Below are 144,179 nucleotides of genomic sequence, written 5' to 3' on the forward strand. Positions count from 1 at the left end.
AGTTCATTCCTTCTTTCATTCTTTCACTTGTATTCTATGCATGTGGATGGAAGTACAGAGCTAAGTAAAGGAGCCATTGTCTCCCCTCAGGGAGGTTACAGTCTAATCTAACAGGAAGGTAGGGAGAATGATGTCCCTTACACAGTGTGCATTCTACCTCCCGGTTCCCACCCCAGTATGAGTTTTAATGACAAAGAAAATGATTTGGAAAAAAAAAATGATTTGGGGCTGCCTGGGTGACTCAGTTGGTTAAACATGATTTTGGCCCAGTTCATGATCTCAGAATGGTGGGATAGTCCAGTGCTAGACTCCATGCTCAGCAGGGAGCCTATCTCTCTCTCTCTCTCTCTCTCTCTCCATCAAATTTAAAAATATTTAAGGAAAAAAAAGACAATGATTTGTCCTGCCCATGCCCAGAAACTGAGATGGCTCAGTCTTCTCTCCCAGAAAGTAACTGCTCCTTTCTAATGCTGCCCCTACTACAATAAAATATATCCACAACAAACAGTAAAACCGGAGTTCTAGAAATGAATCATTTGGTAAATATTTGCTTAATAATGATGAAGCCTTTAGCAAACTTCAGGATAACTCCTGGTGCTAAGATGGAGACTCAGGTGTTTTGTGTATCCTAAGGACTTTTTCCCCTTGTTTCTAGGAAGTATATCCTCCCCTCTACCTCCCACTTGTGTCCATGTGAGGGCAGGATGGAGATTAAGGCCAATCATCCTGACCAGCAGTAACAAAGCGTGGCCCCGGGGACTGTCAGCCAAGCGGTTTCCTCTCCCTGGCTCCCTCCATGAGCCACACCCCTCTTCTTCTGGTCTTCCTGACGCCTCATGTTTCCCTACATCATTTTGAAGGAGCAAGAACCATAAGAGACCCTCCTCTTCCCCTGGGCCTTCTAAGAAGTAGAAGACCCTGGATGTCAGAGGCAAACCTGCCACCTAAAGTCTAAGAGTACAGCACCATCACTGTTTGCCAATACAACTGTTGACAGGCAGATTGTGTTCCAAGCCTTACTCTACCTTGACGTTCAGTACATCTCTCCATACTTTACTTTTTAAAAACTGGCAATATCTTTCCCTTTTTGACTCATAATAAAACGGGATTTTTTTTTTGTTCTGCTGAGCTGCTGAGGCAAGAAACTTGGATTCTTGAAGTCGGATTGGCAGACACCAGCTGGGTTTATGAGCAGCCATGTGATTTCTCACACAGATTCTTCTTGTCCGGTTTGATTTGAAGATGTTTGATTAGTGTATAGTTCATCAGCAGATATTTTAATACTTATCATTTCCCTTGATCTTTACTACAATTCCGTGAGAACTTTTCTCATTATGCTGGGGAAGAAACTTACTCAACCAACATTTACTAAATGTCCTCCAAGCGCCATCACTGTGCAGTGGATATAAAGTTGAACCAGACACGCCTCCTGCTTTTAATACTTATAATACTCTGTGATACATGAGCTTCACCACCCCCACACTATCTTAGATACATGATACTAATAAATGCTGATGGCTGTCCTGTCATCTGCTCTACCTAGAGAGATCAGGGGAAGATCTAATGAAGTGATGTTCTAGCAGAAACTTGAAGGAAGACAATTTATCAAGTGACAGATCTTTGAGGAAAAGAGAAGAGGGTGTTCTCTAAGAGGCAGCAGAGTATGCAAAGATCTGGAAGCATTAATGTGCATTACAGTGTATTTATGGAACTACACGGGGGGATGGCAGTAAAGTGACCTCTCCAAGGTCCTGCCGCAAAATCAGCTCTCTTTCCACCACATCTTTCTCCCCACTTGTAAGTGGCCAGGCTCTCCCCAACCCACTGAGCTCCCCAAATGGAACTGTGCCTGACGAATTGCCCTCTCGGTGTGCGATCACAGCAAATCACCTCTGTTATTCATGATTTCAAGCTGCATCTCTTTGGACAAGCTATCTCAATACACTAGCAAATTGCAATAGTTATGATCACAGTAATAACATCACAAGAATAATCAAATGCTATTGAAACAAAAATGCACCAATTTAGACTAGGCTTCACCCACTGTAATGTGCATTTAAGTTTATGCACATTTGTGATTTATGATCAAAGCTGATGCCCTTTATGATTCCCTGGAAGCTGTGCTAGACTGCCCCCTCTGCAATCTGATTTTGTTTGGCAATTTATCTCCCCTTCCCCAGTCTTGAAAGGAAGGGAAAGCAACCCACTTGCTGCAATCTGAGCCTCTGCACGCTAAAGCAAGGCTAAAGTCATGATGAACTACTAATTGATAATTCCCTTCAATCCACTTTTCACTGGCCAGGACCAGATTGGGTTTGTGTAAATAATCTTCATGCAGCAATCAGCTCAGCAAGTTGGTCCCTTTATCATTTTCCTGAGGCCGGCTGGATACCACATTCTCCTGCCCCATGTCTGCTGGCGGCGTCATTCTGGCTGCGCTGGTAATTTTCAGACTCTTGAAAGCAGACAGTGTCTGTCACGAATTTTCTCTGCAGAAAGAAGCTCTCCGGTTGGTTGGAAGTGGGAACCAGAAGACTTTTTTGAAGCTATTATACTTGCATATCAAGAACATCCGGTTTACTACAATTGTGTGCCTATTTGAGGTGGCTTGGGGAGAGGTGATGCCAGGTGTACTTAGATTCGCTCTCACTCCTCAGTGTCACCAGCAGGGGACCACGCATTGGGAAGATTGCTTTGCTCTTCCATATCGATTTTAAAGTTCATGTTTCTCAGCAGCAGTTTCTTCCAGAAGGCCAGGAAATATTTTATTGACAACCAGGGACATAGTCCTAAGAGAGGGGGGCACACAAAACTGCAAACCCCATCTCTCCCATCTCCACAGTTACCTTTGTGCTCTTCCCCTATCTAAGTGCTTATTACAGCCTGCCAGGTACTAGGATTGCTCAGGTTTGTGTATCTTTTTTCTGGTCCATGCTGAGCTCTTAGGGGAGAGTGTCATGGTTATCTCTGCCTCCCACCTGTACAATAGAGGTTCAACAAAACCTGAGTAGCTTGTCAAAGGCAAAAACCAGTCAGCTGAGGGGAAAGGCAAAAACCAGACGAATAAGATTGATTGTATTCAGAATATTGCAATAAAAGAGAACCCCAGATCCAAAGATCAGGACGTCTCCACGGGATGGTTTTGCACTAAACTTTTGTAGGAGCAAAACGGGAGTAAATAAGTGCGATGATTTACAGTTGGGGTTGTTTTGCAAGCAGGGCAGGTCTCAGTCAGTTATCAGACCAGGAAATGTTTTTCTCTGTGGTTAGCTAGTTTTAGGGGGCACAAACAGTTCTAATCTCAGCTAATCAATCATGAGACAAAGAACAGGAAGTTGGAGAGGTTGTGTCCAGCCTTGTCAGCAGGTCAGACAAAAGGGAGAGGGGTCTGTGTTTGGCCTTGTCACAGGTAAATAAGGGAGTCACCCCCATGTCTTCTGAGAGCCATGAGAAAGAGTGGACCTTGAGTCTTATCTAAGTCACATGGGGAAGGGTAGTTCTTTGTGATAAACTAGTTGTTAATCAGAACACAAAAGAGTAGGAGATTTCTTAACTGTCACTGTTTTCCAGGAGCAAAGGGCTTGGGTAAAGTTTAATATTGTCAAACTGAATAAAAGCAAATGTGCTTACACACACGCAGAGAGAGAGAGAGAGAGAGAGAGAGAGAAAATACTTATGTAGAGAGTATATATGTATTGTATATGTATATATATACACATATACATATATATTCAATATGTCACTCTACATTAGCCAGTGGTCACTTTAAAGAAAGATTATTCTTGTTTTTCTCTTCCTGCCTCTTTTCTATATTTGTAAACTACTCAAATGAAGAACTAGAGAGAGAAGGCAGAAAGTCCAAAGGGAAGAATTGCCTTTGGAGCTATTGGATTCTAAGACTTGCAGGATAAATATCACACTGGCAACTTTTCCACCAGAACGGAATGTGTGAGAAGCAGTGAAAACAGAGTGCTTCTTCATGTGTACTGGGTGCTGATGGTGGTCAAGGGGCTGTGACCTGAAGAGCTGTAGTCAGGGAATTGTGAAAGTTTGGTGTGATCCTTGTTTACCCCATGGTGGTCCATTACTCACCATCCCCACCATTCAGTGGAGCTAAAACCCCATATCGATGTTCTGCAACCACCTACCTCTACCTGAGGCTCACTGGGGCAGGGCCCATGTGGGAAGAATGACACTTGCTCAGGAATGAGCTACACATTTCTTTCTACCTGCACATTTCTTGCTCGGGACATGGAGCTTTTGCACATATGTTTCTAGCCCAGACTGGAGAGGAAAGAGGAGGCTTGGCCATAAGGAAAAGAATTGAAAAATAAATAAATAAATAAATAAAAATATAAAAAAAAAAAAAGGAAAAGAATTGTAAGGTGAGGAAGTTCTTTGAAAAACAAGCTTTGTTTGAAGTCCTTCCTCTTTTTTAAGTTTCAATTTGTTTATCCCTAACAAACGGTAGATGAACAGCTTTGGATATGATTATTTAAAAGGGGAAAAAAAAGAAGAGGAGAGCCTGAGTGGCTCAATCGGTTACGCATCTCCTTTCAGGTCATGATCCTGGCCAGGATCCTGGGATGGAACCTCACATCAGGCTCCCTGTTCAGCGGGGAGTCTGTGTCTCCCTGTCCCTCTGTCCCTCCTCCTCCACTTGTGTGCTCTCTCTGTCCCTCTCAAATAAATAAGTAAATCTTAAAAAAAACAAAGATAAGCCTGTATGTACAGAAATTCTTATCTTGTGGCATTTGGTGGGGTGCCAGGCTGTATTTAATCCTAATACCCTGTTACCTATCATAGTCTTTGGCATGTAGTAGATGCTCAATTAATGGTTATTAGTTGACTGAATTGCCTCTCAGTGGTGTATCTCATTAGGGGATATAGCTACACCTCCTAACATTCTTGTATGGCTTATCAAAACCCAGCAAGGCTTACTTGTTTCCAGCATTTTTTAAGAAGTTGCCTTGTCATTAGTGCAGCAGGTGAAAGGACTTTACCCACAGACACAGAAGATGCAGGCCAGCTGGCTCAAAGACAGCTTGGGTGGACGCCCAGGTGGTGCTAATTCTTGGTCAAAATGAAGAAAAGTTCTCTTCCACCTGCCTGATGAAGGTTGACATGTTGCTCATAGAGAACAAAGCTTTTCACATCACGATTCATTTTGGCCTTGGAGGCCGGGTCCTCTCCTCCTCCTCCTGCTCCTCCTCCTCCTGCTTCTCCTCCTCCTCTTCCTCCTTCTCCCAGCCCTTGACGCAGCTCTGTGGAGCCGAACAAAGTGGAGGCATAAGATTCATGTGGAACCAGGGCATGGTAAACTTCGGAAATGGCCATTGTGTGCCCAGGAGGTATATGGCGCTAAATCGAAGTTTCCTCAGCTACCCTAGGAGCAGGTATGAAAATGCAAGCCCCCCTCCCCCCCACAGTGTAATGGCACTCTCAGAGCCTTCCCCAGAGGAGTTTGGGGTTTGGGAAGTGCTGGGGTACTTTCCTCCTGTGACAGGGAGTCCTGATTCACAGAGAAATCAGAACTGAGCTGGAAAGCAAGGCTCAGAGCTAACGCCTCGTTCCCACATGACCCAGTCCTGCTGAGGTGAAGCTTTTGGAAGATGCCAAGGCCAGGCTGTGCAGCTCCACCGGCTGGGCTCCCTGAGCTGAATATCGTTTGGGAAACCTCACAAGCTTGCTTTGCTGTTTGACCTAGTGGCACCACCAGTTCCTAACTTTTCAGGGTCATCTAGAGAGGTTTTGGGGTTTTGAGTTTGTTTTATTTTTCTCTCATGTAGTATGAGCAGATGAAGCCACTGGGTACCAGCGTGTTCTGTGAAGCTTGGTGGTTGTGGGAATATCTCTACTTCCTTCATGCAGGGCTTCTCCCTTTGGCCTTTCTGGAGGTTTTCGGACCCCAACCACCGATTCTGATTCTCCAGACACCAACTGGGTACTCAATAATTCAATTCAATTCTGATGCTTAACTCTCCGAAGTTAGTGCAGACTTCATAGGCTTAGGGCTTGGTCCCACAAGCTTGCCCCCAACCTCTTCAGACCCCAGCCACAAGTCCTGGGCCTCCTATACTTCTGACTACCAGGCTATAAGTCAGGGGTTCCCACAATCCCTTCCTCAGGGTTGATAATTTGCTAAGTCAACTTACAGAACTTAGGAAAGCATTTTACTTATTATGAGCAATTTTTATAAAGGACACAATGCAGGACAGCCAAATGGAAAAGACACACAGGGCAAAGATGCATTAAGAATAGGGTGCACAACCACCTCACACCAGTGAGAATGGGGAACATTAACAAGGCAGGAAACCACAAATGTTGGAGAGGATGCGGAGAAAAGGGAACCCTCTTGCACTGTTGGTGGGAATGTGAACTGGTGCAGCCACTCTGGAAAACTGTGTGGAGGTTCCTCAAAGAGTTAAAAATAGACCTGCCCTACGACCCAGCAATTGCACTGCTGGGGATTTACCCCAAAGATACAGATGCAATGAAACGCCGGGACACCTGCACCCCGATATTTCTAGCAGCAATGGCCACGATAGCCAAACTGTGGAAGGAGCCTCGGTGTCCATCGAAAGATGAATGGATAAAGAAGATGTGGTCTATGTATACAATGGAATATTCCTCAGCCATTAGAAACGACAAATACCCACCACTTGCTTCAACGTGGATGGAACTGGAGGGTATTATGCTGAGTGAAGTAAGTCAATCGGAGAAGGACAAACGTTATATGTTCTCGTTCATTTGGGGAATATAAATAATAGTGAAAGGGAATAGAAGGGAAGGGAGAAGAAATGTATAGGAAATATCAGAAAGGGAGACAGAACATAGAGACTCCTAACTCTGGGAAACGAACTAGGGGTGGTGGAAGGGGAGGAGGGCGGGGGGTGGGGTGAATGGGTGACGGGCACTGAAGGGGGCACTTGAGGGGATGAGCACTGGGTGTTATTCTGTATGTTGGCAAAGTGAACACCAATAAAAAATAAATTTATTATAAAAAAAAGAATAGGGTGCACAGAGATGCCTGGGTGGCTCAGTGGTTGGACATCTGCCTTCAGCTCAGGGCATGATCCCTGGGGTCCAGGATTGAGTCCCACATCAGGCTTCCCACATGGAGCCCGCTTCTCCCTCTACGTGTATCTCTGCCTCTCTGTGTGTGTCTCTCATGAATAAATAAAATCTTTTTAAAAAGAAAAAAGAATAGGGTGCACAGAACTCCCATGCCCTCCTCAGGTGTGCTATCTTCCCAACACCTTGATGTGTTTGTTTACCAACCCAGAAGCTTTCTGATCCCCATCATGTAGGGTTCTTTACAAATATTTCATTTCATAGGCATGATTGAATCACTGGCCACTGGTGATTAATTCAATCTCCGGCCCCCCTTCCTCCCCAAAAGTTGAGAGGTTAGGGCTGAAAGTTCCAAGTTCCTGTTTAAAGCTTGGACTTTCTGGACCAAGTCCCCATCCTGAAGCTATCTATGGGTCTACCAAGAGTCACCTCATTAGAACAAAAGACTCCTATCACCTTCATCACCCAAGAAATTCCAAGGGTTTTAGGAGATCTGTGCCCAAAACCAGGGAGAATAGCAGCTCTCTAAATAGTGTTTCCTGCTCCTTGTTTCAATCCACTCATAAGCAATTAGATATGGCATTTTGAGTGTGTGCAATGAGAGGCAAGTACAAAAAAAGATAGGAAAGACAGTGTTACTTCCATGGGGAAGCCTATGGAAATGTCACTAGTAATTACTGTATCAATTAAAGAATTATCCAAGGCAATGTCTTATCAAGTGCTGAAGTGGGCATTTTTCCAGTTTCCTGCCCAGCTAACACTGCCTCCCACTCCCATGTCAGAAAAACTGCCCCTACCTACAAAGTATACTCTCGCTTGGGTCACAGCTGATTGAACCACAGTGGTGTCCACTGAATACCGAGATGGGCTAATATGAGTGTCCCTTTTGGGGTGTCTTGGTGAGTCAGTTGGTTAAGTGTCCAACTCTTGATCTCAGCTCGGGTCTTTAATTTTTTAAGGTTTATTTATTTATTTATTTATTTGAGAGAGAAAGAGACCAAGAGCTGGGGAGGAAGGCAGAGGGAGACAAAGAATCTCAAGCAGACAACACACTGAATATGGAGCCGGACATGGGATTCAGTCTCACAACCCTGAAATCATGACCTTAGCCAAAATTAAGAATCAGATGCTCAATCAACTGAGCCACCTGGGTGCCCCAATCTCAGCTCACATCTCGATCTCAGAGTCATAAGTTCAAGCCCCGTGTTGGGCTCTACTCTGGGCAGAACCTACTTTAAAAAAAAAAAAAAAAAGGGTATCCCTCCCACAACATTGGAATTCCTGTGTGCCTCTTCAAACATTTTAACTAGAAGGACATGTAAGAGTAGAGGGATGCTGACCAAGTAATGGACATGAAAATAACACAGAAAACCTTTTGTATGGGAAAAAAATGAAGCAAAACAGAGACAGAAACTGAGACCCATAAGAGAGAGTAGCAGCCTTGCTTCCTGAAGGCTTTCAGATCCTGGATCAAGTCCCTCATAAGTCCCAGATACATGACTTATCCCTCAGTCTCTAGAGATAAATTTTGTGTCCTTCTGGTACATTCATATGCCTCATTCCTTCATATGCCTGAGGCTAGAGTGGTGTTTGCTACTTTTGACCAAAGGATATGGACTAAGACAAGTCTCACCTGCCCTGATTATAATAGGAATTCAAAGAAAAGAAAGGTCTACACAGCCTGGAATGACCAGAGAAGATGTCACAGAGATGAGGGTTTAAACTAAGCCTTAAGAAATTAGTATTTGGAGAGGAAAGTAGAGGAGGAAAGAGATTCACAGATGGTGACAGTAGCAGGACCAGAAGCAAAGGGACAGGAATGAACATATGTAGGGGATATCACGGGGCCCACCTGATTAACAAGATGTGTTTATGTCTGAAGCTGTGACAGGTAGAGCAGGAACATCAACTCGAAATGCCCATTTTGCGGAAGGCCATGATTGTTGCCCCTTGGAGTGTTAACCTGAAATGTCAAGAATGCAGCACGAGAGCCTTAACTTTCCATTGCCTTTCCATTACCCCTTCTGCAAAGTTTATGTGCTGTGACTGAACAAGGCAGTCAGTTGTGAACAAAAGTACATAAACTTTGGGACCAGCCAGACTGGGACCCAAACCTATCTCTATCATTTATCAGTGAGACTAAGAAAGATATTTAGATGTTCTGGCTTCAATTTTCTCATGTGTAAACTAGAGATAATAATACTTACAGCAGAGATGATTTAAGGCTAAATGAAACTATGTATGTAAAGTGCCTAGTACAGTCCCTCAAAGATGCTAAAATATGTGCCATTACCCACAACCATTGTGCATCAGTATCACTGTTAATTAGGGTTGTAACACAGCACTGATTAAGAATTATGATAGTAATAATAACATTGCTGCTTACTTCTGTTTATTGAGCACACACACTGCCCAAGCCCAACGTTAAATGCTTTGTTTGTTACCTCATTTGATCCTTGTAACAACCCTGGGAGTGAGACAGTACAATACAAGTTTACCCTTGTAAAAAACCTCCGATGAAATTATGGACAAATGATTATCAAGTTTAGACAAATAACTTCTCTGTTCTGAAGAGGAGTTGAACACTGTCATGAAAACAAACGCTCTCCCACAGACCTAAGCTCATCAGGCTTCAAAGAATATGGCTTTGTTCTCATGAGAAGGGGGAGTCAGAGTTCAGAATTCAAAGAGCATTGACTGCTCATAAATTGGTTAGGAGAAAGTAGCTTGAATTATGGAAACAGCCCAAGTGTCCACAACTGATGAATGGATAAAGAAGATGTGGTATGTATATATATTTTTTATATTTATATATATGTATATATAATGAAATATTACTCAACCATAAAAAAGAATTAAATCTTGCCATTTGCAATGACATGTATGGACTTAGAGAGTACTATGCTAAGCAAAAGAGGTCAATCAGAGAAAAACAAATACCATATGGTTTCACCCATGTAGAATTTAAGAAACAAATCAAATGAGCAAAGGGAAAAAGAGAGAGGGTCAATCCAAGAAACAGACTCTCATCTACAGAGAACAATCTGATGGTTACCAGAAAGGAGAGGGGTGGGGGATGGGTGAAACAGGTGATAGGGATTAAGGAGGATACTTGTGATGAGCACCAGGTGATGTATGGAAGTGTGGAATCACTATATTGCATACCTGAAATTAATTTAACACTGTATGTTAACTAAATAGAATTTGAATAAAAACTTTAATAATAAATAAATGTTTTTTAAAGCAGCATAAGAAGGAGACTTTGGTTCTAGATGCAGATTTGCTATATATTAGGTTCCTTGTGTGACTCTCACACAAGTCACTTGACCTCTCTGGACTTCCTTATAACAGATATGACTTTTGTCATACACAAGGAATGTGCCTTAGATCAGTAGCTTTAACTCCTGATTACACATTAGAATCACCTGAGGATAATTATTTACGTTGTTTTTGAAGATTTTATTCATGACAGACACAGAGAGAGGGAGGCAGAGACACAGGCAGAGGGAGAAGCAGGCCCCATGCAGGGACCCCGACATGGGACTCGATCCCGAGTCTCCAGGATGACGCCCCAGGCCGAAGGCAGCCCTACGCCGCTGGGCCACCGGGGCTGCCCTGTTTTGTTTTAATAAGATATCCAAGCCTCTACCCAAGCCAATTAAGTCAGAGTCTCTAGAGACTAGAGAGTGGATCCCAGGCATAGATGTTTTTTAAAGTCTCCCGATGTGATTTTAATGTGCAGCCAAGTTTAAAACGCAACCAACTATATAATTTTTTAGGAGTTCTTCCAGGTTTAAGTACCAGACACTTGATACAAGATGAAGAAAAAGTAGATATCTCATTGTTTGAATTGAAAGGGGTCAATGAATAGAGTGTGGTACAAATGAAAGTTAGGGCTGCCTGGTGATTTGAGACAACTATTTGAGAGGCTGAGCCCAGTGTGGTGAAAAGATGTATAGGAATCTGGACAAAGTTGATGGAGTTGGCAATAAACCTAGAGATCAGCATCCTGGGAGATTTTCATGAATTTATTAATCAATAAATATTTATTGAGCACTATAGGCCAATCGCTGTTAGACTCTGTAGTTGAAACACAGGTAAATTGGACATGGATAGCTCGATATGAGCATAAGAGAGACGCTACCAGTGGAGACACTAATCACTTCTCTGTAGGCATCAGAAACTGCTCAGGGAGGAGGTGGTATTTGAATTGAACCTGAAGAACACGTGGAAGCCCACACACATGTAGAACTCAGGTTGGGGGTAGGAAGCACCCTGGAGGCAGGAAGAGGGTAAACAAAGCTTCACACTTCACACTCAGCAAAACTGAACTCTGTGTTTCTCCACACACAGTTCTTTCATTTCTTCATACCTTTAATCAAGGTAGTCTGCCTGCCTTTGGTACTTCTCCTCTTTTCACCTGGATAAGTCCGTCATTTCTAAAGAGCCAGCTGAGTGTAACTCCCTCTAGGACCATCCCTGAGGCACCAGATCTGTTTCCCAATACTTCCCTGTGCTTGCCTCCATCATAACGCTTACACATAATAGCCCCAGTCACACTGTGAGCTCTTCAAGGGCCAGAATGTCTTCTATATGGACGCTTGAGTGGCTCAGTGATTGAGCATCTACCTTTGACTCAGGACATGATCCCGGAATCGAGTCCTACATCGGGCTTCCTGCGTAGAGCCTGCTCCTTCCTCTGCCTGTGTCTTTGCCTCTCTATGTCTCTCATGAATAAATAAAATCTTAAAAAAAAAAAAAAAAGAATGTCCTATATATTCATTCATGGTCTGATTTTCATTGTCTATCATGTACCCTGACTCATAGAGGTCTTCAATAAGTGTTTATTTAATTGGACTAAGAAAAGTCTTTTTTAAAAAAATAGATATCATTCTTTTAGTCTTTTTTTTAAGATTTTATCTATTTATTCTATATAGAGAGACAGGCAGAGACACAGGCAGAGGGAGAAGCAGGGTCCAAGAAGGGAGCCCAACGAGGGACTCGACCCCTGGTCTCCAGGATCACACCCTGGGTTGAAGGTGGCGCTAAACCGCTGAGGCACCTGGGCTGCCCAGATTGTATCATTCTTTCACTAAAAATTTTGTAAGCCTTTCTTGTTTACTTTAAGTAAAATCCAGACTCCTTACTGGGGCCTACAAAGTTCTAGATGATTTGTTCCCTAAATATTTTTCTAACTTTTAATCACCTTCCTCCCTTTTTCACTATGTACCTAAATCAAGACCTGACCGTCTTAAACCACAAGTAAATACACTCTCTGCCAGGATAAAACCTAACTCTTCTAACAAGGAAAATGATAAAATACAGATAATCATACTGTGGCATCCAGCATACAATCAAAACTTTCTAGTTATGTGAAAAATAACATGAAAATGTGACCCAGGGATCCCTGGGTGGCGCAGCTGTTTGGCGCCTGCCTTTGGCCCAGGGCGGGATCCTGGAGACCCGGGATCGAATCCCACATCAGGCTCCCAGCGCATGGAGCCTGCTTCTCCCTCTGCCTGTGTCTCTGCCTCTCTCTCCCTCTCTCTGTGACTATCATAAATAAATAAAAAAAAAAAAAAAAAAAAAAAGAAAATGTGACCCAAATCCAAGAAAGAAACCAGTCAATAGGAACAGATACAGAAATGAAAGGAATGGTGGAATTAGCAGAAGGGGCTTTAAAATAGCCATTAGAGGGAATCCCTGGGTGGCTCAGCAGTTTAGCACCTGCCTTTGACCCAGGGCGTGATCCTGGAGTCCCGGGATCAAGTCCCACATCAGGTTCCCTGTATGGGGCCTGCTTCTCCCTCTGCCTGTGTCTCTGCCTCTCTCTCTGTGTCTTTTATGAATAAATAAATAAATAAAATCTTAAAAAAAAACTGATTTTCTAAAAATAAAATAAAAGAGCCATTAGAGGAGATCAAATCACATACTAAAAAAAGTCTCAGTTAAAGAATGCAGGAAGGGAGGGGAAAAGGAACAAAGAACAGAGGGCCCAAACAAGAAACAAAAAGCAAGATGGTAGACTCAAACCCAGTTAAAGGTAAATAAATTAACCACTCCAATTAAAGGGCAGAGGTTGTCAACTGGATAAAAGTAAAATTGAAAATAATCACGTGGGAAATGGCAAATGTCCAGTTTGACCAGCTCATCAGGTGTGAAGTAATGGGGGACAAGACTGAAAAGTCTGACTGAACCCAAATTATGTTGGGTCACAGATGTCAAATCCTATACTTACTTCAGGCACTTGTGCCTTCTGTGTGTAAATAAATAGTCCACGCCATAAAATGGAATGACCTTCTGGAAGAACAGGTATAAAGCTGACTTATTTTCCAGAATGTTTTATCTCATAAGAGAAGCAAAGCTATCTCACATCTAATTCTTACCTTCCTCATGAGAAAACAGGGTGGCCATGGCCATGTATTTCAGCCTCCCAAGTCACCAATGCATAAATAAGGAGACAAAAAAAAATCAACCTTTAAGCTACACACTATGATCTTTGTTTTAAAAGTGAAAATGTACTTGGACACTGAAGAAAGCAATAAGTCTAATCTTCTCTTGTCATTAAATCAATAACGAAATTAAAGAAAACATTACTCAAAACTGTGGTTCTTAGGAGATATTTTTTTTATTATTGTCATTATTATTATTTCATTTTTCAGTGGCCACCAAGTATAAAAGTTCCTGGAGTTAAAGCCATAGCAAGATATAGAAAAGATATTGCTTTCTGCCTGAGTTTCATGAAGCTGATATCAATCTTTTATTTCATAAACGTCAGGCTGGTTATTGCTTTAAACGCAGGCTTTGGTGCATTAAAAGTGGCAGTGACAGGAATACAAATAAGAGAATTCCCAAGGATACTAAGCAGGGGCCAGAGGAAGGACTGGCTTCCCTCCCACACCTAGAGAATGAAATTCAGGAAAGGTCAAACAGCCAGGCTGGAGATAAATCTGAGCTCAACAGACTCAGTGAATAACTCAGAGGCACCATGTTTGCTGTTGTTTTTCCTCAACCAGAGGAGAAAAGACAAAGGATTTGACTGAGCCTCAGAGGGAGGTCTGGCTGTGGGGAGGTCTAAAAGGCCCAAACCTGCATCAGATGATCTAGTTTACCCCCCAATTCAGCTCCCAAATATTGCCCCCTAGGGGCCTCAGTTAGATCTATTGATAACAGCATTTCCAAGCACACTTGCTCTAAGGATCTGTACCCTAAAAACCACAGAATACTTCTGAAAGAAATTGAGGAAGACACAGAGAGATGGAAAAATATTCCATGCTCATGGATTGGCAGAATTAATATTGTGAAAATGTCTATGCTACCCAGGGCAATTTACCCACTCACTATCACACATTACACAATCCCTATAAAAATACCAGGGACTTTCTTCAGAGAGTTGGAACAAATCATCTTAAGATTTGTGTCGAATCAGAAAAGACCCCGAATAGCCAGGGGAATATTAAAAAAGAAAACCAGACCCAGGGGCATCACAATGCTGGATTTCAAGTTGTACTACAAAGCTGTGATCATCAAGAAAGTGTGGTACTGGCACAAAAACAGACACATAGATCAATGGAACAGAATAGAGAACCCAGAAATTGGCCCTCAACTCTATGGTCAACTAAGATTCGACAAAGCAGGAAAAACTATCCACTGGAAAAAGGACAGTCTCTTCAATAAATGGTGCTGGGAAAATTGGACATCCACATGCAGAAGAATGAAACTAGACCATTCTCTTATACCATACACAAAAATAAACTCAAAATGGATAAAAGATCTAACTGTGAGACAAGAATCCATCAAAATCCTAGAGGAGAACACAGACAACACCCTTTTTGAACTCGGCCACAGTAAGTTCTTGCAAGACACATCTATGAAGGCAAGGGAAACAAAAGCAAAAATGAACTATTGGGACTTCATCAAGATAAGAAGCTTTTGCACAGCAAAAGAAACAGTCACCAAAACTAAAAGACAACCTACAGAATGGGAGAAGGTATTTGCAAATGACGTATCAGATAAAGGGCTAGTATCCAAGATCTATAAAGAACTTATTAAACTCAACAGCAAAGAAACAAACAATCCAATCATGAAATGGGCAAAAGACATGAACAGAAATTTCACCAAAGAGACATAGACATGGCCAACACGCACATGAGAAAATGCTCCGCATCACTGGCCATCAGGGAAATACAAATCAAAACCACAATGAGATCCCCCCTCACACCAGTGAGAATGGGGAAAATTAACAAGGCAGGAAACCACAAATGTTGGAGAGGATGTGGAGAAAGGGGAACCCTCTTGCACTGTTGGTGGGAATGTGAACTGGTGCAGCCATTCTGGAAAACTGTGTGGAGGTTCCTCAAAGAGTTAAAAATAGAGCTACCCTGTGACCCAAAAATTGTGCTGCTGGAGATTTACCCCAAAGATACAGATGCAGTGAAAGACCAAGACACCTGCACCCCGATGTTTATAGCAGCAATGTCCACAATAGCCAAACTGTGGAAGGAGCCTCGGTGTCCATCGAAAGATGAGTGGATAAAGAAGATGTGGTCTATGTATACAATGGAATATTACTCAGCCATGAGAAATGACAAATACCCACTGTTTACTTCGACGTGGATGGAACTGGAGGGTATTATGCTGAGTGAAGTAAGTCAATTGCAGGAGGACAAACATTATATGGTATCATTCATAGAGGGAATATAAAAAATAGTGAAAGGGATTATAGGGGAAAGGAGAAAAAATGGGTGGGAAATATCAGAGAGGGTGACAGAACATGAGAGACTCCTAACTCTGGGAAACAAACAAGGGGTAGTGGAAGGGGCAGTGGGCTGGGGGTTGGGATGGCTGGGTGACGGGCACTGAGGGGGGCACTTGATGCGATGAGCACTGGGTGTTATATGTTGGCAAATCGAACTCCAATAAAATAATATACAAAAAATTTTAAAATAAAAAAATAAAAGTCTTTTCTGGCTTGAAATGTTAAGGACCAGGCAGCCCAGGTGGCCCAGCAGGTTAGCGCCGCCTTCAGCCCAGGGCGTGATCCTGGAGACCTGGGATCAAGTTCCCAGTCAGGCTCCCTGCATGGAGCCTGCTTCTGTCTCTGTCTCTGTCTCTGTCTCTGTCTCTGTCTGTCTCTGTCTCTCTCTGTCTCTCTCTCTATCTCTCTCTCTCTCTCAGATAAATAAAATCTTAAAAAAAAAAAAAGAAATTTTAAGGACCTAGTACCTACCAACATGGAAGAATGGTTGACATTTGGAAAATGCTCCAAAACACCAGTTGTCTTCATGCTAATCACAACTTTGAGATGAGTAAAGGGTATAGGTGAGGTAAAGTGAGTTTTAACTAAACTGAAGGATGAGCAATTTTAGCTAACCAACTGACAGCTCTGGTCATAGGTGGCAGGTCTTCTGGCTTCAAACCATGTGTCCTCTATCCTATTCCACACTGCTTTTCAACAAAGAGAATATATAAGGCTTATTTAAAGGGAACATTCAGGGGCTCCTGAGTGGCTCAGGTCATGATCCTGGGGTCCTGGGATGGGCCCACTTCTGGCTCCCCGCTCAGTGGGGAGTCCACGTCTTCCTCTGCCACTCCCTCACCCCCATTCATGCTCTCTCTCACACACACACACGAATACATAAATTTTTAAAAATAAAAAGTAAAAATAAATAAAGGGAACATTCAAGCAAAATGAGGAAATGGTGCTTTTGAGTTCTGCCAGAAGGACTTGGATCTGGGATCAATCTATAAAATAAGATGAGGCCATTCATCAGGATTAAGAATGAAGTTTGCCTACTTTGGGGTATACACTCAAAAGTATTGAAAACAGGCCCTCAAATCATTGTACACAGATGTCATTAGTGTCAGGGGATAAGAACAAGTCTTTAGGCAGGACATGTGGATAATTTAGCCATTGACAAAATCCTTAACTTCCAAATCATCTGCTTGCTCTTGCCTTTCCTCTACTATTCCCTTCAGGTACCTCATGTTCCGGTCAACCAAAGGACAGTTGTACTTGCCCTACACTTTCCTGACACTATATCCTTGCTCATACTATTTCCTTGGTCCATAATTGGACTCTCTGCCTTCATCTAAACATATCTCCACAATTCTGAGAAATATCCTTTGATTCTTCCAGATACAAGGGCTTTTCTCTCTTTCTCCTCTGTATACCTTACTTCTTCCCTACATTCTAATTACTCTTGAACTTGCTTTAGCTCCCCTCTTAAATAGTACATCCCTTTAAGGCTAGGGGAATTGTCACAAGACATGGATTTAGGAATTCAAACCAACCTTATCTTGATCTTTAGGGTGCCAAGAGCCACTAATTGTCATCTCAATTTGGATATTGAGAAGCCCAATACTAGTATGTGTTCAATAATATTTGTTGAATGTTATTTCTTCACTTATTCATTTTATTTTAGGGCCATTTCAACATTAAAGCTCTCTTTCAGTATGTATTCACTAGTTTATTTTAAAACTGGTTTTTGGAGTAATATCATCTTATACCAAAACAAATTTGCAAAGTAGCTATGGGCTGTTATACACATTTTTAGGGAATTTTGTTCTAGAAAAAATGGAGGTGCTAAAGACCAAGATCTCAAGGTCCCTTTCCCATTGCTGATATCACCAGGAGAAACTTTGCCTTGGAGCATTTGTCTTGTGATATGTTTTTAAAGCTCCCAGATGAAAACATGTTGAACTGAAAGGAAAAATTTTCATTTCATTGCTTTAAACCCTTATTGGTTTGACTACTAAAACACATACCTAATCATGGCTCATATTTAAAGCCATGAAATATTTACAGCGCACTGCCTAAGGCAAATGATGTATTGTATATTCATTCTACAGTTCAGTAAATTCTGGATACAAAGACACAAGCTGATGCTCTCAAGTGATCGTGTCAGCGCAAACAAACTTCCCTTAAAAAACAGTTCTTCATCTCCAGAATTTCATTTTCATTCTGAAAGATGGTATTCTCTAGATATGTCTCAGATGACATAAATAAATCCAGGCTATAGCTCTTTCCTACAGCCATCAAAGTACATTCTGTCTTGCGAGTGAATCATTTCTGAACAGGTGAGGCTCTTCCTGCTGCTCCTAACAGGTTAGAGCTAGCCCATAAAAGGCTACGTCTAAGTACACATTTGCTAAATGAAATAAAAATTGTCCGTTGAATTTCCCAGAGTTCTGAACAACCCCCTACCACTATTTTGATGTCTCTCAGGAAGTGTTGGCTACCTCAGGGAGTTTGTCATCCTGGAGAACAAGTACCAGATAGTAGACATGAATCGAAGTGTGGCCCACCAAGAGCCTTTCTTTGTCAGAGACTGAGAAACTGTTTTACTAACCTCTGTACTTTTTCCATTTGCCTCTTTAAATCATATTGTGTCTGCAACTTTCCCTTCTCTGGTGATACCACCACTATTATCCTTTGGGCTTTTTTTTTCCTCTCTCACTTGTACAATAGTCACTAGCATTAGTCCATGGGTGTTCAATAGATATTTGTAGAAAGAATGGAAGATTATTTGTGAAACTCTGTTACCATGTGTGAGTACTGTGTTGGGAGCCTAGTGATTAAACTGTAAGAACAAATATGATTTCTTATGCTGTGGACCTCACAGTCTAATGGAGAAGATATACCATCAATCAAATTATGACAAAATAAATGTTGGCTTCCAGATGCAGTAAGTGCTACATACCAGGCAGAGCTAGTGGCATGTGCAAAGGCCTGTGGGAAGGAATTAGAAGTCATCAGGAGCTGAGAGATGGGTTGTAGGGCTGGAGCAAAGGGAGTTAGAGAGAGTACAGAGAGAGAGAGAGAAGCCTAGGGAGGAGGACTATGTCAAGTCATACAGGCCTTTATTCCAGGGTCCACATTCCAGGGTCCTTATTCTAAGAGCCCCAGAAGTCATTGGACGATTTTGAATAGAAGGTTGGCATAACTGGTTTTAGGTTTCAAAATCAGTGTGAAAATTACTGATACAAAAGGAGGAAGGGGGCAGCAGAACTGGCCAGGGAGGGGAGAGAAATAATCACCAGAAGGCTAATATTAACAATCTGTTCTTGTGATTGAACTTTTATTGTGTCCCACTCTCAGTGCTAACTGGACCATCTATTCCTAGAGGAATAATCTGTTTGAAATCATCTCCAAGTAAATCCTTGCCAATCCAACCTTCTGCACTAACTTTCTGGCCTTCAGAGGCACTAATGGAAATGATGGGAGAAAGATCATCCCTCTGTGGCCAGATCTTTGAAAGCTTGGTGGTGGTCATTAACATTGAATGCTGGTGGTCATTAACTCACTTGGTTTCAGCATGAGAGGAATTCAGAGGTCACTGGGTGTGCAGTTTCCTGGGACCACTGGGAAACACAGTGTCGCTATGCAGCCAGCTCCAAACTGCACTCCTGGCCCCATGGCCGTCACTGAGCAGGGACCTCAGTCACATGCACCTCACTCCTGCAGGAACTCTGGGCATGAGACTTCAAGTCATAGGTCCATCACATTACTTTTGTCTATGAACCAAAGGGCCTATTTGCTTCCCCTCTAGGGTGTTTTAGTGACACCGACTCCCCACTAGAGCTTTGAGTTTTTAGTACATAGTAGGGGACTGATAAGTGAGGGAGCTTTTTTTTTTTTTTAATTTATTTTTTATTGGTGTTCAATTTACTAACATACAGAATAACCCCCAGTGCCCGTCACCCATTCACTCCCACCCCCCGCCCTCCTCCCCTTCTACCACCCCTAGTTCGTTTCCCAGAGTTAGCAGTCTTTACGTTCTGTCTCCCTTTCTGATATTTCCCACACATTTCTTCCCCCTTCCCTTATATTCCCTTTCACTATTATTTATATTCCCCAAATGAATGAGAACATATAATGTTTGTCCTTCTCCGACTGACTTACTTCCCTCAGCATAATACCCTCCAGTTCCATCCACGTTGAAGCAAATGGTGGGTATTTGTCATTTCTAATGGCTGAGGAATATTCCATTGTATACATAAACCACATCTTCTTTATCCATTCATCTTTCGTTGGACACCGAGGCTCCTTCCACAGTTTGGCTATCGTGGCCATTGCTGCTAGAAACATCGGGGTGCAGGTGTCCCGGCGTTTCATTGCATTTGTATCTTTGGGGTAAATCCCCAACAGTGCAATTGCTGGGTCGTAGGGCAGGTATATTTTTAACTGTTTGAGGAACCTCCACACAGTTTTCCAGAGTGGCTGCCCCAGTTCACATTCCCACCAACAGTGTAAGAGGGTTCCCTTTTCTCCACATCCTCTCCAACATTTGTTGTTTCCTGCCTTGTTAATGTTCCCCATTCTCACTGGTGTGAGGTGGTATCTCATTGTGGTTTTGATTTGTATTTCCCTGATGGCAAGTGATGCGGAGCATTTTCTCATGTGCATGTTGGCCATGTCTATGTCTTCCTCTGTGAGATTTCTCTTCATGTCTTTTGCCCATTTCATGATTGGATTGTTTGTTTCTTTGCTGTTGAGTTTAATAAGTTCTTTATAGATCTTGGATACTAGCCCTTTATCTGATATGTCATTTGCAAATATCTTCTCCCATTCTGTAGGTTGTCTTTGAGTTTTGTTGACTGTATCCTTTGCTGTGCAAAAGCTTCTTATCTTGATGAAGTCCCAATAGTTCATTTTTGCTTTTGTTTCTTTTGCCTTCGTGGATGTATCTTGCAAGAAGTTACTATGGCCGAGTTCAAAAAGGGTGTTGCCTGTGTTCTTCTCTAGGATTTTGATGGATGAGGGAGCTTTTTAAATGAGAACCCTCTCAATCTGTCTGCTTAATCATCTTTGTGTGGATTACAGGACTAACTTGGGTATTACCATTCATTTAGGAAGACTCCCTGAATATCAAAGACATCCTACATGAACATCTGAACCTTTATCCTCAATTCCGTCTTCCTACTGAAATTAAATAGTCCAGTCCTGGGGAGGGGACCTCACTGATTGTCAAATCCACTGTGTTCACAATCCAAGCACAACTCTGCAGGGGTCCCCTTTTCTTCTCCCTCGGTTGAAATTCCACCAGTCTTCAGGGTCCATGTTTCTAACAATACCTCTTCTGTTGAGCTTTTCCTGATTACTGCCCTCTTTAGAGGCCACAAGAGCTTTCTTCTCTAAGTCTTCCAAAGTTTTTAGAACACAGTTTGCCTTCTGGACCAGTGCACCCACCTACGTACTCCCTAATGGCAAGTTGTTTGAAGGCAGGGGCTTCAACAATGAGCATCTCCTGCATGCTGGAGTTTTCAAGGGGTGGTCCATGTGCTGAGTTTAAATTTAACTGACATGTAGATGGTCTTTGAGAGCCCCAAACTTAATCACAGTCTTCCCGAGGCTGTCTCAACAAAATAGGAAATTAAATTTCTTAGGTTTGAGCTGCCATTTCCATCAGCTAGGCTGGCTCTTCTTATTGCTTAGATAATAATAAAGATGAACCCAAATCTACAAAATGAGAGAATGGCAATCTCAAGTGTGTAAATGTATAAAAATCGCTGAAGAGAGCAATGGGTGAGTGTATGCTACTGTATACAGGAGGCTTATTTAATTACATAAGCAGCTCTTTGCTTTCCTTACAGAACCTTACATGCTAAGGAATTGGGGCCGCTCTCCTCTTTGTATTCACACTACCCAGAACTATGCCTGGTTGGTAGTAGAAGCCCCACAAATGTTTGTGGAAAGTGAATCTGGTGTGCCTTCCTACCATGAGTAAAATAAGCCACGTTATAACAATTTATCCCTTCCCAGATGTATTCCATGTTAAAAAGGACACCTGCAGAAAATAAAGCTTAACCTACATCTTTAATAAAGTTGGCTGCCGCCTCTTTGAACCACAGCTATAGGATGGCCCACCCACCTCTCAGAAAGTATTTTGTTTTCCCAGCTCCACTTTGAGTTTGCCGAGGGCTGGGCCCGGGTCTTGCATGCATTCCTCTGTTACCCGGCACAGAGGGAGCACACAAGAGGAATAGGGTAAAGATGTGCTATTTCTGAGAGTAACACTTCAGTGCCCCTGCCAGTCTCAGCTCCAGACTATCCTATGCCAGAACATTCTCACTCACCCAGGAAGAAGGCATGTCCAGGTCTTCCAAAAGGTCCAGAACTGAGCTAAAAAAGAAGATCAATCAAACAAGCATTTGGCTCTGTCACTTGTGAATTTGACTTTTTTACCTACATCATTACCAAGAGATGGTCAAGCCAATAAACCTGAATGTCCTTTTTATCCCATCAAGGAGAAAGTCCATCTTTGAACAGTCTTGGCTGTAGAAATTCATCCTGATATTGGGCCTGTCTTCCCTGCAACTTCTTCCTCCTATTGGAAAAAAATCAGTGTTGATGACAGGCATTTTTGTCCTTTTTTTTTTTTTTTTTTAACTGCTTAAAAGCCCAGTGTCTAGAACAGAGCCTGGCACAAAGTAGCACTCAACAATATTTGTTAAATGAATTAATGATGAGTCTTCACTCTGCTTCTCTGAGCCCACAGAATAAGTGCCTTTTTCCACTTACCACCCTTTTAGACACTGAGACCCTCACCTTCCTGCTAAAATTTCTCCAAGACAAATTTCCAAGCTGCTTCACTATCCTGGTCTGTCTTCTCTGACCACTAAATCAAGACGCTCAACAGGTTGGCTCAAAGTGGCTTTATCTCTCTAACTAGACTACAAGGCTGGTGAGAATGGGGTCATGATCACAATTATGTATGTAATATGTATTATATTCACGCAACCTGGTACAGCACATTGCATCACTGCATGCAGTAAGTATTCAAAATGCTCATGAGTGGGGGTGCCTGGGTGGCTCAGTTAATTAAATGTCCAACTCTTGATTTTGGTTCAGGTTATGATCGCAGGGTCAAGCCCTGAGTTGGGCTCTGTGCTCCATGGGGAATCTGCTTCTCTCTCTCTCTCCCTCTTCCCTCTGCCCCTCCCCTGAATTGCACTCTAAGTTAATAATTAATTAGCTAATTAATTAATTAAAATCTTTTTAAAAAAAATAAAGAAATGCTGATGAATGAAGCTGTTAGCCTCTCTTTAGATTTGTAGCTCCCTTCATGACTCACCTGAATTTCCATGGCAAGGTCCCTCACTCTTCCTTTCTGTTTCGCTGTCTTTTCTCCATAGCGTTCAGTCTCAGGGAACTCCTCCCTCTTAGGACTAGTTAGGACTTGCCATAACTAGGAAATTAACAACAAAACACACTAAGCTATAAAATGGAAAATACCCTCTTAAAACCAAGGTTATTCTCCCTACCCACCCCCACCCCCATACTCCTGCATAATTTCTTTCCAACCTGTACAGTGGGAGCCAAGAGCCATGGGAGAGAATTAAAATGATCAATGAGGGGGATCCCTGGGTGACTCAGCAGTTTAGCGCCGCCTTCAGCCCAGGGCTTGATCCTGGAGTCCCGGGATCAAGTCCCATGTCAGGCTCCCTGCATAGAGCCTGCTTCTCCCTCTGCCTGTGTCTCTGCCTCTCTCTCTCTCTCTCTCTCTCTCTCTCTCTCATGAATAAATAAATAAAATATTTTTAAAAAATAATAAAATAAAATGATCAATGAGGCAAAAGCAGAGTCGATGGGAAGCGTAGATTCCCTCATTCGTGAGTTAAGTGAAATCTTTGATGCCTGTGCAGTTTACATTTGTGTGAAAGTCGTGGCTTTATTTTTTTTTTAATATAATCCCTTAACACATTCTGGAAGTGTAGGAGGATAATTCACTAAATAGGGCGACATCAAGGTGTTTTTAATTAACCCCAGACACACCTTGCTTTGGGAGGTGACCTGTGCCTTGGCCAAGCGCTGTGCTCCCAGCCCCTACAGAGGCCAGCTGGTGACATCCTCCAAGAAGGTGAAGAGATTGAGGCTCTGGAGTTGTGTCCTAAACTGAACTGAGCACGTGTGAACTTCCAGGCGCTTCGGCCAGCTGTGTCCTTCCGGCCAGCATGAGAAAACTGAAGCTGATGACTTGCCCAAGGTCACGCAGTCAACCATTAGGAGATCCAGGATTTAAACCCCAGTAAGTCACTCTGTCACCACAGCCTGTGATCCAGTCACTAGACATGCGCAGCCAGAAGAGGAACCAGGGACTTGGAGAGCTCCCCCTGGGACAGGAAATATCCCTCAACCACTGACGAAATAGACACGAAGTAGACTGGGCCCCCTGCCCCAGGCCTCCATCTGCTGCGAGTTAATCCTCGTGCCTCCCCGAGCAAACTCCCCGCTGCTCGGAGCCTCCCCATCACACACAAGGCCTGGTCCTGCTCTGCAGCCTCAGAGAGCTTACCAGTTCTCGGGGGGCACTGCCTTAATCTGCTCCATTTTGTGTGCTGTGCTGCTCTGAGAATGTTCCTGAGTCATTTTCACATGTGCATGCACACACACACACAACCACACACACACACTCCTTGCCCCAGCTCAGCTTTATGATCCCTCACAGCAGAGAAGGAGACTTGGCTGGTTTTCGCAGCGCCCACCTCAGGGCAGCAGCATTCGGTGGCTCCTGTTCTGGACATGCAGAGGGTAGGGGGCCGTGGCTGCTGACAGCTGGCAGGAGAGAAGTAGACCCAGGAACAGTGGCAGGTAACCTGTGGTGGACAAATTATGTTCACACAAAATGCAAAGTAGAAAGTGGAGCCAACGGAGAGGTTCAAAATTCTAGAGAATCCTTCCAATTTGGGGTATAGGAAAAAATCAGGGCAGGCTAGAAGGAGAGGTGACATTTTCCCCTGGGCTTTGAAGAATGGTAGAATTGGGTATGTGGGAGGGAAAGAGTGTTCCAGATGGATAGTAAGGGGGAAAGCCCCAAGGTGAGTAACCATGGGGAGGACACAGGGAGAAAGAACACAACCATTCAGTGCACCATCTGGAGTGGGAACGGTGCAGCAGGGGAATGAAGTCGGTTAGGGGAGTGGGGTCCAGATGGGAGGTGTTTGAACTTAGGCTGGGATTTGAGTGGGATTTGAGATCCAGTCTGTGGACAATGGGGAGTCATAGGAGGTTTTAGAGCAGAGGAGTGGTGCAATCAGAAATGTGCTTCAGAAAACATTCAGCTGCTACATACATGGGAAATGTATAAATGTACTGGAAAAGGAAGAGACTTGTAGCAGGGATGCTAGTCTGAGTAGGTCAGAATTAAATGAACAAAGTGAACAAAATGAAACAACAGGGGTGCAGCCGCGTGGGAAGGAAAAGAAAGGATTGTGAGGGCCACGAGATTCCACACAGGGAGTGTCAGAGAGGACAGACACCTGGGGAGCTGGGAACGGTAACACTTCCTGGGTGTTTATCAGGTGCTTGTGCCAGGCACTGATTCACATCTGAGCCCTCAGGATCTTCATACACACCCTATGAGGTGGGCATCCCCATTTCACAGGTGAGGTCACTGAGGTACCAAGAAGTTAGACAACTTGCCCCCCACACACACACGTGCAGCTGGTAAGTGGCAGCACTGGGATTTGAACCAGAGCATCCCTGCCTCAGCTCACACCCCTCACCGCAAGACTGGGCTGAACCATAGCATTCCAGCAGGTTAGGGCAGGGAAGGATGAAGAACCAGAGGAAGTGGAAGGCATTGGAGAGCAAGGCAGAGACTCTGGGGAGTCCATGGGTGGAGGGGGAAGAGGCTCCCAGAAGGGAGCACTACTCACTGAGCTCTCGCTCTGTACCTGGAGCCATGCCAAGCACTTTTTTTTTTAATTAAGATTTTTATTTTAATTCCTATAGTTAACATACGGTGTTATATTAGTTTCGGGTGTACAATGTAGTGATTCAACAATTCCATACATCACTCATGCTCATCACACTGTGTGCTCCTCATGCCCATCACCTGCTTCTCCCATCCCTCCACACTCCCCTCTGATAACCTTCGGTCTATTCTCTATAGTTAAGAATCAGCTTCTTGGATTGTCTCTTTCTCTCCCTTTTTCCTTTGCTCATTGGTTCTGTTTCTTCCACACATGAATGAGATCATATAGTATTTGTCTTTCTCTGACGGACTTATTTTGCAAAATAAGTCTCTAGCTCCATCCATGTTGTTGCAAGTGGCAAGATTTCATTCTTTTTATGGTTGAATAATATTCCATTGTGTAAACATATATCACATGTTCTTTATCCATTTATCAGTCGATGGACACTGCTTGCATAATTTGGCTGTGGCATATAATGCTGCAATAAACCTGGTGGTGCATGTATCCCTTTGAATTAGTGATTTTATATGTTGGGGGGCAAATACTAGTGGTGCATTTCCTCGACTGTAGGGTAGTCCTATTTTTAGCTTTTTTAGGAACACCAAGCACTTTATTTTTTTTAAGATTTTTATGTATTTATTCATGAGAGACAGAGAGAAAGAGAGGCAGAGACACAAGCAGGCTCCTCACAGTGAGCCTGATGCGGGACTCGATCCCAGGACTCCAGGATCACACCCTGAGCCAAAGGCAGGCGCTCAACTGCTGAGCCACCCAGGGATCCCCAACACCAAGCACTTTAAATGCTTCCCTCCCTGAAGGAAGTACAAGAGCAATCCTGTGAGGGAAGTACTTTTACTTTCATTCCAATGTTTACAGACAAAGAAATGGAAGCCCAGAGCTTGTGCAGGAGGTTCTGGGGTTTAACATAGGGTCTGTTTAAAAATAAATAAATATAAATAAATAATAAATAAAAGGTCTGTTTGTCATCAGAGTCAGAACTGTTACCCACACTTTGCCAAGACTGACACAAGAATCCACACAAATGAGAAAAAAAAAAAAAAAAAAAGAGGCCACCATCTATGGCTACCAAGCAGTGGCACAACCACATGGCTTCCAAACCAAACACTTCTCTCGGTAATTAATGCTAGTAATTACTCTGGCAGAACTAGGGGAAGCGGGGCCACACCAGGCAACCCAGCAAGCGTTCATCCTACTGAATGGACGCTGGCTGCATAACATGCAATGAAATAATCAAAATAAATGAAATAGAAATAAAATGGTGGTGAAGGTGGAGCCAGACAACCATTGGTGGGAGAGAAACAGGGCACAAGGAACCAGAGAAAATGAAGACGGAGCAAGCTTCTTCAGAAAGTCTGAAGATGGGATCCCTGGGTGGCTCAGCGGTTTAGATCCTGCCTTGAGCCCAGGGCGTGATCCTGGAGACCCGGGATCGAGTCCCACATCAGGCTCCCTGCAGGGAGCCTGCTTCTCCCTCTGCCTGTGTCTCTGTCTCTCTCTCTCTCTCTCTCTCTCTCTCTCTCTCTGTGTGTGTGTCTCTCATGAATAAATAAATAAATCTTTAAAAGAAAGAAAGTCTGAAGACAGATAAGAACTTGAGAGGTGGTGAGACCCGCTCTACCTGGAGCAGGGACAGCTCTTTGTAAATACCTGTTGACTCATTATCCAAACCAAGGAAGGGACTATTTGGAGGGGAGGAAAAAATACTGAGTATATTTGCAGTCAGAAGGAGATGACCCGACTCGGGGAAAAAAAAAAGATTAAATGCAAATACAGGGGAACCTGGATGGCTCAGTCGGTTATGCATCTGCCTTCAGCTCAGGTCATGATCCTGGGGGTCCTGGGATGGAGCCCCACATGGGCTCTCCGCTCAGTGGGGAGCCTGCTTCTCCCTCTCCCTCTCCTCCCTCCCACTCATGTTCTCAGTCTCTCAAATAAATAAATAAAATTTTTAAATGCAAGTACAAGAGGAATTAACAAAATAAATCAGGTTGGAGAGCCTCGAGGGTGCAAGTGGGAGAAAAGTCTGCCTTGAAAGGGAGGAGAGGAACTTTCTTCTCCAGAAAAATAATAAAATAAAGGCATGGTGAGGCAAGGACTTACAGGTCGGAGGTGGACAGCTCTCAGCTGAGGGGATGGAAGAGCTTCAGGTGAGGCCAGGATTCAAGCAACGTCCCTCCCATAGGTCCCCAGCAAGTGTATATTAAAACCCTTCCCCCAGAGCGGGGTCCCTAAAGCCGCCAGGACATTTCCTAAAAGGGAAGAGGTTACTAAATGATGACTAAGCCTGAGGCAGTGAGCGGGCCCCGAGCTAAGCCTTAGTGGACCCAGCCCCAGTTTGACCATTGATTTGCTTTGTCACCCAGAAAAGGCACTTCCCCCTCCCCAGGGCTCAGTTTCTCCTCTGCCAAATATGGATAAACTTGATGAGTGGGTTTCAAAGTGGCCCAGGGTAGACAGTGGTGAAGTGTTCGCAACATTCTATTTAAATATAATGCTTACACGTGTCACATACACCTGTCTCATAAGTGCACCATTCTCTGGATTTTCACAAAGCGGGCATGCTGTGAAACCAACACCCAGATGAAGAAGCAGAACGTCGCCAGCAGCTCCGAAGCCCCTTGTGCTCACTTGCAATCACGAATCCCCCGACCCAGAGTAAGCATGTCCTGTGCCCTGGCCGCAGGGATGAGCACCCCCTCCCTGTGTCTGTCCTGTCCCTGCATGAGGCCTGGAGTGCACTGGCTGGGGCCCAGATTCTTCCATTCAGCAACCCCCATGGTGCTGTGCATAAGGAAGATATTGGCAACATTCCCCCCAAAAAAACCAAAGTGACAAAAACGAAGGCAATTTCATGACGTTTTCATCAAGTTAAATGTGTTTAAGTTAAATGACTGTGTTTTATTCGGAGATAATGTTCTTCCATCTGTTTTGTAATAAACCTCTGTCCTGGAAGTTTGGTTGGTTTTTGGTTTTATTGTGGATGCATTTGTCTTTGTCCCTGTTTAGCACATTCAGCCTCTCGATTATATTGTGTTGAAATCTGGCTGCACCCGGAAATCCCCAAACATGGGCCCTGCTGGTGTGAATGAGCTGCGGGGTCCCAGGTGCTGTGATTCATTCATTGGGCAGGGCTCCTTCAGGATTCTGAGCTTCTTGGTTCAAGCCTCTCTGATGGCTGAGTGTGGAAGGAGACAAGTCCGCAGGTGCCCAGCGGTGCCTGAGAAGCCGCAGAACTAGAACTCCTGACTTTTCTTGAGAGGAGGATGGAGAGAGGAAGGGCAAGTGTGTAGCCCACACACACTGTGTCCACACAATGATGGTAAATGTAGTGTCAACTTCTCTTCAAAACAGACCAGATGAGGGATCCCTGGGTGGCGCAGCGGTTTAGCGCCTGCCTTTGGCCCAGGGCGCGATCCTGGAGACCCGGGATCGAATCCCACGTCGGGCTCCTGGTGCATGGAGTCTGCTTCTCCCTCTGCCTAGGACTCTGCCTCTCTCTCTCTCTCTCTGTGACTATCATAAATAAATAAAAATTAAAAAAAAAAAAAACAGACCAGATGAGAGGCACCTGGGTGGCTGAGTGGTTGAATGTTGGCCTTTGGCTCGGATCATGATCCTGGGGTCCTGGGATTGAGTTTCACATTGGGCTCCCCACAGGGAGCCTGCTTCTCCTTCTGCCTGTGTCTGGCTCTCTCTGTGTGTCTCTCATGAATAAATAAAATCTTTAAAAAAAAAAAAAAAGCTATTCCAGGGGAGGGGCCTTCACGAAAACTCAGATCCACTTTCCCCATGGGCATGCAGTTACATATATATGCAGCTGAATCTCCTTCAGAACAATTCGTTATAAGGCAACCCACCTCAAATCAATCAATCTGAGACTATGTGTCACTTCACGTCCTTGTACAGAGATGCACCAAGAGCTTCTTTCTGTAGGTAGTATCCTGGTCCACCTGCCACAGGACTTCTTACAAACATAACTTTTTTAAAAAACCTTATATATTGCATAAAGCAAAATATGTATTTATAGTTCTCTATAGTCGGTGTTTTTGCCACAGGTCAACAGGGGGGCAATCTTATTTTGCTTTGGCTATCCAGACTTCAACACCCACCATTCCTTTTCTGTTAGTCCCTCCATCTCCTGTTTGGGAGAATTCCCCATCATTCAAGGCTTTGGCTGAAGGTAAACCCAGCCCCTGCCACCTCACCCTGCCTCCTGTAATAGCAGAAGGCAAGGGGTGGCACTGTTTCTCCACTGCCCCCTGAGGCAGGCCAACGACCCAGGCTTCGCAGGGCAGATGCTCGTTCCTGGGACCCAAGCCTTGGCCAAGTGGTGGTAAGAGAGAATGTTTGAAGGGCAGATTCCGCACAGAATCACACCCTTTTGACACCAACTGTTCCTGATGCCCAACACCAGTGCCACCAACCACCCTCCATAAACCTCTTCTCCTTCCACTTTTTTTTTTCCTAAATGTGGAAAGAGGCCATTTCTGATTCTTACAAATGATAACACAGCTGGTACTGTTTCTACCACATGTATAATGTGGCCATATGTCGGCCCAATAAGCTCTACCTCCAAAACATCATAGATTCTTCGATATGTTCTATTCTCTCTTCCCATAGATGTTCAATGAAAAGGTTGAGTTACACTAACTGATACTAACAAAAGAAAGAGAAAGGAATCTGATGACCTCACAAGTCAAAGTATCAAAGCTAGTATGAAGTTCTCTGAAAAGAGGCCAAATTTGTACCTTAAATTTCCCAGAATGGATTTGGCTTTAAATAATCCAGTGAGTTAGCATGCTGAAGTGCAAGAATATAAATAACTCCACTTCACATCTGCCTCATGAGACATTATGTCTTAGGTATTTAATTTTAAAGTCACACTGAACATTATGTTTCAGTTAATGAACCTTGCTTCATAAGGCAATGAAAGCATTTCTGCCAATTAGCATCAGGTCTACCTTATAGCCATGTCCGCTAATTCTACACTTGCACACTGGGGTAGGCAGGGAGAAGGTAATGACTTCCCTTTCGTTTCCTGCACATGGTTGTTTTCATCCACTGGTACCTCACACTTGGTCACCTCTCTACCAAAGGACACATGGTACCTCACTGGTCACCTCTCTGCCAAAGGACAGCTGGCACATCTACATCTGCATCTGTAAATGCTATTCCTTGACCCATGGTCATGGCAAATCTAATTTCCTTCAGTACAGAATCAGCAAGAGCACTCCTCCAGATCCCCAAGACCTCCCATCACATCCAGGTTGTGCAAGGAGTGTGTCCAGCTCTGCAAACATCGGCTGCCTTTGTAGGATCAGCATGAGGGTGGGGATGGGCAGAGAGGTAATAAAGCCCCTCAGATAGGAGCACAGTCTCCAGAGACACTGCCCAGTGAGGTTCCTGGTTCCATCCTTTACTAGCTGTGCCATCTTGAACAAGTCATTTATTTCCTTCCCTCTTTAGCTTCTTTACATCCAAAATTGGACTGTTAGCAGTGCCCCATTTTATAGGGTTTGGGGGAGGATTATAGGAAAGGACAACTGTGTAGTACTTAGAAGAAGACCCACACTTAGAAAGTTCTCAGAAAAATAAGTGTTTTCTATTGCTCTGCCTCCAACATATGTACTTTGTAGAGATTTTTCTGCCAGTCTTTATAGCAAACCAATAGACCCAAATGTCCCTAATCATCAGTGTCAGGGTTTGGTTTGGTTGGGTTTTTGCAAGCAATGCACCTTCCTTACCAGATGTTCTTTGAAGCAGGCACCCAAGATGGTGATGGGCTGCCTTGTCACCCAGGCTCCCTCACCAGGTTGCAGCAAGTCTAGTGCTGTAGAAGTTAGTAAGCAATGTGCCTCTGATGCCCTTGAAGGAGAAGGCTAGACCACGTCAGGGAGTGGACTAGAAGGATCAGGGATCGGATCCCTGCCCTACACATCCCTGGGGCAGGCAGCAACACAGCAGTGGTGCTGGAGACAGAGTGAGAAGCAATGTTCCAGGCTAGTGGCAGCTCCGCCGAGCCCCACAAATGGCAAGTGTCCCACCACATATGAAGGAACATGGGGTTCTGTAGTCTGCAGGTGAGAAAGACAGGGAAATAATTGGCACCAATGAAGCTGGAACATTCCAGGTCCCGGGAATGCAAAGATAGAGGAAGTGGAAGAATGGAAACTAGTGAACTGGCACTGACTAAACATTTTGTAGAAGATGGTACAAGCAGTCTTTTTAGCCATTCCCATCCCCATAAGTAAGGAAGAAACTAGTTCAGAGAAGCCAAGAACCAAGCCAAGGTCATACAATGGGTAAGTGATAGGTATTCTCCACCCCACCACGTTAGTACTTCTGCCCTCATGAAATCCAGGAGCCACCAGAAGGTTGAGCAGAAAATAAAAGCTGGAGCTCAGGCAGGCAGGATCACTCAGAAATCCAGTCTCTGTCATAGAAGTGGGGACAAGGGAGAAACCCAACTGACAGAAAAAAGGACTCAGAATCAGCTCTGCATTCAGCTGGGCAGAGGATGAGTAAGGTCCTGGAGTCTGAGAGAGGCCAGTCCTGAAGGTGGGAGCTAGAGGACCTCATTTTTAGACTGAAGGGATGAGAATAAGAGAGGAGAAGCCAGGACGTCATGACGGTGGTGACAAGTTAGAGGGTATTGGTTATGATCATGGAACAAAAGAAATCCACCGGCTCATGTGGGGTCTCAACAAAGGATTCTGATCTTATTGGTGCTGAGCTCCAAACCACTAAACTAATCAGACTTCCTGAGGCTACAGAGTGCAAAACACAACACATGGAGAGGGCAGAAAAGGTTTCTAGGGTCTGAATGAACATAACCCTTTAGCCTTTGCTTAAATAGGAAACAGCACTGTGGATGGGAACCCATAATGTGTATTTCCTGCTGCAGATAATGAAATCCACATGGAGTTCCCTTGTCCAAGACAAAATGGGACAAAGTCAGGGGAAAGCCACAAAAGGCTGCAAACCAGAGTCCCAGAGGGAGAGGGATAGGAAGTGAGATTGTTGATGGTGAGGATGAAAAGGCTGCAGCCACTGTGGAAGACAGTTTGACAGTTTCCTACAAAACTAAACATACTCTCACACACGCACCAGCACTTGTGCTCCTTGGTATTTACCCAAAGGAGTTGAACACATGTCTGGACAAAAACCTGCACATAAATGTTTAATTCAGAATTGCAGCCTTATTCATATTTGTCAAAACATGGCAGCAGCCAAAGTGTCCTGCAGAAGGTGAATGGATAAACTGTGGTAGCTCCAGACAATGGAATATTATTCATCGCTAAAAAGAAATGAGCTACCAAGCCGTGAAAAGACAGAAGAGAATAGAGGAACCCTAAAATGCATACTTCTAAGTGAAAAAAGCCAATCTGAAAAGGCTACATACTGTGGGATTCCAACTCTATGACACCCTGGAGAAGGCAAAACTATGAAGCCAGTTAAAGATCCGTGGTTACGGGGGATCAGGGAGTGCGGGATGAATTGCTGGAGCACAGATGATTCTTAGGGCAGTGAAAAATTCTGTCTGAGGGGCACCTGGGTGGCTCAATTGGTTACACCTTTGCCTTCGGCTCAGGTCATGATCTCAAGGTGCTGGATGGAGCCCTGCATCCGGCTCCCCGCTCAGCAGGGAGTCTGCTTCCCTCTCCCTCTCCCTCTCCCTCTGCCCCTCCTCATCATTCGTGCTCTCTCTCTCTTTCTCATAAATAAAATCTTTTTAAAAAACTCTGTATGATACCATAATGATGACTACATGCTATTATTATACATTTATCCAAACCCACAGAATGCATAACACCAAGAGCGAAACATAATATAAACTATGGATTTTAGTCATTGTAATGCATCGATGTAGGGTTATCAATTGTAACAAATGTACCACCCCAATGGTGTTAATAATGGGAAAGGCTGCCCCTGTGTGGGGACAGGGAAATCTGTACCTGCCTCTCAATTTTGCTGTGAACCTAAAACTTCTCTTAAAAAAAAAAGAATAAGTCTTTAAAAAAAAAAAAAAAAAAAAAAAAAAGGCCAGAGAGCAAAGTTGTGACTTTCCAGCCTCTGGCACGGTGCACCATCCTGGCAGAGGCCAGCTGGGGTCGGCGACTTCACCTGGATGGACTCAGGCAAGCCTGGAGGTCGGAGGCAGGCACGGATGTGCCCCTGGGCCAGAGCACCGCGGAGGCCTCAGGGAAGCTCTGCAGACACCCCAGCCTGTCCCACTTACACTACAAACTCCCCTGTGCTGTGGTCGCACCGGGACAGGTGTCTCCGTTGAAGCCCATGCCCCATGGGACATGCATCGCTCTGCACCCATCACCCGCAGCCCGGGGTCCCACCCGAGCCGGCATTGCGCGCCATCCTCCTTAAATGAACTACCTGCATCCCTGCCTGCAGTGGCTTCTGAGAGGACATTGCGCGGCAGTGTCCTGAACACCCGTCGCTCCGCTCCGGCACGTCCTCGGAGGCCGGCCCTCTCGGCCCTCTCGGCCCTCTCTGAAGGACCACACTGCCACCTGCCGACCGCGCAAGGCCGCCTCGGCTGCAGCTGCGCCCCCTCCGCAGGCTTGCTCAGAGGGCCCGGGCGGGGCGCCCTCCGCGAGGCCCCCCTAGCCCCTGGGGGGCCACACTTCCAGCTGTGGAAACTCCAGGATCTCCCCCCTATGGTTTCCCAAGCATTCTCCTTGGACGATTCATCTTTTTCTTTAAAAACGTTTCTCTTGGGGGCACCTGGGTGGCTCAATTAAATGTCAGACTCTTGATTTCTGCTCAGGTCATGATCTCAGGGTCCGAGGATCGAGCCCCGAGTCAGGCTCCGTGCTGAGCGCAGAGATTGCTTGAGATTCTCTCTCTTCTTCCTCCCACCCCCCCTCTCTAAAATAAATTTGCTAAATAAAATCTTTTAAATAAACAAAATATTTCTCTTGTTCAGAAAGGTGTCCTCCCCATCCCCCTGAGTGTATTGCAGACTCTTCTGACCCTGGGAGGAAGGAAAGGGAGGATAGGACGTTGGAGATGTCATCTCCCACTCACTCCCTTTCCAAGAAGCTTTACCACAGCCCCAGATCACCCGAGCAGGCTTGGTCAGGTTTTCTATAATGAGGTTTATTTCACATTCTAACAATTCAGACATGAGGATACATCTTAGAGTCATAATGTCTCTGCGTGAAAACCTTCTTTGATACCTTCTGGGGAGATTGAGAAAGCACCAGCACCCACATCTCACTTTATTTTTTTTTTTTTAATTTTTTTTTTTCATTTATTTATGATAGTCACACAGAGAGAGAGAGAGGCAGAGACACAGGCAGAGGGAGAAGCAGGCTCCATGCACCGGGAGCCTGATGTGGGATTCGATCCTGGGTCTCCAGGATCGCGCCCTGGGCCAAAGGCAGGCGCTAAACCGCTGCGCCACCCAGGGATCCCCACATCTCACTTTAAATAGAGAATTGCATGGTGTGTGAATTAAATCTCAATAAACTGCAATTTCAAAACCAAGTCCCTCAGGCTGGGTTGGAAGTCATGGATGTCCAGGCTGCTAACATGCTACTCCTCTAATGGAAAAATAAAATAAAAATTCCCTCAGAAAAAAAAAAAATTCCCTCTCAATAAAAAAATATGATAGAAAAAAACAAGATGTCTTCCAATAGGTAGAATATTATTCAGGGATAAAAAAAAATAAGCTATCAAGCCACAAAAAGACATGGATAAATCTAAATATTGCTAAGTTAGAGAAACCAGTCTGAAAGAATCTACATACTATATGATGCCAATTATATGACCTTCTAGAAAAGGCAACACTACAGAGACAGAAAACAGGTCAGTGGATGCCAGCAACATGGGGAACAGGTGGGAAGTCTGAGTAGGTGAAGCCCAGGGGACTCCATGAAGGCGGTGAAACTACTCTGTATGATCCTGTAGGTGTGGACACACAACACTGTACATGCACCAAAACCTGAACCATACAGCACAAAGAATGAATGTGAATGCATGCACACTGGAAAAAAATCAGTTAAGAGTTTGGGAGGCCCCAGCATGGAATGAGGACTATGGCAAGACGCTCCAACTGCATTCAAATGTGTGAAGCAAGCTCACTGACGGGAGAGGAAGGAGGGTGCTATCTTAAATCACTTTGGAAATGAGTGGTGTCTGCAAAACCAAAATAAAAGGAACTGCATGGAACTGCATATAAACACTGAACTCGAGTTGATAGAGTTTTTCCCACTGTGGCACAGGTTCACAAACCTAATACTGCCACACCTGTACATCAGAATTCAGCAATTAGGTAAATGGATGGGGATGGTTGGAGCCAGCTTTCACACTGGTGGAGTGGGAGATTCCAGAGAAGCAGGGGTGGGTGATCACGGATTAGAGCTGGAGATATCAATACCACATCTAGCTTAATGTAGACACAGATAGTTACATGTAGAAATTGATATATAAGTAGATAGATAGACAGACAGACAGAGATGGTTAGTGTACATACATACATTTCCTTGCCCTTGGCTGGGAGGGCCTACAAACAATGACAGTCCAGTAGCAAAGAATCCATCCACTATCCAGATGGTAATTTTAAATACTTTTCTCCAATAAAAGGAACTATGGCTCCTTGGAGAAATGGCTGATTCTAGAACTGAGGTGAGAAATACACAAGATGAGCCTGGGGCCGGAAAGTAAGAACGTGCCTAAACACACACACACACACACACACACACCTACGGAAGTGTATCAAAAAGACAAAGGAACCAGGTGAAAGAGTTCCCCATGGCCAAAGCTAGAAGAATTTGCAATAAAATTCAGTAATATTAATTATAAACCAAAGCATAAGTCAATTTGGATACAAAACAATAATTGAAAAAATGAATGTGAGAAGAGACAAATTTTCTATGCAGAATTCCAAATAATTGATGTAGACAGTCCACCCTTAAGAAAACTGAGCATAGCTTAGTGGGCTACACATAGTGACTTCCTTCCAAAGAGTACAGTATGGAAATAGGTGATTAAGAGTGACTATAGGGGAGAAACCAGACAAACACCACCTCAGCCAGGTGACCAAGGTCAATAGCAATAGGAAAAGTCATATTCTAAGTCTGTACCCTTGATATGACGCAATAAAAATGACCCTTTATCTCTGTAGTTTTCCTCCCTAAAACCCATAACCACAGTCTAGTCATGAGAAAAATCGCAATAGGGGGACATTCTACAGAACTCCTCAAAACTCACAAGGTCATCCAAAATGAAGTCCAAGAAACACAACTAAGAAGAGCCTAAGGAGACATGACAACAAAATGCAGTATGATATCCTGAATGGGATCCTGGAACAGAAAAAGGACATTAGGCAAAAAACTAAGGAAATCTGAATAAACTATGGTCTATTGTTAATAATAATACATCAACATCAGTCCATTAACTGTGACACATGCACCATAATATGTAAGATGCTAATAACAGGGGAGCCAGGGTCAGGGTGTAAAGGAACTCCCTATACTATCGTCACAGTAAATTTAAAACAGTTCTAAATGATAAAGTGTTTTTTTTTAATAATAACATGAGAAAATCAGAGAAGGAAAAAATAGGGGAAAATAAGCAGAGAATTCAAAACAGGGTGCTTAAAAATTTGGGTGTCCCAGGTAACTGAGTACTTGTACTTTACCTGTCTAGTAGGCTAGTGTTTTGTGCAGAATTTTTCACGTAGCCCTCACAAATATGCTAACAGGGGCAGCCCCGGTGGCACAGCGGTTTGGTGCCGCCTGCAGCCCAGGGTGTGATCCTGGAGACCTGGGATCAAGTCCCACATCGAGCTCCTTGCATGGAGCCTGCTTCTCCCTCTGCCTGTGTCTCTGCCTCTCTCTCTCTCTCTCTCTCTCTCTGTGTGTGTGTCTCTCATGAATAAATAAATAAAATCTTTAAAAAAAAACAAATATGCTAACAGCAAATATCATATCATCCCCATTTACAGACGATGATGGGGTCAGAGAAAAGTACGTAATTTGCCCCATACCAGCTATTAAGAGGTGGGACCAAATCAATCACTCTTGTAATTAGCTCAGCTGTAAACATATTTGGGATGCCTTCACCACTGGATCGATCGATAAATATATAGTGAGTACCTCCTGTGTGCCCAGTCCTGGCTAGTCCCAACGAGCTACAAGTCTAGTTGGAGAGATATGGGAAAAGTTTGGTTTTAACAAGGAAATATCCACTACCGTTTGTGAAGAAAGCAAATGCAACAAGAATTTGGAGCAGGGACTTTCAGCTGGAATGATCAGGAAACACTCATATAGACTCCGAAGAAGGGAGAGAATTAAAAGGACAGGAGGGAGCCCCTCGCAGGGTGGCTGGAGCCAGTGGCTGTCCCTGCTGGTAGGACAGGGACTGGGGATGCAGCACTTGCTGGAGGAAAGAGCCCTGGCTGGAGAGCCAGACCAGGAATCGGTGCAACCCTGGTGCGGGCCTTCAAGCTGACCTGTTCCCTCCTAAGATCCCTTCTCCCTCTTAAAAAATAATCATAAAATAATAAAAGATAAAAGATGCTGAGAGTCCACACTAACAATTAGAAAGAGATCCTCAGGGATCCCTGGGTGGCTCAGCGGTTTAGCGCCTGCCTTCAGCCCAGGGCATGATCCTGGAGTCCTGGGATCGAGTCCCACATCAGGCTCCCTGCATGGAGCCTGCTTCTTCCTCTGCCTGTGTCTCTGCCTCTCTCTCTCTCTCTCTCTCTCTCTCTCTCTCTCTCTCGTCTCTCATGAATAAATAAATAAAATCTTTAAAAAAAAAAAGAGATCCTCAGCCATATGACGCGGTGAGTCTTCTGCAGCATCTCCTTTCATGAAGAGAGTGGATGCGCACACCTGAGCCCCGGTGTCTGAGAGGTGCCGGGCAGCCATCCTCTCACTGGGCAGCGGTCACTGGACTTGAGGCCTGTCCTGGGGTGACAGGCCAACGAGGAGACACAACTGCTGCCCAAGAACCAAATTCAGGTCCCACATGTTTGTTTGACCCACACAGGTTTTGGGTTTTTGTTTCACGTGAGATTGGTTACGGATGTTTAAAAACTAGGGTATGTCACACATACACACACAAGTTTCAGCTCCTCTTTAAAACCACATTTAAAGGGCAGCCTGGTGGCTCAGCGGTTTAGCACTGCCTTCAGCCCAGGGCGTGATCCTGGAGACCGGGGTTCGAGTCCCACATCAGGCTCCCTGCATGGAGCCTGCTTCTCCCTCTGCCTATGTCTCTGCCTCTTTCTCTCTCTCTCTCTCATGAATAAATAAATAAATTTAAAAAAAAAACACATTTTAAAAATATCAAAATGGGATGTTTGGGTGGCTCAGTGGTTGAGCGTCTGTCTGCCTTTGGCTTAGGGTGTGATCCTGGGGTCCTGGGATGGAGTCCCGTGTCAGAGAGCCTGCTCCTCCCTCTGCCTATTCTCTGCCTCTCTCTGTGTGTCTCTCATGAATAAATAAAGTCTTTTTAAAAATTTAAAAGTATCAAAATGAAAAATAAAATCACATTTTAATACTTCACCTGTGAGCCTTCCTCATCACAGGGCATGTGAGGTGCAGGCGGGTACCTCCTGCCTCCTTCACACCAGACACAAAAAAACACAGGATACAAATGTGGGACTCAATGAATTATAATGAACACCCCCCGTAAGCATAACCACATGTTACTTATCACCAAAAATGTTGCTGTGAACAATTCTAGATGGCAATTGCACATTTTTTTTTCTACTGTTAAGTTACTGGATCATTTGTTTGAATACTAAAGGATTTATTATTTTTCTTTAAACTATGAGAGCTTTATTACAATATGTCCTGTTGGTCATTCTGGGCCTATTTATTCGGTCTTGGGGTGTTCCTCTGCAATGTGTAATTTCAAACTTTTTGAGTTTTTTAAATCTTGGAAATATTTTCTAAAGTTATAGTTAATTTTTGTTCTATTTCCTTAAGTTTTCTTTAGAGAAACCTATTACATAAATATTAAATTTTTTGCTTATCTTTTATAACTGTCAATTTCTCTTAAATCCCTTTTATTCATTTTGGTTTTATATTCATTTTGGTTTTATTTTTTGTTTTCCTCTTATTCATCTTCTATTGATCTTGAAACATTGTTGCATTTATTCATTTCGGTCTTCCTGCTGGTTTTTCCTTCATTTTTAAAATGATTGCTTTTTCTCATTCTTTCTTGAGTTCTCAATTTCCCATCTTTTCTAATTCTGTCTTATGTTGTTCTGGCATGTTATTTTTCAAACCAAAGATATATTTTTGAAACATTATCATTTTCACTTTTTTATGGGCATGCCTTGATGATGCGATTTCACCGTAGGCAGGTCATTCTGCACATTATTTTTAAGTTCATAAGAGCACTTTACCTCAATCTTTTTTTCTGTAGCCCATTTTTAGGTGAAATTAATTCTCCTGAACTTCTGGAAGAGAGACTTGAACTAGGATAGTTTTATTCAGGGCTCTAGAGCCAGCGGCCTTTGCTGTTGACTTTGTGATATGTTAAAAGACACAGCACTTACTTTCTGCAAGGTCCTGGCTCTGTTCCCACTGGTCCTCTTTCCTTTGTCTGTTCTGCACCAGACCTGCCTTCTCTGGGAGCCTATCCCTAGTTTCTCCTGAGTGTGGGACTTTGTCCTAGGCATTCCTGGGACACTGCCCGCTCCAGCCCTGCTGGCCTTACCTCAAATCCCTCCTGCTCACCTACTGATGTGTGCAAACCACCACCACTACACACCCTCCCCCCTCCGTGTTTCGGTGACCACTCTTGAATTGGCTCACTGAGATTTCAACTTCCTGATGGTTATTTGGGGGCTCTTGGCAGACCTTCGGCTTCCTCCTACACTGATGCTGACATGCTCACAGCAAGGGTTTGTGGGGATGCTACACCTACATCTGGTGTAGACCTCATCCATGAGTTTTATTTTTGTTATCCCAGCAAAACACCATTCTTATGGAGTGATTTGGGGAAATCCAAAAACTACAACACGACTGCCAAAATCTGCATTTTTGTTTTTAAACAGATACTGTGCATTTAATCCCTACTCTGTACTCCAAATACTTTCACACCTAACAAGCACAGTATGGGCTTTAAATGCCAAGCCCCTCCCCTCACCCCCCCCCCTTCCCACCACCACCCCCATCTCCCCTAGGAGCAAAATAGATTGAAATAGATTCAATCTATTTTGCATGAAAAATGTTACAAATTGCTTCTCACTGACTCTTCATGTCCTTGCTGGCCTAAATCCCCCAGCTGTGTGGAAACAGCAAGGGCAAAACCGTCCTCCCGGCTCACAACCATGCCTCCTTACACAATTGCCCATTCCTGTCTTCGTGCTGCCAGGATGGGCCCTCAGGCTGGACAAGCACAAAGGGCTGGGTGGTGGGCAGGCCCCTCACACAGTACAAATGACATGGATGGATTTTACCAGAGGGAAGTCAGCCCCTGAGGGCTGTCCACAGCACAAACCCCATGTCTGTACCCCTCCTGGAATCCTCACCACCTTGTACATTAAAACTTCACCAAGGGATAAACTGAACAAGAAAAAAAAATCAACTTCCCTGGAATTATTCCATAAATTTAGCATACTGCCTGCTTTTACACCTAAACTTTTTTTTTTAATCATTTATTTAAAAGTAAAGAAGAGTCTTTTGACTCACGTTTATCTCATCTTCCCTTTAAGCACTTGCACATTGTGGTTTTATTCCGATTCTCCATCTTTCTGGGATCAGCTTGCCTAGTGTTGGCACTTGGCCTTAATGTCAAGACACAGATCCAGGCAGGAAGTTCCAGGAACCTGGCACCAGGAACCTTTGCTTCTTGGGCGTGAGCCAATTAAATCAAACTTTTCTCTAAGGCTGCCTTGGGAAGTGACAGGCTTAACAGCCTGCTGAACAAACAGTGGAGCTGCTGTCACACTTGAGTTATGGTCTGCTTGAACTCCAGATCAACTGCAATTCACAGCTCCCGTTTCCTGAGAGAGGAAAACCTTCAGGATATCAGAAGAGATGATGGTCTGAGTCCTAAAGGGGAGGTCTTCTGACTTTTAGAGGGATGATGGAGGAGAAACATGATTAATACATCCTATCATTTAAGGAGAAACTTAAGTCCAATCCTATGGGACACAGAAAGAGGAGCAAGTGTCAAACACACATATTCAAGAATTGATCTTTGGTGGATCAAAATGCATCCTGTTATTTTGAGTCCACATCACAAATACAACATGAGAACTAGCCATGTATCTTGCTTCCTCCCACATAGCAGGTGGAACCAACGATCCTTGAGAGAAAAGAAGAGAGGAAGGACAACGGAAATGTTGGCAAGTGTTTTTAGGCACTCTGTCAATTTAAGGATCATCGTTATCAGTGAAACTTTCCCTGCTGACATTCTGGTTCTGAATGGTAAAAATAGATTAGATCACTCTATTTTCTGCTTCCCCAGCTGCAGAAAGTAACAGATATTGCCAACCATGCTTTTGGTGGATGGCCGAAGCATGCTTATATTGTTCATCTTTCAAAGCCATTCGAATCCAAGATATGGTTTAAGATTTAATGAGATTAGTTTTAAAGAGCTAGCCATACAATGAAATATCGCAAATAATCAGATCTGTGTGCACCAATATAGAAAAATAATTGGAGGGGATTCCTGGGTGGCGCAGCGGTTTAGCGCCTGCCTTTGGCCCAGGGCGTGACCTGGAGACCCGGGATCGGATCCCACATCGGGCTCCCGGTGCATGGAGTCTGCTTCTCCCTCTGCCTGTGTCTCTGCCTCTCTCTCTCTCTCTGTGTGACTATCATAAATAAATATTAAAAAAAAAAAAGAAAAATAATTGGATATACCGCCAAATAAAAAAAAATTTGGTAATATGTATAGCATGACCCAATGTTTATGCATGTGATGTGTGTGTGTGCATGCATATATTCTTTCTTTTTTATGATTAAGGAGGTTATTTAATTTTAATATTTTTCAGATATTAAAACCATAAATCCAAAAATGTAAAATATTCACGTATTTTAAAAATTTCCCTCCGTTTCAGAGAACTTAAATCCGCATTTTGAACTGATAATCTCATCTTGACAGCAGAGAAGATGTACTTTCAGAAGTTACTAATTAACCCATCAAACCAAACATAACTTGAATTTCCTAACAGATTAAAACTAGATTTAGGTTGTATGTACACAACACTATCAATTCAGTCAAAGAGGTTTCCATTTCTAATATTCAGTGTTAAATTCAGACTAGAAGCAGTCTGTCACTTTTTTAAATCCAAGTATAATTGACACACAGTGTTGTATTAGTTTCCACATACGTATTCTTTTATACACATATACTTGTTCTACATGTTACTGAATACTTAGCACAAAGAAGTTGGAAAAAACATATACCAGATTAGTGGCTGTATCTCCAGGGTATGTCTTAGGTTGGGTTCCTTAAAAAGCAGGCCCTGACACAAGGATTTGTGTGTAATTAGTTTATTGGGGGGATGTCCCCAGGAAATACCGGTGGGGAAAAGGAAAAGTGAAACACAGAAGGAAAGGAAGAAAATAAAGGGTGTGTTCTTGAACAAGTTACCGTGGTGGGCAGCGGGGCTCCATCCCACTGGGCAACCCCACGAGTCAGTGTAGACCACACCTCAGACATCCCAGTCAAGGGCTGAAGAAGTCTGTTCTCCTGTGCCCAACTATGATGGTCTGTCATGGAACATCAGCTCTGCAGCCCTCTGGGCTTGCCCCATGTGTGCAAGTCAAGAGAAAGCCCAAGGATGGGGAGTCGCAGGCACTTACCACAGAACACTGTGCACAAGCAAGGAAATATGATGGCTTTGGTGTGCGGGGGAGACCCCGCAATGTGTGACACCGGATGGACCACAGAAGACTCACTTTTGACATACTCACCAAAATATTGGGTTTTCTAGAGAAAAGAAAGGGAGGCTTTCCAGTTAAGCCAGAAAATATGTGGGGAGGCCAGGGATCTGCCCTCAGAGGGAACCTTCTACCTAGAAAACATCTCCCCCAAAGGCCACCAGCCCTAGGAATGAGCTTGTCTAACACGCAGGGTGGACAGTGATGCGAGGAAAGACACGGCTGAGACAGAGTACATTTTGACATTTTATTCACTGATCATAAATACAGTCCCATGAATCAAGGAGATTGTGAATGATGTACTAGCACCTGGAACCATCAGAGAGCAAGCGCGCAGGGCTTCACCATCACGGGCCAGAGAACTCACTGTGGCTGCTCGAGGCGTCCCCCCGGGTCAAGTGTTCAGTTTTGGGGGGACCCTCCTTCCAGTGCAGCAATTTTATTCTTGGCTCGTTCTCAATAATTAAAAAAATCATAAAAGATCGAGTGTTTGCAAGAAAATATCAAAGAGGATAAGAAGATTTTCAGTTCTCCTTAGAATCTCAAAGTAAAAAGGGGAAGAAAGGAAGGAGAGGAAAGGAGACAGATGTCAGGAATCTGCCAGGTTTCTTCCCTTCCCTGGAGCATCTTACAAAAACCCAAACCAGGGAGGCATTAATGCTGTTTGGAGATGGGCTGTGTCTCCCTGATGAGCCACTCGAGAGCTTCCTGGCGGCCCTGCTTCTGCAATTCCTTCCCGATCACATCCCTGCAGGTCAGGTGGTAGTTGTTGAGCCAATCACACTACAAGAAGGGAGAAAGCCAAATGCGGTATTCACACCCCTCCCAAGGATTCCATGGGCAAACAGGGAGGCCCCGAGTGCCAGGATTACAAGTTGAGGACAAAGATACACAAAACCTTCTCCCCCTACTTAGGGACAAGTGACTTCCTCGTGTTCTATTTCCCTGGAAATCGATGGGACAAGGCCACATCACTTCCGGCAAAATGCTTCCAGAACAGTCTACTGCGTGTGAAGGAACCATACTTACCTGAGAGCAAGTCATGGTGTTGGGCTCCCCTGAGTCAGAGTAACCTGGAACCAGGTATTCTTCTCAACAGGACCCCCAGAAGCCACAACCACAGGACATTGTAAGAGGGATGGGGCAGGCAATCTGGTAGGTTCTACGCCCACCTATGTGGCCTTGTTCCCAAATACCTTCGCCATCTCAGGGTGGCAGTGGAGGAGAGAGTACTGAAAACTAGCGCTGAGATGGCCAGTAAGAGCCCTGCTAAGAGACATACCTGAAGGTGTCCCACCAATGCACTGAGTTTCCTATTTGTATCCACTGACAAAGCTGAATAAACTAGGATCAGCTGAGCCCCTATGGGTCTTGGGAGTGTGGCTATCTAGATGAACCCCAAACCTTTGGCGACCAAGGACTGCGGTGCTACAGGATGGGGCTGGGAGCTTAACTTTCAGACACTCAGCTGAATGTGCCCACCACCCCAAGAGATTTTTTTAAAAAGAGGTAAGAATGAAGGAGGTCTGACAGGACTTGGTGCCTGGGTCAGAGCTGATTCCCGGCACCTGATGGTGAAAGTTCTGTAGCCATAAAAGGGTGAAGTCTCCCCCTTGGGGCAGGGTGGGTGTGAAGGCTAGAGTGAAGCAAGTTCTACCCAGAGGACTACCACCTATTCTCTTCACTGTCCATGAAGTGGGCCTGACCAGACACTCAGCTGCAGTGAGGATGGCAAGAGTAATATCATCATCTATGCTGCTGTTGTGATGACCCACACACCATGTGGGAAGGCAGTGGTATTACAAAAGGATGGACATCAGGGACTATGGTCTTGCCCACGTACAAGGATGAGCTCAGGGACTAAGATGGGCAGACAGATGCAGTGGTACTGCCAGGGGGCTCTGACCCAGCCAGGGCTCCACTCCCCACTATTAAGAATCTACTAGCCCCTGCTGGGAGCTGGGGAGCAGGACAGGGTGTCAAAAGCTAGCAGACTGCTATGGGTCAGAATGGGCTACAAGACAGCCTGCAGCCCAAGGCAGCCAACCCTGAAGCCAAGGTCAAAGTCCCCTAAGACCCTTTCAGTTGTACCCACATCCTCAGTGGGGCCTGACCAACATCCCAAAGGCCTTGAAAGTCTGCAGCCGCCCATGTTCATGACCAAAGTCCTCAGCTGCCATCTGGTGATAAAGAATGGGAATGCAAACCCAACCCACAAAGTCCCTAAAGAAACCAAAAAGACTGTTTGGGAGATGGTAACGGGCATGACCAAGTATCATAAAAGCCAAATGGAAAGAATCTGGTTGTGGGTAGTAATGTGCCTTCAAAGAGAATGAAGCCCCAGATTTATTAAGGGGTACATGGAAAAAGATTCTTTTGCTAAAAGAAACAACAAATGTACTCTGCTTGATATGTTAAATACATCTACTGCTCTTTGTAGGAACTTGCTTATGATCTAAGGCTAAGAAGATACTATCTGCCCTATAAAAACTAATTGGTAGAAAGAACAGTTCAGTGACTTGGCCGTGCACAGTGTAGTAATGAACCAATGATGACAACAGAGCCCACTGGTCTATGTCCAATGTCATGGGGTGGACTGAGTTAGGTTAACAAAACTCTCCCTCAAAGAAGAATGGCCTTGCTCCTCCCCATGTACTATTTCCCGGGACAAAGTAGAGTATCACTGGGAGGAATGGCTCCTGATAGTGCACTTTATAGGGACAGCAAAGACTGTGTGACCTAGAGTTATGTGGTAGGAAGCCACTGCCATGGGCTGCCGAGAGGAGAGTGACTTTTTACAGGATTGCAGGAGAATCCCTTGCTAAGACCCTGGAAGCTGTATCCAAGCCCGTGAGAAGAGACATTGGCTCCTACGGTGCACCAAGGATTCAAAGCAGGATGGCTTCCATGCCCACTCATATGTTCATGTTCCCTTTCACCTGAGTCACCCTAGGGGGGCTCAAGACGAGCCCCTGGATTGCTGAAGGAACTCTTCCTGCCAGAGACACACTGGACCCTGTGCTGCCGACAAGCTATCTCCTGTCCAGCACCATATACATGCTGAATAAAGCCACAACAGTACCCCTCGTTTAAGTGCCGTGAGTGGGGACATCTGGCTGGTCAAGGACAATGATGGTTAAGCAGAGGTGCCCATGCTAAGCAGGAAGTAGATGGCCTTTTTCTGTCACCCATCTGTGAGCTGGATAAGGGAAAAGAGGCTTCTGGCTGGGGAGTCCCATTCTACAGTCCAACAGCGAGGCTTCCTCAGGCCTTGGAGGCATTTGCTCTGGTGCCAAGCATGAGGCCCAGATGCCTGAAGGGGCACTTCAAGGTCCCCAGGATGAGGCCAGTGGCTCTTCTGGGCAACAAAAATTTGCTCCTACAGTAACCTGTCATGCTTGTCCTGCCTTTGGCTCCCATCAGTCACCTGCCTTGCTCTGGAACTTGTGTCCTCCTGGCTTCTGGCTTGGGAACGGTTTGTCTGTCCAGTGCTGACTGTTCCTGCCCTGTTTCTGACCCTTTTCTCTACTCTGATTTTCATCACCTGCCTGATCCCTCAGGCCTTACTCTGGGTCCCGGGGCCTGCCGCCTCACCTGGCCCTGTGGGCCTGGACACCCACCACAGGATGTGAGGGGGGGTTCAAGACCTGCAACCCTCTGAGCTTGATAGTGGGCACCACTGTGCTCCAAGCTTTACAAAGAGTTTCACAGCCTGGAGTGACCAGATAGTAGGCACCACCTCTCTTCTCTCTGTGTGAAAACTGGGCATGTGATAATAGATTTTGCTTTTCATTCCCTTAATGTTTCATTCAACACGAGAAAACAATCTGGCATATGCAATGGCCAACAGGCCCTACCACCCATCCGGCTTTTCAGAGAGAAGACGCGTGGCCCATGGTTTGCTAAACACACCTCAGCACACCTACAGGTCTGGGCCTCAAGGAAAGCAACATAGACCAGTCCCAGTCATAGACTTGCAGCCCCACAATGGTGCAAGGAGGACTATCTCTACCTGGAGAGCCAACAAATAAATGCAGGACAAGCACCTATAGTCCTCAGGAGACCCAGGATTTTCAGACTCAGGTGGCACACACCTCTAAAAAAGTGAGAACAGACTAGAGAATATGAGGTAAGCTCTCCACCCCCACTCTCATTCTGTCTCTTCCAAGCCATCCTCATTACCTCTTTGTCTGTAAGAGAATCCACATCTATCATTTTGGTCTGTATTGGAACCAAAGTTAAAGGTTCAAAGGTCAGGCTTCCCCGGTTATTGAAGTTATACTGTTGGAAAAGGAAGAAAACACAAGTTTTTACTCCTCTCTACCACAGTGAACCACCATGAGGTCATTCCCCCCAGACATGATCACCGCCCCCATGCCCTGGGGCCAGGTGTGACTAGGAAACCAAGAAGGGGTAAGCCGGTCGGCATTTTCATAGGCCCAGGAGGTACAATGAACCCAGTTGATGCCACTGTCCTCGAGCTGCTCCGCTATGCCAAGGAGGGGGCTGTCAGCAGCAGGTCTGCAAGCTAATGTCCACTGTGAAAGAGAAGCAGCAGGGGCAGAGCATGGTAGAGTCTGGATGAGGGGCATCATTGGTTTGGGTTCTCAAGACTCTATCGGAGTACAAGTCCCCAACATCACTTTTATTTAAGTTAACCATGTGTCCTGCCTTGACTAGCTGGTCTCATCAGGTGACTGATAACAGGTCTGTCCATGCTATATAGCATGGAATGGCCAGGGCACCTGCCAGCATGCTGGGTCTCTGCTCCTGGCAAGGCCTGTGGGACTGAGTGAGGTGAGAGGCCACTCACAAGGACAGTGACTTCAATGTGGAAGCAGAGAGCAGGCTTAGGAAGCCACTTCTTAAAAAAAAAAAAAAAAAAAAGGAAGCCACTTCTTGCCAACTGTTCCATTTCCACCATCACCACAGAACAGGAATAAATGGGTCTTCTAGGTAAAGCCTAGCACCTCAAGCCTTGTAACCTCTTGATAATAGTGATGGGGAGGTGAAGCACCTGTCTTGTGGAGGGCAAAAGACCTGTCTAATCACCAGCCTGCAGGGCCTGACCCATGGATAACTGAGGGTTCCTCAGTTTTACCCAATAAAAATCATCTGAGACATTTGTTGAAAATACAGTTTCCAAGCCCTGGCCCCGGGTTTGGGAGGAGCCGTTAAACAAGCACCTCTCTCAGCCCCAACACTTGCCCCCAGTAGAGGAAGCATCATGACAAGAAGCAGTCTCCAGTAAACTCAGAGAGAGCTCCAAATCACATCTGGCAGGGGCCTGCCTGGGGCCCATGAATTCCAGCTGTGGATCCCAATTCACTAAGGTTTTTCTTTCTGGTTTCGCAGAGGAGAGTAATTTCTAAGGGACTCCCTGATATCGGGGCAAGGAAGATCCAGTTTGGCTCCAGAATGGCACATTCGTGGCTCCAAAGACAAACATCTTCATTTTGCCTCATTAGAAATTAGAAAAATTTTAAATAAATTAATAAATAAATAATCACCTACCTTGGTCTTCACAGGAACCACCAGGACAACATTTTCAATGCGAATTCCAAAAGCCCCATCTTCATAATACCCCGGCTCTAAAAGAAATCAAACCCAGAAATGAAAAGCAGCCCATGATAGACACGTGCACACAGAGGGGAAGGGCTTGCTCCTGGAATGACAGTTCCACTCTGAAGGAGCAGGGGAAACAGGTCAAGAGCCCACTCAAGTCCAGCCACAAGAGCCCAGAGATGCCTCCTCCATAAGGCTACCCCCAATAGGTACTCGAAGAACAAAAAGGTTCCTAAGTCCCTGAAAACAGGTGCCAGGGTAGGGAATACAATTACAGAGGGTTCACCAAATAAATCACTGGAGCACATTCACGATGCAGGCATTAAAATTTATGCAGAGATCTGGTAATGATGTGGGAAAAGTAGTACATTAAGTAAGAAAGTAGAATACAAACAATATGTCATCCAGTAGAATCGGAATGATTAGAAAAAAAAAGATACACACATATATAAAAGACCAACAGCTATAACATCAAAATATTAAGCAATGTTTCCCCCTAGGTAGTTGGATTCCAAATGATTTTCATCTTCCACACACTGTCCCACAGTCTCACCTTTTCTAAAATGAACACGTACCACTTTTATAATCATAAAAAGTTGTCTTGTTAAATTCAAGGTGACAAAAGGGGGAAATTATATCCAATTTACTTTAAGATCATCAAAATATAAGAAACAACAGAGAGCCTCATACAGGCTCAAAGACCCGTGCACACCCTGGATGTGAGGGACACTTACCATCAGTGACGATCATGCCTGCCTCCAAAGGCTCATCAGAAAAGGTTTTATAACTGATGCCACAAGGACCCTCGTGAACATTCAGAAAAGACCCAACACCATGTCCTGTTCCGTGCAGGTAATCCAGGCCAGAATCCCATAAAGCTGAGCGGGCAAACGAGTCAAGAAGGTGTCCTGAAAGACACATAAGAACCACTTGATGATATTTGTCCAGTACTTTTCAATTTGCAAAGCACTTTAGAGATTAGATTTATTATGCTTGGCTCCAGAAAGTGAAACAGAAACCAACGTGTAAAAGTTACTGGAGGGCTCTGATTTCAACCCAGCTTAAGAAAGAACTAACAATCAGAGCTCCCAAGGACGGCCACTCCCCAGCCAGTCTGGAGCTCAGTCTAAAGCTAGAGAACTGTTTGTCCAGGAAGCCAGTGAAGGGGCTGGATACCTTGCAGCAGCTCAGGGTGTTGATGATACAGACATCCCCTTCCTGGCTCTGGGATCCTGAGGCTTCAGGATTACAAAGAGGAGACTCTAAACAGACTACAAGGAAGTAGATGCCAAGGGAGATGAATGCAGGCCCAATCTAAGCAGATCCAATGCCCAGCCATCAGTCCTCATCTGGTATATATGTGAAGTCAGGTCCCCAGGAAAATAAATCCTGACAAGGATCCCAAAAGGAGGCACTGGTCCACTGAGGCAGGACAGATAGGAGGCTGTATCAACCTCCACTCAGGTCTGGAGGCCTTCAGCCCTGGCTGCTCTCTCCTGGGATCCACCTATATGTCTCATCTAACACCTTAGGTGGTTAGGAGAGGTACACCGCTGATGTCAGGCCCAAACCGAAGCCTGGCTCCCTGGGAGGTTCCCTGAGCTCAGTCAGTGGTTCTAGGAGACTCCATGCAACACTAGCCCTGGCTGGGCCTTACATGACAAGAAAGGAAATGTTCTCCTACTCAAATTTAGACATGTTTGGTGCCTGAACAAGAAAAAGCCTGCCATATGACAGAAGGAACCACCTACCTTTGGTTCCAGTCGGGAAAACGGCTGCACTCACAGCTATGTGGCCCTTGAGGACATATGTGAAGCATTCCTGCCAAAGAAAACCCAGGAGGCATGTTGCAGAATGAGGACATGATGCTTCGGTCCTGTAGTTTCCCGGCAGTTCAGAAAACCTTGCTTCTGAAGGTTTTTAGCAACACCACAGAGAAAATCAGAGTAAAAAGAAAAAACTTTGGTGGAAAAAAAAAGGTGGGCCATAGGGCCGATTTTTTAGAAAATCCTGAAATTAAATTTAGTTAAAAGAGAACTGTCAGAGAGATGAGTCCACAGGTCCTTCCCTTGTAATGAACATTCTGATACACTTTAAGCCTGAGAAAGACGAGGAAAAGTAACAAAAAATCCTGATGACACCAGCTAACATTTACCGAGCTAGTCCCCCTGTGCCAGGCATGGTACTAAGCACTGAACACTAAACGCCACACGCTATGCTGGAGATTCTGTTGTCACCCTCACTTGACACAGATGAATTAGCCTGCCAATGGTGTAGCTCGTAATTGGCAGCATCTGACCTTGAAGCCAGGCGGTCTTGCTCCAGCATCTGTGCCCCTTACCAGTGTTATACTCAGGGCTTAGCCCTACTGCCTGGAAAAGAAGAGTGCTGCTTGGAAGGTTAGTGGCCTGCCAGTAAGGTACAGAACCATGACTAAACCCACACCCTTCAATCTGGTCTCGAGCTCTTTAGCCTGCACAAAAGAATCATGCCAAAGGTATGTGGCACGGAGGTCAAATTATTTTAAGGTGCTCGTGTCTACAAACAGATGAGGTACAAGACTAAAACTATGAAATCTGCTCTGCAGCTTAGCATAAAACTCTTCCCCTGGGATATACTTCCTATAGGAGCTCCTAGAAAAACAGATTCACTCAAGAGACTCAACCAACATTCACCTGGTAGGGACTGATCCAGGAACTTACCAGGGTCATGGCACCTTTACAACCAGCCCTGGAGGCAGGTATTCTTACCCCCCTTTTTATGGAGGTGGTCTAAGTGCTTTAGGCAAGTCACGGGGCCAGTGTACAGCAGAGAAGACCTGAAGTCCAACCTCCAGACTCCTGGTGCACATCCCTCTACCTCACTGCCATCTCCTCTCCACGCCAGACAGCACAACCTAAGCAGTGTGTACCATTGCAGGGGGTGCCTGAGGTAAGCCATAGATGGAAATGCTGAACTTAAAAGAAGGCAGGTGGCTTTCAGAATCAAATCAAGACCGTGTGTAAAAAGCAGACGTTTCACTACCCCACTCCCATCTCCATAGAGATTTCCTGACTCAAGAGAACACTGACGCTGTGTAAACTGAAATCTGAGTGGCTCTGACCTTAGCAAATGGAATGCTTTTAAAATTTCTCCAGTAATTAATTAAATGGACATCACGAAGCAGATAAGCCAGGCTCCAGAGTAATGAGCTGTTTTACTAACTGACAGACAAATTTTACTTCATTATACAACTCCTTTTCATAAAAGCAATGCCATTCTTAAGAAAACAGGGAGGGCTCTCTCGTTTTCTGCTCCAGCTTACCTTCTCATAGGCTGTAGGGGTCCCAAAATGCATGGTCCGTGTCACGTCTGTCGTCCCATCCCTTTCCAAAAGAAAGGACAGATTAGTGTTCACTAAAAATAAGCTTTTGCTCAGGGGCACCTAGGTGGTGTAGTCAGGCATCTAACTCTTGGTTTCACCTCAGGTCATGATCTCAGGGTCGTTGAGATCAAGCCCCACATCGGGCTCCATGCTCAGTGTGGAGTCTGCTTGAGATTCACTCTCTCCCTCTCCCTCTCCTCCTCCCCTCCGGCTTGTGGTCTTCTCTCTCTCTCTCTCTCTCTCTCTCAAATTAATCAATCTTTTAATAAATAAATAAAATGAAACAAAGTATGAATGCTAGGATGGTCGGAGGTAGTGAGAATGAACTCTGTCAGGCCCTGACATAAGCACTTTTGGTCTACAATGTGAGGACTGTCTCATCGGAGACACTATCACGGGGTTATAAATGAGGGGGAGGAGGACAAAGTAAATAGGAGCAAATAGGAGACTGCTTCTATCAAAACAGGGCCAACCTCTAATTCCTCCCATCAGGACAGCAAAGGACTAGACCCTAAAAATACCCAAAGGCATCTCTTAGAGTGGACTAATTCACACCCCTAACATAGAAATGGGAATTTTGCAATCCTACTAAAATTTAAAACTGAATCATCTCAACACCCTGAGCTCTAAGCTATTATCATTAATGGTAACCAATGTGTCCCACGCTAGGCTGTCATTTCCACATATGTGGCGGACCCCACCAAATAATCAGGCTCTCCAGGGACACCTGGGTGGCTCAGTCGGTTAAGCATCCGAAGCCCCATGTAGGGCTCTGCACTCAGCATCAGGTCAGTGAGATTCTTTCCTATTCCCTCTCCCTCTGCCCTTCCCTCCAATCTTGCTCTCATTCTCTTTCTCTCTCTAAAAAATAAATAAAATCTTTAAAAATAAAAAAAATACTCAGGCTCTCCATCAGCCACAGTCCCAACTGCAGTGGGAATGGAGCATTAAAAGGCCTGGCTTGTGCTCTCTTAATGCAGACAATATCTATTCCAGCTCCTTCTCCTGGGTTCCGCATTCAGATCCAGCAAAATCTTGGGTTCTTCTCTGAGAAACTTTCTAGAGGCTGAGTATGAAAGCTGCGAGACATCAAGATGGAAATTCAGAAATTCAGGGGCAACCCTAGTTTCTCATTTACTCATTTAAAATTAATCCCTCACTTCGTAAGGCCCTGGGGCCGCTGCAAGTCCAGAGAGCTAGCACGCAGTTTATGAGCTACGGAAGAAGCCTTTCCAATGGTTTTGAAAGCTTGCTTTCAGTTATTTATTTAGTATTTAACAACTTCCGGCCAAGAACTAAACATTTCTATCAAACAGCCTTTTGTGGGAAGAGTCACCAATGGACAAGTTCAAGCAGGGGTGAAAAAAAGGACAAGACATGAGAACGATTCCATTAGTGCCTGGAGCAGAGTGAGATTCCCAGCTGAGCACCCTTGGCTGGAGCCTGGCTTGCTCCCTATTCAAGTTTTTTTACCCAACCCCAATCAAGCCGTAGTTCACTTACTTGTACTGAGCTCCCGAGTCAATCAGGTATACTTCATCTAGGGACAAGGTCCTATTCGTCTCAGGGACTGGCCTAAGAAAGTTAATTAAAAATTAATTATTCCACAAATTTACTTGCTGAATCTGGGAGAAGACATACAAGAGTTCCTTATACTACTCTTACAACTTATGTAAGTCTGAAATTATATCAAAATTAAAAGTTACCCACACAATTATTCCAAATAATTTAATCTTCTAGAACTACTCAAAGACCCAGTCAATCTATCTCCACAACTGGATAAGCAGCTCAAGAGAGGGAAGAAGAACGTATTTCTTCACATCTATCTCTATTTGTATCTGGAACAAAACAGGTATTCATGTAATAATTATAAAAGCTACAGAAATAATAATCAATAGATTCAAGAGGACCATGCTATAGTCCTGAAAACTGGGAATGGAGCGGCCAAGAGTCATTGTCTCTAGGTGTGGGAGTCCAGGCCCCAGCCTCAGATTCCACGTCAGGGGCCTCCCCATGTGCTCCCCACACCACCAGACAGGCAGAAGGTAAATGTCTCAGTTTGGGAGAAAAACTAAAGGGATTTTAACTGGGAAAAGGAGTGGATCACAATGTTCTAATGCCGAAGCACTTTTTTTAAATGAACATGAAGTATTTTTAAAGAGTGATCTGATTTCCAGATAGTACCACTGCACTGGGAAATGCTAAAGGGAGCATTCCAAGTCTCTGTCCTGCATCTGAGAGAAGGACTCCTTCATTTCCAGGCACCACCTCCTCTCTTCAGCACCAAGGGCATCAGTGGTCACACTCAAGCCAAACGACTGAGAAAGACAATCAGATATGGAACCAGCTCCAGCGCCCTGCTTCTCAACAGGCTTCCCACAGCCCACAGGGTAAAAATGCCAAAGCAGAAGCAGACTTCTCCCCCTCCTTGATCTGAAATTTTTTCATGTGTTAATTATATGCAAAATTCTAGGATAGTATCCAGCCAAGAAATTCATCACCTGAATTAAACATAAGACAAAAAAAACTATAGTCCTTTTTACATTTTAATTTTGAAACAGAAGCATTAATGTAAGAGAACTGCACAATCACATCTGTGACTATCTCCCACACACCGCTTCAAAATTTGCCCCAAGACTAAAAGGTCTAAAAGCAATTATTAAAGGGGGGGGGGGGGGGGGCAGGGATCTCTGCCTATATACAGCCCGGTGAGACAGACCAAGCATTCCTCCACTGATTGTGTATATCACAGACATGAAGCAAAGAACTCAAAATGCTCAACACAAGGCAAAGCGATTCGACTGGACAAATCTGAAGCTAAAGCCTAATGACCAAGCCAAGTTTCATTTCCCAAACTCATCAGTGCTCCTCCCATCTCAGAGTACAGGGAACGCTCTGTGCTGTGAGTCCACAGGATCTTGCACATCATCTGCTGATATTCCCCATAGGCTGGGTGCCAAGCTTCAAGCCCGCAGGGAGGAAAGAAAGGGTGCTACTTACCTCCCTATCACAAGAGGATGCTCAATAACCTAGTGATAAGTTTTTCAGTAAGGAGGTGATGGATGGAGCTCACAAGATGTTTGGACTCATACATCAAGAAGGCTACCATTATCAGGAAAGACAAACACTAAAATATTCTGATCACCATGATCAAGAGCTATGAATACAGCTTTTGTGACCTCAGAAAGGAAAGAGGGGACAACCCATTTGACTATATCATGGAGAAGATCAATGCCATACACCTGAGGTCAAGGCTCCCAAAAGGCAGAGACTTGGAGATTTAGAGGAAACAAGAGATAACAAGTCCTCGTGTCCCATATAAGAACAGTTTCAACAGACACATAGAGGTGGGCATTGGGGCCTCTGGTAAAATAATGTCTCTCCCCTGCTCAGGCTTCTGTGCAGAAGCAGCAGCAAAGCCAGGCAGCGTGCTCCTCCGCATGCCTTACGCGTAGTGAATGATGGCGCCATTGGGTCCCGTACTGGAAATCGTTGGGAAGCTCAGGTCCACAAAGTCAGCCTGTTGCCTAGAACAGAAAGACACAGAGAGCAAAGCGGCTTAAAGGATTTTATTGTGCCAAGAAACAGGGCCCTCTCAGTCTCATTTAACTTGCCAAAGAAATAACCATAAGGTTCATGCCCCCACGCCCCCAGACATGGTTCCTTACCTGCGAAATTCCTCGGCTTTGTCAGCAGCTGAGATCTCAGACACACCACCTTTGGGCACCTATAAGAGAGTTGCTTATAAACCATCTGGGGCAATATATCAATGCATTTCGTACATATTAAAGGGCATGCATTAAAAGCTTATTTTTTTCTTCACTTCCCATGTCCCAACTTTCTACCTACAGGACACAGCTGATGTCTCATCTTTAATGAGGGAATTTCCAAAGACTCTTATCAAAACTATCTAAAGTAGAAGGGTTTCTATCCTTTCAATTTTTGATTCAACTATTTGCCTCCGTGTTATGCCCTAAAACCTCCCCAAACAATCCATCTAAGTTTAAAAATTCAAAAGCATCTCCTGCTAGGATATCGTCCTAAAAAAGTCATCCTAAATAAAAAGATAAACACAAAGATAGTATTACAAGCTGATAATAGCGCAAAAAAAAAAAAGCTCTAAATACTTGAAAATAGGAGGAATGGCAAATTGGTCTAACCACTAAACACAACCTCTCTATTTGGATCCATTTTTCTGTTGCTATTGTTTTTTATTTTTTGTTTTTTTGTGGTTTTGAGTGTAGGTGACACACAATGCTATGTTAGTTTCAGGTATACAACAGAGTGATTCAACATCTCTGTGTTACATTATGCTCACTACAAGTGTAGCTACCATCTGTCACCACACAATGCTTTTACAATTTGGATCCTTTTTTTTTTTTTTTTTTTTCAATTTGGATCCTTTTTAAAGGCCTCAAAGCACATGGAAAATGCTCACACTATGGTACTAAGTGAATAAAATAAAATACAAAATCATATCTATACACTGAGAGACATGTAAAATTGATTTACACAGAACAACAACAGCCAGAGGGAATAAAATAGTTACACAGGTGGGAGTAAGGGTGATACTCTTTTTCCAATTTAAGCTACTTTTAAAGAGTTGTTTATATAACACTTAAAGGGAACATGAGATTGTTTAATAACAGCACAAAGCAATCCCCCTGCTGTCAACCATAAGGAATGAAAAGGCAAGAAACTCATGGCCGAAGAGTCAATATACTATCCAGAGTTTTACATCTCAAATTGAAGTCTAAAATGTACACAAAGATCTTTTTCTCTTAATACAATCAGCTTGTCTATAATATTATTGTGAGTCATTTTTCCTTATAATGAAATTCCACTTATAAGACAATGCCTTGACCCAGAAAAGGTCCTCTCAGTTAAGGAAATTCTTTCTTCATCAATGTTACTATTTTCAACAATTAAAAAAAAATTCTAAATACACACCAAATTTCCTGAAAGAACTACCAAGAGAGAGTACTAAAATTAGATCAAGACCTTAGACCTCAGGGTCACCAGAGCAGAGGGCCACGGTTAGAGTCACACGTTTACAGCTTCTGAATAATTTACAGCCATGTGGTAAACAAAGACTAAGAACCAACCTCTTTCTCCAGCCAGTTAAAGAGTTCACAGAGGGCAACAGCATCTTTAATCTGTGCAAACAATGGAGACATTTTTTTTTTAAAGTTATTACTGCAAATCAGCTGGGCAAATTCAGAGCCCAGCCCTAGCAGGATACCGAGAAGGCTGGACCCACAGGGCACGCCCTCTAGCCATCAGGACTTTTCATGTAGGCACTCCCTGTAAACAACTGGGCAGCAATTCCCACCAGCAGGGAAAGGGCACAACCAGGAAAGGCCCTCCCGGAGAACAGGGGCAAATCCCTCAGCGGTCAAGCCACTGGCAAAAGCCATCTGTGGGCCTTGCATCCTTCTAGACCCACCGCTGGCCTTGAAACATATGCTGGGCCTTTTAAGAGACATCATCATCAATGCCTTTTTTTGTGGTGTATGTTAGACTCTGTAAAGATCTAACCCACTGAGTGTTTGATTTCATTCTCTCATTAACACTGGAAGGCTCAGAGAATTTCTGACCTTGTGCCAGGCTCAAAGCCATGCGGCAGGCGAGGGACTGGGATGGGCCTTCTGACACCCGCTCTTCTGCACAGGCTGCTTTACTCACGTGAGCTCGTCTCATGCCGTCTGATTCAGCAGAATTCTTCACAGCTTTGGCAATGCAGATGGGGGTGTAAGGCATACAGCATCGATGATCCTAGGGGCACAAGGGCCGGGAAATCAAACCCGGCTCCACGCACCCCAGGCCAAGGCAGGCACGGCTTCACCCAGCACATCACATGTAAGACAAATCATGTGAAGAGCTCCCACTCAGGACCCACCTGGCTGTGCCTGGGGATTGAAGACCCACCCCTTTCGGTTGAGGACTCTGAGCATGACGAAAGGGGCTTGAGCTCTTCCAAAAAGATAAAGTCCATCAGAGTATTTCTCTTCTATTGCCCCCATCCTCAGCTCTTGGACACTGCTGGCTGCCAGCCATCAGGAAGATACTGCTTTTCAAGCCTCCATGGTCATGGTCATGATCATGGTCAGACTTCACTAACGATCAAAGCTTGACCGAAATAACCCCTTTCTTGCTGCACAAAGGAGGCTTTTTCCCATTGTCTGAGGACACACACGACTGATGAGGGAGGGCTCCCACTCCTTCCTCTATCTTGTTCCGGGATCACACATCACCTGCTCTTCATGGTATGGGAAGACCCTATCCAATTTAAGAATGAGTTGGAACCCAGCCCTGTGTTATGGGAGAGGGATTCAGGACCACATCTGTGCTCTTGCACAGAGCTTGTTGAAAGGCATTCCTTCTCTCCAATCTCATTCCCTCACTCTCACATGTAGACCTCCTGAAACAAAGAAAGCAGGCATGACCCCCAAACTCAGGTCAAGACTGACTCACACGTACTATAAGGGTGGTAGGGTGCACTCGCAAGGTAGGTCTAGGCTTTTCCCAGGATGGAGCAGAGAGGAGATACCCCTGGGCTTGCCAAAGGCCACTTGCAGCCAGAAGCCCAGGGCAGGACAGTTGAAAAGGCTACATACATCCAAGGTGGCCTGGATTACAGTCCTGCCTTGAGCCCTAGTGAAAATGAGCAGACAGGTGTCCACTGCTTAGCACTACCCAGCAGGGACTCAGTAAAGGGCAACGCTATCACTATCATTTGACCTTCAACCAGTCTCTAACTTCCCATGCCACTCTGGGTCCCCAGCCTCCTTAGCTGGTAAATGTGGTAGGGAAGGGGCATATGTTGTGTTTCCCAGATTTCAGGTGTTCTCATACCACCTACTCAGCTCCCACCCTGGCTGCCTACCCTCTAGACCTTTATTTACTTAATACTTCTTTAGACCATCTTTAAATCAACTTAGTTTGTTAAACTCTGTCTTAAGAAATAATTTTTATAACATCATGGTCTCAAATGCTAGAAATATTTTTTTCTAGTGTACACTAAATTGCTTTTAAAACAGGTAACATGGGCAGCCCAGGTGGCTCAGCGGTTTAGCGCCACCTTCAGCCCAGGGCATGACCCTGGAGACCTGGGATCAAGTCCCACGTCAGGCTCCCTGCATGGAGCCTGCTTCTCCCTCTGGCTGTGTCTCTGCCTCTCTCTCTCTCTCTCTCTCTCTCTCTCTCTCTCTCTTCTCTGTCTCTCATGAATAAATAAATAAAATCTTTAAAAACATAAAATAAAAAAATAAAACAGGTAACACTTAAATAAACTTAAGCATTCATATTTACCACCTAAGATCCTCTCTCATGCTACATTTTGGAAAACACAGAAGACTCAATGAGTTCTAAGGGCCCTCAGACCCTCAAGATGGCTCCAGCCCAAAGGGCTCCTTTAGGGACAGGTCATCCCTAACCTGACAGCCAGTCCCAGAGATCGTCCAGAACAACCTCTGTTTCAAAGACAAAGCTGCAGGATGCCAGAACTGGGAAGGGGCTGGCAGCTGGTAGGTGCAGGCTTTGAACGGGCCTCAGCAGGGTTACCAACCTTGGGGATGGCCTCGCTCACGGCATAGCTGGCCTTGTCGCTGACCCACACTTTCTCCCTTGGGGAGAGATTGGCACACAGAGCCTTGAGCTCGCTCAGGATGGACTTGTAGGGAAGCACCTGGATTCTGTATTCGGCTTCCAGGCCCAAGTCAAAAAGCAGGTGCTCCTTCACACTGGGGTCATCTATGCGGTCACCATCAATGAAGAGCCTGCAGAGAAGCGAGAAGTGAGGTGGCAGAGAAAAGAGGGCATGTGAGCGAGAGGGAGGAACATGGGCCCACAAATACAACAGGCTCCGTCTTTTAGCAATCAAAACCAAGCAGCTTCTCCTTCTCTGTGTTCCTTTCCCACATCCTGTTCACCAAGTTGTCTCTATCCCTGTGTATGTTATATCCATCCACCTCGTTCCTCCAGCCAGTCCCCGATGTCCTTCCTTCCCTCCACTAAGATCTCTATAGTCTAAATCCCATCCAATCTGTCCAGCTTTGACTCCAGCCCTGCCCAGTCACAGGCCAGGTTCACGCTGCCACCATCTCCCTGCTGGATTTGTGCCACAGCCTCCTAGCTGATCTCCCTGGATCCAGTCTTGCCCCTAGCCATCCCATGTTCACAGCCATAGTATTCTCTATGATTTGCAAACCCAATCATGTGGTTGCTTGTGAAATATCCATTCAACAGCTCCCCAGTGTCCTCAGAACAAAGGTCGGAGCTCCTGGACTTGGCTTACAGGCCTTCCTTTCCATGGCCCCTGCTCGCCTTCCGGCCTCACACTCCTGTGTTCCAACCACACTAAGCCACTCCAGGTCCTTCACAGCCATCGTGCTCTCCCCTGCCCAGAGCCACTGACAATGCTGTTCTCCTCTGCTTAGATCACCATTCCTCATGGCCCCCATTCACCTAACCAGCTCACATGTGCCCTTGATCTCTGCTTCAGTATTACTTGTCAGTCTCCTGTGACCCCCCAAGTTTAGGCCAGGCCCCATATCCATCCTACTGATAAGTCAGTGCCCACTTACATGCCTGAACCCCCTGAAGAGACACTCATCTCCCCAACTCTAGCCCCAGACCCTATCTGTCTGATGCAACCTAGCAGCCAACAGAGACTCTAGAAACTCATAAATGTTATGTGAATAAAGAGAGCCATCCAGATAGAAGCACAACCACAAGAAGGTCACAAGCAATTCCTTGGCAGATAAATAGACAATTCAACAAGGCATAACCATCTTCCTGTGTCATTTCCGACCTTCAAATGCCTGAGTTTATCTGAATTGTGTACCCAGGATTGTAGCACTGAGCCTATCCATCCCTTTGCACTGGCTGCTACAAAACCTAGAATCCAGTGTATGGCCTGACCAAGACTTTGCAGAAGCAATCTTGTGAACTAACCATTCCGGTTTTGTTCTGATGTCCCTGCCTATTTTTTTTCATCTCCTAGTACTAGAGATACTTTCATGGATTTCAAGTCATCTGGAAGATTAAGAAAGAGGCGAGATGTAAAAAACACCTACTGTGTAGGAAGATCAGAAGGGAAAGGGAGAGAGAGGCAGGAAAGGGGAAAAGCAGAAGGAAAGCAATGCATCAGCAGGACCTCAGGCAGCGATGGGGTTGACCAGGAAGGGAGACAGAGCATCTGAGGAGCTGTGAGGAAGGAAGGACTTTCCCTTGTGGGGCAAACACTCACATGATCGTCTCCAATCCTATGATTGCATAGGAGAAAAACACGGGATTGTGCTCCACGTCCGATCCTCGGAGATTGAACAGCCCTTAAAAAAAAAAAAAAAGACTCTGTCACCTGCCTGACTTGAGATTTTAACAGGAATTTTTAAGTACTTTGGCATCCATGGAAGGCTTCTACAGAAGGATTCAGTGACACTCATCTCTCAGAAAAGCAGGAAACCTTGTTTCCTGGTTTTACCTCTGAGCTGCAGTTGCTCATGTCCACCAAATGATGGCACCAGATCTGTTCCTTATGCTGCCACAGCACTGCCCCGGGAACGGAATGCAATGGAAGTTAGTCCAAAAACAGGCAAATTACCCTCCAAACAAAAGAGTTGAAATGGTCTGCCTGGTGGTGACCAGCCAAGCCTGGCCTTGCCACAGGGAAAACCTTTGGCACTCCCAAGTAAAGGGAAAAGGGCCAAGCACTCTCTCCCTTCTGAAGACATAGGGTAGAAAAACTGAGACCCACCCACGATGAGGGAGCTCAAAGAAGGCCCTCTGGCTAAGAGTCGAGGAGCTCCACGGAGGCGGAACTTCCCAGCACAGGAACAAAAGCAGTGAGTCAGCAGGGCTTAGGCCCATGAATGAAACCCAAATCCAAGCCCACCCAAGGGTAAACTGTGGTACCAAACCAGAGTGGAGGACCTGCCTAGAGCCAGTGTCAACGGGCGTTTGGGGAAGTCATTGTATGTTTAATCAGTACAGGGGCCAGCAGAGACCATAGCTATGCTCCCATAGCTTCCAGCTGCCTAATTCTTGCTCTCCCGAAGAACATAATGTTAAAAAGACCCTGGTGAGAAAAGAACTGCCTCTATTTTAAAATAATGGCCTCTCACAGTAAAGCAATGAAGCAATATTTTTTACCTATCAGACTAGCACTTTTTTAAAAATGACAGTATCTGGGACTGGCAAGGGTGTGCCAGGACAGGCATATTCATATCCACCGTAAACATTTCTGGCAGGTAACTGGCAAGATGGGTCCAAAGCCCTACCATGTACATACCCTCTAACCCGTAATGCAACCCCTAAAAGCCAACCACAAAATAAGAAAATAATCAGAAATATACAGAGACTCTGATGTACTAAGATTTTGATGGTAGCATCATAATAAAGTCATGGGAAAATCAAAAATAACCCAAAGGCCATCCTTAGGGGAATGGTTAAGTAAGTAAGTTATGGATAACCATATGATGGGATATTTATATTTACTTAAATTATGATTATATATGCTTAGAGTATACAGAGACATTAGAAAAATCAAGCTGTAAGACATATACGCACAAAATATTAATAGTGATTATCTCTAGGTAACAAAATTATAGTGGATATTTTTCTCTTCTTTTTATTTCCTCTACATTTTCCACAATAAGAATGTGTTTCGGGCGGCCAGGGTGGTTCAGCGGTTTAGCGTCACCTTCAGCCCAGGGTGTGATCCTGGAGTCCTGGGATCAAGTCTCACATCGGGCTTCCGATGTGGAGCCTGCTTCTCCTTCTGTCTGTGTCTCTGTCTCTGTCTCTGTCTCTCTCTCTCTCTCTCTCTCTGTCTCTCATGAATAAATAAATAAAATCTGTAAAAAAAAAAAAAAGAATGTGTATTTTTTTAAGATTTTATTTATTTATTCAAGAGAGACACACAGAGAGAGAGGCAGAGACATAGGTAGAGGGAGAAGAGGCTCCCTGCAGGGAGCCCGATGTGGAACTCGATCCCAGAACTCCAGGGTCATGCCCTGGTCCCAAGGCAGGTGCTCAACCGCTGAGCCACCCAGGTGTCCCAAGAATGTATTTTCTTAAAATCAAAGGGAGAAATTAACTTTACATTTGTTATTCTCGCCAATATCTAGGTAGTTAATTAAAGATATCAATCACTGATATATGACATACATGTCAAACATCACTGATATTTGACAAAGTTTGGGGGTTGGGGGTTGGAAAAACAGGACAGTGTGTAGTAGGGTATCTTTCTCTAGTGAGAAGATAAACAGATAAGGTAGTGCCTCTTCTCAGTTACCTTGGGTTAAATCCAATCAGAAAACAGAAGACAGGACAAAAAGAGTCAACCAAATGTCTTCAGGTTCTAGAGGATGACAAGGTACTAAACAACTGCATAAGGGTTATTTAATGTCTAAAGATTCAGAAACTGCTATTGTTATCAAAAAGGTTGGTGAAGGGACGCCTGGGTGGCTCAGTGGCTGAGCATCTGCCTTTGGCTCAGGTCGTGATGCCAGGGTCCTGGGATTGAGACCCACATCAGGCTCCAGCCTGCTTCTCCCTCTGCCTACGTCTCTGCCCCTCTCTCTGTGTCTCTCGTGAATAAATAAATAAAATCTTAAAAATAAAAAAAAGTTGGTAAAGAATTTTCAGTTCCTGAGTTTTCTGATGTAGAAATATTTCTAGAACATCCGCACTGTGAAGACCTGAGGGAAATACAGGAAAAGTGTAGAGAAAAAAAAACAATCTCCTATGATGCCATTTCTACAGCTGGAGAGACATATGAATGTTGACAGACACAAAATGTTGGGAAGAAATGTCCTTCCTTGGTGGTGTCATAGTCCTGAAGAGACTGGCCAGAGGTGGACATCACAGATTTCACATCAGCCCCAGGCTATAATACCACTCTGAGCCACGCTATGTCCCTCTCTCCCATTCTCTATCATTCTTTCTCCAACCTACTTGGTGTATTGGGTACTCATTTGGTGACGTGGTCTTTGTCTATTCCCTGGCCACTCAGAAAGCAGACTGGCGTGAACACCCAGATTCCAAGAGAACCAAGGGAGAGACCAGGTAATGTGCCCACACAGCAGAGCCAGAGCACTTACACGCAATCTCATCCAGGGCAGTGACCACAAACCACACGACATTCCTCTCAGCCATTTTCAACCGAAGGTCTGCAACCTTGTCCTTCCAGGAGATGCCTGCAAGAAACAAATGTGCTTGTGACTCTGGCCCTGCACGGGAGCCAAGTGAAAGAACCCATCCCAAACATTCTTACCCAGGCCATCTTATACAGAGCATGCTGCCTGAGGAAACAGGAGGCCTGGACTCAAGCCTCTTGTCCAAGCCTGTTGACTTTCGAGAGCCCTGACTGCCTCACCCACAAAATTAATGCATTTGTTCATCCAACAAATGTCTCTGAAGTATCTAGACTTCGTGGGCATAGATATCTGCCAGACATTGTGCTCATCACTGCAGTCACAGCTCTAAGTGATACCCAGCCCCTGCCCTCATGGGGCTTACAATTTAGAAGGGAAGACAATCAATACAGCAATAGTTATCTTGTGTCAAGACTGAATAGTGGCAGAAGCACAGGAAGCTATGAGAAGATACTGCCCAGCAGAGAAAACTCATCCAGGCTTAGAGGCCCAGGGGAATATCACCCACCACTTGACATTCTTGGAGCTGAGAGACTCACCTCGTGGTGCTAAGACCTAGGAACTCCCTGCAATCTGACTCTGTGACTATTAACTTCCAAATCACCCTTGTCCCATCACAGCCAGGGGCTGGCTCCCTGCAGCTCTCCAGATGAAACTGCAGCCCTAGAGAGGCGCACCCCTTCACCACCACTATCACCACCATCACCCGCCATGAAACAGCACTGACAGCTCAGGTTACAAGCCTGCCCCTGGGAACTGGGGAACCATCTGGTTCACCCAACACCTGGCACAGTGTCCTGCACGTAGGAGTCACTCACGTTTGCTGACCAAAAGTCTTACCCCCAACATCTGTTCTAGGAGTCACTCACGTTTGCTGACCAAAAGTCTTACCCCCAACATCTGTTCTCCCCTCTCGTACAAGTAATAGGTTGGAGCCTCTGAGTCAGTTAAAAGAAAAAAATTCAAAACATGCTCGTGGAAAATGTTTAGCTGACCCCAGGCCACTCACTGGACCGATCCCCCTCAGTCTGTGATCCCCTCCGGTGAGGGCGTCACAGGGAAAGCAAGCTGGGGGCTGCCCCCGCAACCAACACGGCTTTGAAGATCAGCTCGGGAATGCTGTTTAAAACTTGGCAAGAGCCTGGGCTGTAATGCTTTCTTCCCAGGACCCCTCTGGGCAATCTGCCTACATTCCAGACATCCCCCATCCACCTCTCCTCTTCTGTTTCTACCGCACAGCTCTCTCCCCTGCAGCCCCACCTCCCTGGCCTCTCTCTGCATCCCTCACTGTTCTATAAATCCACACTTTCAGCTCCCACCAACAGTTCACAACTTGCTCTTCACCAACCACTAATATACAGGCCAAAGAAACCCACCCACAACCCAAAGCCTCTAAAGCAGAAGGTTCTAGATACAGGGTGGGGGGCCTAGGAAGGTAAACCTCCAAATGCGGGTGGAAGAAAAGGAAATGGAACCTAGAAAGCCCCCAGCCCTGTTTCCACTATCAGACATGTTAGAGGCAGTTAGCAACAGAGTGGTAAAAAAGCCATCTTAGCAGCGGCCAAAGGTCTGCCCAGAAGAGCGTGGCAAGCATAAATTATGCAAATAAGTGGCAAGTAGGTGGCCACTGTGGAAACAAATAAAGCTCCTGCTTTCATCAAATGCCGCACTGCCAGGGTGAGGCAAAACCGCCCACCAGCTCAAGCTGGATTCTGATTCAGAGGACTGGGATGGGGACAATGGTGACGGGCAGGGAACAAGGGCTGGGGGCCCTGTTGGGCGCAGCAGGGTTCTGACCTGTGTAATCCAGGCCCAGTGCGAGGAGGGGCTTGCATGGGCGCTCAGGACGGTCTGTCCAGATTTTGTCCACAAGGTTCTCCTTGACAGGAATGAGGTGGTGGCCTGCACTTCTCAGAACCTTGGCCATCTTCTTCCAGTAATCTGGGGAGAAGTACACGTAGCCCAACCATACATGAACCAAATGCCATTTCAGCTGAGGCAGGCAGCAGTGCCTTCTGAAAAGCGGTCCTCCCATGGCCTAGCACTGGGTATGCAGGATGAGTGTAAAAAGGTTATTTTCACCACCAACAGCCTTCCCCTGCCTCTCTGCCAAAACTCTTCTCTTCACCTTGACCTTTATCATGACATCAAGTCATGCTGAGCCCCTAAATGATCCAAGTCCACAAGCAAACAAAGGGAATGGAGAAGGCATCTAGAATCCACTTCCTCCCCGACACTGGAAGGACCCCAGCTCACTCACCTGTAGGAATGATCAGTGGGTCCACACCAACCCTGGATCCTTCAGGAAGTACACTCACCAGCCAGTCTTCCTGAGTTGGTGTGTCCTTCAGACCTACCAAGGGAAGAACATGTAAGAAACAATTCCCAATGGACCCAAGCTCATAGTCCTACCCAAAGGATGCACTTCACCAACATCATGATCCTAGGGTCTTTATGAAGCACCTTCTATATGGTAGGTTGGCAGCACTTAGAGAACCCAAACTTTGCTTAATCCTGGAAGATTGCAAGAAGGATAAGATGATGTATTTAAAAAGTATATGATGGCACCAGGGGTGCCTGGGTGGTACATCTGGTTAAGCGTCCGACTCCTGGTTTCAGCTCAGGTCATGATCTTAGGTTTGTGGAATCTAGCTGATGTCAGGCTCTGTGCTCAGCACAGAGTCCGCTTAAGAGTCCTTCTCCCTCTCCCTCTGCCCCTCACACTCACGCTCTCCCTCTCTTTCTGAAATAAATCTTAAAAAAAAAAAAAAAAAAAAAGCATAGGAGTAAGAAGACAAAAAAAAAAAGGAAAAGGCAAGATTTTCATTCATAAAAACAGCATCCTGGGAATCACTACAACACTGGCACATATGTCATTGCAAAGAACATCTTCTCAGCCTTTGGTCACTTTATCACTACTGGTCACTTGATGAACACTTGGGTCGTGACTGGTGAAGGCTGGGAACTGGGAACCCCCCCTCACATCTCACACCAGAAAACACAGGACATGGTGCTCTCCTCTCACTGTAAGGTAGGGTGGCAGATAGGAGGCTCCCACCCCTGAACCAGGCCTGACTGGGGTCTGAACACAAGTCTCAGCAGCAAAAAATCTTTCCAAAGATTACAAGAGGGCCACACAGGTCTCATCACCATCATCTTTACGATGGCTCCTTGGCTTCCCAATTCCTAAGAGCAAACAGCCCTTCCCATTTCCAAGAGACGAGTCATGGGACACCAAATAAACCTCAAGAAAGGAAGTGAAGTTATTTTTGATATTCCAGTTTTTCTTTAATCTAAGCCAATACCTTCTACATTTGGATGTATGCTTCTTAACTGATCAGATCTTTACTAAAAAGTTAACATCTTGGGGAAACAGATCTATATTTAGAGTGAAAGTTCGTATATTCTAAAAACAGTACTTATCTTCACTGTTTTCCCTACTGACTGCTGATAACCACATAACCACAGAGGGGAAGTTCAAAGGTTTATAAAGAAATGAGCTCATGAACCTCAATTCCAAAAAACTGCCTAAAAGCTGGCACTGAGCTGTTATTTTGCTATTTGATTCTTGGCTATTTTTTTCCAAACCACTAAAAAGCCACTTACTAACGAAGTTTTCTTTTAATGCCCTTAGTATGACTTTTATAGGATGAAGTCATGCTATTTCCTAGCAGACAGATATCTGGCAAAAACTCAGGGATGAATCACTCCTCAACCAAACCCACCAGAATTGCCCTACACAGGAGAGACGCCTGAGGAAAGGGGGGCTTGGGGAAGACACAGCCAACTACAGGGAGACTTAGAAGGAAGGAGGACTCGTCCGCCAGGCCACCACATACCTACGAGATGGAACAGGCAGACCTGACAGCTAGAGATGTGGGCCCCAAAGAGAGATACCCATACCCCAGGGATACACTGAACGATCCCCTGGGGTGTTAGCAAGAAGTATTAAGATGTCTATTTGTATTTATTTTTGTCTAAAAAAGAAAGAAATTAATCTTTGCTCACATTTGAAATGCAGATGTTTATATATAAACATATAAACAAGTATACATATATGTTGAAGGTACATGAGCCAGAGGCATGCAATAAACAAGTTTAAAGGCCACTAGCCTATCCATTTGTACCAGCTCCAGAGCCCCCAGATGTCTGCCTCTGTGTGTGCATGTACACGTAGATATGAGAGAAAGAGTGTTTTCTTATGCCATGAACTGGAATGTGTCCCCTCAAATTCCTATGTTGAAATCCTAAGGGTGGAGTTCTAATCCGATAGGATTCTAAAAAGAAGAAGAGAGGTTCTCCCTGCCAGATAAGAACTCAAGAGAGAAGGTGGCCATCTGTAAATCAGGAGGAGGGCTGTCACTAGAACCTGAGCATGCTGGCACCCTGATCTCAGACTTCTAGCCTTCAGAACTGAGAAAATACATTTCTGTTGTTTAACTCACCTAGTCTATGGTATTTTGTTATGGCAGCCCAAGCAGACTAACACACCCTGAATTCTCAAAAGGGCCCATGACCTCACAAAAGGGTTAAGATCCAGAGACCTTGAGGAACTCTAGGGTCCCTTCCCAAAGCTGGCCAAGTAAAGTTGGGCTGGCCACACCTCTACACACCCATCTTCATGAGCGTCCAGTTGCTGTCCATCTGCTTGGCAGCCTGGAGAAAGTAGCGTCCATCAGTCCACATAGCCGCATGCTCTTCTGTAATGATGGCCGTGCCTGGAGTAAGGGAGCAAAAGAACGAGAAAAGTTTCTGACGACCACATAGAAGCTGCACACAGTGGCAGCAGGCTGAGAAGCACAATGAGAAGTACCAGCTCCTGTGCGGCCAGCCTACCACCACCACTCACGCCAGTGGGGCAGATGGGCCTCTGACTCCAGGAAAAACTCTAGGCAAGAGAAGACAATGCCACTGAGAACCAGCTGTGGGTCAAGCTTTGAAGGAGACCGCCCTCAGGCAGCCCAGGTTGATGGGTCCCTGGAGCTCCCCATCTGCACAGCACGAGTCAAGAGGACTATGTACCTACAGTCAAAAAGGCCTCATGATCAACAAGACAGAGGGGAAACGGACTCCAGCACAGTGGTCACAGTGCTCTGCTCCACCAGTTACGCCAAGAGAACTGCTTCACCTTTCCTGAGAGAAATCAACTGGACTATCAGTATTCACAGCGACTCCTGGATGCCTCCCATCCCTACCTGCCCTCAGTCCCTACCGCCTGACAGAACTCAGGGCTTCTGGCAGACGTACCAGCCAAAGGCAACCCTGAGGTGCCAACCAACACAAGCACTTAGACCAAAGGAAGCAGTTCTTTGCCAAGTCTAGCTAGCATAACACAGGAGAGTCTGAAGGGGGGGAAGCACCCTAAAACTCAAGGGCACAGCAGTTTTGGAAAAGTTAGGGCAGGGCACCAATGTAGCTCAACATTACCCTTTGTTTTTTAAACTGAAAGTGAAATTACTGAATCTGGAAGTCAAGCACTTAGAGAATGACATAGGACCAGCAAGCTTAGGGGGGGTCGGGACGCTGTTAGTGTCCCATTTCTTATTCAGAGTGCTAGTTACACAAGTATTTTCAGTTTAATTGATACAACTGTCTGTATGTATGCTATATTCAATAAAAAGTCCAAAGCATTTTTAAAGAAAAATTTTTTAAAACTTTAATAGCAAAAAAGAAAAAGAAAACTTTAATAGCAAAAGCATCGAGAAAAGGGCCACTAAAAGGTAAATTCAGAGAGTTGGGGGATGCTGGGAGTTCACACCTTTCTGTAGAGGCTCAAGGGGGAGTGTCTGGTTTGCATTTTCTTTTTGGTTCTATCACAGGCTGAAAGTTGGCCTGGTTATTTTGGGGAAGCAAACAAAATACAGAAAGAACAGAGAGAGAATTTAGCAACTCACCCGCAGAGCCATCAAATCCAGAGACAAAGGCCCGCCGACAGTCACATGGAGCAATGTACTCACTCTGGAAAACAGAAAGGATGCTGAAGTGGACCTAGAATGGCCACATGCTGACTGTTCTCCATGTGCCCGGCTGTGTGCAAGGGGACACAGCGGACTCGGTTGGCAAAGCCTTGGCACCTTCAAGGAACAGTCTAGCTGAAAAGTCAAGCTGAACATGAAGAAAACTCTGCTCATGCTGCAGAAGACCCTAATTAAATATGGTCTAAAAGAGCTATTCCCACTAGCCTCTATTTCTTCTTCTGGAGAACAAAGCAGATTAAGACAAAACATAATAAACTGCTCTTTTCTGAGATCTTACTCAAAAAACAAACCAATAGCCTTCTCTCTTCCTTGCCACTGACATTTAGGCATCTGTTATTTTTCTGAAAAGAAAGGCTGAATTTCTGTTTTAGGTGCCAATAGTTCTCTTAGATCTCTTTAGGCATGAGCTTGTTTCCGAACTTCTGGGTGTATTCTCCTCTAATGTGGCGTCACCAATCATTCCCATACAGACCCTGTCCCTTCCCATTAGAGAATAAATGGAAACACTTCCTCTGATCCAGGAGGCTTCAGCAAAAGAAAATGTCATGTCCCAAAGCATGTTTTTCCCATCCCCTTGCCTCTAAAAGGAAGGGGTTAGAGACTGAACAACACGGGAAGTTCACATTTCTGTGCAGATGGTGCCTGGTCATGGTGGGACACTTCTGGCAACACAGTTAAACACAGTAAAGTAACTTCCCCAAAGGTAGCAGGGGCTTTGAACTCAGGCTCTGAAGCACTCTGCTGTGCTGCACCCATGTGACATGTTATCTCTCGTCTTCGCAACAACTCTCTGGGATAAGACTACTGGCAAATGAGAAAATTGAAGGGTGAAGACAGAATCTTTAAGCAACTTGCCCACTCACAGGTTAGTAGCTGGGCCAGGATCTGGTGTGCTGGAAACCAGAGCTGCTATTCCTTCTACTGTTGGCAGGGGTCTTCCGAGCTAAAGGACCGAGCAGGGTTAAGAATGCTGATGATATGGGGCAGCTCAGGTGGCTCAGCGGTTTGGTGCAGCCTACAGCCCAGGGCCTGATCCTGGAGACCTGGGATCGAGTCCCATGTCAGGCCCCCTGCATGGAGCCTGCTTCTCCCTCTGCCTGTGTCTCTGCCTCTGTGTGTGTGTGTGTGTGTGTGTTTCTCTCTGTGTCTCTCATTAATAAATAAATAAAATCTTAAAAAAAAAAAAAAAAAGAATGCTGATGATAGGGAATGGGGCTGCCAGACCAAGGCATTTTTTAGGTCAACACAAAGTAGGGGTGAAAAAGCATCCATGTCTCGCTCCCACTCATTTCACCGAGGCAGCTGCAGCCACAGCCTCAAACCGGCCAGAGGACCACTCTCCATGGAGATGCCCAAAGGGCCAGCAGAGGAAGCCATGACAGAGGGAGCCATGACAGATGACAGAGCTCAAGGTCACACCTGCCCTCCAGCAGACCCAGCTGCGTGGTCTACAACAAGGCTCACTGCGTCTCTCAGGCTCAGTTCCTCATTTCTAAAACAGGTCCCCTCAGACTGCGAAAAGCCACAGCAGGCACATGTTTTATCCCTCAAACACAGAGGAATGCTTGATCTTAGCACTAATACCAGCAAGAATGGCCGCCAGCAGCATCTATGAACTGCAGAATTCTCATTTGGTTATTAATGCAGTAATCATTGGGTGCAAGACTAAAGAAAAAGAAGGCAAAAATGGAGGGTAGAGGAGAGCTCCCGCTCTCCCAGGATCGTTGTGAGGAGCAATAAGTTAATGTCTAAAACGACTCACCAGAATGCTGAGAGTGCTGCAAGTGTGCAGTGGAACAGATAGTATTAGTTTCTTCATGAATGATGAAAAAGTGTCCAAGAGGCTGGGAAAACTAAGGAAACAAAAATAACCTCCATGCTAAAACTCACAGTACACAATGGGGAAGAGGCAAGGGGCACTCCTGATGGCCAAGGAGTCTCCCCTGCTAGAGGCTCAGCCACCTGTGACACACAGTGAGGCTGCCAGCAAAGGGCTGGCAGAGAAGGGACTGCTCGTCTGGGCACAGGCAGACTCTTCCACTCAAGCACGCAGCTCTCCAGGAATGCCCCACCCCTAGCGGGACAGGCCCTCTCAAAGGAGTTGCCTATCAGCAAAGGCAGGAGGCAGGTTTCTCCAAAGGGAGGTGGAATTAACAGCAGGTGGACATGTTTGGTTTGGGATCAAGAGGAGGTCTGGGCAAGAATGTCTAGACATGACCTAAGTAGTCAACCTGCCAGGAAGCCGTCACTGACCGAAGCTGTCACCTCTATACCAACAAACTAGGCAAAAGCCAGACAAGCACTGGGCCTGGGCCTCCTACTTTTCCCCCAGCTGTGAGGCTGGCAAAATCCAAGAACATTCTCCCGGGAGATATAATTAACCCAAAACCTTAGCATGCCAGGAAAGAGAAACAAGGAAGTAGAGCTATTGGCTTTTTCTCCAAAAACACCATTTCTCTCCATCTCTTAAGACCAGCACCCAGTTCAGGCCTCCATCATCTCCACCTGGACCAGGGACCCACCAATCCATTCTTCTCACACACTCAAGAGTGAGCTTTCCAAGATGTCTACATATGCCATGTTAGCATCCTGCTTAAAACCTACCAAGAGCTTCCCATCAAACTTAGGGTAAAATCCGAACTCCAGCCCAGTCCCCAAGGCACTGCCTGACCAGGCCCTGCTGTCCTCTCAGGACTCTCCTCCACTCTCTCCACCACCTGAAACATTCAACCCACACCACCGGTTTTCTGCTCTTTCCCAAACCCGTTCCGGCTTCAGGGCCTTTGCACAAGCTCTTTCTTGTGCCTATCAAAGTCCCTCTCTGATCGTGGCCTGGCAAGCTCCTTCTCGTCACTACATTTCAGATCAGATATCACCTCACAGAGGGGCTTGCCTGAACCACCCAAAGTGGCCACCTGGCCTTTACCTCTCTGTATAGCACATTTTTCTATGCTCTTCTTCTTTCTTACATTATTATTAGCCTGCCCCAAAATATAAGTTCCATGAGATCAGAGTATTTGTCTATTTGTGACTGCCCCTGTCCCCTATCACAGCATAGGTAGTATATATTCATCCTCAATCAACATCTGCCGAATAGGGCAGCCCCGGTGGCGCAGCAGTTTAGCGCCACCTGCAGCCCGGGGTGTGATCCTGGACACCCGGGATCGAGTCCCACGTCAGGCTCCCTGCATGGAGCCTGCTTCTCCCTCTGCCTGTGTCTCTGTGCCTCTCTCGCTCTCTCTCTCTGAATAAATAAATAAATAAATAAATATATATATATATATTTTTTTTTTTTTTTAATATCTGCGGAATAAATGAACAAAGCGGAAGGAAAGATGAGCCTTTTTCTCTGTACCTAGCTAAAATCTTAGCCTTCTCTTTGAAGACAGAGGAAGGGCTACAACCTAAGGAATGCAGGTGGCCTCTAGAAACAGGAAAAGGCAAGGAAACAGATTCTCCCCTGGAATCTCCAGAAAAAATATAGCCCTACTGACCCACTGTAGACTCCAGAGCTCCAGAACTGTAAGATAACAGATTTCTGTTATTGTAAACCACTAAGTTTGTGATAATGTTATAGCAGCGGGAGGAAACGAATGTACTATTCAGACCAGAAGGGATTGTAACTGTGGTTTCAAACTCAAGTGTCTTAGGGTACAGGCAAGTAAACTAGACAAGGAGGATTAGGAATTGACTTTTCCAGACAGCAGCTCTTCTCACCTCTGATGCCTGTCATGCTGTCATGCTGGAGTACAGGCCACATGTTGCCACCCCTCAGTATTTCAGAAGCTAAATATATGAGTGTTGATGAAAGGTCACCTATCTTTCAAGTGTTGGCATCTAATTCAAACAAGTAAATAATATTCAGCCAAATAAAGCACAACTATAAATAAGGAAAAAAAGCCTTAACCACCCCTCAAAATCCAGTTCAAATACATCCTCTTCCACAAAGCTTTCTAGCCCACTCCACTCAGAGAACTCCCACACGTCAGAAATTTGCAGGACGATCCACACTGGCATTTATCCATGCCCTGCCTTGGGTGATGATAACAAAATCCCTACTATTGCCAACAACTATATTCCCCTCTAGGACTTCTTTTCTCAGGTACCCAGGCATCTAGGTGGGGTCACATGCCTAGTTTTCACCAATGAAATGTAGGGTTGGGGTAATGTCTGGGTCAGGGCAGTAAAAAGGGGGTGTGACCTCTTCATACTCCTCCGCCTTCCACCCACTGGAGTAGTGGTGTTAGAGGATGGAAAGAGCCTGGATCTCTGAATGACTCTCTTCCTAGTAGAAGAAAGTCACCCACCAACCAAGAACACCCACTCCAGACAGCTATACAAACAAGAGATAAGGCTCTACAATACCAGGCCACTGAAACTCTGAGATGTGTTACCACAGCTAGCATTACTCTAATTAATACAGTAGATAAAATCACTCTGTGATAAAAATCACTATTCCAAAAAAGTTAAAAATAAAAAAATCACTACTCCACCCTAGGAGAGAGCCTGTTTAAGAGATACAAAACAGGAAGCTGACTCCAGGAAGAATGGAAGTAGGACAGAGGTTAGGAAAATCTGATTCAAGTCTTCCAGAAGGAGGAACCATAAAAATAGCCAAAAACTCAAACTGGCAGTCACCTCTGACAGAACATGACCCTTTGATTAAACACACCCAAGAGCAGAATAATGAAGCCTTACAGATGGGGGGGATAAAGAATTTGAATTTCTAAAGGGTAGTGCTGGCACAGTTCTGGCCCCACTCAATGATTCTCCAGGTTTAGGGCCAGAGGCGCCCACAAATCCCAATGTTTGACTTAGATAGTACATGAAAGCATTCAGATTACCAGAAAGAATGGACAATTTCTCATTGTAAAAGTCCCCCTGGGCCCAAACTCATGATTACCACATCACTTGTCCTGGGTTTACAAAGAACAAACTCTTAGAGTTGCAGAGGACAGTGAGACGCAGACTCCTGGAGTGCCCAGTCCTTGCGTAATTATGCATTTGGGGTGCTCTCTAGCACGGAATAGTGTGTGGGTGTGCATATTTATGTTTTGGAAAGTACACAAAGGACAGAATTCAAGATTCCCCTTCATTCTCCAACACCCTCCCTTCCCCACCCAGAGGAGAAATTCCATCAACCCTGAATCTAGCCTGAAATGAAACAATTAGGAACAGAAAACAGCAGCTTCTCTATTCCTGAGAAGGCTGCTGCGGCAGGTCACACACAAAGCCAACCCTTGCTCCTTGTCTTCACAGTCCTGGCAAGGCCCCAGAGTCCCACTTAGCAGTCACCCCAACTATGCCCCACCTCTCCACAGGAACTGAAACAAGGAACTCCGCATTTCTCATTTGTTTCTCTGGATGGCATCACAAACTCTCCCAGGTTCCAACCTTCCCAAACCCCTCTGCCATCTGCCTATAAGGTCCACATTCAATCTGTGCTCTACTACTTCTCCCTCCAAATCCTTCCCGTCCTCTCTGCTCCTAAAGGCCACCACCAAGTCCAAGGCCTCTGTACCCCGACTCCGGGATCCTGCAATGGTCTCCCAATGGCTTCTTAGTTCCCAGAATGTCCCTTCTCCAATCCACACTCAACACAGCTCCTTTGATTATGTCACTGCCTTGTTCAAAAGCCCTCAACAGGATTTTGAACTCTCAGTTTCCTCATCCAGAGAGATGAGGCTCAACAGGCTTTTGACTCTCATTCTCCTCATCCAGGGAGAAGCCAACTAATTCTAATATTCTAATATTCTGGGATCATTAGCAGGGGATGAAGAGCTGGGGAGAGCCTGGAATATCACCTGTGGTTCAGCCACTCTCATTGTCATTCCCCCAGTTTAACAAGGAACTGCTTTGGACGGATTAGGCCCAAATCAAGATACTGGACCAAAAATAGCTTTAAAATGAGAAAAAAAAAAAAAAAGAAGAAGAAGAAGAAGAAGGCTCACAGACAGCACCCAGAACCAAGAATAAAACTTGACTTACCTTGGCTACAAGGACATCTCCTACTAGTAAACACATACATTGTATCCTAACTCCAGGTAGAAGACAAACTGAAATGCCAACACACCCTTAACCAGAAACTTTCAACATTTAATTCAAATAACATTCATGGTCCAGTCTTTCCTACAACAAGGCCTCCCCTGGAGGTGAAGGCTCACAAACAAGGCAGAGCTGTAAGGAGTCTTTGGCTGGGACTCTACAACAGGCTCTACGACCCTCTCAGAAGAGAGACCCAATTTCAGACAGCAGTGTGCTAGGGGTCAGGGATAGTGAAATTTGTGGGCCACCTTCTGGGATAAGGCATCCCCATATAGCTAGCTGGTAAAACATTATTTCTGACTTTGTCTATAAGTTGGTTTCTGGAAAAGACAACATTTGAATCAGCTACTGGCTGATGATTGCCACCCCAATGTGTTTGGCATCCAAGTCATTAAAGGTCTGAACAGAACAAAAGTATGGAGGAAAGTCGAATTTGCTCTCTCATTTAAGCGGAAACATTGTCTTCTTCTGCCCTCAGACATCAGCATTCCTGGTTCTCGGGCCTTTAACTCAGACAGGGACATACACCACTGGTGCCATCTGCAGGCTAGAGAACCAAGAACGCTGGGGGTGTAGTTCCAGTTCAAACTCGAAGGTCTGAGAACCAGGGGAGCTAATGTGGGAGCCCATCCCTCAGGATGTCTCTCTATAAATAGGTATCTCTATACATCCTATTTGTTGGGTCTCTATGGAGAAACCAGACCCATACAGGGACTTACAGAAGATCCCACACCAGTTGCCATATAATGTGCTCCCACCTCAGGAACCACCATCCTGCTCAACACTGAGATAAAACAGCTGCAATCCAATCAGTCCAGGGCAACTGCCTGATGCCTGAAAGGCAGAAAATGAAAAACATCACTGGTGCATCAGCATCAGCAAAAGCATCACTGGTGATCAGAATCCATGTGATACGAAGCCCAAGTCCAAAGGCTAAAGCCTGAACTGACAGGAGGCAGGAAAGACCCATCAGAGGAGGCCCAAGCAGGGGGAAAAAGGATTTCCTCAGGAACAAGGCTAGAGTCTGCCCTTCTTAAATGCTGGGGTGCCTGTTACCTACACCTCCTACCATGACTCTGGCCCAGGCTGAGTTGGCTGAATTACTTATTCATCCAGTCCTGAGGCAAGATGAAACTTTGGTTCCTACGAAGGTAGCGAATCTTGTTCATCTATTCTAAAGAACAGAAGTGAATGGAAGAATTGTTATAAACCCCTGCCCTAAACTTGCACCCAACTCCCCCCCACCTCCCCACTGCCTACTAAAGCTAACGGTAATGTACTCCTCCACCATTGCTTCCTCACATGCCACCAACTCCCGCTCTAACCAGATCTTCTATTTCTCCTATACTCATATCTCACACTCTCTCACCTCCCCCTTCATCCACTTTTACATGCAGAACCCTAGTCTTTGGTGGCTTCTCCTCTCTACACAAGGATCTCCCTTTCCTCTCACCTGTTTGAGAAGCAAGTAAGACCCATCATAGCATGAAAAGTGCTGTTATGGATCAATGGACCAAGGGATTCCATAGAACACTGAGTCCCTGAGCCTACCCTACCCCCTGAGATGACTGTGGGAATTCCATGGAATTCCAATTCCATTTAAGTCTAGAAAATGCTGAATAAATACTTCATCCTCTCCTTAGAGTTGCACAGTGCACATTTGCATACTGAAAGCCCTGAAAAGTCCTACAGTTAAAAAACCATTCAAACGGGCCAAGGACTTCAATAGACATTTCTCCAAGAGCTGTACAGATGGCCAACAAGCATATGAAAAGATGCTCAAGGGCAGCCCCGGTGGCTTAGCGGTTTAGCGCTGCCTTCAGCCCAGGGCATGATCCTGGAGACCCGGGATTAAGTCCCACATCAGGATCCCTACATGGAGCCTGCTTCTCCCTCTGCCTGTGTCTCTGCCTCTCTCTCTCTCTCTCTCTCTCTCTCTCTATCTTTAATAAATAAATAAAATCTTTAAAAAAAAAAAAAAAGATGCTCAATATCACTAATCATCATGAAAATGGAGGATTAAAACCACAATGTGATATTACCTCATATCAGTTAGGATTCCATTATTGGGGAAAAAAGAAGAAAAAGAAAATAACAGTATTGGCAAGTATGTGGAGAAATTGGAACCTTTGTGCACTGCTGGTGAAAAGGCAAAATGGTACAGCCACCAAAGAAAGTAGTATGGAGGTTCCTCAAAAAATTAAAAATAGAATTACTGGGGCAGCCTGGGTGGTTCAGCAGTTTAGCACTGCCTTCAGCCCAGGGCGTGATCCTGGAGACCCAGGATCGAGTCCCATGTCAGGCTCCCTGCATGAAGCCTGCTTTTCCCTCTGCCTGTGTCTCTGTCTTTCTGTCTCTCTCTCTGTCTTTCATGAATAAATAAATAAAATCTTTAAAAAATAATAAAAAATAAAATAAAAATAGAATTACTGGAGCACCTGGCTGGCTCAGTCTATAGAGCATGACACTTGACCTTGGGGTCCTTAGTTCGAGCCCCACATTGGGGGTAGAGTTTACTTTTTAAAAAAATAGAATTACTGTATGATCCAACAATTCCACTTCTAGGTATATATCCAAAAGAACTGAAAACAGGATCTCGAAGAGACATTTATATACCCTACAGCATTATTCACAAGAGCCAAGAGCTAGAAGCAACCTAAATGTTCATCCACACATGAACAGATTTTTTTTTAATGTGGCATATAAAAAAAATGTGGTATACGCACACAATGGATTATCATTTGGCCTTTAAAAAGGAAATCCTGTCATATGCTACACTATAGATGAACCTTAAAGACATTATGCTAAGTGAAATAAGCCAGTCGCAAAAAGATAATATTGTATGATTCCACTTATATGAAGTATATAAAGTAGTCAAACTCTTAGAAATAGAAACTAGACAGGCACCTGGATGGCTCAGTTAGTTAAGCATCCACCTTTGGCTCAGGTCATGATCTCAGGTCCTAGGACTGAGTCCCGCTTCGGGCTCTCTGCTCAGCGGGGAGTCTACTTCTCCATCTCCCTCTGTGTTTGCTCTCTCTCTCTAATAAATAAATAAAAATCTAAAAGGGGAGGCGAGGGTGGGAGTTGTTCAACGAGTACAGAGTTTCAGTTCTGCAAGATGGAAAAGTTTCAGAGATCTATTACACAACAATGTGCACATAGTTAACACTATTGTACTGTACACTTAAAAATAGCTGCGATGACAGTTAATGTTAAGCTTCCTTACTGTAACAATAAAAAGAAACTGCTCAGCTCATTTACTATTTTCTTGACCACTGAATACACTTTATCCAGAACATCTTATGAGACACAATAGAAATACTATGGAATACTATTGGGGGAATAAGGCTCTAAACATCAAAGTATACTAACTACACGCTGTTGCCTCAAATTATCCAATCCCTTTGGTTATTCATTTCAGCCTTTCATTTGCTCCTGAGGCCAGGAAATCTTATGTTTCCAGGCAGGGGTCCAATATTCCTGCTATCCCAGATTAACACTGGCCTGATATTGTCACAACCATGCAGTCTGGCACCTTTGGGGAGGGACAGAAAAGAGGCCAGTTCAAGTTGACATTTTGGGGAACTTTGTTCAACTTAAAGTAATACTCTTACACGTTTCCCCTCCATCATGGTAGACCCTCATCAGTCCTATCTACACTACATGCCATCCCACAAATGCGTGCACACGCACACACTAGAGTTTTTTGGGACGGAGTCATCAGCTCAAGAAAATACAAAATACACCAAGTTACTATGCTAATCAAGTTCTCACTCAGCTGGGTGATGGGCACTAAGGGGGGCACTTGGCGGGATGAGCACTGGGTGTTATGCTATATGTTGGCAAATTGAACTCTAATAAAAAAAATTTTTTTAAGTTCTCACTCAGGACTCTGGACTTGGGATTAAGGTTCTAGCTCAATCTGGTATCTTCAAAGTAAAAGATCAAGATATAAACGTGGGAACTGTCAGATGGACCCCTATTTATCATCTACCTTGTTGCCTAAGAAAGGGAGAAACTGATCTATGGCAAGAACTGAAACCCTCCCATCCCAGTTGTTCTTGGCCTCCTGCATTCCTGCCCTCAGTTTCCATGAGACACTCCATCTGAGGCCCTGACATTCCACAAGTCCAGAGACCACCATTCATAAGCTAGAGTTTTGCCAAAGCAGTGGCTCTGCCCATAAACCTTTATAAAGTCTTTTTATTTTTCAAAGGACCTCAAGGCAGTTTCTGCAACCTATAACTAATGGATCCTAGAGCACCAGCTGTATTTCCCACCATTGCTTATGCCCTCGTTGGGCTTTTGCCATGGGAATTTGCCATGTTGTTTCTTCAAAGTACTCCAACCTTCCCCGCTTCTCTGCCTTTGCTCCTACTAATCTTCTCACCTAGAATCCTTTCCCCTTCCTCTATTTATCCAATTCTACCCATTCTTCAAAATCCAGTTCAAATGCCTTCCCTGCTCTTGAAGCCATCTATCATCTTCCCTTTCACCCTCAAACTTCCACAGTGTTTTGTCCAGATTTTCTTGATGGCACTTCCACGTCCCACCTTGAATACAGACATGTCTCTACTCCAGTACTCAACTGTATGCTTCTTGAAAACAGGACCATTCTCATCTTTGTGTCATGTACCATACCTAGGGCAGTGCCTTGCATATAAGCAAAGGCTATAAAAAATATATACGTATAGATGAGTCTATGGAAGAATAATACTTTGTATATTGTCTCATCCCTCTGAACAGTATTTTGTATACTGTTCCCTTTGTAAACCTGCAGTCCCATGACCATGGTATAGGCACTTAAACACTTGCTGACTCAATGACCTAAAAGAGTAGATACTAGAATCCTTCCACCCTTCTGCCCTTCAGCCCCATCACATGCAGTCTCCACCTCTCTAAACCCAACTCCTCCCATATTTAGATCACTAGTGTTCTCAGAGGTAAAGGGCATTTACTGAGTTGCTTCCATCAAAGGTAATGGTTGGGGAGGAAGGAGAGGAGAAGGTAATATTCAAAATTATCCCTAAAATCTGTTGGGGTATAGATCATGACTACTTTCTGGCTGTTCTTCCAGCCATGTCAGAGGGATGGGAGGGATAGTCTGGATGGGGAGAAGGGAGGCAGGACAGGCAATTCTTATAAAGAAAGGGTGTGGCAAAAGAGATGGGGTAAAGTGTGTCAGCAACAGAAAGGCCCAGACCTCTGCCCCTTCATTTGTCCACTAACGCTTCCACAAGTTATTGAAAACTGAGTGCATTCACTGGAAATAACGGAGCCAGGAACAAATCCACAAGCATTCATGAGAGCCTACTAGACACAGGTCCCTGTGCTAAGCCTTGGAGGACATGCTCAGCTATAGACTGACAACTAGAATCCTACAAACACCCTGGGGATGAGGGAAAAGAATGAAAACAGAGTAGAGGCTGATGAGGTACATCACTGGCCCATCTCCACTCAGTACCTGGTGGGCATCTCCCGATGGGATAATGTAGGCCTGGATCGGTTCTGTCACATACTCTGTGTTCCTCATGGCTTGTCGCAGCTGCCGAAGCAACTCTGAGGTTACCTTTGGAGCCATCCTGCCGTCTGCAAAAACAGGAGAGTTAGTTCCAAAACCAGCCTGCTCTATGCAACTCATGACTAGCTCAAAGAGAGCCCTAGAGACATACCTGCCAGCTGCCTCACCCCAGCTGCATCTTCAAACTGACCACCTCACCACCAGACCAAAACCAAAGGTCCCTAAAACTCTCAAGTTTATAGTTTTATATACCACTTCCAAACAGCCATTTGCGGCAAGTAAGTTGAGCTACTAATACCCATTTCCAAATTGATCAGTTACCCCTTTCACTTCCAGGACTATATTACAAAGAGATATATAAATGCACAAAGATACCTGTTTATCTTTGTAGTTTTTTTTAAAAAGTAGAGAAAAATACATAACTAGGTAAATAAACTATAATACATATAATACGTATAATAGTACACTACTAAAATCATTAAAAGGTACACAGACCAAAAAAAAAAGTTATACAGACCTGTATTTCATTTGCAAAGATTGAAAACAGATTACAAAATATGTATAGATCGTTCTTATTTAAAATTCCGTATGTGTATATCCACAGAGAAGTTTCTAGAAGGCCAGTCACCCCAGTGTTAATGAATGGTTACCTTTGGACAGGGGGATTTTTATTTTCTTTTTCTGGTATCTTACTGTTTAAGTTTGACTGCATTAAAAGAAGTATGTTTTATGTTTCAGTTAAATAGCCAACTATAGATGAAGAGTAGAAAGGTCAGACCACTACAAGTCAAGAGTCTAAGTCATGTGCTCTAGTGAATACTTACTATCAATTGGGTGTGCAACGTCAAGGAGAAGGGGACAGGCCTCAGTGGTCTGTGTTCACCTCTCTAAAATATGGTGAGAGCAGAGTAGATCCAAGGTTTCCAAACTGAGCCCTGAAAAAATCACAGGGGTCCCTAGGAGTCTATCCCAATAAAACTAGAGTTTTTTGGGACAGAGTCACCAGCTCAAGAAAATACAAAATAGAAACAGAAATATGAAAATCATTAAAAAGAAAATGTTAAATGTGGTCTTACTAGAATTCTTAAAATTTTACTAATTTCTAGGTACTCAGAGCATTGCATCGACTATTTCGATGTGATAAAGGCACAGATGATGCAAGCAGACTTTCAAATCACTTTAGTTAGTTCTTCAAAAAAATCTTTTCTCGGGATACCAGGGTGGCTCAGAGGTTGAGCGTCTGCCTTCAGCTCAGGGTGTGATCCTGGAGTCCCGGGATCAAGTTCCACATCAGGCTCCCTCCATGGAGCCTGCTTCTCCCTCTGCCTATGTCTCTGCCTTCTCTCTGTGTCTCTCACAAATAAAATCTTTAAAAGAAAATCTTTTCTCAAAAAATATTGGTATCAGTGTACAGTTCTGATAAACCATACTGTATAGTAACTATAGATCTGACTAGATAAGGACTATATCTAACTATAGTCCCATGAGTTATAACAAAACAACTTCACAAAAAGCCAATTATAAAACAGCAACCATATTTTCCTAATCCCATGTAGTGACACAAAACTATACTATTAGAATTCAAGTAGAATAATGAGTTTTTCCAGCTCATTTTTTAAATAGATTTTTTTTAGAAGAATTATAAATTCACAGCAAAATTGAGCAGAAAATAAGAGTTCCTCTATACCTCCTTCCTCCCAACATACAAACATCCTCACTGCCCCCCACCCCGCCCCACAATCAAGGCCACCGCCAATGGAACTAGAGAGCCTTATGTTGAGTGAAATAAGTCAGCCAGAGAAAGGCAAATACCATATGATTTTCCTCAGATGTGGAATTTAAGAAATAAACATGAGGGGAGGGAGTAAGGAGAGGAAAACCAAGAAATAGACTCTTAACTATAGAGAACATGGGTGAAAGGATGGCTTTTGGGGATTAAAGAGGGCACTTGTAAAAAAAAAAAAAAAAAAAAGAGGGCACTTGTGGCAGCACCTGGCTGGCTCAGTGGTTGAGCGTCTGCCTTTGCCTTTGGCTCAAGGTGTGATCCCGGGGTCCTGGAACTGAGTCCCACATTGGGCTCCCCACAGGGAGCCTGCTTCTCCCTCTGCCTGTGTCTCTGCTTCCTTCTCTGTGTCTCTCATGAATAAATTAATAAAATCTTTAAAAAAAAAAAAAAAGGAGGGCACTTGTGATGAGCATCCAGTGTTCTAAGTGTTGAATCACTAAACTGTACACCTGAAACTAATATCACACTATATGTTAACTAACTGGAATTTAACTAAAAACTTGAGGGTAGCCCCAGTGGCTCAGTGGTTTAGCGCGTGCCTTCTGCCCAGGGCGTGATCCAGGAGACCGGGAATGGAGTTCCACGTCAGGCTCCCTGCATGGAGCCTGCTTCTTCCTCTGCCTGTGTCTCTGCCTCTCTCTCTCACTCTCTGTGTCTGTCATGAATAAATAAATTAAATCTTTAAAAATAAATATATATATATTTTTTTTTAAACTTGAAAAAAATTAAATAAAATTTTTTAAAAGATCCCTCACCAGAGTGGTACATTTGTTGCTCCTGATGAACCCTCACTGACACATTATTATCCCCTTAAATCCATAGTTTGTATAAGAATTCACTCTTGGTGTGGTACATCCTATAGTTTTTGGGGTTTTTTTTCATCCTATAGTTTTTGACAAATGCATAATGTCATGTATCCAATATTACAATATCACACAAAATAACTTAAGAGTTTTCATTGCCCGGGGATCCTTGGGTGGCTCAGCAGTTTAGTGCCTGCCTTTGGCCCAGGGCGCGATCCTGGAGTCCCGGGATCAAGTCCTGCATCGGGTTCCCAGCATGGAGCCTGCTTATCCCTCTGCCTGTGTCTCTGCCTGCCTCTCCCTCTCTCTCTCTCTCTCTCTCTCTCTCTCTCTCTATCATAAATAAATCAAAAAATAAAATAAAATAAATTTTAAAAAGAAAGTTTTCATTGCCTTAAAAATCCCCTCTGCTCAGTCTATTTAGCCCTCCCCTCACTGGCCCTCAACCCCTGAAAGTGACTCATCTGTTTATTGTCTTCATAGTTTTGCAAGTCAAATAGCTGGAATCCTATAATACACAGCCTTTGCAGATTGGCTTCTTTCACGAAGCAATATGTACTTAAGGTTCTTTTGAGTCTTTTCATGGTTTGATAGCTCATTTCTTTTTAGGGATAAATAATATTCCATTGCCTGGATGAACCAGTTTATTTATACATTCATTTACTGAAGGTCATCTTGGTTACTTCCAAGTTTTGGCCATTATGTACCAAGCTGCTATAAACATCCGTGTACAGGTTTTTGTGTGGACATAAGTTTCCAGCTCCTTTGGGTAAATACCAAGGAGCATGACTCCTGGATCATAAGCTAAGGATATATTTAGTTTTATAAGAAACTGCCAAACTGTCTTCCTAAGTGGTTGACCATTTGTATTCCTGCCATTAATGAATGAAAGTTCCCAATGCTCTACTTCCTCACCAGCATTTTAGTGCTGCCAGTGTTTCAGATTTTGCCAACTCATTTTTTTAAACAAATAAAAAATATTTTAACCAAAAATATCCTAGCATACAAAGCTGTAAGTAATGAAGAGTTACACTGGGGCCATTATATCTTCCAGGACTGACACCCTATAGCTTGAACTTGGCTAGGTATGGATCTTTCTAAGTTTCTTTTTTTTTTTAACATTTCCATCTGCTTCTTCTCCATCATTGCCAGCATCTGGAGCTACAGAAGTCTCCATCATTATGGTTACATCCAATAGACTCCCTTATGAGGCATCATACTGATCTTAGGACTCACTGAAAAAGTGCCTCATTCTCATTTTGCAAGGGTAGCTTCAACCACCAGCCTCAGAGCTCCATCTGAGTCTCCAAAGGACAGTACTTAGAGTCACTGGAAATGGTCCTATTCACAATTTGAACAGGCCCATGTTCCTTGCATTAGAGCTAATTCTGAATACAGAGGAGCATCCTTTCCTTTTGTCTAATCTACTGAACCTGTAATTTCTCATCTAAGAAAGAGAGATCACAATGATCTGATCCAAACTAAGCTTATATGTCAATACCTCCAACTGGGTTCAAAATAAAGCCTATAGTGACCTTGTAAGCTTGCCAGCATCTGAAACTTTATTATGACATTTTTCAGGGGTTTCAAATTGTATTTCTGAGCAAGTTATCATTAAAAAGAGCCAAGCTAAAAAGTAGACTTCCTTTGGAGCAGTATTTCAACCTTGGCTGCAAAACAGAAGTACCTGAGGGACTTCTAATAATTTAATTAGTCTGGAGTATAGGCTGGGCATCTGGAATTTTAAAGAGCAAATACATGATAGAAGCCGATGTATTTTCTGTCAAGATCATTAATTTCCTTATAGAATTTGGTTTCTATTTGGGCATATGCTGACTTAAGGATTTTGATGGCACTGACTGGGTTTTTATAGCTCTATCGTGTGTATCAACATTATTGGTCACTGACTTCATTGACAAAGTCAACAGAACCAATGGCAAGCACAAAATCCTCAACAACAAACTAAAAACCATCAAAGATGAAATGGAATTGGTCAAAGGCCTCCTTTGGTTCCTAGGCACCATAACCTGCCTCCTCACCAGCACATCCTGGCCTCCATCACCATCTCCTGCCTCATCATCTCCTTTTCCTGCTCCACTGGCCTCCTCAGAATCATCAGCACTGCAGGGTTACTCTACTACAGAATTTCACACTTCCCTAAAAAATGCCACCTGCCATAACTGCTGCCCCCGCCCCCCTCCTCCTCCTCCTCCTCCTTCTCGCCCTTTGCATTTGGTTGGTGTCCTGGGTCAGAGGCAGCCACTTCTTTGTCACAAATATATCTTTGTGTTTGATATGTGTCCCAATACCACAACCTGCAGTTAGGACATGGTAAGCAGCAGTGGCAGCCACAGTAAAGGTGAAGAAGACAGTGACAGGCAATGGCCAAAGCAACGAGCTGTGGCCATGGAGGCAGCTTCACGGAGGTGGTGACAATGCGCCAAGGTGGCTTGGACAGCTGTAGCCACAAGCACCAACAGGCCGTGAAAGAGACTGAATGGATCAGCCGCTAGCTGAGGAGGGGACAAAGCTGACACCATTACAAGATCCAGCCATGGAGGTGGCAGTGGCTGAAAAAGCAACTAAGACAGAGGAGATGAAAAATCTTACAAGGATTAAATAGGTTACTATATACAAAGGCCTTAGAAACAGTGCTTGGCACATAGTAAATGTTATGTGTGTACAATTAATAGAGCTAGATACACAATTAACTAACCCTGAAAGCAATGTGATAAATAGTGCAACAGGTATGCATATTGCTTCTCCTTAAACAGGGACATGTCATCATCATTCCTGAATCCATGTATTAAGCCCACCACCTAACACATATGGATACTCACTCAAGGATGGCTGAGTGAATGTCCCAAATTCATGTCATGATCTTTCCAGACTCAATATAATCAACAGCAATGAATCTTCAGTGAAAGAAGCTAGGATATTAGAAGACGTCGTATTAACAGCATCTGCTCATTCCGCATTCTATCACTTTGAGAAATTTAGAAGCAGCCAAGAGTTAATCAGGGTGTGCTGGGAAGTAGGAAGCCAAGAGCAACAAGCCTAGTCCATGATGTAACATTAGCCCATACGCTGCCAGGTATTTTTAAATCATGCTTTAAAGAGAATGACTCATGTAAAAGTCTCTTGCATATGTGGGCCTGCTTTTAGAAATAGATTCCGAAACCTTGAGCCTTTATCATAAACAAAACTTTTCACTGCTTAGAAGTATATGAAAGGCACACCGTATTTACCTCACTGGGTGGGTAGGAGAAGTCAACTTCACAACATGTGTGGAAGTACCATGCACAGCATCGCGTACATTATAAAAGCTCAAGAAATATTATTTGAATCTATATCTGAAGCACCAGCTGGGTTTCTTACATGCCTTTTTGTAAGAATAGAAGGGGTTGGTTTACTCCAATTTCAGCATCTTAACACACACATGGATACCAGGCTGCTCTTCCAGCATCAATAGCTTTAGAGGCAGTGGTTTGTTTCTCTGTCTCACTGCTGAGGGAGGACCAAGGGCTTTACATACTTAAATGATTCTCAAAATAACCCTTCCAAGGGAGGTTTCAGTATTCCCATTTTACAGATAAAGGAAAAGAGTTAAATATTTGCCCCATTCAACTCAATCATCAGGCACCAGGACCTAGTATCTATCTAACTCCCAAGTCTGTGCACTATTATACCATATTATCTGGAGGACGCTCTGCTACGCTCTCTTAAACTATTCTAAGACCAACAGAATCGAAACAAGTGGATTCCAGTTTCCACGGGATCTGCAACCTCAGTCAACTGATGGTCCCCGAACTTCTATTTCTTCAGACATACTAAAGAGAAGGTCTCTTTAAACTCTACATTTGATAATTCTATCACTGTTTCCTTTACTTTACTTTTTTCCCCTTCCTTTTTCCTTCCTCTTCTCCTCCCTCCTAATATGGCCTAAAATATGTTGGATATATGTATCCATATTTTTAAAGAAAAGGAACCTAGTTGCATGCAATTATAACACTGCTCTTCTATGGTTTATGAACTTCAGATAATCGAGTTTTCCAGTTGACTAAAAGTAAATGCTCCTGGGTACCCCAAAGAAAAGCACTAGCTTTCAAGGGATAGAAATATAGTAATATACCACTTTTCAGAATTCAAGTTTCTGGCAACCTAACAACACAACTAACCAGTTCTGGGAAGAGAGTATGGTTCCAGAAATTTTTCCCAAAAAGATTTTCCTGAATGCATAATTTATATAGCAGAGTAATATACTATAAAATTTTCTCATTTCAAAATCTTATGACAAAAATTGAAAGCCAATCTCTAAGGCAGTAATAAAAGTTTATGTTAGAGACAGGAAAAACTAGAATAGTGCTTTTGGGGGGAGGGGCACAGGGTGGGGGTGGGCAGAGGGAGGAAAAGGAGAGAGAGAGTCTGGAGTCTCATGCAGGGCTCCATCTCACGACCCTAGGATCATGACCTGAGCCAAAATCAAGAGTCAGACACTTAACCAACTGAGACACCCAGGCACCTCTAGACCCTAGAATAGGGTATTTTCAATAATAACCTATCTACTCCTCTACCACTACCACTTAATCACCAAAAATAGGAAATATGAAAATTATAATTCTCTTAACTTATTACCTTAAAAAAAGTGGTAAATATATACAAAAACAGTAACCAACTACCCAGAACCCAAAGGATAAAATGGTTTTTAATTTCCAGATTTCTGTCCCCTCAGTCCCAGCCATGAGCAATTATTAATCCTTTACCCTCTCTTCTCTCCCAACTTGGGATTAGGGTACAAGGACCTAAAATTGTTTTCGGACATCCCATCTAATTAATAGGCAAAATTATTACCTGTTTTCACACCTGGGTCTCCTGAGTGTATCACTTCGTTAGGCTCAATTATTCTTAAATTTCTCAGCTGAAAATCCTGGTGATTCGCCCTTAAGAGAAAGAACAGATATTGCAGACTTTGACCATAGGAAACGTGGCAAAGCTTAGTTAGAGAATATCTACCTCACTTAGCAATTTTCCTTCGTGAGTCATTAGGACTCTCACCCCGGTATCATAACGAAATAAGTAAAAGTTTCAGATAAAACTTGCAACTTCAACAGCACCATGGCAGGCAAACCTTCTCATATCTAACCTCTAATTCCTGAATTCTCTTCAGCTATGTCTAATCTCCTGTCTAAGTAGTCTAAAAAGATTTTGTTTGCAATGACTGTTTTTTTTACATGTATAAATTCTGTTTGGTTCTCTTTAAATTTGACTGCTCTTTCTTCATGGTGTCTCATTCTTTCACTATGGTTTCTATTCTTTCTCTCAGCTTTAATTATTTGGGGCCTTTATTTTATAATTCACTTCAGACTTTCCATTAGCAGGTCTGGGGATGGTTAATCTTCAATTTGCTGGGTCTGCTGGCTCCCTCTTAGTAACTTATTCCTTGTGTGTTTTGTAATCTTTTATTAAGAGCTTATCTTCAGGGCAGCCCTGGTGGCTCAGCGATTTAGTGCCGCCTATGGCCCAGGGCCTGATCCTGGAGACCCAGGATCAAATCCCATGTCAGGCTCCCTGCATGGAGTCTGCTTCTCCCTCTGCCTGTGTCTCTGCCTCTCTCCTCTCTCCCCCCTCTGTGTATTCTCATGAATAAATAAATTAAATCTTTAAAAAAAAAAAAAAAGAGCTTATCTTCAGTTGAGACTACTTCATCTATGAAAATCAGACATGTCCTAGATTGTGTGAGCACTACTGTCACTGTTGTTTGCTTATGAGACTAATTTCCACTTTACTTTCTTCGAGAGAAGATTTACACACAGGTCTCCAATCAGCATACAGGATAGTCTGATGCCCTGGACCCCAGGTATGAAGGCCTACAGAGTCTAATAACCTCCTCAGGCTCAGCTTACTAGCTACCATTCAAGCTTTAAGTTCCTCTAAATTTTTGGCACCTGAGGATTTCTCTCTTTCTTTTTTTTTTTTTATATTTTATTTATTTATTCATGAGAGATCCAGAGAGAAAGAGGCAGAGACACAGGCAGAGGGAGAAGCAGGCTCCATGCAAGGAGCCCGATGTGGGACTCGATCCCGGGACTCCAGGATCATGCCCTCGGCCAAAGGCAAGTGCTAAACCGCTGAGCCACCCAGGCTGCCCGGATTTCTCTTTTTCAAGTCCATTCAGTCAACAAATATTCATTGAGACTCTCCTATATAATCCAGGCACTCTAGACACAACAGTGAACAAAACAGACATCGTCACTGATCTCAGGGGTTTTAGAAGGGTGTGTGGTAGGGCTAGAGGATGCTGAAAAGAGGAGGATCCAGGAAGAGAGGCAAAAGATACAAAACAAGAATATGTTCTATCAGGGGGTATGCATTCTATGAAAAGAAGCAAAGCAGAGCAAGAGGAAGAGTGAAGGTGAAAGGTGATTTTATATGGGTTTTCTAGGCAAGGTCTCTTTGCTAATAGATGATATTTTAGCAGAGTCCTAAAAATCAAGTCATGTGAATGTCTAAGAAAGGAACATTCTAGAAAAGGGGAATAGTAAGTACAAAGGTCCTAAGGCAGGAGTATGCCTGGTATACATCAGAGAAAGCAAGAAGGCCAGTGTGGTTGTGTGCTGGCAGATGAGGAGGTAAGTGGTTAGGAGATAAGATCTGAGAGGCAACAAGGAGCCTCTTATTGGTTATACAAAGAGTTTGGATTTTACTCAGTTATGAAGTTAAAAGTAATTTTGTTATAATTTTACCACATTTTTATATGTTAGTAAAGGGAAAAGAGTCCACATTAGCTCAGTCTATGACACAGCCAGAACCAGAAGACCAGACATTTTCACCAATCACTCCAGACCTGTTCTCGGAGAATTTAATTGTGTTGGGCAGAATGAAATGTTCTACTTTAATTTTGTTGGACAGAATGAGATATTCTTTATTGAGAGAATCATATATTCTTTCATTAAAAAGTAAAACATACCAATATTTCTTATAAATATAAGTTCAAATATCCTTAAGAAAATACTAGCAAAACTGAATCCAGTAACATATAAAAAGGATCATACATCATCACCAAATGGGCTTTATCCTAGGAATGAAAGACTGATTCAACATATAAAAATTAATGTAAAAAAAATTAATGTAATACATAATATCAACAGAATAAAGAATAAAAACTACATGACTACCCCAATAGACACAGAAAAAGTATTTTGACAAGATCTAACACCTCTTCATGATTATAGTACTCATTAAAGGGAAGAAGAGAAATTCTTCAACTTGATCAAGAATATTACAAAAATTCACAGCTAATATCATCTTTAATACAAAAAAGCTGAATGTTTCTCCCGTAAGATCAAGAACAAGAACAGAGATGTGAATTTTTCTATTTTAAGTCAACATTGTACTAAAGGTTCTATCCAGGGCAATTAGGCAAAAATTGACATAGAAAGCATCTAGATTAGAAAAGAAGTAAAGGGACGTCTGGGTGGCTCAGTGGTTGAGTATCTGCCTTAGGCTCAGAGTGTGATCCCGCTGTCCTAGGATCGAGTCCCACGTTGGGCTCCTTGCATGGAGCCTACTTCACCTGTTTCCGCCCCTCTCTCTGCCTCTCTTTGTGTCTCTGATGAATAAATAAATAAAATCTTTAAAAAAAAAAGTAAAATTATGTCTACTTGCAAAGGGCATTTTATCTTCAAATAGAAAATCCTAAAGAATCTACCCAAAAAAGTTAGAACTCATCAAGACTGAAGGCTACAAAATTAATATACAATAATAAAATTTTTTCTATATACTTAAAATGAACAATCCAAAAATGAAATTAAGAAAAGTTCATTTGGGCAGCCCAGGTGGCTCAGCGGTTTAGCGCCGCCTTCAGCCCAGGGCGTGATCCTAGAGACCTGGGATCGAGTCCCATTTCGGGCTCCCTGGATGGAGCCTGCTTCTCCCTCTGCCTGTGTCTCTGCCTCTCTCTCTCTCTCTCTCTTTCATGAATAAATAAATAAAATCTTTAAAAAAAAAAGAAAAAGAAAAAAGAAAAGTTCATATACAAAAGTATCAAAGGAAGTATCTAGGAATAAATTTAACAAAATAAATGTCAAACTTATACTCTGGGGACACCTGGGTGGCTTAGTGGTTGAAGGTCTGCCCTGAGCTCAGGGTGTGATCCTGGGATCCGGGATTGAGTCCCACATCAGGCTCCCCACAAGGGGCTTGCTTCTCCCTCTGCCTGTGTCTCAGCTTCTGTGTCTCTCATGAATGAATGGATAAAATCTTAAAAAAAAAAAAAAAAAAATTCAGCTAGTCTGTATGCAGAAATTGACAGAGATCCTGAAATTCATATGAGAATGCAATCCAGGAAGCCAAATCAATATTGAAAAAGAACAAAGTTGGAGGATTCATCCTTCCTGATGTCAAAACTAATAAAATATACTAATCAAGACAGTGTGGTATTAGCAAAAGGACAGACTTACATATCAATGAAATAGAATTAGTTCAGAAATAAACCTTCACATTTACTGTCAATTTTTGACATGGTGCCAAAACTATTCAATGGAGGAAGAAATAGTCTCTTCAACAAATAATGCTGGGGCAACTAGACATCCATATGCAAAAGAATGAAGGTGAACCTCTACCCTCACACCATATATAAAAATTAACTCAAGGGACGCCTGGGTGGCTCAGTGGTTGAGCACCTGCCCCTGGCTCAGGGCGTGATCCGCAGTCTCAGGATCGAGTCCCACATCAGGCTCCCTGCCTGGAGCCTGCTTCTCTCTCTACCTACGTCTCTGCCTTTCTTTCTCTGTGTCTTTCATGAATAAATAAATAAAATCTTTTTAAAAAATTAACTCAAAATAGATCATAGACATAAATGTTTTCCTAGAATACATAGAAATCTGCCTGACCCTGGACCAGGCAAAGATTTCTTCAATATGACATCAAAAAACATAAGCAAAAAAAAAAAGCATAAGCAACTAAAGAAAATAGATACACTGGACTTCATTATTAAAGACTTCTGTACTTCAAAGGATACCATCAAGAAAGTAAAAAGACAACTTATGAAATGAGAGAAAATATTTGCAACTCATATCTGATAAGAGTCTAACATCCAGAGTATATAAAGAACTATTACAACTCAACAATAAAAAGACTACCCAATTTTAAAATGGTCAAGTGTTTCTGAACAGACATTTTACAAAGAGGATATACAAATAGCCCATGAGCACATGAAAAGATTTTCAGCATCTTTATCCATTAGGGAAATGCAAATCAAAACCACAGTGAGATATAATTTCACATTCACTAGGAAAGTTATAATAAAAAAAAAATAGACGGGATCCCTGGGTGGCGCAGCGGTTTGGCGCCTGCCTTTGGCCCAGGGCGCGATCCTGGAGACCCGGGATCGAATCCCACATCAGGCTCCCGGTGCATGGAGCCTGCTTCTCCCTCTGCCTGTGTCTCTGCCTCTCTCTCTCTCTGTGACTATCATAAATAAATAAAAATTAAAAAAAAAAAATAGACAATAACAAGTATGGGTAAGGATATGGAAAAATTGGAACTCTCAGACATTGCTGGTGGGAATACAAAATGGTGTAGTGACTTTGGAAAACAGTCCAGCATTCTCCAAGAAGTTAAAGAGTTACCCTATGACCCAGCAATTGCAGTCCTAGGTGTGGGAAACTGAAAACAAAAGTCCACATAAAAACTTGTATACAAATGTTCATAGCAGCATACTCCTAATATCCAAAACACAGAAACAACCCCAACGTCCATCAACTGAAGAATGGATAAATCAGTGGTCTATCCATACAATGCAATATTATTGGCAATTAAAAGGAGTAAGTACTGCAACATAGTAAACTTTGAAAACATTTTATGTTGAGTGAAAAAAGACAGTCACAGAAGACCATATATTGTATTAATCTATTTTTTTTTAGATTTTATTTAAAAAAAAAAAGATTTTGTTTATTTATTCATGAGAGACACAGAGAGAGGCAGGCAGAAACACAGGCAGAGGGAGAAGCAGGCTCCATGTAGGGAGCCCGATGTGGGACTCAATCCTGGGACTCCAGGGTCACGCCCTGAGCCGAAGGCAGACGCTTAACCTCTGAGCCACCCAGGCGTCCCTGTATTAATCTATATGCATGTCCAGAAGATGCAAATCCATAGACACAGAAGGTAGACTGGCAATTGCCTAGAGCTAGGGTGAAGCTGAGGGAAATGAGGAATGCCCACTAACATGTACATGGTTTCTTCTGGCAGGGCGATAAAGATGTCCCAAAACACTGTGGTGATGGTTGTACAACTCTTGAGAATATTCTAAAAACCACTGAAATGTACGTTTTTAAAAGGTGAATTGTGTGGTACATGAATTATATCTCAATAAAGTTGTTATAATATTTTACAAAGTAACCTCTTGTTTTTGGGCAGAGATCCATGTCGCATAATCACCTGGCAAGTTGCTGGTTTTCCTTGACTTCATATTTTCACCTTTACAAGACGGTGAGCCAAGGAAGTCGGTTTCTCTATACATTTGGGAGTTAACTGGTCCCCGTGACTAATGAGGATACAGGACAAGAGAGTTGGAGGGAAGTTATTCAGAAGTAGCTCTATTCATTCACTTTAAAAGAGAACAAAGATAACTTGCCACAGGCCACATACCTCAGCTGCAAAGCCATAATAAGAAATCAGGTCTGACAGGTGATGCTCAGGGAGAATTTGAAGTAAAGCTCTCTCCCTTAGCATCACTACCTCCACCCTCCTGTCAGGATCATGAAGGAAGCTAAACATGAAGCAGTTAAACATGACAGTTTTTCTGCTCCTGTGACACCGTGATCTCTGAATCCAAGATCCAGCCACCCTACGGATGCCTGGGTGGCTCAGCGGTTGAGAGTCGGCCTTTGGCTCAGGGCACGATCCTGCGGTCTCTGGGTAAGAATCCTGCATCCAGCTCCCTGCATGGAGCCTGCTTTTCCTTCTGCCTCTGTCTTGGTCTGTCTCTCATGAATAAATAAATAAATAAAATCTTAAAAAAAAAAAAAAAAGATCCAGCCACCTTTCACTTAACTTGGACAGACACGTTCTCAGGCCTCGCAGCTGCAGCAGGGCTACCATGAGATGTTAGAGATACAAGGTACCTCAGGTACCAACTCAGCTTCCTCCTCTAGACAAACTGAGGAGATCAAAGGACTCGCTCAAAGCCTCACAGCTAGGTGGTGACAGGGCTAGTCTAGAACCACAGTCAAGGCCTCCCAACATCCAGCACAGCACTCTTCCCCTTCCCAGGACTTCTTCCACCTACACCTTCTCAACATCATGACGTGGGTAAGGGGAAGGAAGTGTGCAGAGAACTGCCTGCTCGATCTTTGCATCAGGTAGGCAGGGCACATCTTTCTCCCTCTCTCTTCTTTCTCTTTTCTTTAAAATAAAGAAATCCCAGCAGGGTCATGCTTACCGGCACCCTGACCCTCAGTCCACGATGAGAACCATATGTGTCTATCACACGCAGGATGGGGCAAAACAAGCACCGAGTTGCTCAATCACACCTCAGGAGTTCAGATAAGAGTAGATTGAAACAAGTTTTAGGGTATGTAGTGGGAAACGTGGTCTTTTCCTACCCCAAATCCATCCCTCCCTCCTTTGGTCAAAGCACAATGGTTTCTGAGACCGCCCGTTTCTTTCAGCCTACAGAGTTGGGATGAATGTCATCCCCTCACCCACCAAGTTCTGGGACCCAGGCCTGGACAATCTATCCTGGGGCCACACAACTGGTTCAGGAATAAACATGCGGTCAAATCAGCCCCCTGGAAATCAGATCTGGGGTTTGCGCTCCAACCATTAGGAAAGAAGGCTCTATTTCTGCTGGGGCTGCCAGCACAGAACGGGCAGACCTCCCATAAGGAGAAAGTCGGCCTGAGAACGAAGCCAACAGTTAGGAAATCAGAGCCAAAGAGAGGCCAAGATGATGCCAGGGTTGGTCTCCTGGACTCAGTTGCACTAGAGGCCAGCTCAACCCCTTTTTACCTAAGTCCATTTTACCTGAACTGCAAGAAGTTCTCATGCTTACACTGAATAGCCCTCAAATTCTGCCACAAGGGGAAGGGCCTGGGGCAAAAGGCTTGCGGTCCCTCAGTTGCCTTCTGTGTGAGACAAGGAAGCTGTGCCAGCAGATGCTCAAAGACCCTCCTGCCCCCCAAAATACTGTGATTCTATAAACCTACTCTTGGTCCACGGATGTGCCTAGGATCTAAGTCATCCTTATCCACTTACCTAACCCCATTTCCAGCACTTAACACAGCGGGCAACTCCTTCCACACCAGGATGGCCACACCTCCCCCCATCCTTCCACAAGATAGGTCTGGTTCTCTACCCATCCCAATCATGACACAGCAAGGCCAAGGCCAGGTCAAGGTCAGCTTGGGATCTGTCCACTCACAATCACTAATACAAGCCACGGTCTGTGTTCAGCAAGTGAGCCTGGCCATCCTGCCAAGGGTAGTCATCAAGTCCCACCTGAGCTGAGGACGGCTGATCCCTGATCCCGTGTGGAACGCCAGGCATCTTTGCTTCCGGCCTTTGTGATCTCCCAACATTTCTCTGTCCCCCACTTTGTTAGCTGCTGTAATAAGCATACCCTAGGTGGGCGGGGGGGATGCATAGGCTGAAATGTGTCTGAGACCAGGAGTTTATCCTTCCCGGCTCCCTGTGCCCAGGGAGAGCCCAGGGAGAGCCCAGGGCGCGTTACTGGCGGGATCTTCCTAGAGGTTATGACCCAGCCACCGAAACCATTTGATGGGGATGGGCCCGCAGGTGCCCTATCCTCCTGGCGGTGGCAAATGAGTAAGGCGAGCTGCTGGTGTCCGTACTGTCAGGGCTGTAACCTCAGGATTACAGTCCACGGGAGGAGGGGAGAAGGCAGGGGCTCACCCATGCCCAGGACCCCCGGAGGCGCCTGGACGGGCCGGGCCAACTTCCTGCAAGAGCGGGGGCCTTCCTGCCAGGCCTGGGGAGGAGGTGGGCCACGGCCGGCCGCCCCTCGGGCCGAGCGCCGCAGCTCCGCGGGCACAGGCGTCCACGGGCCGGTATCCGGCTGCCCGAGGGCGCCCGCGGCCCTCCAAAGCCGGCCCGGAACTTGCCCGGCTGCACGGCTCCTCCCGCTGCTCCCGGCTCGGGGGGCTCCCGCACGCCGCGGCCTCCTCCAGACCGCGAGGCGCCGCGCGGCCGCTCACCCTCTAGGTCCTGCCCTCCGGGGCTGCAACCTGCGCGCCCGGGCCCCGGGGCCCGCGCCCTGCCCAGATGCCGGCTCCCGGGAGGGTCCCTCACCTTACTCGCGGGGCCTTCCTGGAGGCTGCCATTCGGCGGTGACGTGCCCCGGCCCACGTCAGGGCAGCGCGCACCAGCTGATCGCCCTGCGAAGCGCAGGAAGCGGCACGGCCGGCGCGCACGCTGCGAGCGCGCGAGCCCAGCGGCCACGCCCCCTTCTGTGGCGTGCGCTCGCGCCGCGCCCGCCCCGCCCACCGCAGGCCACGCCCACCCGCAGGCCACGCCCACCGGGGCTCCGCGGGCGCCGGGGGCGGGTCTGCGCTTGCACCGCCGCAGGCTTAGCCCGTTGGCCTGCAGCGGGGGGAGGCTGGAGGCCGTGCCTGCTCGGCGTCGTTCCTGTGCATTTTTCTCGGTGTTCGCCCAAGAGAAGAAAGAGGGGCTTTGCGGGCGGGCGGGGCTGAGGCGCGACGAGCTGCCCCCCAGGGAGGCTCCAGCCGTCGGGAGGACAGAGGAGAGGAAGCCCGTCGTGATAGTACTTGGGCGAGGCTCTAGGGATGTGCCCCAGAATCACGCTCCAAACAACCTCAGAATCCAGCGGGCCACCCGCTTGGAGAGCTAACGGGCCCCTCAAACTTAACACGTCTGAACCACGCTCTTGGCCCAAAGCATCAAAAAAAAAAAAAAAAAACTGTGCTTCACCAGTCTTGACCACCTCAAGTCAGTGGCTACTCCATTCTTTCAGGATGCTCAGGCCAAAATCCTGGAGTCATCCCTGCCCTCTTGGTTCCAACGTCACATCCAGCCGGTCAGAAAATCGTGTGGGCCCGTTTTTTAGATAAATCTCTAATCCGACCCCTCTCACCACCCCCATCTGTCCCCTCTCTGGTCTGGTGCACTTCTGTGATTGATTACACTGACCTCCCTGCTGCCACCTGGCACCTGCACACTATGGCCTCAACACCGCAGCTGGGTCAGTCCTTTGAAGTCTGAGATCATGTTGCTCCTCTGCTTAGCGCTTTCTGATGGTTCCTCACGTCACTCAAGCCAAAAGCTCTACTTGATCTGCCCCTAACCTCACTTCCCTCTATTCTTACCTTGCTCGCTCCACTCCAGCTAAACTAGCCTCCTTGCTGTCCTTGAAAAAAACTAGGCACACTCATGCTCTTCCTTCGGACTTGCTCTTCCCCCAACTATTAGGGCTCTCTTCCTTACCTTTCTCTCACCTTGCCTTCAAGTCTTTGCTAATCCCACTGTCACTCCTAATCCCCCTTACCATACTGTTTTATTTATAGTGCTTATCGCCTTTTACTATAATAAAAATTTACTTGTGTGTATTGCATTCTATCCCCTCTTAAACACACACACACATACACACGAAATAGCCATCAGTGCAAGGATTGTGTCTGTGTTGTTTAATGGTGAACAATTCCTGCCATGTGGTAGGTTCTCATTGCATATATTCTGCAGGAATTAATGTCCTTAGAATGTACAGTTCTCAAGGGTAAGGGACCCTGGTGCTTAGAACAGCACCTGGCACAGAATCAGCACTTAGGAAATATTTACTAAGTGAAAGTGACCGCATTTTTAAAGGTGATCTACACTTCTTGCTTTGACCTTGGTGAAGGCCTAATACACCTGTACCAAATAGTTTCTGCAGCCTGCAAGAACTTGAAGTTCTGGTTATTATTGAATAAGCATTTAGACAAGCTAAATTAGGCCCCGTAGAAAAAGTCTGAAAGAACTAAAAGATGTGACACCTTGGAAAGCAGCAGACGGCTGTTCCATATCCCCAAATTTATAGAGCCAAGAAGAGACAGATTGTAAATAAAATGACTGGTTCCAGCCCACACCTGATAGATGGTGGGAAAGATCAAGTTGTAAGAGAAAAAAGGAAATGTCAGAGAGACAGAGAAGTGGGACATAAAAAGAAGCAGGTATTTCGTAATCACATTGCCTAGGAGGAGTCTGCTCAGAATTTACAGCATCTGGCTTTAGGGGAGAAAGAGAATACTTTGTGTTCCCTGGACTGGATTTGAATTCCGGTCAGCTGTATAACCAGGCACCCCTCCCCATCTTAAGCTTCTTTTGGGACAAACTCAGAGAAAAGTTGTTGAGCTAGATTATCACAAAAGGTGATATGTCAGGCTCTTCTGATTCTTCAGTCCTCACATGTTTGAAGAGGTGGAACAATCACTAAGATTTACTGAGCACTGTGAGCCCAGCCCGCAACAGCCCAATGAACAGAGGACTGTTATTCTCATTTTGTTGGTCAAGGAGACTGAGATTTGCACAGGTTAAGTCACTTGCCACAAGCTAGGCAGTGGTAGGGCTCTGTAAGGTACATTCAGGCAGCAGGATGGATTCCTAGCCCCCAAACCCTTAAACACAAAGGAACAGAAAAGGTCACCTCATCGAACTTTCTACACCACACACCGGAAAGAGAGAAGCAACCAGACTCATCATTCAAATTCAGACTGGGTGGGCCTTAGATGGAGCCAGAAACATTAAGTGTGTAAAAACATATTTTAAATAAAGGTTTTATTTATTTATTTGAGAGATTGAGAGCACAAGCAGGGGAGAAGGGCAGAGGGAGAGGGAACAGAAGACTCCCCACTGAGCAGGGAGCCCGATGCAGGACTCCATCTCAGGACTCTGGGATCATGGCCTGAGCTAAAGGCAGATACTTAACCAGCTGAGCCACCCAGGTGCCCCTGTAAAACCATGTAGGTTGAATCATGCCCCCTCACACACACACACATACACACAAGTCCTAGTTTGAAGCCCCAACCCCCAGTACCTCAAAATGTGATCGTATTTGGAAACAGACCCATTGCAGATATAATTACTAAGATGAGATCATACTGAAGTAGTTGGCCCCAATCCAATATGACTGGTATCCTTATAAAAAGGAGAAACTTGGACACAGAACACCACGTGACAATGAAGGCAGAGATCCCAGTGATATATCTACAAGCCAAAGATGGCCAGCAAACCACTGGAAGCTAGGAGAGAGGCACAGAACGGATTCCCCTTCATGACCCTCAGAAGGGACCAACCCTCTCTTGGTCTTGCAGTCCCAGCCTCCAGAACTGTTTCTGTTTGAGCCGTCCAGTTTATAGTACTTTGTGACAAAGTTTATAGTACTTTGTGACTAGGAAACCATACAAAATGAGTTTTTTTTTTTAAGATATTATTTATTTATTCATGAGAGACAGAGAAAAAGAGGCAGAGACACAGGCAGAGGGAGAAGCAGGCTCCATGCAGGGATCCCGACGTGGGACTTGATCCCAGGTCTCCAGGATCACACCCTGGGCTGAGGGCAACGCTAAACCACTGAGCCACCAGGGCTGCCTACAAAATGAGTTCTAAACATTCAAGCATATAAACTGCGGAACTTATTTTGGCCACACAATATTCATCCAATCTCCTTCAACAAACCAACCTATTTCCCTCCGAAGACCCATCCTTTCCTCTTCCCTCACCCCCTCATTCTCAATCTCAATTATTCTGGTGAAACATTTGGGTTCCAGGAGTCTTTCACGACCTGGGCATATGCTGCAGTGAAGACTCAGAGATTGCTCTGGGACTAGGGCAAGGCAATTTTCACAGTGAGTGCTGGAACAGGGCTTTGTTCTTTCCTCTGCCAGGCAAGAACCTGGATGTGTGTTCTCTGGAACGACTGCCTCTACATGCAACATGTGAGTGGCACCAAAGCAGCAAAAGGCAGAGCGACAAGAGAAGAAGGGAAGCAGTAATGTCATAGTGTTATTTAAGCCCTGAATCCTGCCATGCCTGAAACCAAATCTCCCACTGGACTTTTCAAATGTCAGCCAAAAAATTTCCCTTTGTGTTTAAGTCAGTTTGACATGGATTTCCTGTCACTTGAAATTGAAAGACTCCTCACTGAATCATTTAAATAAGTTATGTTCTATCTTTACAACTGAATTTTATACATGAAGTAGATATAATTTTATTAATATTAATAATCATGAACTAAGAAATGGAAAGAACAGATTACAAAACAATGTAATATCCCATTTTTATAATTATATGTAGATACATATATGTATCTACTAATATAGATACATTTTTATAATAAAAGGAAAATGATCCACAAAATAGTAACAGCACTTATCTTGAATTTGGGGTGTTCTTAATTTTGCTTCACTTTTTAATTTTTTGTGATTGGTTTTGTTATTTTTTAAAAAGCCTCAAAATACTATTCATTTCTCTGACTCTTTCTCCTTTAGAGATGGAATGAAAGACCTATTCCATTCTCCAGATCTGAGCACCACAAGCATACACAACCCTCCAGGATTCAGCTTGATAACTGGTTGATGGCTTCACCATTGATGGGGGGAAGGGGGCAGCATCCCTTTTGATAATCCCCCAGATGAAAGAACTGAAAAAATAAAAACTCTTGTAGGATATCAAACAAAATTACAAATTCGGAGGAGGGTTTTAACCTTTTCAAATGTTCCAATTTGTCCTAATGAAATTGAGAGCTATAGAACCAGTGATGAGTGAGGCTCTCATAAACTGTTACAATATGGCCTTATTTTTTGTAAAGTTAACCAAGAAATAGGCTTGTGGTTACACCCTAGAAAGGAATGGGAGAAGAAAAGCCAATCTGGGGGATTGTAGAGTCTGCCAAAACAATGTACTGTAAATTAAGGGTGGGTGAATGCATTTGGCTCAGCTCAGAATCTACTCACCCTTTGTATTCAATGAAAACTGAACTCAGACCTCTGGATATCTGAGTTCTATTTACTCTTGGCAAAGTTCAGTTCTTCTGTTCAAATGAAAAAACTTTTTTTTTTTTTAACTTAAAGAGACCCAAAGGATTTCTTGAACATCAAATGGTTCTTGCACAAACAACATCATGATGAGCTAAGTGTAAATGAATCAGGAATATACAGAGTAAGTGACTAGAACATGCAGACCTCCCCATGATATAGGAAAAGAGGCTCAAGGAAACACTATGTCTGTCTCTTCCTTTAAGGAGGATTCTTTTTTACCATATTTTATCCGTTTCTCAAGAAGTCTTTCAAGGTCCTTTAGAAGATGTGGGAAAAGGATGAGAGTACATCCAGCTGTTCCTGATGTTGACGTTTCACAATCCCTTCCTGGCTGTGCCTTGAAAACGGGGCTTTGGATAGAAACAGTATGGCCTTGAGGTAAAGGTCAAGAGACCAGTTCTGGCCCTAGCTGGGCCACTAAATAGGCGTGTGACTTTAAAACTGGCAGATCATCCTCTTCCCTGGTTTCCCAGGAATTTGGGTTTGACCAGCCCCTTCCAGACTTGCTGTGCTTCCGATCGAGTTCTAATCAAAAGACTTGAACTAGGCAGTCTGGCAGATATGTTTTGTGGGGTTCTCACTATGGTCATTTTTCATAACAGTGTTATTGGAATATAATTCACTTTCCATACAATCGATCCATTTAAAGTCTGCAACTCCATGGTTTTTAGCATATTCCATTTTGGAACACTTTCATCACCCTAAAAAGAAACCTGCACCCCTTGGCATTTTAGTATATGTGCTGCTGAAGCGAGCACCACCCTTTGGCATTTACTTCCCATTTCCCTCCATCCTGTCTACTCTAGGCAACCACTGATCTACTTTCTATAGGTTTGCCTCTTCTGGACATGTTATATAAAAGGAATCTTATAGTATATGGCCTTTTGTAACTGGCCATTTAGCATAATGTTTTCAAGGTTTATCCATGTTGTAGTGTGTACTTAATTCCTTATTATTGCCAAATAATAACCCATGTAATGTTTATCCATTCATCAGTTGATGGGCCTTTGGGTTGTTTCCACTTTTGGGATATTGCAAATAATGCTGCTATAAACATTCACTTACAAGTTTTTGTGTGGACATGCTTTAACTTCTCTTGAGGATATACATAAGCATAAAAATGTTGAGTCATGTGGTCACTGTATGTTTCACCTTTTGAGGAAGTACTAAGCTGTTCTCCAAAGTGGCTCCACCATTTTACATGCCCACCAGCAGTGTATGAGGGTTCCAATTTCTCCACATCCTAATCAGCACTTCTGTTATCTTTTTTTTTATTTTAATCAACCTAGTAGCTATAAAATGGTATCTCGTGGTTTTGATTTGCATTTCCTGAGAGCTAATGATGTCGAGCCTCTTTTCATGTGCTTATTGGCCATTTGCATATCTTCACTGGAGAAATAGCTATTTAGATCCTTTGCCCATTTTAAAATTGGGTTGTTTTTCAGTATTGAGTTGTAAGCATTCTTTATATATTCTAAGATGCAAGTCCCTCATCAAATATATGATTTGCAAATATTTTCTCCCATCCTGTGGGTTGTTGCATTTTTAAATTCTAATTAGATAAGCAACATTTAAAAAAAGAAAGGTTTGCTATTTAAAAAACCCTATCTTCAGCTTTTTTTGGAAAATCAGAAGATGGTTTGGCAAAACTGGCCCTTCCTTCTATGCAGCAACAAATAGCATGAACAGAACAGAGGCTTGTCCCTTAAGATGGGACAGAGCTGTCCATTTGACCATGTAGGCTCTTCTCTGTTACCTGCCAGACCCGTATAGACATCCTAGTTTGTAACTTCTGGAGATTTTGACAAAGCATAGCCTAAATTTCAACTCCACTGAAATTGCCCTTGTAATTGAGTTAAATCAACTGCATCTTGCCAGAATGTTTCACCTTTGGCACTTAAACACAGAATCAAAATGCCCTGAATTTAGCACCACCTAGCTAGTCCTTCACTCTTCCTGTTGAGTGATTTGGATTTTGCAAGGCATGGGGCAATTCACTGGGGCTTGGCAAGGTCTTCAGAATTTTGGCAGCCCTGTTGGTACTTATGTCATGAGTGTCCCTTGCCATAAAGCATTCTCATTACCAACTCAACAAGCCAAACTCAAACAAATGGAATTGAAAAACAGGGTAGCAGTCTGCCTGAAGAGCTTCAAAACACTGCATAAAAATATCAGGAAAACAATTTCATGCTTAGGACAATAGCCAAGAATAAAAAATCACAATTTCTGTTGTTAACATCCCTTCCTCCAACCATAATTTGCCTGCTAAAAGTAGCCCCTTCTCAGAATAAAATGAAGATCTCTAAAAATATGTATTAATAACTTTACTTAGTCATATGACATTCTTTTCTTCTGTTTCTCATTAACCTTTGTCCAGATTTTTATTCATTCATCCCTTCATTTAAATCTTTTTATCCCGGGCAGCCCAGGTGGCTCAGCGGTTTAGCTGCCTTCGGCTCAGGATGTGACACTGGTAAGCCGGGATCGAGTCCCACATCAGGCTCCCTTCAAGGAGCCTGCTTCTCCTTCTGCCTCTGTCTCTGCCTCTCTTTCTCTCTGTGTCTCTCAGGAATAAATAAATAAAATCTTAAAAAAAAAATCTTTTTATCCTTACTATTATTTTTTTAAACAGCTTCATTGACATGAAATTGACACACCATATAATTCACTCATTTAAAATACACCAGTAAGTGGCTTTTAGCATATTCAGAATTGGGTGACCATCACCACTATCTAATTCAGAACCTTTCATCCCTCCAAAAGAAACACCATATCTTTTAGTATCACTCCTCATTTCCCCCAACCCCCACAAACCTTATAAAACCAATAATCTGTTTTCTGTCTCTATAGGGTTGCCTCTTCTGAGCACTCCACATAAATGAAATAATACAATACATACATACACCTTTTGTGTCTGGTTTCTTTCATTTAGCATAATGTTTTCAAGGTCCATCCATGTTGTAGCCTGTATCAGTATCTCAGCCCTTTTTATGGTAGAAGAGTATTCCATTGTATGGATATGCCACATTTTATTTATCAATTCAAATGAATACTTGGGATATATAAGGAACTCATACAACTCAATAGTAAAAAGTGATAATCTAATTTATAAATGAGATTTTTCCAAAGAAGCCATACAAATGACCAACAGGTTTATGAAAAGGTGCTCAACATCACTAACCATGAGGGAAAAACAAATCAGAATCACAATGAGATATCACCCCACACCTGTTAGAATGGCTATTATCGAAATACAAGAAATAACAAAGGCTGGTGACAATGTAGAGAAAAGGAAACCCTTGTGTACTGTTGGTAGGAATGTAAAATGATACAGCTATTATGAAAAATAGTATGGAGGTTCCTCAAAATATCAAAATAGAACTACCATATGATCCAGCATTCCCACTTCTGGGCATATATCCAAAAATCACCATCTTGAAAAGATATTTGTACTCTCATATTCATTGCAGCGTTATTTACAATAGCCAAGACATGGAAACAACCTAAAGGTCCATCAACGGATAATGGATTAAAAAAGTATTATATGTACAATGGAATATTATTCAGCCTTTAAAAAGAATGAAATTTTCCATTTGAGACAAGATGGATGAATCTGGAAAACATTATGTTGAGTGAAATAAGCCAGACACAGAAAGACAAATATTGCATGATCTCACTTATATGCTAATTCTAAAAAGAAAGTTGAACTCACAGTAACAGAGTAGGATGGTAGTTACCGGAGGCTGGTTGGGAGTGATAGTAAGGGAGGAAGAGGTAGTATTGATCGAAGGATGCAAACTTTTAGTTATAAGATGAATAAGTTCTGGAAACCTAATGTACAACTTGGTAAATACAACTAATAATATTGTATTATATATTTGAAATCTGCTGAAAGACTAGATCTTCAGTATTCTCACCACAACAAAAAGTAATTATGGGAGATAATGGATATGTTAATTAGTTCAATTGTGGTAATCATTTCAGAATGTATACATATATCAAAATATCACATTGCACACCTTGAATATATGCAATTTTTATTTGTTATCAGTAAATAAATAAATTTTAGAATAGACATTTGGGTTATCTCCACTTTTTGGCTATTATAATTAATGTGCTTTGAATATTTATGTATAAGGGTTTTTGTAGTTATATATTATTATATTATATATATATATATATATATATATTATATATCATTGCTCTTGGTTATATACCTAAGAGTGGAATTGCTGGGTCATAGGGTTACTCTATGTGGAATATTTTGAAGAACTGCATAACTGTTTTCTAAAGGGGTTGCACCATTTTATATGCACACCAGCAATAAATAAGCGTTCCAATAGTTCCATATGCTGGTCTGTTCTTTCTATTCTTTATGTATATATGCCTCCTTCTTCCATCTACTCTTCCCATATTTCAAATGATATTCCTAATGGCTTTTGCCACTGGAGAAGCAAGGTCGCACTTCATATTAGAGTGAACGCTCACTTAGCCTCTCCTTTTAGGGAAACCGGCAGGAAAAGTTACAATTTTAAGTTCCGCTATGCCCTAGTAAATCAGATTTGTTTCCATAGTGCACCATAAGCCTGAGTCTCTAAGCACCTATTCTAGATATTTTAGGTACAAACCAAAAAAAATATAAATATACTAATTCAATCACTTATATTAAAGCCATAGGGCAGCCCAGGTGGCTCAGCAGTTTAGTGCCACCTTCAGCCCTGAGTGTGATCCTGGAGACGCAGGATCGAGTACCACGTCGGGCTTCCTGCATGGAGCCTGCTTCTCCCTCTGCCTGTGCCTGTGCCTCTCTCTCTCTCTCTCTCTCTCATGAATAAATAAATAAAATCTTTTTTTAAATTTTAAAAAATAAAAAATAAATAAAGCCATAGATTTATGGAATTTTGGAATGGAAGGATCCCTTCACCAATGCCTTCATTTTATAAATGAGGATGTTCAAACCAAAAGATTCATGTAAGCAAGGCTACACAGCTGAGTTACTGCAGAAGACTGGTCTTCTGCTTTCCATTTATTTATTTATTTGACAGAGAGAGAGCACAAACAGGTGAAGTGGCAGGCAGAAGGAGAAGGAGAAGTAGACTCCTTGCTGAGCAAGGATGTGGGGCTCCATCACAGGGCCCTGGGATCATGACCTGAACCAAAGGCAGATGCTTAACCAACTGAGCCACCTAGGTGCCACCTCCCCCCACCCCATTCTTCTTGTAGTTCAGCCCACAGTCTCTCAGTTAGCTGTTCAAACCCAGCTTAGCAAACCCTGGATAGCTATCATTTCAAGAGCAAGGGCTACATCCATACACATGACACAAGTGAAGAATTAGGTGATTCCCTGGATAATTTCTACCGCAAAATTCACTCAAGTGAAAACTGCAATCAAATGTTGTGAATTGGGTACCCAAGGGCTAAGTCTAGTCCATAGATTTGTTTAGTTCATCCCACATGGTATTTTAAGATTTTTAAAAAATAGTTGCCAACACATAAAAATGAAGAGATTTCACCCCACCACACACACACACACACAAATCTATTAAGATTGGGCCTGTGGTTCTAGCTAAAATTTTGCAACAAGCTTGGTGGGCCCCCATGCCTCCTGCTATAGGCCTTGTTCCTGAAATTAATGAGTTGGGGACTCTTGATCCAAATCATTGAGACATAAGTGAGACATTAGTGCATCTGCTGTCCTCAGGAGGGCTCTAGGCAGTTTCACCATAAACATCTTTGCTGCAAGCATTTTTGCCACATTAACTAATTGGCCATAGGCCATTTTGCTATACAAGATGGAATAAAATCATGAAAAATAAAAGAGGGACATACATTTAAAAGAACCTAATGAAACATGAAAAATAAATAACAAAATTTAAAAGACTATTACAAAATGCAAAATATTTGAATATATTCAAAACATATAGTGTAGATTCATGGCAATACTGCACAAATAACTGATTTTATTTTGTGGACTGTACCTATGTACTCGTCTTCAAAGTCTTTTGTTTATAGTACTACATATACTTTTTTTTACTTGTTAATTCAACATTCATCTTTTCATTCAGCATCACACTTTTTCTTTTCCCCTAAAATTTCTTCCTTCATTAAAAGAGGTAGCCATTTCAAAATACTAGGATGAATATTTGTTACCGAGCTTTGTATTGCATTGTGAAAGCCTCCTTTAAAAAAAAAAATTCTTTACATTTTTGAGAGAGAGAGAAAGCACACAAGCTGGAGGGTGGGGGCAGGAGGGGGAAAAGGAGAAGCAGATTTCCAATCCCAAGATCCTAGGATCATGACCTGAACCGAAAGCAGACGCTTTACCAACTGAACCACTCCAGCGGTCTTTGTGAGAGCCTTTTTACTGGCATTTGCTCTTGGCATATTATCTATCACATGTCTGTTGATAGATGTTCTAAAGTTCTATGGGAAATGTGGCTTCAAAAGTGTGCCACTGTAGAGACAGACCATAATGAGGGCTAAGATTTATATAATAAAAAAAAAAAAAAAAAAAAAAGAGAGAGAGAGAGAGAGAGAGTACTGCATCAATGGAGAAATGAAACCACACTGTCAACCAATTATTTTTTTCTTTTATGACGCCAATGCCTCATGGCCAATTGCTTACACAGCAAAAATGTTTGTGGCAAAGGTGTCTATGGCAAAGATGCTTACAGTAAAAATACCAGACGTGCTGCAGGACTACTCCCAACCTACATGACTCTGGTTAAAAGAGAGAAAGACAAACACCAGACAGACTGACAGACAATGGTGGGCTACTGAGTGAGGTCTTTGTAGGCTTGGAGGGCTTATCTGGGAAGCAGATGATCAAAAGAGGAGCGCTAGAGTGCTGAGAAAGAGCAAGGAGGAGGCTCTAGCCCTCTGCAGGACCTCCTTTTGGCTGAAGTTCACAAAATAAGCCACAGATGCTTATTTGTGGAGGTCTTACAGACCTCCACAGATTTCAAAGAGAAAGAACAACAGTGTTGCCTCAGAGCACAAGCCTCCACAGGAGAAAGGCTGGAAAGAGTGTGCAAGTTCTGTGAGCTGGGGCCCTTCACCTCCTTGGGTGCAAGGAGCTGGGCCTTACTTGTCTCCAGAAAGTGCCATCTAGTTTACTCTCTGTTCAGCACATCAATTCCTATAATAAATTGCACATTGCTTATTGGGCAGAAGAATAGGTGACCCTAGAGGTTGTCTAAAGGCCAAACAAAGGAACACAGGAGAAGCACTTTGCACTGTATCCGGAGCCCAGAAAGAACACAGTGCATGTTAGATGTGTTATTACTGGTGAACTCCCACAGTGCATTTTAAAACCCTGATTATCTATACATCTTCATAAAACCATGACTGTCAAACCGGAGTTCTTGGAGACCTTCTAGTTTACTGAACTTATGAGAAGAGCAGTTTCCTTCTCCAGAAGGGTGGCCCTGACCAGTGTGTGGCCCTATCAATCTAGGGTTTTGTCAATGCTCTGATTAGGTAAAGCAAGGCACACCTGTACCTAGGAGGGTAGCTCTGCCCACAGGGTAGTCCTTACTGTTATGCTAAAGAGTCACCTTTCTGGGCAGTTCTGGCTCACCATTTAATAGAAGTTAAGAGGCCCCTGGGTGAGGCTCCAAGATAAATGAGCTCAGAACAAACGGGGGTGGGGGTGGGGGGACATGATTTACATCCTCTCCCTTCTTAGTAGAGTTGCCTGAATGTGTGGAGTGGGACGGACAGCTCTCAGGTTGGAGCTCAGCACAGCTGTAAAAACAGCCTGTCCCCAAGGCTCTTTGCCACAAAGAAGCTGGGGAGTGGCCTAAGGAAGTAAGAGCAAAGCAGGAAGTGCTCTTAAGTGGAGAGAGAGTAACACAAAAAGTTTCTATTGTATGACCTCATCACCAGCCAGGTCTTTTCTTCCTTTCTTTGGAATTAGGAAGAACTGGAATCATGTGAGTGTCAAATCATAATAAAACAAAAATTGTTGTAGATTGAAAGCTCTAAAGATGATTTTGTTGGAGGTCGTGATCACTAGTTCTCAGGACCTCTCAACTGCAGGCAGGCTTTAAAAATCTAGCTGCTGTGCTGGGTGAGGCCCTGTGCCCCCTCCACCTCATCAAGGACTCTCTCTCTGGACTCCAGCCCCACCTTCCAGCTCCTCTGAGGGACCTTCCTTTGTGCCTTAGACCTTTGCACAGTGTTCACGCCCCAAAGGGCTGCATAGTCCCTGAAACAACAAACAGTGCTTGGGGTGAGGAGGCTGGGACTGGCACTGAGCTGAAAGAAAAGGGGGTCCAACTAATCTCAGAGGAGCAGCGGGACAAACTGGAAGAAGGAGCCCTGGCTCTCACATGACCTGGCTCCGCCTTGTGCTGAAATGCATGACCTCGGGAATCAATGCCCCATGGGGCCATAATTCAAGGAGTTGTACTCTTTCTTAATAACGTATGCACTTTCCCATACGTATTATACTTCAATTAACATTCTACTGAAAAATACTTTTAGAAGAAAATACAGGAGACGACCTCAGGGTAAGGAAAAATCTTGGGGTAAGGAAAATTTTCTTAAATAAGATGCAAAGATGGGCAGCCCAGGTGGCTCGGTGGTTTAGTGTCCCCTTCAGCCCAGGGCGTGATCCTGGAGACACAGGATCGAGTCCCATGTCAGGCTCCCTGCATGGAACCTGCTTCTCCCTCTGCCTGTGTCTCTGTCTGTCTCTCTCTCACTCTCTCTCTGTGTCTCTCATGAATAAATAAATAAAATCTTTAAAAAAAATTTTTAAAGATGCAAAGAACACAAATCAGGAAGGAGAAAAAAATTAAAAATCAATCCTACAGTTTTTTTTAATTAAGAGGGAAGCAGAAATAATAAATGCAGTGAACCTGCAAACAGCTTCAGTATGATAAGGAATAACATCATGAGTGGGTAATGTTTATTTTGCCATGAACCATGCAATACCCTTTGCCAACTTCACCCATTGAAGCCTTATAATGACCCTGTCACATCAGAACTGTGATCATCCCTGAGTCCCCCCACCCTCTGTCCTTGGAGGTTGCCCCAAAATGCTGAGTTCATTTCAATCTCTGGACACAGTTGCATAGTTCCTCCCTCCTGGAAGTCCCTTTGCCTCCTCTTCTATCTAGTTCTGCTCTAGATAGAACTACTAGCCCACCCAGAGCCATCCCGATTCTCCAAAGTCAACTTCTTCTGTCACTCTAGGCCAGTACTGCCCCATAGAACTCTCTGCAAAGTCAAAATATTCACTTTGCACTGTCCAGTGTGGTGGCCACCAGCCACATGTGGCTACAGAGTACCTATTGTGGTGAGGATGACTGAGAAACTAAAATGCCTCATTACATTCCATTTTAATAAATTTACACTTAAATAGACACATGTGGCTAGTGGCCACCATATCAGATAGCACAGCTGTGGACTGTGCTGATTTCCTGTTTGGCCTTGATTTTCTTCCTTCTCCATGAACTAAATACAAGGTTGGTCAGTTGTATAAATATTTTATTTATAGGAGTCTTACCTTTGGACTTGGACCATTAGCATAAAGAGGAAGTTAAGGTAGGAAAAAGCTACCTTTGTGGCCCTACTATTGGTATAGGGTGCAGAGCACAGAGCAGAATGGTATCCTGCTAAAATCAGTTGTCACTCAGAACAGAGAGAGGTAAAATGCAAAGCCAAGAACACTTGGAACCCAAAGTAGCTGACACTCTACTAGGGGGGGCAGTGTGGGGTGAGGTAAGGTTCTAGGGAAAGAAGCTAAGAGCTCCCCTGTTAGAGAAGCCAGCCCCCAGAGCCCAGATGTGGGCAGCTTCAGCTCTAGCCAAGTACTTAACCTCCTTTGAGGCCTCCTGCGTTTCCTGGAAGCTTCATCTTGCACCTCAGAAGTGCCTCACACTTTCAGTAAATGCCCAGGTCTGAGGCAGAGCCCAGAGATGGTTACACTGCATCACAGCAGGTGGGAGGAAGCCCAAGCACCCCTGGGTGCGAGCTAGAGGCCTTAACAGTGAAGCACTCCTGTGAAGCTGTGAGCTCTCCAAGCCTCAGAAACACCCTCACTGAGATTTGCTCTCTGAAGTGCTGACTGACCCCAGCAGTGGTTAGAGGAGGAGGTGGGCCAGACACCTTGATAGGGGCCCAGTCACTGCAGCATGTCCTTAGGCTCTGCCCACCAGTCTTGGGTGTTTTCCATGGGGATGGATGAGGAAAGGGTCAGCAGGGACACTGTCGGAAAGGGAGAAAGGGCTCCGAGTCCATTGAGACAGGAAGATGGAAGAGATAAAGGGGCCTGTTGAAGAACGTTCATCAGATCCGCACCCCCCCCCCTCCCGCCCAGAGCACAAGCACTCCCACAGGTCAAATGGAGATTTTTTTTTTTAAGATTTTATTTATTCATTCATGATAGACATAGAGAAAGAGAGAGAGGCAGAGACACAGGCAGAGGGAGAAGCAGGCTCCATGCAGGGAGCCCGACGTGGGACTCGATCCCGGGTCTCCAGGATCGTGCTCTGAGCCAAAGGCAGGTGCTAAACCGCTGAGCCATCCAGGGTCCCTCAAATGGAGATTTTGAAGCAGACAAAGGCTGAGTCACAAGATGAAGATAGAAATGAAAGTGAGATGATTTGGGGAGCTTGGCTGTTGTGGCAGGTCATCTACACATTAGGCATTCTGGGAAGTCCTTGAACCGAGTTTGAAGGGGCCCCAGGACCTTCCTATAGGAGAGAGCTGGAGAGACCCACTATCTCCCAGGATGCCCGGACTGTCACTGGAAGATGTCTTTGGGCTGGTGGGGCTAATGGAGGAGCAGGAAGGTTCCTGGGTATCGGGGTGTGTTACAGATGGGCACCCTGGGATGCCAACTGCCCCTACCCAGTCTGGGAGAAGAAAGTATGTGGGGTCTGTAGGCTGTAGTCTGCCATCTGTAGTAACCCCCACTCCCACCTGCTATGCCCACACTTACCCTCCCTGTCCTGAGAGCAGGGCATCGATAGAGGAAAGGCCCAACACAGAAACTTCTTCACCTCTCTAAGCCCCTATTAGGAAAAAGATAGCCTTGTCTCTTCTCTGAATTCTGTCCTGTGCCTTGACCTTCACAGACAGGTTCTGCAGGGTGAGGTCTCCTGTCTCTGCCACCACTGCCTCACTTCCCCTCTTTCCTTGCTGACTCTCCTCCACCTACCACACCCCTGCACAGGGACCACCATTAACCTCCCAGCATCCAAACTGAACAGACACTGCTGAGGCCTGATCTAACTTGGCCTCTGAGACAAATCCCCACTCCTTCATGAACTGCTCTTCCTCGAGGCCTTCTTGATACAGTGTTGTCTCCATTTCTCCAGCCTCCTGGGTCCCTCTTCCTTTTCCCACTTTGGTAGGTGTCTGGGGTCCTTCTCACTCAGCCTGCACTGCTCCTGGGCATAGCCCTACACTGGCCCTGGGTGCTTGCCCTGAACCCACTAGACTCCACTGTCATGTTTTTAATCGTCATATCCATATTACCAGTAAAACCTGATTTCCTGAGCACTGTGTCCTCATTCCTAACTTTCTATTCAACAGCTTTGCCCAAATATTCTGCAGGCACTTGAAACCCAGTAAGTCCAAAACTAAAATTATACTCTGTCCTTGAGATTTGATTTTCATATATTTACAAATATTCAATACCATCCTATTCACTAATAAAAAGCCAGAGCCTAAGGAGATGCATTTTTGCATTCATTTATTTTCTTTCCATTGACAGTACATGGATTTCCATTCAGGCAAGTCCCTTGCCCTCCCCATCCTACCTCCAGCCCATATGTGTCTGGGGAAGATGGTGCCAGGCATGGTCCTGGTTTACCAGCATATCCTAGCCTCTTTGCCTCAAACTTCGGCTTAGGACTAGGTAGTACATGGCTCACGTTGAGCAACTTGAACAATTGTTTTTATCCTAATGGGTGTAAATAAGGAAGCATGAACCTCTGAGTTGAACATGAACATTCTGGAAGCCATCCTGGGATCATAGGCAGCCAGCCTTATGGTGAAGTAGAAAGCCTGGAAGTCTGGGGAGAAAGAAAAGCAGCTGGGTCTTTGGTAAACTTCAGCCCCACCTTGAATCTAATGGCCACCTTACCACTGGGCTTATCCAAAAATTCCTTTCAATTTTAAAATTCCTGGACCTAGATTTTCTGTTACTTGCAACCAAAAGCACCCTAAGCAATACAACTAGTAATAAGCCTTCAATAACTGTTTGTTGAGTTGAACTAACTGCCAAAAATGCATTATGGGTTGACCTTCCAGCAATATTATGCTTTGATTCAGTTAAGCTACACACATCTCATTAAGAAAGCAAGCCAGTGGCAGAGACTGCTTATTTCACTGGCTTCCAGAAATGCCTCTAGTCATACCATGGAAATAGGTAGCCATGCTATTAACACATGAGCCTGGTTTTCTCTCTCTGTTTCAATTTCCTTGTCTCTAAATCCAGGTGATAAAACTTGCACTTCCTTCTACCGCCCCTAAGTCATGAAAAAGTTGGGAAATTAGAGGTATTAAATTTTGTAATTTTTTTTTCACAGCAGGAGGTACAAATGCTATCTATATAAAGCATGCTTTAGTAATCTCCTTCTCACCTTTGGAGGGGCCATTTGTTTCTTGGAAACTTGTCAGAAGACCTCTCAGGTTAGCTCCTTACATTAAGAAACCTTCTAATAAGGTATCAAAATCACAAATAGCTCATTATGCCCAAAACAAACCTACCAAGCTATAAGAAAATCTGGAAAATGAGAAGGATGAACTAGATAGAGGTTTTTAATCACACTTTTCTAGCACACTGGTAAATCACAACCCAATTGTAATGTGAGTTGTTAAGTAATTTCTTACTAATAATTGTCTAAGTACCATGTTTATTGTAATAAACATCTGTTAGTTTCGCCCACCCAGCCTCCTGGTTTCTGGTAACAGCCCCTCAATTTTCCTTTGGGGAATACCGCACACCCACTCTTAGACTATGTGGTTCAGATAAAGCTGATCCTAACTCCACCCCTCCACCCCCCATGGTGGAGAGAAAATATACAATTTTCACCAGCCAATCAGCACACCCCATTGACCCAAAACCAGGGGCTGATTCAGGAAGAGCGGGCAGGCACTGCTTCCGAGTCATTCCAATGAGTCTTAATCCTAGGATTTATGCTGGAACTATTGGGAAAATAAAGCTTTCTTTTCACAGAGGGTGCTAAGCTTTGCAAATACAAGCCTAAAGGCTGCCAGCAGCCATTTATCACTCATGAAGAGACTCTGTCTGAAAACATCAATACAAAGAAAAGCAGAACCTGGAGATGGATAGTGTAAATCTTGATGAAACAATTTGAGCCCCTGGATCCAGCCATGACTGAAGCATCTGCTCCTGGACATTGTTTTATTACATAAGTCTGTAAATTTTATCTGTTGCTAAAGTGGGTTTGTGTCAAGGTTTTATTATATACAAGGATTCTGAGTTTGTATTTTTTGGAAAATAAATTGAATGAAAAAAAATTGAATGAAGTCAAGGTTACTCTCTCAGCCCCTGGGTGGCTCAGTCCATTAAGTGTCTGCCTTTGGTTCAGGTCATGATCCCAGGGTCCTGGGATCAAGCCCTGTGTCAGGCTCCTTGCTCAGTGAAAGTCTGCTTCTTCTTCTCCCTCCCCTTCCTTGTTCTCTTTCATTCTCAAATAAATAAAATCTGAAAGAAAGGAAGAAAGGAAGAAAGGAAGAAGAAAGAGAGAAAGAGAGAAAGAGAGAAAGAAAGAAAGAAAGAAAGAAAGAAAGAAAGAAAGAAAGAAAGAAAGAAAGAAAGAAAGGGAAATCAAGGTTACCTTCATAATAACATCTCTCTTGCTTACTGTCTGATATGCTTTTTTGAGTGAGAAAAGTAAGAGCCAACACCAGCAATGGCATTTGACCTACAGTTTAGGTGCCTCTTAAAGTGAGAGACCAAAAATCTGAGCTGGCCAAAGTAATGTGTCCTGTTCTTTTTTTTTTTTTTTTTTTATGATAGGCACACAGTGAGAGAGAGAGAGAGGCAGAGACACAGGCAGAGGGAGAAGCAGGCTCCATGCACCGGGAGCCCGACATGGGATTCGATCCCGGGTCTCCAGGATCACGCCCTGGGCCAAAGGCAGGCGCTAAACCGCTGCGCCACCCAGGGATCCCAATGTGTCCTGTTCCTTGACCATGATTCTTCTGAGGGTCTTCGTAAGACAAAGGCTGAAAACCTCTTCACTGTGTTATTTCTCAAGGTTCCTTCCAGATTTCTGTCTATAGCTTTTTAGATTTCCCAAAGCACTTTCCTGCTCAACGCACAGGCACATGTGCACTTTACACAAGCCTAGGCACCAAACAGAAGTTATGATACCACTTGACAGACAAAGAAATTGAACCTAAGATGCAGGGACCTGCCCAGCCCCAGAGCAGGAGAGAAACTCAGGTTTGCTCATTCTAACCAGCGACCTTTCCTCATCCTGTGAGGGCAAAATGAGATCATAAATAGGAAAGCACTTTGGAAAGAAGGAAACTCTATGGATGCCAGATGTATTACTATAAAGCCAAACCTAAGTACAGAATGACCTTGTTATCACCCCTGGAGTGGGGATGCTTACAGATCGGGCCTGCTTAATCTCCTGGTCCCCTGGGGAGAGCATCTGCAGCTTTCTCCAGCAGGGCTAAGTCTTGCATGTTCCTGACATCACTTTCTCCAGAGGGGACCCATCAGGAAGAAAAGAGTGACAGCTCCTTCATTCCTTGAAAACATCACCCCCCCAGTTATGCCCAACTCAAGCCAATCCACACGTCAGAGGGTAATAGCGTAGATGTCAGGATTCAAAATTTATAGACAGTGTGGACATGTGTGATGGTTTGTTTGGGGAAATGGATTCGTCATGTGCAAGATATATGGCACCAGATAAAACATCCTGACAATATTACACACTTGGGGATGGGGGTGCACGAGCATATTATTTTGAAAGCACACTGTTATGACATTTAAAAATTCCAGAGTGAATGCTGAGCAGATCTAGAGGCTGATGTGATGCGGGAACACGCAGCTGTGCAGGACCATGAAGAATGAGCCGTTTTGCATCACAAAGTGCATTTTTCAGTTTCTTCTCTCTCAAATCACGGAGTTCAGAGCATTTTAAGCAAATGTGATTGGGGTCTATTTAAAAGTGTGTAATGTAAAAGTGATAATAAAGACTCGTTTTTGAAATGTTAAAAATACGAATACTCTTAAATTAAGACTTTGTTCAAAATTGCAAATTTTTTAACCTGAAAGCCAGTGAATTGGAAACTGCTTATTCTCTTGCCAGCTGGCCAACATAAAAGGCCACCATCCTTGGTTAGGAGGAGCCTTGGATCATGAGGATTGTTTGTCTTTTACTTACAAGAGGTCTTACAAAGTACAACTCTCATAAAAAAACTTCCCTATACTCAGATGCACTAAATGTATTAGAGGGCTTGTTATGTGCAGGCTTTCACACATCTGGTATTTGAAACTTCACGACAGCCTAAGAAATAGGTAATAACACCCTAATTTTACAAAGGAAAAACTAGAGGCTTAGAAGATTTGAGTCACTTGCCCAAGGTTATATGGGAAGGAGGCTTCTATCTAACCCCTCATACACGAGCACCTCAACTCAAAAGAGATGGAAGGGGCAGCCCTGGTGGTTCAGCAGTTTAGCGCCACCTACAGCCCAGGGCCTGATCCTGGGGACCCAGGATCGAATCCCATGTCAGGCTCCCTGCATGGAGCCTGCTTCTCCCTCTGCCTGTGTCTCTGCCTCTCTCTCTCTCCTCTCTGTGTATTCTCATGAATAAATAAATAAAATCTTAAAAAAAAAAAAAAAGAGAGAGATGGAAGACAGGGGCGTCTGAGTGGCTCAGTGGTTGAGCATCTGTCTTTGGCTCAGGTCATGATCCTGGGGTCCTGGGATCAAGCCCCACATCAGGCTTCCCACAGGGAGCCTGCTTCTCCCTCTGCCCATATCTCTGTCTCTCTCTGTGTGTCTCTCATGAATAAATAAAATCTTTAAAAAAAGGGGTGGGGGTGGGGGTGAATGGGTGACGGGCACTGAGAGGGGCACTTGATGGGATGAGCACTGGGTGTTATTCTGTATGTTGGCAAATTGAACACCAATACAAAATAAGTTTATTACTAAAAAAAAAATAACATACAACAACAAGAACAACAACAAAAAAAAAAAAAGGGAGGGGGACACTTGGGTAGCTCAATGGTTGAGCATCTGCCTTCAGCTCAGAGCATGATCCTGAGGTCCTGGGATCAAGTCCCATACCTGGCCCCCTGCGTGGAGCCTGCTTCTCTCTCTGCCTATGTCTCTGCCTCTCTCTGTGTGTCTCTCATGAATAAATAAATAAAATCTTAAAAAAAAAAGAGAGAGAGACAGAGAGAGAGAGAGATGAAGGACCTTGGTGCATGCATCCATTGACCTCCAGGCATGTACAGGCACTGAGCTGGGCCTGAGATGATGTGGACAGGAAGATTCTAGAACCAAGATCTCAGATGGTCAGACAGCAGCACAAGATACAGGGTCCCCGGTTCCAGGGTGGTCCCAGCAGACTTCAATATCTGGAGATTTGCAGGGTGGTAAGACATAGGAAGTGGACCGGGGTGTTCCTCCTACCAACTAACTCACCTTCTCTTAGTGAGTTCAAAGCCCTGAGAGAGAACATCCGTTTAGGTCACTGAATCACTATTAATCCCTTTGTGCAAAACTTTTATACCAAGCTACCTTATAGCCAGTGGGCCAGCCAGTGGACTAGCTGCTTTTAGGACAAATGTTCACCACTGTTCCAATCAGCTATAATTTTGCGGGTGGGATGGAATGGGAGTGAAGTCTTACAATACAGAACCACCTATCTATGCTTAAGGAAAAGCTTAAGAGCATTTCTTCTGTAAGGAACTGTCATTCATCCAACTTTCCCTTCCTGGAATGCTGGGGAGTCTAACCAGACTGGACTTCCCAGGGCTTGGCCTGAGCATGGAGCCAAGAGGAAGTCTGAGACCTAAATGAATGGGGAGCAAGAACCAGATACAAAACCAAGGGTCAGCTAAGAAGATCGGGCAGTAACAGTAAGAGAGGAAAGGCCCATGGAGTCCCTCTGAGATAAATGTCCTCGGGGCCTACATCAGACCTGTGGGCCTGCAGGTAGGAGTAAGGGTCACTGGTTGGAACTTTGGTTTGGCTTTTAATCCTTTTGCAACACAATCCACACTTTATATACTGATCACATATACAAATAAATAACTAAAACATAACTTCACAAGACAATGTTTTGCTAGATGGCTTGTATGCTGTTATTTTATCTCTTTTATTTCATTTTTTGTTTCTAAAAAATGTGACTCACTAAATTGATTTCATAGCTCATTAATGGGTCATAGCTCATGGTTTGAAAGCACTGGCATGATTATATTTATATACATCCTTTGGCTATTTATTTTTTTTATCATTGGCTCTTGGCAATGCCAATGCCAAAATCTTTCAGGAAATGCAGTGTTTTAAGAAGTGTACCCTTCCCATACAACCCCTTCTCTAAGAACTGTTTCCCACTCCCCACCCCCTGGGAAGGTTCCCCAAAAGGAATGAAACTTTAGATCTGTGTATCTATAACATAATGTTTCCATTCTGGGGATATCTCATTGATCCAAAATGAACAACAGTTTCTCCCAGGAATTTGAAACTAGACCATTGAGATGATAGTTAGATGATAGGTGGTCCTTGAGACGGGGCTATAACATATAGTTGTATGGGTTGTGGACTACACAATGTTAGGGATTGCCAATCTCATAGAGCATAGTGTGAAAGGTGCCTCCTAGACTTGCTTAGTGTACAAAATGTACAATTCTATGTGACAACCCTGCTAGAGTTGGAAGTTCATTAATACCAGGGATAAAATAGCCATATTCTAACATTTCCATGTAAAACAAAGTGAAAAGCATTTTTATGAAACTACCAGGGAGGCCTGAGTGGCTCAGTGGTTGAACGTCTGCGTTTCACTCAGGGCGTGATCCTGGGATCCAGGATGGAATCCCACATCGGGCTCCCTGCATGGAGCCTGCTTCTCTCTCTGTCTATGTCTCTTCCTCTCTCTCTGTGTTTCTTGTGAATAAATAAATAAAATCTTAAAAAAAAAAAAAAGAAATTACCAGCTAGAATCAGAAATCATTTGAGTTAAAGAATTATCTCTGTATAGGAAAGTACCTTGATAAGCTGGTGCCAAGACATCAGGGGAGGAGGGAGGCCACACTGCTGGAGACAAAGAGAAATATTTCTTGTGTTTCTCCTAAAACGGAGAAAGAGTTGAATAATGCGATATTGGGAGGAAGCTGGTAGGCCAGTGCCTGAAATGCCAATCTATAAGCAGTAGTGAAACCTCACATAAAAATGACACTGGAAACATGAAGAAAATGGGTAATTTGGGTTTACCAAAACTTCTTTCCAAAAGACAAGGGTAGGTTTGTAATAGGTATTTTGTTTAGCCACATGGGTTGGGGTGAGCCACCAGAGCATGGCTGCACAACAGATAAGTGGTTTTTTTTTCTTTTTTTAAAAAGATTTTATTCATGAGACACACACAGAGAGAGAGAGAGAGAGAGAGAGAGGCACAGACATAGGCAGAGGCAGAAGCAGGCTCCCTACAGGGACCATCCTGGGTCTCCAGGATCAGGCCCTGGGCTGAAGGCAGCGCTAAACGGCTGAGCCACCCAGGCTGCCCCAGATAAGTGGTTTTAAAAGAACTTCCTTGGAGGGTGGGTCAAGCTAACCACAATTTTTTTATTTTACTTACTGAGCTGTGCATGTTTGGGGCTGGAGTAGAATTGCTCAGGAGGACAGCAGAGGCCAAGTGTGAGCCTCATCCTTTCCTTCCTTTCCTCCACTCAGCACCACATCAGACATGGCTTCCCTTCCAAATAATGATTTTAGAAGACATCATATTATTAATATTTCCAGAGGGTCAGATTGTTGATCTGTCCATAGTATCCAAGAGCTTTTGTCTGGTTTTGGATATAAGAGGAAGGAGCAAGAGGGAGATAGCAGTTATGTGCTAAGGAGAGAAGTTCAGACGAGATGACTGAACGAGGTGTGTGACTTAAGAATGACAACACCTATGGTTTGTTTAAGGTTTGCATCACCAGAGTTGTAAGTGCTTCCTCCACTTCCTCCACTTCTTCCTCACCAGTCCCTCTGGTGAGGAAAGTACAAACTTTCCTGCTTGTAAGTAATTTGTGTGAGGGTGTAGGTGTCGTGTATATACATGTGAGTCAGGAAAGGGTCTGTGTTTCAAGTCTGGTCACTGTGGAACAGAACAGAGATCATATGAGCTGAAGAACTGACTAACTAACTCAAGAGTTAAAGGAATCTGTAAGATCCATTGGGAATTCAGAGACATTGTGGAAAAGGCTTGGGAGACCCATAGAACAAGGAATTGAGAGTTTATTCTAGTTTCACCTAGAACTCAGGGAAAACGGAAATTTCAGTTAACATCTGGTTTACATACAGCAGAGCGATGAATGCTAGTCTTCAGAGAGAGAGAGAAAGGGTTAAGCAGATGACATGGAGAGACCACGTTGCTTCTTGTATTAATTGAGTAGGCTAAGCTGTGGTAACAAGTACACAAATTTATAATTACTCAAAGACAATAGTTTGTTTTTCACTTACTCAACAGTTTGAAGACAGCTCTTTTCCATTGATGATTCAGAAACTCAGGCTCCTTCCAACTTGTGGCCATACTATCCCTTAGGGTCCAGGACCTCATCATTATCTATGTCCAGCCAACAGAAGGGAGACGCAGCAAGGAGGGAACACAAAAACTTCTTGACTTGGAAATGGCCTGTATCACTTCCACTCACATTCTGTTGGCTAGAACTCACTCGTAGTATGTATAACCTAGGAATTGTGATCTAGTTGTGCATTCAAGAAGAGAAAAATAGCTTTTTTAGCAAGCAGCTGTCAATCTATCACAGTCTGCCCTTCCAGACACAGCTATCCATTTGCACCTTTCTTCCCACATAGAGAGCCTACCCCCATGCCCTACTCAAGGAAGGCAACCCAGAGCTCCATTCAGTCACTACAACTACTTCAAAGTCTGAGACTCTTGAGAACACAATATCTTCTCAATCTTCCCCTTGCAGGTGGCTTCTCTCAGTCCAACAATTTATTAACTAAAAGACCAGTCATCTGCTCCTCTAACCCACATCCACCATATTCCATGGGGGAACAGAGACTTGATAACTTCAGTAAGACTCTCATTTAGAAAAAGGAAGAATGGGAGAGTCTTCGGTTAACAGCATGATGGATCCTGCTAGGTGGGCAGGTTGAAGCCCTTCTGCCTACTAAGTGGGGGTAAGTGCTTTGCTTGGTCCTTTAATCTGCTCTCTGGGAGGATTTCATTGTCTATTTTTCTCTAAGTCCTCTTATTCCATCCTCCTGGATATCCTTCCTTGTCCATCATTATTTCTGGCCACTTCTGAAGTATATTCTATGAAAACTGTACTGCCTTCATAGCCCACTTTCTTCTCATGCAAATTTCGGAACAAAGAGTAAGCTCGACCAATTAAAGATGATTTCATACCAGCTTCTGACTTCTTTTGTAATATGATTCCCTCCAAAACTTAGTAAGCTTCTCATTTATTTGCTTCCATTGAAATTCAAGTGCCAGTAACCACACCCAGAATTTTTTCCTGGACATGGTTCTGAAGCCTAAATTATTTTTTTCCTCCTCTCCATAGCTCTCTCTGAATTTAATGGCAACTACCTTGAGGCCATCTGAATAGACTTGAGTGGAAAGGCTACACCTTTAATCTGTTTTTTGCTGCAGGGGCTGAGCTGCTATATTTAACTGAGGATTTTTAATGGGGTTTTGTCCTCTCCAAGTCTAAGGTTTAATTTTTTTTTCCTTCTAGCCTTATTTCTTTCTGTTTGGGATCCAGAATCAATAGGCTTTTCCAGATTGGGGGGCTGTCTTCATGCCTTTCATTTCTGCTTGTAAACTGGTCAATTATTGCCAAGGACCATATTTTTTTAGCAGTGTAACTTGTTATAAGCAGCAAGGAGCTCAACTCTAACACATATTAACATTCTGTCTCTTTCGAATGATTTCCCCTAGAGCTATGGCTCATCTTGGTTCTGCATTCCAAATGATTGTGGGCAACAGTTTTAACATCTATTTTGCCACTGCGTAATATGGGTCACCATTTTTGCAGCCTACTCTATTTTCTTGTCTCTCATGGCACAACTACTAAGTAAATGCCATATATTTTAGGTGTTTCTTACAATATCACTCCCTCTCTAACACTGATTCCTATATTGCTTCAGGAAGGTAAACTGTTGTTAAAAATAAACCCAAAATGTATAATGATTTGAGCAAAATAGAAATTTATTTCTCCTCACGTAACAGTCTGAGGCAATCATTCCTGGTTGTTGGACGATGCCCCTGCACAGTGATTCAGGAATCAGATTCCTTTGTCCTGTGGCTCTGTCCCCACCAGAACTTCCTCATTATATGCAACTAGTCTCAGAAGATAAGGAGACCGTAAAGGGGGCATACCTGCTTATTGGAAGGTTTGACCCAGAAGGGCTCCACAGAACACCTCCCTGTGTTCTATTGGCTAGAACTCAATCATGTGGCCTTTCTCAGTTACAGGGAAGCTGGGTGATGAGTCCCTGGCTGAGCAGCTATTTTTCATTTCTCCCCTAAACCACATCTCCACACTTCCTACCTTTCTTGTTTTTTTTTTTTAATTTTTATTTATTTATGATAGTCACACACAGAGAGAGAGAGAGGCAGAGACATAGGCAGAGACAGAAGCAGGCTCCATGCACCAGGAGCCCGACATGGGATTCGATCCCGGGTCTCCAGGATCGCGCCCTGGGCCAAAGGCAGAAGCTAAACCGCTGCACCACCCAGAGATCCCACTTCCTACCTTCCTTGATGCGACCTCTTCTCTCTCTCTAGTTGTAGAGTTTGTTCTGTCAGTCCTCAGTTAAATTTCTTGAGTATTCAGAATGAGTTTATTGTTATCTAGTTGTGTTCCAGAGACAAGACAAGCCTGGCGTCCTCCTACTGGGCTGCCATCTTAGCTCCCCTCCTGAGCAGACATTTTCCAATAACAACTGTTGCGTTCCAGGGCTCTACAAACTATAGCTGTCAAGTCAAATCCAGCCCATTGCCTGTTTTTTAAATAAAGTTTTATTGGAACATAGCCATGCTCACTTATTTACATATTATCTGTGGCTGCTTCCACATTCTAACCACAGGGCTGAGTATCAGCAACTGAAACTATATGGCCCACAAGCCCTAACGTTCCTATTTGGGCACCTTTGCAATTTTGCTGACCCCAGCTTTATACTGTGGAGGCTGGAATTATTTCAACCATCTTACCACCACAAGGGGGAGTCTGGAACTGCTGGGGCCCCCAAATGACAGCTGAAAATAAGCCAATCAAACAGAAGGCAGAGCCTGGAGATGGAGAGAAACCAAGTCCTGTTGACCTAATTTGAGCTATGAAGCCAGCCACTCCTGAAGCCAACCCAGCCTTGGGCTTTTTAGTTAGTTGATCCGATACATTTCTTTTTTCACTTAAACCAATTTGAACCGAGTTTCTGTCTCAACAGAAAGGGCCCTAACTGATAAAACCTCTCCTACCCTAGCAATGGCAGGGAGTGGGCTAGAAAGCGATGCTTATCTTATACTTAAGAAAAGTAGCAAAACTTCACTCTGACTTAGCACACCAGTTGGTCAGCTTGAGCTATGGACAAGTGCTACTGAGGCATAACCAACATGTGACACTTCCCCAATTTAACCCTGGAAAGCTATTGAGTCACTGATCACTGGGAGCTTCCTTTGAATATTTCATGTCTCCGTCTGAGCGGATCGAATTTCTCAAAGCAGTGAACGTGAAAGGCAAGGGTTCAGTAAGGCAGCTGCTTAATCATCCCTCAGCCCTAGGAGACCTTGGATAAAACCTGGCCAAGAAACAGAGCAGAGATTTTTTTTCAGTCTGGCCTGTCCTGGAAAGGCCCTGTGTCATCTACACAATGAAACATAATAAGTAGTCTCTCTTCCAGGACGAGCCCTCAGAGTTCTCTGCAGGTGCACTGGCAGAGCATGGAGGGGTTGGCAAAGGGCAGGTGGCTTTGTTCCCCCTGCTGCCTCCTCCTTAGAAGTTGCTCATTACAGAGTGAGACGGTGGTGTTATATAACATGAACTCAGCCTAATTCCACTAGAGTAAAAGGAAAAGCAAAGTATCTCATTGTCCTCAACGCATAGCAGACAGAGAGACCACATATAGAATTCTTTAGACCTTGACAGATGGGCAGGGCATAGAAGTCATAATATGCCCTGATTTCCAGTGAGGTGCCCCTTAATGAAGGCAAACACTTGTTATATGATGAATCTTCTAGGGTAGGTTAGCAAAGCCTGTATTTCTAATAATTTTGGCATTGGCCAAGCAGCCTCCCTCCATGGATCTCCAAGAGCTTTGCAAAACATTTGCCGCAAAATGACTTTACACATGCACATACACACATACAACCACACATACTCTTTAGAATCTCCCTTATGAGTAAGTGAAAAATAATTATACACACTCCCTTTTAATTAACAAACACATACTCCTATAACCACTTATCTCCTGTGACACGAATAAGAATTACATCACCCAGGAGATGGAAATGTTTCCGGATGCTTTTTAACCCTTTGTAAAAGTATGGGAATGCTGTGTAAACAATGTGATTTCCGAGAAGAAGTATGTAGGGCAAGAATATTATATTCCACTGAAGCACAAAAAAGCAGAAGCCCCGGAGGCCGTGAAGGTGTGGACAGTCCTGTGTAGCAACACCTAGCTGAGCTCAATCATATGTGTCTAGGTACCTCGTCAGAGCCAATTGATGGGGTCTCAGGATTGGCAGCAGATCAGAGGAAGGTTGACTCAGGGACAGAAACAGTAGGTAGACCATAAAGAAAGTTTAAATCATGATCATCTAGGAGAAAAAACACAGGGTGAAGCTAGAGATGCATAGGTGAGGAGAGAGGCTAGTTCATGTGTAGAAAACTAAGTCAGAACCTGAGATGGTCGGGTATGGAGGTCAAGTGCAAGGTAAGTCAGGGCAAATGGTCCAGCAAAGAATATGTATATAATGAGAGAGAGAAGAGAGATTTATTTTCAGAAACTGGCTCCTGGGATTGTGGGGGCTGGCAGTGCTGAAATCTGTATAGAAAGCCAGCAGGCTGGAAATTCAAGTAAGAGCTAGTGTTGCAGGCTTGAGTGCGAAACATGTAGGGCAGGCCCATAGGATCTCAACTCAAGCAACACTGCTGTTAGTCTTGAGGGAGAACTCCTCTCTCTGCAGGAAACCTCAGTCTTTGCCCTTGAGACCTTCAAGAGATTAAATGAGGTCCACCCACGTTATGGAGAGTAATCTGCTTTACTTAAAGTCAACTGATCATGTTAACCATGTCTACAAAGTACCTTCCTGGCAACATCCAGACTCGTGTTTGACTGCACACCCAGGCACCATAGCCTAGCCAGTTGACACATAAAATGAACCATCACATGGTGTTTAATGGCACCCAACAGAACCAGATGCTTACTAAGTTCCTTACATCATAGAGATTTAAGGCTAGGAGAGACTATGCATGAGGAACTTAAAAAAACAAAACAATACAAAACAAAACAGGCATTGGTGAACAATGACTCTTGGGTCATCCAAAGAGAAGCAAGGACTTAGGTCTCCTAAACCCCAGTCCAGTGCTTTTTCTCCAACTGGAGCTTGGCATCCTGAGCCCCAGTGCCAACACCCACACAGTTTCTTTTTTGATCAAACTTGGTTGGGTGTAAAAACAGACATATGCCTTTAAATTAGAGCCAGCTAGATCACATTCTAATCATCCAAATATCTATTTCTTCAATAACTTCAGGAGGAAGTTAGGGATAGCAGAGGCTAAGGACAACAACAAAACGCAAGAGTTTCCAAGAGTCTGGAAAACATATGTGGATTTGGAGCCTTGCCCTTATGGGTTTTAATTCTGAGTCAACCTCATCTAAGCAGCAATTACTCTGGGGATTTTCATTTGCACCTATGTTCATCTATTTGCAAAAAATGAGTTTCATCGACATGGGCCTGCTTGTCAAGATAGAGTTGTTTACTTTCCCAATTTTTTAGGGCTAAAACGGCAAAATCGGCTTGTTTCTAACTTTCTGTGAATGAAATAACAGTGCTTTCCATATAGAACCATCTGGCCCATGCACAGCATGGATCGTTTGCATCAAACCCTGCCTGGCATCCCTCTGAGGTCAGAATCCTCCTATAGCTGTGGTGCCTCCAGAAAGTGCTCAGAGCCACAAAAAAATTTGGCAAAAATAATCCACAAGAGCATCATGAATGCAAGAACCCTTTCCACAACAGAACAATTAACAGAGAAGCCAGGCACTTTTCTGAGGGAACCAGGGTGTACTTGAAGAAATCACTCAGAGACCAAGGCAGATAGAAACAATCTGCTACCTTCTCCCAACTTGGCTTGCTTTTATTTCCCTAAAATCACAGTTTGCAATGTGTGGGTGTTACCATGCTGTTTTTTCCCCCTAGCAGAAATAACAACCATGAAAACCTCCACGCTGCATTGGAGCAAGTATTTGTCAATTTGAGTGGTACGTATTGAAGAATGATGAGAGCTGATTCAGTGCTTATTATGTGCCAAGGAATGTTCTGAGCATTTTACATTAACCAACTCATTGAATCCTCAAAACTACCTGTTGAGGTAGATACCATTAGTACTCTCATTTTCCCTTTTATTTTTTTTTTTTAAGATTTTATTTATTTATTCATGAGAGACACAGAGAGAGAGGCAGAGACACAGGCAGAGGGAGAAGCAGGCTCCGTGCAGGGAGCCCGATATGGGACCTGATCCCGGGACTCCAGAATCATACCCAGAGCCCAAAGCAGGCGCTAAACCCCTGAGCCACCCAGGGATCCCCCTGTACTCTCATTTTCTAACCGTGAAAATGAAACAGAGAGAGATTAAGTTAGAGGACTAAATTCCCGAAATAAAGGTCATAGTTCATCAGTTCTAAAACAAATTTTTGTCACGTTAGTACCACTGAAATTAGGATGTGCCCTAACAATTGATGGCACATTAACACTGTGTTCTAATTTAATTGGCATATTTTTCTTCTTTCTTAACGATGCTTAAAACTATATATCTTTCCTTTGGTGAGATAGGGGAGATCTCAAGACTTAGGCAGTTTGGTTCTGGAGTCTACGTTCTCAAGCCATGGGGGTAGAAGCAAAGGGGAAAAACAGGCTTTGATTTCAACCAGGAGTTCAGGAAGTGCCATGAATAGAATTTCCAAGAAGACCACACCATTTACATAGTTCTTAAATTGGTCATTAAAAAGCAAAACTTTACTTAGTTGGTTTTGAAGTGGAAAAAAAGCCAAGGCAGTCTAAGCTAGTTCCTTGCTCTTATTATTTTTTCTTTAATCCTCAGTGCTTTTTGATAAACAAAAAGCTCATACTCGTTCACTCCCTCTGACATCCCCAGGAATTCTGATATGCTGAACTTACCATCACCCCACTCAGAGTGAAAATCGTTGGCCTTAAGAATATCCAAAGATTTTCTTGTTCTGGGTACAATTATGCATGGGATTTGATCCACCTTTGTCGTTCCCTATCTTCTTGAGCATAATTTTATTCACACAGCACTAGACTTAGAATTTTTAAAAAGAGTGAGGGTGAATCAAAGGGTGAAGAAGGAGTTAGTGCGTGTGTGTGTGTGTGTGTGTGTGTGTGTGTGGTTTCAGTTTTTTGTTTGCTTCTTGCTTTGTTTTATATTTTGGGTTGATAGGAAGGAAATCACTATCTAAAAAAAGAAAGAAAATCTGTAATTTAAACCAATTTATTATTCCCAGTTTTTCTATCAACAAAACATTGATTTTTGTTGTCCAGGAAACTAGAGGGAGTTTCTGGAGAATTAATTACCTCATTCCAAACTCAGAGGTCACTAAGAACTCTCTTTTCAACTCTTGTTTTCGTAGGAAACAAAGGCCCTTCCTTGTAGCTCACCTGAGTCTCTCTCTCCAGTCTGAAACCTGAGCCCCTACTCATTCCTGGGATTTCGCACTTCCTGCTGCAAACCATATGTTAGGTTATAACGGGAAAACCCTACAGTTACAGTTGGGGAGGGTGAGGGAGAAACGATGAGGTCACAAATCCCTGTAGGAGGCAATCACAGCTCTACCCCAAAGCTGCTAGAAAAACATGTTCCAATAAATTAGATTGTTTTCATAGCCCTTCAACTTCAACATTTGGCTCCTAATGGTTGGAAGTGTCTTTACCTCTATTCTGTGTTGTAAGTGGACTCTTTCTAGACATCTGCAAAAGCTAGTGGCTAGCCTGCCCTGACCTGTAAACTGCCTGGATTTTGTTCCTTGCACCTGGAAAGTTATTTTAATTAGATGCATTTTTATTCCTCTCTTTCCTTTGGTGGAGACACCACGTACAGTGGGCCTGGGGGGAGGCAGGGTCTCTAGAGTCACCAACTCAGAGTAAGACGTCTTAGGGGGTTTGGTGTGCTGAGGACCCACCTAGGATCCCAGCAGAAGATGCCTGAGGCACCCGGGTGAGAGCACCAGGGGAGAACTTCCCCTCTCCAGGGCACAAGGACGGGAATGAAGGCGTAGTGACACACACCACTGTTGGAGGGAAGACCTCAGCCCCCAGGAATACTCCAGGTGCCAGTCTGAGCCAAAAGAAAGTCATCACCATGAATGAAAACACAATTATTTTCTCTGAAGTGGAGGACAGCAGGTGTGTTTCCTTAAAAATGACTGGCAGAGAACTGATTCATGTCAGGATGGTGAGGAGAGAAAAACAGGATTTGAAACCTAGTAGACCCAAATTTGAATCCTGGCTCTGCCACGTGCTAGCTGGGTGATCTGCAGTGGATTAGAGAAGTTATCTGAACCTCTGTTTCCTCCTCTATAAAATGAAGAATACAATTTAAAGTGGGACTCTTATGAGAATTAAATTATGTAGTTACAGTGCCTGATACAGAATGGCACTGAATAAATGTTCTGCCCCTGTGCAGTGCATTATCCAGAAGTTTATGACTTAATGTCTCTGCATGAGGAGATTAGGGCCACGTCTTTGCTTGTGAGGGAGCATCTCTCTGAGACTGCAGTTATGCTCCATTTTTTCCTTCTCAAGTAAGTTCTCACTTATCCCATTCTTCTTCTTCTCCTTCTTCTTCTTCTCCTTCTTCTTCTTCTTCTTCTTCTTCTTCTTCTTCTTCTTCTTCTTCTTCTTCTTCTTCTTCTTCTTCTTCTTCTTAAGATTTTTATTTGTTTATTTGAGAGAAAGAGAAAGCACAGTACAGGGGAGGGGCAGAGGGAGAGGGACAAGCAGGATCCCTGCTGAGTGGAGAGCCCAATGCAGGGCTCTATTATCAGGACCCAAACACCACAACCCAAGCAGAAGGCAGATGCCTTCCTAACCGACTGAGCCACACAGGTGCCCCGACTTACCTCGTTCAACACATCTCACCCACTTTTCTCATAGTGGGACTCCGATGTTAGATCACTATCTTATGTACTTTCTTTCTTAAAGTTATTTATTTATTTGTTTGTTTATTTATTTATTCATACACAGAGAGTGAGGCAGAGACACAGGCAGAGGGAGAAGCAGGTTCCAGGCAGGGAGCCTGAAGTGGGACTGGATCCCGGGACTCCAGGATCACACCCTGAGCCAAAGGCAGGCGCTCAACCGCTGAGCCACCCAGGGATCCCTCTTGCCTACTTTCAAAAACAACTTGAAGGATTATTCTCTCTTCCAGTTCTGTTCTTTGAATTTATTTCCATAACAAGCACATTTTAGAAGCCACATAGTCTATGGCTGCTTCCATGAATCCTTTCTAAGGCCTCGATGCTTTTAAAATCCCCATTCTAGGGCAGCCCAGGTGGCTCAACAGTTTTGGCGCTGCCTTCGGCCCAGGGCCTGATCCTGGAGACGTGGGATGGAGTCCCACATCAGGCTGCCTACATGGAGCCTGCTCCTCCCTCTGCCTGTGTCTCTGCCTCTGTGTGTGTGTGTGTTCTCATGAATAAATAAATAAAATCTTTAAAAATAAAATAAAATCCCCATTCTACCTAATTTGAGAACCCCATCTCCTCCATGAAGCCCTCTCTGGCTGCCCAGTACCCGCCGCACCCTCCCTTCCCAGAACTCCTGCAACACTGCTAATCAGCACCAGATGGCTTAGCAGGGAGCACTCCTTTTGCTCCATAGTGCTGTGGTCATGGCTCTTGATTGCTCTTAAGTCCCTCGGCTAGGGTTGCCAGATAAAATACAGGCTGCCCAGTTAAATTTGAATTTCAGAGAAGCAACAAATACCTTCTTAGTATAAGTATGTCCCAAGTACTGCATCCATATTTTTGTTTCCTACATCTGGCGACAGTAAGGCCAGACTGTCATGCTTCTGCATCTACAGCAGCACTCAGCATGGAAGTGAGACTGTTCGAGGCCATATGGTAAATAATTGTTGGGAATAACAACAACAATGGTAACAGCTAACATCGATCAAGTATCAAGCACCCACATTTGCCAGATACTGTGTCAAATTCATAGGCAATGTCAAGAAGAGGACAAATATACATACATATATACATAACACAGGTGGAATACAATCTTTTTTCAAAGCAATGTGACTTAGAGATCAAGGGGTGGCCCTCTAAGCCATATAACCCAGCTCTGTCATTTACTGTCCCTGTGACACTGGGGGACCTAATCTTACCTAATCTTTCCTAATCTTTCCGTAGTCTCCTCATTCATAAAACGATATCTTTCCTCCTGTTACCATTTAATTGAGACAATACACTGGAGGTAAATGAGATAATATACTAAGGACAAAACACAGCGCCCAGCACGCAGCGAGTGAAGTTTTCAGGAGCTGTTAAAGACACCTTGGTGGTGGAGATGGTGTCACCCTTATTGAAGTTTCTATAGGGAAGCTCTTTGGCCTGAGTGGTCAATAGAGTCTTCATGGACTGGTAAATTTGACAAGTCAGCGGCAATTCCCAAGAGCAGGAAAGTGGAAGACAATTTTAGGAAATGGTGAGTAGACTTATTTTCCAGAAATCAGCAAATGAGCTGCTTCGGTTTGCATGGGATTAATTAAAAACTTTCTTTACCATCAAAGATGCTCTGTTAATCTAAAGAAACATTAAGCTCTCACAGCTAAAAAATTTGCTGTCTTGACTTATAGCGATTTATAGACTAAAGACACAAGTTTAATATTCAGTGATAGGATGAATTTTTTAGAAAAGAAACTGCCAGGTACTATTCTACCTTGATTTCTAAGCTTATCGAAATGAGATAACCAAGGCGCCGAGATATTTATTGACTATGACTCTAGCAGTTGACAATGAAAAGAGCTGTACTTTGTTGGTGATGTACCTTGAGAATCCTCTCCAGAAGTACATTTTGCCCCTTCTTCCCTACAGGAAGACTAGGGTACAGAAGCACGGGCCTAGTGCTTGGGACCGTTTGCAGGATCTGGGCTTCCGCTGAGGTTTCTGCTCAGAGCTGGGGCTGTGGGAATGAAACCAGAGAGGGTGCCAGATGGCAGGGTGTGGGAAGTCTCGGGCTGGAAAGAGATGGCCAAGATAAACAAGCGACTGGAGGTCTGAAAAATGAATGGATAAACATCCAGACCAAAGTCAACAGTGCTGGAGAATCCAACCCGGTCTCCACAGCCGGGGAGGTTTTGACACATGAGTTCAATCTCAAGTCCTTGAAAGAACTTTTGTACATCTGATTCTGAAGCATCCCTGCCTTGGGGCATTGGGTATGCGGAGATCACACAGTTCCTGCAGCAATGCAGGAATTGTTTGATTTTCATCAGAATGAAAATTAAGATTGCTGCTTAAAAATCAGTGGATGACTAGATCTTGTCTGATATTAAAGAGATAAGGTTCATTTTGGATGTCCAATAAAGGTATCATGTTTATGCTTTTAAAAGAATCCTTATCTTTGAAAACTACATACTAAACATTTACAGATGAAACGATAGGATGTGGATTTGCTTCAAAATAATCCAGGGTTGGAGGCTGAGGATTAGGCATAAATTGATAATTATTTAAACTTGGAGAGCATTACGTTATTTTCTCTAATTTTATATATGATCCTTGAAATCTCCCATAATACAAAGATTTAAATAAAAGTTGTCAAAGACAACTTATCCAAAAAATCTAAATGCGAATCTAATAGGATATATGTCTGGTGTTTTGTCTTTTTTTTAACATGAAGGACTTTGGTTTCAGGTCTACATGGAAAAAAGTGAAATGGCACACTGGCAAAATTAAGCCATTTGGAGCTACAAAACAAACACCTTATATATCTGAATATTTCACTGCAGAATGCCTATGCTCTCCTGCAGATTCACAGATAATGTGTATAATATTACTGGTATCCTCACTTGCCCTGATAACTGGATTGTATAGACCTAATCTTAGGAAACTGTAAGTTTGAGGGATAGAGTTTATAGTGTGGATCTGAGAGATACTTCAGACTAGCAGTTATCACTTGGTTGACTGGCTGGTGGCCTGTTTGCAGTTCAGTGAGGTCTTGATAGACTGGGGCAAAAAGAGGAAACAACAACTTGAAAGGACAGAGTCTAACACACTGTCCAAAAAAATCCCCACGGGAATTCTTCTCTGACTCAACTCATTTCCTCCCAGTCCTCTGGTACGATGGGGTTTTTTGTTGTTGTTTATTTGGTTTGTCTTTTCAATCCCCAATAAATTTGAATTATTGTAACTCTGATGTATGCTATGGGAAAGAAAAAAGAAAAAAGCAAAGTATTTAGAACCCTTGTTTAAACAGGATTAACTGATTCATCTTTGAAAGTAATACATGACCATTTCCTGACCAGCAAAAGACCCCAAATCCTATGCAACCAGGGTTAGAATTTATGCCACCAAAATGCCTCGAGTTTGTTTCCTGCCATTGGGGGCTGGATAGAAATGCCCTGCTGCTTCTTCAAGTATGGTTGGCACGATCGTAGACTATGTAATCTTACTTAGCTTGCAAACGTTGTTAGAAACGCAGCACATGTCATATCATATTGTTTTTAATGCAGTAAAGAGTCAGATGATCCTGCACAGCTTGCATAGTGCGGGAAGGCCCTGTGCAGGCCTGGCTGCTCTGCTCAACGAGTCCAAATCAATTATGCTCTAATCAGGACTATTTCCGGAACTGGTCAGATGGACGTTCAGAGTGAAAAGGGAAAATTGCTATTTCTCTCCAAATCCTGTTTGCATCCGTCGACTCCATCTCAGACACATCCTGTTTGACCTCTGGTGTAGCTGGGGAGGGTAGTTGTTCTGTTTGACTTTTGACTGTCACTGATCTGAGCACCTCGCTCTTTTTTATTTTTAGGAAAAACTTGAATGAGTATTAATAATCATCATTCTCTGCCCATAAGGATGGATACACAGTCAAGGCTATTTATTTTATCAACTAGTGGTTCCTAATGCATCAGAATCCCCAGGATACTTGTTTAAGATTCAGATTTCCAAAAACTAACTAACTAACTAACTAACTAAATAACTAAATAACTAAATAACTAAATAACTAAATAAATAAATTTCAGATTTCCAGCTCTACCTTTAAGGCACAATCTCTGGGAAGTTGCGAGTCTAACAAACCACACAGGTGATTCCAAAGTGCAGACAAGTTCAAGGACTTGCATCAGAGTGAGAACTGCTCAAATCCACACAGATCCGGCTCCCCTGTTTATGTCTTTTTTTTTTAAGATTATTTATTTATTTATTCATAGAGACACACACAGAGAGAGAGGCAGAGACACAGGCAGAGGGAGTAGCAGGCACCATGCAGAGATCCTGACGTGGGACTGGATCCTGGGTCTCCAGGATCACACCCTAGGCTGCAGGCAGCACTAAACCGCTGTGCCACCGGGGCTGCCCCCTGTTTATGTCTTAATGCTGGAAAAATTGTCTTGGAATTTGGGCACCTACAAGGGACCTCCAAAAGAAATGTTGGCCATCACAGCCATACACTCTCAGGGAGTGGTCAGTGAGAATGGGAGGGTCAGCCCAAAGGCTACTGTTTTCACCAAGGCATGTCAAAAGGAGAAAAACAAGCGTAAGATTAAATTTATTCAAATATTTTGTGATTATGTTAGCCATATCTTTCTTTAACAGATGTTAAAATATGTCTTGCTCCATTTGGGTTGCTGTAACAAAATACCACAGACTGAGTAGCTTATCAACAACAGAAATTTATTGTGCACAGTTCTGGAGGCTGGAAACTCTGAAATCAAGGTGTCAGAATGGTAGGCTTCTGGGGAGAGCCCACTTCCTGGTTCACAGACAGGGCATTCTCGCTGTTTCCTCACATCGTGGAAGAAGCTAGAGATCTCAAGGGAGTCTCTTTTATAAAGCATTAATCCCATTCATGAGGGTGCTACCCTCATGAACACCTCCCAAAGGCCCCACCTCCTAATACCATCACTTTTGGGTGTTAGAAATTCAAGACATGCATGGGAAGGGGAGATATAAACAATATATTTTCTTTTAGGGACTTATTTTCCATTTATTTACTTATTTATTTTTGGAATAATTAATACATAATGCCCCTTGTGCAAAATTCAAAATGTTCGTATTGACAGAATCTACCCCAGAATTCTGCTTCCCAAACCCAGAAGAGCCACTGTTATAGGTTTTGTGTATCTTCAAGAAATGTTCTATGCATGTACAAGCAAATACATTTATAGAAATTCATTTCTGATACAACAGGTAGCATCCTACATCTTGCTTTTTTTCTTAACATATTACAAAAATAATTCCATATCAGTACATTTGGGAAATTTTTTTAATTGCTTTTTTAAAGATTTTATTTATTTATTCATGAGAGACAGAGAGAGAGGGAGGCAGAGACACAGGCAAAGGGAGAAGCAGGCTCCATGCAGGGAACCCAAAGTGGGACTCAATCCTGGGTCTCCAGGATCAAGCCCTGGGCTGAAGGCGACCTAAATCACTGAGCCACCTGGGCTGCTGGGAAATTTTTTTTAAATTAAATGATAGTGACGGTATATTGTAGTTGAGCATTTTAAAAATGCCCTGAAGACTACACACACACACACACACACACACACATACACACACGCATTTAGCAGCCTCATACTGGAGCCCCAGAGTATTTTACATTTTTTTCTAGCTGTGAAATCTGAAAACTGAAGCTAGCATAATAGAAATAGAAAATAATAATTTAATCATATAGTATTATAACAACATTTTATAATAAAATATTAATGTAATAATTATTTATTAAACCATGAAATAAGAAGAATAACAAACATTTCAGAATCAAATATTTCTGAGCTAATGTGCTACTTCTGTCCTTTCCAGCTGGAAGAACTTGGATAAGTTACTAACATCTCTGAGCCAGTTTCCTCATTTGGCAAAACTGAGGGTTGGATGGGAAATGAAACCTCCTTCCTGAAGTTGTGGGGATTAAATAAATAATGAATAGAAAGCACCAGGAGCCTCAAACCCAGGGAGATTATTGGTGCATGGGGCACAGCCATAGAGCTGGCAACAGACAAATGCTGCCGAGAGACGAGAGGCGACGTGAGGAAGGGCTGCAAGTATGCACTGACTCTGGCAGTTGGGAAATCAGTGAAGACTCAGCAGAACTCAGCAGAGTATTACCAGCAGAAACAGAGCTGGCAAGAGGGGAGTGGCAGCTGCTGGGGAGAAGAGGACATACGTAGGTGGTGAGTGCATGCATGGTTGTTGAACTCGGGCACTACATGGTCCACTCTCACAGCAGGCAAGGTCTTGGCCAAAGAAATACCGACTGGCCAAAATAAAATTCAGCCTTCTGGTCCTTTATCTACATTTTACAAATACCTGGAAGGGAGGAGGAACTGTATATAAATACCACAGACTGAGTAGCTTATCAACAACAGAAATTTATTGTGCACAGTTCTGGAGGCTGGAAACTCTGAAATCAAGGTGTCAGCATGGTAGGCTTCTGGGGAGAGCCCACTTCCTGGTTCATTTCTTTTCTTTTCTTTTTTTTCCCATGCAAATCCTACCTGTAAATGTAGGATGAAATGTCCATTGGGAAAAGACAAGAGTTGGGTGTTACTGAAGCAAGTTTTAAGAAGTGTTCTATACAGTCTTGAAAAGCGAGATATTGTAAAATATTTTTTTAAACAATGATGACAGAAGTGATGTGTTTTGTTCTGTTTCTCATTTTTTGTTTGGTTGGGTTTTTTTGGAGAATTTCAAACATGTATTAAGTAGAAAGACTGCATAATGAGTCCTAAGATCATTCATCTCCAACAACTATCAACTCATGGCCAATTTCCCTGCGAATTCCTGCACCTCCCCTTAATATTATTTGAAGCAAATACTATAAACCATGTCATTTCTTCTCTAAGTATTTTAGCATGTAACCCCTTAACACCATTAAATAACCAATAAGTGTTCAAATCACTAACGGTCTCATGGATACCATCCTTTCTTTTAACGGATTATTTGAGTCAGGATCCAGATAAGATGCATACATTGCAGTAGGTTGTTTTTTGTTTTTTGTTTTTTAATCAGTAGGATGTCCCTCCATTTCTCTTACTCCCCCTTGCAATTTATTCATTGAAGAAATGACGTCTTTCTTTTCTTCATAGTCTCTTTCAGTCTGGATTTTGCTGATTGCATCCTTGTGGCAGAGTGGAACATATTCCCCTTACTCCTCCTAGCTCTTGTATTTCCTAAAAATTAAAAATTACATCTGAAGGCTTGGTCAGATCCAGGTTTGATTTTTATGTGTGTGCTTGCATGTCCTTTTCTATTTTTTGTGCTATTAGCAGTTACCAGTGTTCAATGCCAAGTTTCTCAGTGTGTTTGGTTTTCTTGTCTCTTTTGTTTGATGTCATCCAATGAAATGTTGCTCCTGGAAAAGGTCAAGTCATAGGTTAAGGTCTCCAGGCTTTGGATTGCTAAGGACTTTCAGAAATCAATCAACCCAATTATGTCTTTTCAGAACGGTTTTTTTCCAGTTTGCTGAGCTACAATTGACACATAACCCTGTATTCAATTACAGTATACAAAAAAAATTATTTGATATATATCTATTTTGCAAAATGATCCACACAATAATTTTATTTAACATCTATAACCTCACATAGTTAAAGATTTTTTTCTCATGATGAGAACTTTTAAGATCCCCTCTCTTAGCAACTTTCAAAGATACAATATTGTTAATTATAATCACCAAGCTGAATATTACATCTCCAGAACTTATTTATCTTATAACTGGAAGCTTATACCTTTTGACCATGTCCACTCATTTCCCCCACTCCCTACTCCCTGCCTCTGGCAACCTCTGATCTGTTCTCTGGATCTAAAAGTTCAATTTCTTTAGATTCCACATATAAGAGAGATCATACAGTACTTGTCTTTCTCTGTCTGACTTACCTCACTTAACATAATGCCATAGAGGTCCATCATGTTCTCACAAATGGCAGGATTTCCTTCCTGTTTGTGGCTGAATAATATTCCACTGTGTATGTATTTGTGTGTGTATGTATATATATACACTACATTTTTTTTTTATCCATTCATGCATCGATGGACTCTTAGTTGTTTCCATGTCATGTCTGTTGTAAACAATACTGCAATGGGCATAATGGTACAGATATCTTTTCTAGACAGTGATTTCATTCCCTTCAGATATATATCCAGAAGAGGGGCACCTGGGTGGTTCAGTGGTTGAGTGTATGCCTTTGGCTCAGGTCTTACTCCTGGAGTCCTAGGATAGAATCCTGCATCAGGCTCCCCATGGGGAGCCTGCTTCTCCCTCTGCCTGTGTCTCTGCCTCTCTCTGTCTCTCTGTCTTTCATGAATAAAAAAATTAAAATCTTTTAAAAAAATAGGAGGAAAGACTTCCTTTTACTTATTTTTTTAAAGATTGTTTATTTATTTATTCATGAGAGACACACAGAGAGAAGCACAGACAGGCAGAGGGAGAAGCAGGCTCCATGCAGGGAGCCCGACGTGGGACTCGATCCCGGGGTCTCCAGGATCAGCCCTGGGCTAAAGGTGGAGCTAAACCGCTGAGCCAGCGGGCCTGCCCCAAGACTTCTTTTTAAAAAAAAATTCTATATATATCCAGAAAAGGGATCGCTGGATCATACGGTAGTTGTATTTTTTTTTTTTTTTTTTTTGAGGATCTTCCTCATTGTTTTCCATACTGGCACACCTCCCACCAACAGTGCACATGGGTTTCCCTTTCTCCACATCTTCATCAACACTTGTCTTTTGTCCTTTTTTTTTTTTTTTTTTTTTGTCTTTTGTCTTTTTGATGACAGCCACTGTAACAGGTGTGAGATGATAACTCTTTGTGGTTTTGATTTGCATCTAATGATGAGTGATGTTCATGAGCATCTTTCCATGTATCCATTGGCTATTTGTTTAACTTCTTTAGAAAAATGTCTATTTAGTTCCTCAGCTTATTTTTTATTTATTTATTTATGATAGTCATACAGAGAGAGAGAGAGAGAGAGAGGCAGAGACACAGGCAGAGGGAGAAGCAGGCTCCATGCACCGGGAGCCCGACGTGGGATTCGATCCCAGGTCTCCAGGATCGCGCCCTGGGCCAAAGGCAGGCGCTAAACCACTGCGCTACCCAGGGATCCCCCTCAGCTTATTTTTAACTTGGATTTTTTTTATTTTTTGCTATTGAGTTCTATGAGTTCTTGATATGTTTTGTATATTAGTTCTTTTTTTTTAATTTTATTTATTTATGATAGTCACAGAGAGAGAGAGAGAGACAGAGAGAGAGAGAGGCAGAGACACAGGCAGAGGGAGAAGCAGGCTCCATGCACCGGGAGCCCGACGTGGGATTCAATCCCAAGTCTCCAGGATCGCGCCCTGGGCCAAAGGCAGGCGCCAAACCTCTGCGCCACCCAGGGATCCCCTGTATATTAGTTCTTTATCAGATTTATGATTTGCAAATATTTTCTCCCCTTCGATAGGTTGTCTTTTCACTTTATTGAGGATCATTACTGTGAAAAAACTTTTAATTGCTTTTGCTGCCTTTGATTTTGGTGTCAAAAAAAAAAAAATCACTGCCAAGAACATTGTCAAGGAGTTTACCTCCATGTTTTCTTCCAGAAGGCTTATAGCTTCAGATCTTATGTTCAGTTCTTTAATCCATTTAAGATGGTCCTTTATTTGTGTTTTTCTAAACACCAAAAAGGGGAAATAGTGCAGGATGATATTTCCTTAAGCCCCACTTCTTTCTTATGAACTTCACCCTGTCCTTGTGTTTCTTTTATTAAAATGGCTCCCACCCTGCAATCTCCTCCCAAAACTTTCTTTTGGTTAATGTTCCTCTTCCTCCTCTTCCCCTTCCCTTCCAATTCTATATAAGAAAACCCGAAGAACTATTTATCTGGCAATGACAGAAGTCTTCTTAAAGAACAGAATGATTCACAAAAATACAATGCTCTTTGATTGTCAAGAGGGAGGAATGGGTGGGAACTCTGTTGGGTAATCATTTTTGTCCCTTCACAAATGAATGAAAGGAAGATCAATTAAACTAGGCCAAACTCCAGCTGGGATGCAGAGACCCCCAAAATGTGACAAAGGGTGTACCTGGGCAAAACTGTGAGGTTCTGGGAAAAGAAGGAGCCCATGACAAAGCACACACTGCATTGCATATGAATTAGTTGATCATAGGCACCTTGCTGGACCAAACAGTGTTATATTTGGGGACAGAGACTGTTCTGAGGCCTCACTAGTAACTGTGTTAAGGGAGCCAGTTATTCTTTCTGCATATAGAGCTGGCATTCCTCCCCTTGAACTACATATGCTGTGGTGTGCTACCTTTTTCCATTTCTAAGTAAGCCATCCATGGCCAAAGCCCAGCTGGGAAGTGCTGGGCAAGAGGCCTCTCATCCCAAAGTGAGCATGTGATGGGCAGAAGAAGACAGAGGAGCCAAGGGAAAGCATTCCAAGCTCCTTGGAATAGATGTGTCTTCCAGTCTCTCCCCCCTACTCCCCCCTGCAAGAAAATTAAATCCCAGTTCAACAAGGCAGAAAGGTGAAGTCCTCCACAGGACTTGATCATGTGTTAAACTTGGTTACTTTGAAAATGATAGTCTGGTTTCCTTAAAGGTGCAGTACACAAGAACTCGATTGACATGTTTCATCACCTCCAGTGAAAGATGAATGTCAATTCGAATAGATGGTAACTCTCTTTTACACAGAGAAACTCAAACTAGGAGAGGCAAAACTGGAGTTGTGGGGTTGCCCAGGCTTTGGGATTAGACAGACCTTGTCACATCCTGACTCCATCAGTTTTTATCGTGTCTTTCAGAAGCTGCTCAATCACTCTGTGGACCACATTTTCCTTATCTGTAAAATAATCATAACTATCCATGCCTACTTCATAAAATTGTTGTGAGACATGTATAGGGCACTTGGTATTGTGCTAACAGAACATGAGGTTCAATAAAACTTTTTTATTGTCGCTACTAGTAGTTCTTGGAGAATCAGACTTCATGAATGTGCAAGATTTATTTAACAAACTTCACATTTTTGGAATAATTTAACATGTATTGAAAGGTTGCAAAGACATCCAGAGAGTTCCCAAATATGCTTCACCCAGATTTTTTAAATGTCAACATTAAATACTATTGTGGTACATTTGCCAAAACTAAGAAGCCCACACTGGCACATTCATATACTATAAGCTATTACTATTACCATTACTATTACTATAAAACTTGACACTTTCCAGATGTCACAGTTTCCTATTCCAGGATATAATCTAGGATGTCACATTGCATTTGGAAGAATGTTTTTAATTGGCACAACAGTCAACATTGTTAGTCAACCAGTGACTCCATGGTCAAAACTTAAATGTACCTTTTTAAAGTCCTTGAAAGTTCTTGAAAATCATTTATTCTCTTAAGTAGGTTTTTTTTTTTAAACTTATTGACCTATTAATTGGTGTAATAAATCTTTTGCATGGTTGGTGAAATAGTCAAATTCAGGTTAGCATCTGCCAGAATTATCACATCATTCACTTTATTCAGATTTAAAATTCCTAAGATTTTACTTTGCTCATGTGTGTGCTCATGGCCTGCAAAGAGATCCAGTGTTTAGCATTCAGTAGATGTTCAAAAAGTGTGTGTTGGTAAGCTAAATCTGAAAGGGAATTCAGATCTTCTGACAGCTTGATCTGCTTACAGGCACATTTTGTCTTGGGCTCGATCTTATTTTGAGTGATCTCTTGGAGTTTGATTTGCCTTTGCCTGTAGAACCTGTTTGTACAAGTCTATGCAGAATCTGAGCAAATAAGACTCACTGTTTGGCAAACTATTATGAATTTCCCTACTACCTTTCACTCTTGTCCCTTGGGGGTATCAATTCTGATGTTGAAATAAATCAGTTTTACTTTTATCTCTGAAGAAAAAACACTCATGTGCATGAATTCAATTTCTTGCAGGTTAGTTGTGGTTGTTGCTGTTTTTTATGAACGGTATTAACCAAGGATGATGAGAATCACCAGGGTAGCTCTGGCAGTGAGAAAGATAGTAATAAGCATGTCTAGCCAGGCATGAGCTTCATGGTGTGATCAGGTGGGTCTGCTGCAGCCACACTGTGACCTCAGAGGTAAGTTATTACAAGATCGCTGAGGCAGAGGCATGTCTTCCTTCACAGTGTTGACAAATTCTGTACTGCATCCAAGCCATTCATTTAATCATTCTTGTACTCAACTTAAAATACCCATCGAGTGACAACTACAGACCATCTACTAGATGTCTGTTACTGATGCCCTGCAAAGCATCCACTTACTTGAGGGCTTGTTATAAATGCAGGATTTCAGGACCCATCCCAGTTACCTGAATCAGAATCTGCATTTTAACAGCACTGTAGGTGTTTCTCATGTGAGAAGCACAGGACCAGATGACAGGTGTAAAAGCCAGGATCCTGTCAGAGGACAAATGATATATTTATTGAAGGGACTGTTGACAAAAATTTGGTCAGTTACAGGATACCAATAAAGAATGGTGAGGCACACTGGCATTAGTACTTGCAGAAACCTACTACCAACCCAGCAAGAGCTGCTCAATAGAACCAATGGTCTTTGGCAGCAAAGCAAAGGGAAGCAAACATTACCAAACTGTGCC

General features: G+C 43.7%; 1 protein-coding gene across 7 annotated transcripts; it reads right to left on the reverse strand.

Annotated features, from left to right (window-relative positions):
* Positions 1-43,903: 43,903 nt before the first annotated feature.
* XPNPEP1 (X-prolyl aminopeptidase 1) lies at positions 43,904-98,349 on the reverse strand. 7 transcript variants are annotated; one of them, XM_038578746.1, is made up of 23 exons: positions 98,202-98,331; positions 95,331-95,436; positions 89,745-89,833; positions 83,129-83,239; positions 82,248-82,372; positions 70,652-70,715; positions 69,371-69,475; positions 67,018-67,110; positions 66,555-66,698; positions 64,704-64,799; positions 61,850-61,931; positions 60,167-60,377; positions 58,285-58,374; positions 57,705-57,755; positions 56,268-56,326; positions 56,049-56,126; positions 54,103-54,174; positions 52,540-52,600; positions 50,987-51,056; positions 49,970-50,143; positions 49,185-49,261; positions 47,853-47,951; positions 43,904-44,453 (listed from the first exon to the last, which is right to left on the reverse strand). In XM_038578746.1, the coding sequence occupies exons 5-23, from the start codon at positions 82,362-82,364 to the stop codon at positions 44,325-44,327; spliced, it is 1,872 nt and encodes a 623-aa protein (XP_038434674.1). In that variant the 5' UTR covers positions 82,365-82,372; positions 83,129-83,239; positions 89,745-89,833; positions 95,331-95,436; positions 98,202-98,331; the 3' UTR covers positions 43,904-44,324. The 7 variants fall into 7 exon arrangements, with proteins under 7 accessions (XP_038434674.1, XP_038434676.1, XP_038434675.1 ...); XM_038578748.1 differs by lacking the exon at positions 83,129-83,239 and adding an exon at positions 87,734-87,878; XM_038578747.1 differs by lacking the exon at positions 83,129-83,239.
* Between the last annotated feature and the right edge of the window lie 45,830 nt (positions 98,350-144,179).

This window comes from Canis lupus, chromosome 28 (assembly GCF_011100685.1).
Source record: "Canis lupus familiaris isolate Mischka breed German Shepherd chromosome 28, alternate assembly UU_Cfam_GSD_1.0, whole genome shotgun sequence".
Classification (NCBI taxonomy): domain Eukaryota; kingdom Metazoa; phylum Chordata; class Mammalia; order Carnivora; family Canidae; genus Canis; species Canis lupus.

What these genes read in the sequence shown, in the direction of transcription:
- XPNPEP1 (XM_038578744.1), bottom strand. Translation starts at nt 98,233, where the DNA reads ATGGCAGCCTCCAGGAAGGCCCCGCGAGTAAG. An exon ending in AGGAAGGCCCCGCGAGTAAG is followed by an intron (nt 89,834 to 98,201) that starts GTGAGGGACCCT and finishes CTTTCTCTTAAG; the next exon opens with GGCGAATCACCAGGATTTTC. An exon ending in GGCGCCATCATTCACTACGC is followed by an intron (nt 54,175 to 56,048) that starts GTAAGGCATGCG and finishes TAACTTTCTTAG; the next exon opens with GCCAGTCCCTGAGACGAATA.